Here is a 103743-nt window from a genome sequence, read left to right on the forward strand (position 1 = left end):
GAACTTCAAGTGATCTGACAGAGAGATCCTGCACATTCTGTAATAAAAAATGAAGAAGCTAATGTTAGCTGAAAAACAGTGACAAATCATGGAAGGGAAAATGTCACAATTCAGTCCCATGACACCGACAACCCCACCCAACTGTTTTCAAACTTCAGCGAATCATGAAAAAATTCAAAATTTTATAAATAATACATTACATTAACTTATATCAGTCAAATACTATATTTCAATGCAATAGAGTAAGGATTGAGTTGATACTTGAGAAAATGAAATAATTTCTGCTGCGAGCGTGTCAGCGTTTCCTCTTCAATATTCACATATGCCAAAAGCTCAGGCAACTTAACTGCAAACACCAAAACAATATCACCATTAGCAAAAGCTTAAAAGACAGATAAATTAAAAACAAAAGTTTGCTTCCAAACAACATTAAGACAAATAAACTCTTATAAATGACGATATGGGCAAGTATATGGAGATTATGAGATTCTTTGGTGCATAAATGCAAAGAAAAAATTGTGATTCCATTTTATAAACAACTTGCTTGCAAGAAGAGAAATTCCATTTTATAAAAAAGAGTGTTTAATACAACTGAAGATCTTCCCTACCGATTATACACACAGCAACCCACATGTATTAAACACTGTTTGGGTAAATTTTCTTTCCTCTCGTCTATTTGCATATGATGTATCTGATGATAGTGTAAAAATTCATAGATGTTGGACTGACAAAATAAATAATGGAAAGCATACCCAGGGAATGCACAGATTTAGAAGCACGAAGAGAAATTCAAAAGGCACGAACAATTTTATGTGGAAAAGTTAGGAACAAAGAAGAGCAAAAGGTGAATGAAAGTATTAAGGTCGATGGTTTCAATTGGTGGAAACGATATCTTCATAAATGTAAAAATACAATAATAGCTAGGTGGCAAAGGAAAAGGAGAAACAAAAATAGTTGAATTCCCTTATAAAATCAGGGACAAAATTGGAAAGAAATGAGTAGAGAATGCAGACCTTAGAAATATAAAAGACCAAAAAAGTTGTTGGCAAAAGAAGTGGAAAAAAAAAAAGCAATAGAATGGTAGTGTGAAATACAAGTAGGGCAAAATTGGAAAAGAAAATGTTAGGTGAAAACACTGTTCATCCAACATTCGCATTTATATATATATATGTTTGTTGTGTGTGTAAAATGATTTACACAACATTTTTCATAAAACATTATTTTATAATAATACTCTCATTTTATATATAATATAATTATGAAATATGTCAAGTGGGTATCATTACTCTTCTGTAAGCATTTCTTGAAAATATTTGTTAAAACAATCTCCCCATGCCGTCTGTCACATGTGAATGTCACATTTAGCCCAAAAAAAAAACAAAAGGCGTTTATGTCCCAGCATTATCATTTTGCAAAGTTTTAAACACCAAGTTTTGTCATTTGCCGTTTGGTTGTATGCACAAGGTATTAACAGTGGTGCAGAGAATGAAAATGGATCAGAGCATGAAGAAGATGAAGACAACAGAAAGCTGAAATTGGAATTACTGAATTATATTTAAATATTTCATGTGACTGTACAAGTTATGTGCTGCTATTTATAGATTACGAAAATAGAATGAAATAACAATAAATGAACAAATAATAATTGACAGCTCATAATGCATAACAGAATGGCCTCATGTGATTGTTGTATCTTTATCAGGTGGAACCGTGGGCATCGTATATCCAATTGCATTCTTCAATCTCAACAGTCCCCTGCAAGATGGAGAGTAGATGTTTAAGGCTCCCATCTTGGACAAGCATCTAGTGAGCGCTGGAGAATGCACGGGCTTGGTAAGAAGATCAGCTAACTAATCAGAGGAAGGGACGTGTGTAGTACCTACTTGGCCAGCTGAAATTTTGTCACGAACTAGATGACAATATAGTTCAATGTGCTTGGTTCGCTCATGGAACACGAGGTTGGCAGCTATATGCAATGCAGCTAACTTGTCACAATACAAGGTGGCTTGATCATCAATCGTAATGTAGAGGTTGTTGAGAAAATATCGAAGCCATGTAAGTTCACAAACTGCAGCAACCATGGCTCTGTATTTTGATTCAGCCGAGGATAGCGAGATAGTGTTCTGCTTCTTCGATTTCCAGGCAACGAGAGATTGACCAATGAACATGCAAAAGCCAATTGTTGATCGTCGTGTGTCGGGGCAATTGGCCCAATTAGCATCCGAGTAGGTTGTGATTTTTAATGGTGAATTGGCAGGAAAGAAGAGTCCTTGGCCTAGTGTATTTTTGAGACACCGAATGACCTTAATGAGAGCATCATAGTGAGGTATCCGTGGGGCTTCCATGAACTGACTTAGAAGATTCACGATGTAACTGATGCCAAGCCATGTATTTGTTAGATAAAGTAACTTACCAACCAATTTCCTATATTGAGTAGGATCATGAAATACGGCACCTTCCTCCTTTTGGAGTTTGATATTCGATTCCATTGGTATGGATGAGGGCTTGGCAGCGAGCATACCAGTCTTGGATAGGATATCCAAGGTGTATTTATGTTGACAAATTTGAATTCCAACCTTCAATCGAGCGATTTCCATATCGAGGAAATATTTGAGTGAACCCAGATTTTTTATCTTGAATTTGGTGGATAGGAAGTGCTTGACTTCATCGGCTGATTTATGGTCTGAACTCATCAAAATAATGTTGTTAACGTAGACCAACAGAGCGGTAAATGATGATGACGTGTGTTTGATGAACAGACTGTAGTCTGACTTGGACTGCACGAAGCCAAATTCAGCAAGGGAGGATGAAAGCTTTGTGTTCCATTAGTGAGATGCCTATCGGAGACCATAAATACTTTTGTGTAGTTTGCATTCTTTGTTTGCTTGTATGGAAGCAAGGCCAGAAGGAAGCCGCATATATAGTTCTTCTTCAAGTTCTCCATATAAGAACGCGTTATTTACGTCCAATTGCTGTAAGTCTCACCCCTTTATGGCAGCCACAACAAGGAGAGTGTGGATAGAGACCATCTTAGCAACCGGTGAGAATGTATCATGGAAATCGATTCATTCACGTTGAGTGAAGTCCTTAGCAACCAATCTCGCTTTAACACGTTCAATGGAGCCATCAGCTTTGAATTTGTACCAGTATACCCATTTGCAATCAATCAGCTTCTAGCCAGGAGGTAAATCGACAATGATCCATGTCTCATTGAGCTCTAAAGTAGTGAGTTCCTGCTCCATTGCCTTACACCAAATAGGATTTTTTAGGGCTTGAATGTGTGATGTTGGTTCGGTGTGGACAGAGATTGAAGTTGTAAATGCTTTGAATGATAGTGATAAAAAACTGTAAGACAACACAGAAGAGAGAGGAAAAAGAATGTTCGAACTTGTGTTGTAGCCTGTTGGTGGATCCAGTAGCTTCCAACACGGAATAGGACGGAGATGGAGACAGTGCATTACAATGGAATTCTTTGAGGTAGGCAAGGGCGGTTCGAGTTCTGGTGGATCGTTGTAAGGGTAATGATAGAGAGGTATTTGTGAGGGACGGTAATTCAGTTGGTGTAATGTTGGGATTGTCAACGGGAGGTGTAGAAGAGGTGTTTGATGGGAGGTGTCAATAAGTGGCGTGGGTGAGTTAAACGGAGGGGAGGTATGGAAGTCTTGGGGTTCAATGGGAGGTGTAGAATCGAGGTGCACAAGAGGTGTTTGATGGAAGGTGTCAATAAGATGCGCGAGTGAGTTAAGCAAAAGGGAGATATGCAAGTCTTGGGGTTCGATGTTGGCTTGTTTGAGAGGGAAAATATCTTAATGAAATATAACGTCACGGGAAAGAAATATTTGGTTTGTGGTGGTGTCGAGGAATTTGTATCCTTTAACTCCATAGGGATAGCCGATAAACAAACACTTTCTGGTGCCGGCATCAAATTTGGAATGGCCATGGGTTAATGTGGAGGCAAAACAGAGGCATCCGAATGTTTTAAGGTGGGAATATGATGGTTTTTTGTTATAAAGCATTTCAAATGGAGACTTGTCTTGAAGGTTTGGAGAAAGGATTCGGTTGATTAAGTAGACGGCAGTGTTGATGAATTCTGTCCAATATTTTATAGGTAGGCCTGATTGAAATTTCAATGTTCTGGCAATGTTTAATATGTGCTGATGTTTATGCTTAGCGAGGACATTTTGTTGGGAAGTGGCAACACAAGTAAGTTGATGCAATGTTCCTTTGGAATCATAGAATGAGGGCATATTAAACTCGGCACCATTATCAGATCTGATTGTTTTGATTTGTGTGTTGAATTTAGCAGCCATAAGGGAAAAGAAATTTTGAATGGATGTGCGAGCTTTAGATTTATTTCGGAGTAAATATATCCAGGTGCATATGGTGAATTGGTCCACAATTGTAAGGAAGTATTTAACATCATTGTGAGCTTGGATCGGATTAGGGCCCCAAATGTCAATAGAAATTAAGTTGAATGGTTTGGCAGCCATGGTATTTGATTGAGGAAATGAGAGTTTGTACTGCTTTGCAAGTGGGCAAATCTCACAAGGAATGTTGGATAAACCCGTGGGCTTTGAACTTGACTTTTGAATATCATTCAATACATGTTGTATCATGGAACTATGTCCAAGTCTGTAATGCCATAGTGTGAATTCATCAAATTTTGAAACATGTGTAGTGTTAACATAGCTAGAACAGAAAGTAGAAAAAAAAGATTATAAAGCCATGGGATTTGGTCAGGTATTTTGGAGGTGATAGAGTCCATTATAAACTGTCCCCATGCCAGACATATTTCAGGATGAAAGGTCTTGAATATAGCAAAAGTTAAAAGAAAAAATGAGACAACAATTTGAATGAGTAGACAAAGATTTGGCAGAGTAAATTGAACGAGAAAGTAGGTACACAAGCACATGTTTAAGAATGAGTTGGTCAAAAAGATGGATATCACCAATGTGTGTGGCGGGTGTTGTGGTGCCATTTGGAAGTTTGATTGTGTGTGAGATGAGGGTTACATTATGGGTGAAAAGAGTGGGGCTACAGATCATGTAATCTGTAGCTCCGGTGTCTGTTATCCACGAGTGAGTGGATTTTGTGATGGTGTGTGATGTGTTTGTAGAATTGTAACAAAGAGTACCAAAAACAGGGAAAATTGCAGAGGCTAATGATTTTGAACAAGCATGATTTGCAGCAGATGTAGCAGCTGGAAGTTAAGGAGATTGGAGTAAGGCAAGGAGGCGGGAGTACTGTTCTTGAGTAATAGGTGAGCCATTGTCAATTTATTCTTGTTCAAGTGAAGATTGATTAGCATATGATTTAAACTTGAAATTATTTCAATGACCTGGAGGAAATCCATTTAGCTTGTAGCACTTGTCTCTGGTATGTCCTGGTATGCGACAATGGGAACACACAGGGAGACTAGGATTTGCTTTGAAGCATCATTCCAATGAGTGTCCCTAGATGTTGCAGTGAGTGCAAAATAATCGATCTTTACGCGAGGAGGATTGATTGCATTGATCAGGTCCTCTTGCTGCCATTGCAATCGGTGCTGGAGGGGAATTAAGTTGTCTGCGCCTTTCCTCTTGTTGTATAAGAGATAAAACTCGATTTAATGCTGGGAGAGAGTCATAGAGTAAGATCTGTGCTTGAACGGCGTCAAATGATTCATGTGGCCCCATGAGGAACTGCATAACCTTGCTTCAGTGAGTGTAATCCATCAGGGTCTTCACTGCTCCACACTTATAGGAAGGCATGGGTTCATATATTTCCAATTCATCCCAGAAACTTTTGAGTTTATTATAATATTGACTAACCAATTGATAAGTGTTGAGATCATTTAGTGAGTTAAAAAATTCGTGGAGTGTTTTGAATTGAAAATCGCTCGTGGAGATCATTCCAAACAGTCGAGGTAGTGTTTGCATGAGCGATGCTCGCTCTATGTTCAAAGCCAACGGAGTGTTGAACCCAAGCAATCACCATATCATTGCAACATTCCCAAGCAGCATAAAGAGGATCTAAAGCATCTGATGGTTTGAGAATTTTGTCATCAATGAATCCCAATTTGTTTTTGATATTCAAGGCTCGGCGTATGGTCCTTGCCCAAGTTGCATAGTTTTCTGTGGTTAGAAGGTTTGGAACCAATGGGGAAGAAGCTCCTTCACCAGTCTAGATGTAATAAGGATTAGCTGGGTGATGTGGGTTGGTCTCAGGATTGGAGGACATATTTTTATCATTGATTGGAGAGATTTCTGGCACGGCTCATGATACCATATTAACAGTGGTGTAGAGAATGAAAATGGAAGAACAGAGCATGAAGAAGATGAAGACAACAGAAAGCTAAAATTGGAATAACTGAATTATATTAGAATATTTCGTGTGTCTGTACAAGCTATGTACTGCTATTTATAGATTACAAAAATAGAATGAAATAACAATAAGTGAACAAAGAATAATTGACAGCTCATAATGTATAACAGAATGGCCTCATGTGATCGTTGTATCTTTATCAGGTGGAACCGTGGGCATCGTATGTCCAATTGCATCCTTTAATCTCAACACAAGGCACGAGGTTGAGGTGCCAGGTGTCTGTAGATATGGATCAACATGCATTCTGCTACTCAAGGGATAGGAGATGATGCATGCCCAATCCAGACTGCAAAATCTAGGTGACGATGGATACATCATACAAAGCGGAATAACTGACTTTGAAAGGGATAAAATATATAAACAATGCCATTTTCTTATGGTTAAAAGTGCCTTTATTTTAAAGTAGCGTTGTAATGAAACAATTTGTACAATTATTCGATTGATACTCACTCGGTTAAGTTCGGATCAAGCTCAACTGGTTGAAAAAAAACTTGATCATAAAAGTAGAAACTCATTCAATTGGTAAATAATACATATTTGATTAAACTTGACTCAACTTAATTAATTCTTTTTAACGTCCACTCATTTATGCTCAACTCGATTAGAGCTTGTTCATATATCTATATACATATTAAATTTAATAATATAAGTGTAGGATTAACTTTTATAATTAAATATGTAACATGCAACCCATTTGTAAGGGGATTTTTCCTTCAAGGCCCAATAGTCCCAATTAAACCCGGCCTGAAGCAAAAAATCATTAACCCAGCCCATTAGGAGGCTCCACTGTACATGACTTGTTGGAGGAATGGTACTACAGAGGATGAGACTCATCGATCTGAGGACCCCTCGGTAGTTTATAGTTCTCGAGTGCCCACCCACACAGCAGACATGATATACAGGTTACCATTGATCTACTGACAGAGAAGGTATGAACAGACCAAAAGGGAGATAGACTGAGAGAAAGAAGTCGAATAACTACGTCGCATTAATGGCTCACCACCTGGACAACACACCACATTAAATGATGTCGTCGCAAAGCCACTCCACATTAATGATGCTATCACAGAGCTACAACGCACTTAAAATCTCTGACACAATGAATAGTACGAGGAACACGGACGTCATGGTAGCAGTCACTGTTTGCTCCTCAGGCCTGTAGAACAAATAGCAGATCCTAGGTACGAGAATATCTCTCTGATCCGTAAACTCTCTTACTTATTTACTACACTTTAAGAATATTTACTAACTTTGACATCAGAAGTTATCTAGTCCCGAGGCCGCCCTCTCAAAGCCATACTCTTTTCTATCTTGCTTTTTTAAGACCTGAGTTGTTGGAACTTGGCCCAAAGACGTGCGAAACACGACATTAATACCTGTTATTTATCCCAATCATTTGTGTCTACATGTTGAATATAGTCCACAATTATACGTAAGTTAGTTAAGTACGTAAGCAATTAAATTATAGTTATACCTATTCTATAGCATGCATAATAGTTAGTATGCATGACTAAGTAGTTTTAATTTTTTTATAATCTTATAGTTTAATATAAGTCTATATATTAGAAGTAGAATTTTCATTAAATTTAATACTTTTTTGTAATTTTACATTGGTATTTATTCAATTTCATTCAAAAATAAATAATTCTTTCTAAGAGCAAGATCAGAGCTCAAGAGTAATTCAATTCGACTCGAGCACGTTAAAGAGCACGACTAGAGACTAGAAATAAGTTGAATCGGGTCCTACTTATTTGTTTCTTCATTTGATCAGGTCTTTTTGGGTTTAATGGGGTTTGTTTGGCACTTGGCTGTAACATCAAGCATCAATGAACCTCTAATTCGGTGGACCAGATTTTAAATGTCAATAAATATTTGGGAGAGCAGATTTTACCACATTTAAACCCGAGATGCGCCTTTGCAAGCCAGGGCAGCTGGCCTTTAAGATCAAGGCATTAAGGCCTTTACCGTAAGCCCGAGTAATAAAAGTCCTGCCCATGAAAAAAAAGAGTAATGAAAGCGCTTATAAAAGTAGTATTAAAAGGTTTCATAAGAAATAAATGACCCTAAAATAGTACGAGAGGCCAGCCTCGAAAGTTAGTGACTTTTAACGAGTACAGTAAAATGTGAGTTCTTGCTCCAATTTTAAGATTTAGAGAATCGAGAAATGTAGATATATAAAGTAGATTCTATAAAATTATAGCTTTTTTTTATTAAATTTATCTTATACATTAAATGTTGAATAAATATTGTGAGATCCAATAAATATAAATATGTATATATCACTGTAGGCTTATAGTTAAGATAAAAACTCTAATGAATGCAATTTCCAAAAAGGAAGTGAATTTAATAACCAAATGAAAATTTATTTTATTTATAATTTGATTAGCAAAATAAGTTTAAAAATTAATTTTTTATAAATCAAATCTCCCCGTATAATGGTCTAGATATGCATTTATTCTCTCCAAAGAGTCGGCTCTAGTAGTGAAGGCCTTGGATTTAAAATATCACTCCCGTCAAGGTTTAAGGTTCAACACCTCATGGGTGTAAATAATTATCAAAAGTCTATAATCTGATTGACATAACTCACGCATCTAAAATAGAGGTCTAGAGTTCAAAACCCTCCGACCTCCTCTCTCACATTAAAAAAAAAAAAAAAAAAAAAAAATCCTACACACCGACTTACAAATAAATTAACTCAAGAGGAATTTGTATCAAGAGAACCGTATAAAGAATTTAATCGCCTGATCCATTAAAGTATTGCATGGCAGAAGCAAAACCTGCATGGTATTAGTATCCCAGCAACAAGCCATAACCACTTTGAAGTTTGATGAGAGCCTTAAATTAGCTAGCAAGGCTGCATGCTGCAAGCTCATCCTCAGCTGTCCTGATAATGACAAGATTACACTGGCAGGGCCTCTGATCAATGAATAAGCAACCAGAAAATAAATGATCATGCCTTGTTTTTCAACAGGGTCATTAACTAGAATGGTCCACCGCTAGCTAGGAACCTGGTTTAATCAGAACAATTAGAACCAACATGGTTTATGCTATATATATGACCCCATGCATCCTTTTCCTTGTGCATTCATTGATAATTAATTAGTATTTGTATCATTTTATAATGTTTTAAGAGTAGTGCCAGATCTTGATGTGGCAAAATCCCAACTATGCATTTTGTTTAAAAACAGTAGTTGAAAATTTAAGGGATGTTCATCATGTAGTTGGTGAAGTTGATGGATACTCAAAAAGTCTATGCAATATGAACTATGTACAAGAGAAATCTTGTTTTAAAAGGCTTTTTGTTTCACCATATCTAATCGCCCTAAATGAGTTTTGTATAACTTATTTAGGGGACGCTTAAATATATAAAATGTTTGGGAAGATTTTTATAAATAGTATAGAAATGGAGGAGAGACGAAAGTTTTATAGGTTTTTCTGTAAATATGGATGCTACCTTAAAATATATCTTCCCCACCATTCTATGCACTGCTTCATTTTACCAGCAAATCTTAATTGAAACATTTTTATAGTTTTTTTTTTTTTTTTGTAGTAAATATGGTTAACCGTTTTTTATCTTAAATTTTATTATTTTTAATTATATTTGTAAGAGTTATTTTATTATTAAGCCAGTTTGTAGAGAACAATATCTATATCATCACTTAAATTGTAAGATTTGATTTGTAAGATTTAAATTTTAAAATTTTTCTTATAAATCTAATTATACTATATAAATACTTTACTATGTGTGCTCTACATACCGACACTCACTTGAAAATAGAGTTTTTCTATCTGTAATATGATAATATATAAAGCTACGTGCTTAAAATATGTCACCTTAGTACATATAATTAAGATAACAAAATTTAAGATGAAAAGCAACATCAATGTTACAACTTTATAAACATTGAAAGCTTAGCTCGAGAAGAAGAAAAAAATAGGTATGAAAAACAAACACAACATATATTAACCGTATAAAGTCTTATTCATGTGAAACAAAGAAATGACAGCCTTCATTGGCAACGCGCGCATGCATGCAAGCTCATCCTCTGGTCTGGTGATCATGTAAATGGTACAGTTTTAAAGTCAAGGAATAAACTAGCACTGAGAAGTACATGACATAATCATCCTTAATTTTTCAACAATTTCACGAATGGTCCTTAATTAATTCCCTCGTAGTCCTATAAATATAGAATAACTAGAGAAAAGAATTTGACATGTCATTAGTCATTATAGGAAGACTATGTATGTGGTATGTCCCAATCATTTGTGTCTTGCAAAAGTGACCCCTTTTTTGGGTTGGTTAATTGTATCGACCTTTTCAAAGTTGATGAGGTTTCGACCTTAATAATCACTAAAATCAGCCCCTTAAACATATTTAAAAACTGTCCAAATTTGGCGCCAATATTCACCAAATTGTATTATAAGTCCTATCTTTGTATTATTCTAGGGCTGGTTTGGTTATACAAAACTAAACTATTTCGTCTCATCTTATCTAATCATTACAACTTTTTCAAACTCACATACAAAATATAATAAACAATTCAATTTTTTTAAATTTTAAAATAAAAATTATATTAAAAAATTATATTATAACAATATTTTATTCAATTTTCAACAAAATATCTCATCTCATCTCATCTACTTAACCAAACGAGGCCTATAGTTGGGGGGTCATGTAATTGGGGGAAGTTCATAGATCTTCAAAGTTTATGTAGAGGAACTATATATGCACATGAAAGATCTTGTTCTAAAAGGCTCTTGTTTCACCTTCTTTAATTGGATTCACCCCATTGATTTCACTAAAATAGGCTTCCAACTGCGTTCAGAACTCTAGCTTCTGACTTGAAGTTGAAGTCAATTTTGAGCTTGAACGTTGAGTTAGAGCTAATTTCAGCTTCTCTCCACATGCATGTTGTCAAGATGATCAATTTCATTATAGACTAGATGGATCAGATAAATAATGAGATAGCTACTAGAAAGGACTGCTCCATTGAGCTGCCCTTTGCCAAGGCCAAGACTCAAGCTTGCAGCACTCTCTATAGAAGCAATCTTCAACAAGTTAAGGACTTGCGCACCGCCGCAACTAAAACCTAGAAGCTTAATTTGTGAGAGCTAGCTCGTACAGGAAGGACATTTGGAAGTCGTATGCAAAGCTTTAATTGGCAATTCTTCCCCATCATTCCATGCATGAGCTGGCCCATGATCTTGCAAGTAAATCCTATAATTTGCAGTACAAATTCCGGTCCGCACGAGTTGACGAAACGAATCATATACCCTTTGATCATGAGAAGCATTTTGATTATTTTCTGGCCCTCACTCTTTGTCCTTTGGTTCTATAGTGGAAAGAGTTTCCCAACCCCTTTTTGTCTTTAGATCTATGCATGCATGCACTTCCTTATTTAAAAGTTGTAATCTAGACCTCAATAGTCAATACATCACCAACTTAATATAATATACTATTCAAATCTGTCCACATTTAGCGCCGAAGGAAACAGATGGTTTGAGTACTTGCAAAAAGAAAAATAAATATTTATGATAGATTATTTATAAAAATAATAATTATTTAAGATAAAAATAAATTATTTTTTACAAAAAAATTGCGAAAATAAGCTGTATTATCATCCCATCAATTGATACTTGTTTGGGGTTAGTTTGTGCTCTTTTTTGCTGTTTTGATAAGGATTAATAAAGCTGATTGCGTCGGTTGACCGACAAAAAGAAATTTGGATTTCCAAAAGGCTAGTAAGGATTATTGTAAATGTCAGTTCGCGTGCACGTTTTTTCATTACGGGGGGTGGTTTGTTTGATACTCTATGATTTGAGTGTTGTTTTTACTTTTTATTACTACAAGGCTGTGTGTGTTGGGTGGTGGTTGGTGGGCAAGAAGATGGTCCAGGCTATGATTTGTATAGGGCCAACGTGTTGCAGTGTTAAATCCGGTTCTCGTGACATTAATTTATTCTAATTCAACTCATTTGATTAATAAAGTTCAATTTCTCAACTTCAATCTGCTAGCTTCATGTTGGATTTATTTGGTCTGATTCATGACTTCTGAAAAAATTGTTGGTTCTAAATATCAAATGTAAAGTTTTAATAAATAATTTTATTACATACAGTCATTTTTACATTACGCACTCTACTAATACGACGAAACTCAGCATTTATTTTATATTAAAAAAAATGATACAGTCAATCACATCAGTAAAATATATAAAAAATATACAAAATGATTGCACATAAAATTTTTATTTAACAAATCAACTTTTTATACTATTCATATCAAGTTGTTGTAAAAAAAAATGACAATTCTATGTTTGTTGCTAGATAGAGATTTTTTAAAGTTCTTTAACAAACTCATATTCAGACAACTAAAAATTCTATAAAAAGAAATTTAAAGCGTCTATTTATCTCTAATTCTAGACCTTAAAATTCAGTCAATATTTTTAAGATATCTAAATTCTAGTCTCGTTGGCAAATTGGTATGATATATATAAAGAAGAATTATATGTATAAATCACTATTTACTTTCATACCTTATATTTCATAAAATATATGAATATTTTTTTATGAATTGTGAAATGTGAAATAATAAATAATATCTGATAAAAAAAAATTTATATATAAAATAGTGAAACAATTAGAGGGGGAAAAGAAAGTAGAAACTAAACTGTAGAAGTCCCATTCACATGAAACAAATCAATTGACAGCCTTAATTGGCAATGACAGCCTTAATTGGCAATGCATGCAAGCTCATTCATTCTCTGTCTGGTGATTACGGTAAAAAAGAAAAAAAAAATGGTACACTTGTCAAGTCAATGAATAAATAAGCAGTGAGAAGTACATACTAATCCTTTCATTTTTCCACAGGTTCATGGATATGGTCCATCCCCTTGTTTGTAGCCTGAATTAAAAAACAAGAATGAATAGAATGAATTTGACATGTAATTATAGCAACAGTAAGCATGTGATTTATCCCAATCATTTGTGTTTTGCGAAAAGGGACCCCTTGTTAAAGTTGATGAGATTTTTAGGCCTCTAAAATCACTCTTAAAAAAAACATATTCAAAAACTGTCCATATTTAGCGCCAAATGCACCCCATTACAGGACATCTTTTTGCATCATTCTAATTAATAGCTTGAGTGAGAACCACCTTTCTTTTTTTGGGTCCCACTTGGTTGATTTTAAGTTCAATCTTGTGGTGGGTTGCTTTTTCAAATTAACTCCCCCGGATTTTAGCTTGTGTCCTTTTCCTTGACAAGTTAGATTTCATCAAGGTTAAAAGAATGTTTAGCCAACACATACCCTTTTCCCTTTTTTTCCCTCCCCAGCCTTTTCAATTGTCATTTTGACCAATCAACTCGGCCAGAAAAAGATAAAAGGATAAAGTTGTATAACAGCGACATCTAGTCAGAATAATGGGGAAGAAAGAATAAAGTTGCCAAAAGAAAAGTTTAAAATTAAAATAAAAAATAAAAAACGTGTCCAAGAAGAAGAATAAGAAAGAACCAAAGCAAAGAAAATGGGATTGTTACTAATTGGCATAAGAAAGCACAGCCGACCTATGAATGAATAGTTTGTGGATGTGGATCCCTAAACTAAATCCCTAAGATTCAATGCAATGGATCTACATATCTTTTGTTTTATACTTAAATTTTAAGAAAAATCTTAGAGAAAAACTCTCAGGCGGTCGAGTGAGTTCACTATTTTTATATCAATCAGTAAATATCTATCACATAAGAGACTTAGCAAAGTATATTTTACACCTACATTTAGTAGATTATACTTTTCGATCTCTTCCACCCTCTATCTCTCTCTCTCCCCACCCCTACCCCCGTTGCCTGCAAGCCCCCCCTCTCTCTCTCTCTAAAATTCATACAATGCCGAGCGCCTTTGACCATCAAAACTAGTAGGACTTAATGAAACAGGGAATTGCAGACCATAATATAATTAGAAAATCCTCTCTCGACATTGCTATAGTCCCCATATTCATCGGTGTTAATTTGGTCTTCGTCCTAATAGATGAATTGGAGATTTTGTAATCCAAGCATAATCCATCTGTCCATCTGAGTAGTGGGAAGGCGTATGGGGTTTAGGCTCTTCTAATGGAGGTGGGTTAGAGAAAGAATTCCCACTAGAGCATAAGGTTGAGGAAGAGCCATCTAAATGCAAAGATAGCCCACTAATAGGAGATGATGCACATGTATGTTTATAATGCCATGAAAGGTCATCATAACACATACCATACATGCCCTGAGTTTTCTGACTTACCAAAGGCCCCTGAACAAGGCCGACACGATGAGTTTCGTTATGTTGTTGATGCAGATGATGATTATGATGGATATTGCATGATGTTGCATAAGGGATCTCATCCAACAACGTTTAGAGCTCTTCATCATTCTTCATGTTTTCTCCAATCTGAACTCTTTCAAACATCAAACAAGCAAACAAACAACAAGAAGCGACAACAACAAAAATAGAAACACACGCAATAGAGAACGAGACCACAAACCAATCAAATCCTTCATTTTGGGTTTTGCTCAGAAATCAAAATGAATGTGGTTTTTGTTTGTGATGTTGTAACAAACATTTCAATAAAAATCATCTCATTTGGGGCCTGGGTTTTCTTTGAGAGGAGTTGGTGAAGCATGTAAAGATTGAAGAGTTTTACATACGATTTACTGAGGGACTGTAGATACACAAACACACCCACCCCCCCCCCCCCCACCCGAAGTTAACCAGAAGGTTCAAACTCTAGAGTCCAAGTCTATCCAAAACAGTGAACCTAAAGATAAAGCTAATAACTCTCACAACAACTCATTAGTAGACTTTTGAATTCTATATATATCGTTGTAATCCAAGATGTATCTATCTTGCTTTGTATATTTGGAAAACAACTTATCTTGTAAAGTGCTATTTATACATAATGAAAACTCTTATCTGGTATCGCTTTGAACCAAATCATTCATATATTTAACTTGGTATCAAAGCATTATTGGCTTACACCATTTTCGATCCTTATGACCCTCTCCAAAGATTCTGCTACTACATTCTCATTCCCAAATATCACTCCCTTAGTTTCTATCAGATTAGATGGAACCAACTACCTAAATTGGACCACACAATTTATCCCTATGCTACATAGCCACGATCTATTGAGTATTGTGGATGGCTCTGAGTTGTGTCCCTTACAGTTTGTCGCTGATGATGAAGGCAAACAAACTTATGTCATTAACACTAATTACTTGTTGTGGCAGAAAAAGGACCAATTCATTTTGGCATGGATAAATGTCACCCTCACAAAGAAGATTATGTCCACTGTTTATGGACAAAATACATCTTTTCAAGTCTGGACCACCTTGACAAATAGATTTGCACCTCACTTCCGCTCTAGAATTTCCCACCTTAAACGATAACTCCAAACCTTAAACCAAGGCAACAAGTCATGCAATGACTATCTCATTACTGGCAAAAACTGGTCTGACCTGCTTGCATCTATGGGGAAACCTATTGATGAAGAAGATCTAATTTCTTATATTGTTGGGGGTTTCAATCCAGCATACCATCCTTTCATCACTTCACTAAGCTTTGCCACCCGTGAGTCCTCCATCACCTTCAATGATTTTCAAACTAAACTGCTCGACTATGAGCAATTGCTTGAAACACAACAGACATTTGTCCCACCAGATAACACCCAAATAGTCTGATTCTCTCAAAAATATAAACCATCTTACAACAACAAAAGGCCCAAGCACTATTCTACTAGCAAACTTCCCAATGGACGATGATAGTTTACTGCTCCACATTCTACTGCACAAACAACAAGTAAAGGTTTTACCAATAGTCCATTCTTTTCTACCACTCACTCTCCTTGTCAAATTTGTGGTAGAACAAATCACCAAGCACTCGACTGTTCTCATCGAATGGACTACTCATATCAAGGGAGACACCCCCCTTCTCAATTGGTTGCTAGCTGCACATACCCAAGTTACACAGGAGGATGAACAACCTTGGTTCCTTGATAGTGGTGCTAATAATAATGTCACCTCTACATTAGAGAATCTCACCACACAATTGCAACCATACCAAGGCCCTGCTCAAGTAACTATTGGCAATGGTGGAGGTTTGCTTATAAATCACATTGTCCTAAAACTTCCTTTAATTTATTATCAATTCAACACCTATGTCAAGATAATAATTGCTATTTTATGCTCATTGCCTCCTCTATTGTTGTGAATGATCTGCAGACCAACAAAATACTCATCCAAGGTCCGAGTGAAGCAAGCTTATATCTCGTTTATCTTCAGCACCTACAAACCAATAAGAAGAAGCACAATTCAGCTCTCAACTCCTCCTTTACTGCTTTCTTAGGAATTACAACACTTGTTCAAACTTGACATCCAAGATTAGGCCATCCCTCAGAGTCTATCATACTACAGCTCACTCATGATTCACTCATCATTGTATCTGGTTCACACAAGCTAAACCATGTTTGTAACTTTTGTCAAATGGCTAAAAGCCACAACTCCCTTTCCTCAATTCCTCCCATTAGTCCAGTCACCCACTTGAACTTATTCACTCTAATGTGTGGACCTCTCATGTAATGTCAATCAGTGGTTGTAAATATTATGTTATTTTTATTGATGATTTCTCTTGGTTTTCATGGTTGTTCCTCTTAAACAAAAATCAGAGGTTGCCTTATGTTTCATCAAATTTAATTGCTTGGTTGAGAACCTCTTCTCCTATAAAATCAAACAACTTCAAATAGATAATGGAGGAGAATACGTCTCTCATGCATTTAAATCCTTTTTAGATACACAGGGCATCTTACATGGACTCACATGCCCACATACCTCTGAGCAAAATGGAATATTCGAAAGAAAGCATCGCCACCTAACAGATACTAGTCTCACTCTCCTAGCTCAGTCTAATCTATCTTCTAAACATTAGGTTGATGCCTTCTTGATAGCTACATACCTTGTTAATCGCATGCTCACCTATCTTTTTCAAAAGTAGCCTGACTATTCCCTCCTCAAAACCTTTGGATGTGCCTGTTTTCCACTCTTGCGGCCTTACTCTACTAAAAAACTATCCTATAGAAGCAAGAAATGCATCTTTCTTGGCTATGTTGCAAGTCAAAAAAGATACAGATGTTTTGATGTTCAAACTGGTCGGATATACATCTCCCGCAATGTAGTTTTTTATGAGAACAACTTTCATGCTGCCATCCTGTAGACTAACTCTTCTCCTGATGCCAACAGTCCAGTTGCCATCATCCCTACTACACTGATTGTCACCTTGCCTGTTACCACTCAAATCTTGGAGGACACTTTATTGGACTCTGTTGCTCCCATCACAACAGGTATGATTTCCTCTTCAACACCCTCAGATAATCCTATTTTATCCTCTTCTACTAATATTGTTTCTGCAGCTACATCTCTCAACGAGACACACCATACACTAGACTCACCTTCCACAACCACCAACCCCTCTTCTCCCTTTCCCTTTCAATCTACACAGTCTATAGACTCACTCTCAAATTCCTCCACTTCCCTTCCTCTAGACAGATAATTACCTGAGCTCAAATCAACTCCCTTAAACCAAAGCAATTTCCTGACTACCATCTTTATTACTCCTCCAAACATCCTATCTCAACCTTATCCTCCATTATTCTTCCCTCTAAACCACGCACTTACCAACAGGCAACTAAGGATCCCAATTGGCAGGTAGCCATGCAACATGAGTTCTCTGCTCATATTGAAAATAAGACTTGGACCTTGTGTCCCCGACCTCCTAATAAGCACATCATTCGAAACAAATGGATCTTTAAATTAAAACAAAGGGCAAATGGCACCATTGAAAGATATAAAGCCAGGCTAGTTGCCAAAGGCTTTGATCAAGAACATGGAGTTGACTTTCATGAGACCTTCAATCCTATTATAAAACTTGCTACAATCAGACTTGTGCTTGCTTTGGCAGTTCATCACAACTGGGTGGTACAACAACTTGATATATCTAATGTCTTCTTACATGGCTATCTTGAAGAAGTATACAGGGAACAACCCAAAGGGTTTGAGGATAGTCGATTTCCCACTCATGTTTGTCTGATACACAAGTCCCTTTATGGTTTGAAGCAAACACCATGAGTTTAGTTCCAGCTTCTCTTTTAATGCCTCCATGAACTTGGCTTCATTGGTTCGAATGTTGACACTTCTCTTTTCTACCTACATCGATTTTCTATCACCATTATCATTCTCTTATATGTTGATGATATTTTGGTTGTTAGTAATTCCTCTGATGCAATTTCAGCTCATGATCGGTGCTAAACCAGTCGCAATACCATGTACCTCTGGTGGAAAACTATCCAAACATACTGGTGTTCCATTCCCTGGTCCATCATAATATAGACACATAGTTAGGGCCTTACAATATTGCACGTTGACTCGACTTGACATTGCTTACAGTGTCAATTAATTGTGTAAATTTCTTCACTACTCGACTTCAGCCCATCTCACAACAGCCAAGCGGGTACTTCGCTATATCAAGGGCACACTTGAATATGGACCACATTACAACAAAGATTCTCTAGCTCTTCATGGCTTCTATGACTTGGATTGGGCTGGGAGCCTTGATGATCACAAATCAACTACATGGTATTGCATTTTCTTGGGTTTCTGCCTCATTTCTTGGATGGCAAAGAAGCAGCCAGTGATTGCAAGGTCCAGTACTAAGGTGAAATATAGATCTATGGCTTATACTGTCACTGAACTCTACTGGGTTCGAATGCTCTTCAAAAAGCTTGGTTTTTCTCTTCACTCCTCTCCATGTATGTGGGTTGACAACCTTGGTGCACTCCCCTCCAACCCTATATTTCATGCAAGGAAATAACATAAGAAGGTCGATTATCACTTTATACGAGAGAAGATTTTCAATCGAGATATCCTTACACGGTACATCTCCACCACTTTACAACCTTCGAACATCTTCACAAAAGGCTTGACTTCATCTAGATTTTGCTTACTATGTGATAAGCCCATGGTTCGACCACTCACCATCAGCTTGCAGGGGACAGTTAACCAAAAGGTTCAAACTCTAAAGTCCAAGTCTATCCAAAACACTAAACCTGAAGATAAAGCTGATAACTTTCACAACAGCTCATTTGTAGACTTTTGAATTCTATATATATCATTGTAATCCAAGATAATATCTATCTTGTTGTTGTATATTTGAAAAACATCAATCTTGTAAGTGCTATTTATACATATGAAAAGTCTCATCTAGTATCGCTTTGAACCATATCATTCATATATTTAACTCTCGGTATGGTCTCTCACGTCATTAAAGCTAAAGAGCAAGAGATGCTATATGGCCCCCAATAGACGGTGGGAGTAGGCCGACAGGGGTGGGGGAGGAGAAGACAGTGTTCCGAATGGACTTTTTATTTTACACATAGAGAGAGAGAGGAATACAAAAAACATGATCAACTGCATGTGGATCTATTCTCTATTTTGCTTAAATGCAAACGTGACAACTCCTCATTCGCAGAAGTAAAAATAGGTATGACACCCAATCAGCTCTAAGCATCTCCCAAAATTTTATTCATGGGTCAATACAAGGATATACACTCCCTTATAATGTAATAGAATTTGATTTGTGAAAAGAAATTATAAATATAAATTTTACAAATTAAATCGTGCCACATTAATAATGTAAATAATATATATTTTTACGTTTAGTCATAAATAAAATGACTCAAAGTGTATATCTCAATTCAAAAAAATGAGATGAGAGATAAATTGAAATGATTTGTAAATAATAGTGATATTTGTAAATTAAAATTTATAAATAATAGTGAGATAAGTTGAGATGATCTCTTAATCTAAACCGACTCAAAATCTAACAATTATTTTTTTATAAAATCTAAGTTATCAATTATTTGACATACGAAAATAATATAAAGTCAATTTATCACTTTGAATTAGAAGTGTTGTCTAATAGTCTATACCATTAGCCAAGATCTAATCCACGAGTCAGAAATTATTAATTTAAAAATAATCATGTAATTTAAAAAAAAAAAAAAAAAAAAGGCATTGATTACTCTCTTTCACGGAGGCAAAAATTAAAAAAAAAAAAAAGGAAAATAAATGAAGAAAAAATAATTAATTAAAAACAGAGCAAAGATAAGGTCACACAGGGCTCAATGATTCGACTCATCACATCTCATATGTGGTTAAAAAGTTGACCAGAGATGAGGTCCCACCACCATATGCCGCTTCGAAAAGCGTTTGTTCAAAGGGTTTTGAGGACAGAGAGAGTGTGAAAGATATGCGAAAATCTCTGTTGCCTCTGCTTGACTCTGTGTGTGTTTGTGGGTCTCTGAACAAAGTCCAAAAACACCAACGTAACCGCTCGCTGCAGGCGCGACGTATGGAGATCCCTCTCTCCTCTTCAAATGGCATCTCTGCCAACACACGCTCCTTGTGCGCAGACCCTTTAGTGGGGTTCAATCAGAGCTTGTAAATTTTTCATTTTTTCGTGTTTTTGTTTTCCACGAGATCCATCGTTGCTGTCCATGGCTGAATCCTTTTTCCTGTTCTGTGTGCTGGTCCTCTGCGCATGCGCACCCTTATTATCGTCCGCAGAGCGCAGTGCCGAAACCATGGCGGAAGTCCAAGCCTTGACGTCTTTCAAACTCAATGTGCATGACCCACTTGGAGCACTCTCCAGCTGGGATTCTTCCACTCCTGCTGCTCCCTGCGACTGGCGCGGAGTCGGCTGCGAGAACAACAGAGTTACGGAGCTCCGCCTGCCTCGCCTCCAACTTGGTGGCCGACTCAGCGACCGCCTTGCTGACCTGCGCATGTTGCAGAAGCTGAGCCTACGGTCCAACTCCTTCAACGGGACCATACCTTCTTCTCTCTCCAAATGCACGCTCCTCCGCTCTGTGTTCTTGCAGTACAACTCGCTCTCCGGAAAGCTCCCGCCTGAGATCGGCAACCTCACCGGCCTCCGAATCCTCAATCTAGCGCAGAATCACCTCTCCGGTGATATCTCCGGCGATCTCCCTCCGGCACTCAAGTACCTTGATCTCTCCTCAAATGCCTTTTCCGGCGAGATTCCAAGGAGCGTCTCGAACCTAACTGAGCTCCAGCTCATTAACCTCTCGTACAACCAGTTTGGAGGAGAGATTCCGGCGAGCTTCGGAGAGCTCCAACAGCTTCAGTACCTCTGGCTCGATCACAATCTCTTGGAAGGAACTCTTCCCTCAGCAATAGCCAATTGCTCGTCGCTTGTGCACCTAAGCGCCGAAGGCAATTCGCTTGGAGGTGTCGTTCCCGCTGCACTGGGAGCTCTTCCAAAGCTTCAGGTGCTCACGCTCTCGCAGAACAATCTCTCCGGTTCGGTCCCTACGTCGATGATCTGCAACGTCTCGGTCTATGCCCCGTCCCTTCGATTTGTTCAGCTGGGATTCAATGCGTTCACGGATATGGTGAGGCCCGAGACGTCAACGTGTTTCAGTGTTCTACAGGTTCTGAATATTCAACACAATCGGATTCACGGTGTGTTTCCCTCGGTGTTAACACTTATATCCACCTTAAAAACAGTTGATCTTTCCGACAATTTGTTCTCTGGTGTGCTTCCCGCTGAGATTGGAAACCTGGTGAGGTTGGAGGAGTTAAACTTGGCGAACAACTCGTTTAGTGGTGTGATTCCAATGGAGATCAAGAAATGTAGGTCATTAAGCATTCTTGATTTCGAGGGAAACCACTTTGCGGGAGAGATTCCCGAATTTTTAGGCGATATCAACGGTTTGAAGGTGTTATCCCTCGGAGGAAATTCGTTTATGGGTTCAGTTCCGGCGAGTTTTCGCAATCTTTTGGTGCTCGAGACTTTGAACCTGAGAGCTAACAGATTGAATGGAACTCTGCTGGAGGAGCTAATGGGATTAAGCAATTTGACCACACTGGACCTCAGTGGTAATGGTTTTTCCGGTGAAATTCCTACGAGCATTGGTAATCTGAGTCGGTTAATGGTATTGAATCTGAGTGATAATGGGTTTTTCGGGAGGGTTCCGCCGAGCATGGGAAATCTTTTCAGGTTGACGAGTCTGGATTTGAGCAAACAGAATCTCTCTGGGGAGCTACCCTTTGAGCTTTCGGGTTTGCCAAATCTGCAAGTGATTGCTCTGCAGCAGAACTCCTTTTCAGGGGATGTTCCTGAAGGTTTTAGTAGTTTGATGGGTTTGCGCTATTTGAACCTAAGTTCCAATGCCTTTTCCAGTCACATTTCGGGAAATTACGGTTTTCTTCGGTCACTGGTGGTGCTGTCATTGTCGAATAATCATGTTTCCGGACCTATTCCACCGGAGCTCGGTAACTGCACTGATATGGAGGTTCTCGAGCTCCGGTCAAACTCTCTAATGGGCCACATTCCTGTGGATCTGTCTCGACTTTCGCATTTGGAAGTGCTTGATTTGGGTGGAAACAATCTGACAGGTGACATCCCAGAGGAGATTTCCAAGTGCTCGTCTTTGACAGCTTTATTACTGGACTCGAATCATCTTTCTGGTGGCATTCCGGTTTCATTATCCCAGCTATCAAATTTGAGAAAATTGGACCTTTCTAGTAACAACCTAAGTGGGGTAATTCCACCTAATCTTACAATGATTTCCACCTTGGTAAGCTTCAATGTGTCGAGTAATAACCTCCAAGGCGAGATCCCTGCAACGCTGGGTACTCGATTCAATGACCCATCAGCCTTTTCAGGTAATCAGAACTTATGCGGGAAGCCAATGGATCGAAATTGTCAGGGGATGACTGATGGGGATAGGAAGAGGAGGCTGATTTTGTTAATTGTTGTTGCTGCAAGTGGGGCTTGCCTACTGGCATTGTGTTGCTGTTTCTACATTTTCAGCCTCTTGAGGTGGCGGAAGCGGCTCAAAGAAGGGGCATCTGGGGAGAAGAAACGAAGTCCAGGGAGGGCTAGCTCGGGGGCAAGCGGAGGCCGCGGAAGTAGCACCGATAACGGTGGCGTGGGCCGAAGCTGGTGATGTTCAATAACAAGATCACACTAGCAGAGACAATTGAGGCAACCAGGCAGTTCGACGAAGAGAACGTACTAAGCAGGACAAGATATGGGTTGGTTTTCAAAGCAAGCTACAACGATGGAATGGTGCTATCCATCCGCAGACTCCCAGATGGTTCTCTCGACGAGAACATGTTCAGAAAAGAAGCAGAATCGCTAGGCAAAGTGAAGCACCGAAACTTGACTGTCCTGCGCGGATATTATGCCGGTGCACCCGATTTGAGGCTCCTTGCCTACGACTACATGCCCAATGGAAACCTCGCGAGTTTGCTCCAAGAAGCATCCCACCAAGACGGCCATGTCCTCAATTGGCCAATGCGCCACCTCATTGCGCTCGGGATCGCCCGCGGCTTGGCCTTCCTACACAGTTCCTCCATGGTGCATGGCGATGTCAAGCCTCAAAGCGTTCTTTTCGACGCCGATTTCGAAGCCCATTTGTCTGATTTCGGTCTGGACCGCCTCACAGTGGCAACCCCAGCCGAAGCCTCCACATCAACCACTTCGATCGGCACAATAGGCTATATATCGCCAGAAGCAGTCCTAACAGGGGAAGCCACAAAAGAATCAGATGTCTACAGCTTCGGTATTGTCCTGCTCGAGCTTTTGACCGGGAAGAGACCCGTGATGTTCACGCAGCAGGACGAAGACATTGTCAAGTGGGTGAAGAAACAATTGCAAAAGGGTCAAATTACAGAGTTGCTAGAGCCGGGCTTGCTGGAGCTCGACCCCGAATCATCAGAATGGGAAGAGTTCTTGCTTGGCGTCAAAGTCGGGTTGCTCTGCACAGCACCGGACCCCCTCGACCGACCAACCATGTCCGACATCGTCTTCATGCTGGAGGGTTGCCGGGTCGGGCCCGATATTCCTTCATCCGCCGATCCAACCTCACAACATTCTCCGGCATAAGCCGAGACCCTTTCTATTTTCGGAACCTTGACCATTTTTGTTTTTTGCCCAGTAGCTGAATTTTTAGATTCTCTCTGATTTCTTTTTTATTTTTATTTTTTTTCTCGATTTGAAAGAATAGATTGCTATCAACGTAAGTTACGCTCTTTTTCTTTTTATTTTAGCCATTGCTTGTCTGCATGCTAATTGAATCAATTGATGCCGGCCTGCGTAGCATCAGCAAGGTGGGTCCACCAAAGCTTAAATATTTTCTTCAATGGAGCCCACTGCTTTCCCGCCAAAAGGCCCAGTGCGGACTTTTTCTGTACGGGAAGTCACGTGGCTTTTTCTTGGGTGAAGGCGAAGGGATCTCGGTTATTGTAGCGAGTAAAAAATGTAGCCGTTAGTGGTGGGCGGGGTCCCGAGGTTATACACCCTGGCAAAAAGACTGTCGTTACCCCCAAGACGACAGGTCGGTTCAGTTGTTTTAATTAGGATGCAGGGGGGAGTAGGAAGAAGAAGACGACGTTAACAGGTCCCAGTTCCGTAAAGCTGTTCAAAGAGGTCACCAAACTTTTCTTTTCTTTTGTGGGGACCCCTAAATCCTAATTTCGTTTCTTTTAATAGAAATGAAAATTTATCATTGTTTCTGTTTTTGTCCAAGTTTACACTGTACTGACGCTAGTACAAAGATGTTCTAAAAAGCTTGTTTGAAAATAGATTTTATTTTAAAATTTTCGTCATATTCCATCTTATTTATTTTTTAAATATAATTTAAATACAAATATTTTAAAATTAATCATTACAAATTTTTTAAATTAATCATTACAATTTTTTTAAATTTTTAAACAAAAAATAAAAAATAATTAAAATTTTCAAATCTACAAACAAAAATTATATTATAAAATCTTCTAACAATATTTTAACTTTATAATATTTTAATTTTAATTTTTTTCTCATTTTTCAAAATTAAAAAAATATTTCATTCAAACTATTTTACTATTATTCTTAAAATATTTTATTTTGTTGGAACTGGGAAGAACTAGGCATGGTGAACTCTTAGAGCATTCTCATCCGTCCCTATAAAATTTCCTAAATTTTAACTAAAATATATCATTCCTAAAATTTTATCTTAAATTTTACTAATCTTTTTAAAATCTCTTACATCTCATTCTCTATACTTTCTCTATTCTATTAAAATAATCTTGTTATATTCTTTCTTTATTATTTTTTTTTTCTTTTACTTTCATTTGCAATCTTAATTAAACACGAAGCTTATTTTTTTATACCAGTACGAGAATAGTTTTGAAATTATTACAATTTTACAAATAATAAATATTCACATTTTCCAACAGTATTTTATTTGTGAAGGATAAATAAAAAACAAGATTTGCAATAATATTTTATTTGTAACGGATAAATATTCTGTCAGATCTAACGGCGCTCGAAATGATCTAAGGTTTAGGAACACTCGAAGGAAATGAATAGATAAATATGTTTTTTTTCACATGTTAAGAACAATTACACACTTGATACACTACAAATTCATTCTCAATAATTGAAATACAAAATTGAAAAGAGGTAAAATACATTCATAATATTTTATCAATTCAACGTATAAGTACTATTATTTAGGGGTGGGCAGCGGGGCCCCGCCCCCGTTGCCCCGCCCCGCCTCCGTTAAGCGGGGCGGATCACCCCGCCCGTCAGATGCAACATCCGGGGCAACATCCGGGGGCGGGGGCTGGGGTTTCAAAGATTGAAAATCCTAAATTAATTTAGGGGTTTAATCTTTAAAATTGCTATGCACTAGGGGTTTAAAAAATTAATTTAAGGGTTTAAAAACAGAATTTCATGTTCCCTACCAAATTGAACAAAAAAAAAAAAAAAGAATGCACTAGGGTATTTCGAAATTCAATATAATGAATTAAGATGAAATATATATATATTTATATATATATATATATATATATATATATGAAATTATGAATGTCAAGTGGTACTTTTTTTTATTCTACTTTTTTTTTTTTATGTTCATTATAATTTATATAGTTGCTATGCTTATGCCTTATAGTCTTTCAAGTTATAAATATATATATATATATATATATATATATATATTATGAATGTCAAATTCATTTGAACACAAAAGAGAATTTGCATAAACATGTTGTTTTAGTAAAAAGAAAGCATTTAGGGTGACAAGACAAAACCCTCAACAAATTTGGAACATTCATACTAACACAATAATTATGGTGCATGCCCATTATCGATATGGACATCCATCCTTTTGTAAAGCGACTATAATCATTATTATCCATTCATATCAATATCTCATCCCTTGTTTTGAGTTGATTTCTAGACGTTTCATTTTTATTGTATTGTATTTAATTTCTTTATTTAATTTAATATGCTCGGATGTGATCATTTTTCTTAATATGTTGGTTCAAATTTGTTTGTTTTGAGTTCGGAGAAATAATTAAAATAGTACAATAAAAAATAACTAAAACCACTACAAGTCTTTTTATAACTTGAATAATTAATGTGTCTTTTTAATGCCTAAAATTTATGACTTTAAATTTTTTACAATTGTTTGATGAATTATATGGTCTAATTTTTTATTCTACTTTTTTTTTTATGTTCATTATATATTTGCTATGTTTTCTATAATTTCAGATTTGTTGTTTGCTTGAGTTCATGGATATGCCAGCAGATTCTAGTGCGAGCTCTCCTTTCCAGGCCGAGGGCACCCCTACCCCTACCCCTACACCTACACCTACACCTACCCCTCCTACTCAAACCCCTACCCCTAGCCCTACGACACCTTGCCCCGCCCCCAAGCCCAGCAAGAAACCTGCTTCAATAGTTTGGAGTCATTTCACCAAACTAGAGGGTGGTGACTCAAGTAACCCTCAAGCCAAGTGTAACTATTGTGAGAAAATTTATGGATGTCACTATAGGAAATATGGCACCTCACAATTAAAGGTGCACTTAGAAGAGCAATGCAAAAAAAAGTCCAATATTAAGATCATTACAAGAAAAAAGCCAATCTAGGCTAGAAATTGGACTTGAAAAAATGGCGGATGGGACTAGTGGGGGTGCAACTTTGAGGGGGTATACTAAGTATGATCCCGATGAGTGTACAAGACACCTAGCTCGTATGGTCATAATGGACAAGCTACCTTTTCAAATTGTTGATGGGAAAGGGTTCCAAGCGTATTCTCGCTACTTGGAACTAAGGTTTAATATTCCTTCTCGCCACACGGTGGCAAAGGATGTAAAAAAACATTATTACATTGAAAAGGAGAAGTTGAGGGGTCAATTGGCGGATCAATTTGTTTGTCTCACCACTGACACTTGGACATCGATCCAAAATTTTAATTATATGTCTTTGACTGTGCATTTTATTGATTGTCATTGGACATTGCAAAAGAAAATTATAAAATTTTGTAAAATCACCGATCATAAGGGTGAGACAATTGGAAAGGCCTTGGAGGCCGTAATAAAGGAGTGGGGGTTGACCCGAGTGGTTACAGTCACAGTCGATAATGCCTCGTCTAACGATGTTGCATTGGGACATCTAAAGACCTATCTTAGAGAGGCAAATAAGACACTCATGGGTGGTGAGTGTCTGCATGTGAGATGTGCGGCACATATTCTGAATCTGATTGTCACTGATGGTTTGAGAGATCTTCATGACTCGATTGCTCGGGTTAGGACTGCTGTGAGATGGGTGAGATCTTCTCCTTCGAGGTTGAACAAATTCAAGGTTGCTGCGAGATCTGCGGGCCTAACATCTAAGAGGGGCCTTTGTACTGATATGCCTACACGATGAAACTCAACATTTCTGATGTTGGAGGCGGCCCAAGAATATAAGCTGGCATTTACATTATTGGGTGACGAAGACATCCAATATGTTAAATATTTTAATGATCACGGGGGATTGGGGAAACCCATAGAGAATGATTGAGAAATTGTAACTAATTTTGTAGAGTTTTTGAGACTTTTTTACGATGTCACCACGAGACTATATGGAACTTTGTACCCTACATCCAATGTTGTATGTCAGCAAATATGTAGGGTAAAAGAAGAATTAGATGACATGGTCGCGGGTGGTCACATTAGGATGCGAGAGATGTCATTGATTATGAGGACAAAGTACGACAAGTATTGGGGAGATTTAACGAAGGCTAATATTTTATTCTATGTAGCTGTCGTCTTTGACCCGAGGTATAAGTTGGATGGCATGATATTTGGATTGGGCCTTGCGTACGGGCAAGTATGGGCATAGCTTATTGCAGCAAGGGTTCGGGAAACCCTTACTAGATTATTTGATGAGTTTTCCACCCTGCGGGGTGGTAATATTGCGGCACCTACACCTACCCCTCAGCCTCAGGCTCACAGTTTCCTGAAGTCGAGGTTGGGAAAAGACATAGATTGGAGTGGGGTGAGAGGTATGAGCAGACCCTCTTCCTTCGGAGTTCTGTAGAGGCTCAGCCAGAGATAGACAGATACTTAGTAGCAGAGATTCTACCATTTTCACGAGATTTTGATATATTAAGTTGGTGGAAGGTGAATGCCGTGAAGTATCCCATCCTTGGAGAGATAGCCCGCACACTTTTGGCCATCCCTGTTAGCACAGTAGCCTCAGAGTCGGCCTTTAGCACGGGAGGACGTGTATTAGATTCATTTCGGAGTTCATTAGCTCCCGTCACTGTGAAGGCTTTGATTTGCACACAGAATTGGATCAAGGGAACTCCAATTCATGTTCCGGATGTTCTTGAGTATGAGAAGGCCGACGTCGAGGAGGATAGTGATGATCAGTTTGGATCTGGTATTTATTTTAATTTCATTTTCTAATTTCTTATTTTTATTTATTTATTTTCATTTAATTGGTATTCATTAATTTAATTTCAAATTTAATACTTATAGTGATACATGAGACGACGTCTACGGCTACTTCCGATGCAGTATGACTTTGTATTGGACCCACCATTGTCATGGTTTGCACAATTTCTTCCATAATTATTTTTTGCATTTAAAATTTTGTTTCATCTTTATAACTTTTTAATTCTAATTTGTTTTATTTTTAACTTATTAATATTTCAGGTTTTATAACTTATTGACTTTTATGATCTTGATTTTCAGTCTCACAGCAATCGACATAACTCACCACTCAGTGAACTCACCGCTACGGCTCCACCCCAAAATCAAATTGATCAAATTGAAAAATTATGATTTTGTTAATTTATAATTAATTGTAATGTTGCTACAATAGTTAATTGTACAATTTGTAATATTTATTTCTTTTAGAGGAGTTTGTAATAGTGTAATAGTTTATTAGTTCTCTTAATTTGTATAATTGTAAACAAAATATTTTAGCATAGTGCCTTACTGCTTTAATGATGATTACTACTTATTAGTTAATAACGTAATAGTTCAATCTATGATTCTATATATATATATATATATTTTTTTTTTCCTGTTTTTAAATCTATATACTTTTTAATCTAAATAATGGGTTCAAATGGCCCAAAAACGAATTCTAGGCCCAAAATGGCCCAAAAACCGATTCTGTGTCATTTAGGGCCCAGAAAAATGTACTGGGCCAAAGGCCCAGTATGGGGTGCGGGGGGTGCGGACGGGTGGGGGTCTACCCCGCACCTCGGCCCAACGAACGGGGGGCGGGGAGGGGTGGCCCCGCCCCGTAAGGGGCGGGTATCACTCCTACTATTATTGCCCATTCACACTAGCCCCAAAACACAAATTTAATGTGTGAACAATAAAACTATATTAGAATTAGAATTATAGAAAATGCCCATTCACCGAGCCCAAAAGTTTAGAACAAGTCGCAATAAGATTGCTCAGAATTTTCCAAAATAAATAAATTGCCAAAACAAATAACCACGACATAGAAATCAGAATGATCAAACTGGTTTTCTCCAATTTTCTCTTAAGCCTCTCTAAATCAATTTCTACTCGATGTCTACTGGTTAGGATGTCAATTGAGGCTTGTTTCTTATGAAATTTGATTTTTAATCGGTTAATGGTCTTTTAGCCATATGATAGTATTTCTAGATCATACCAATAGAAAAACCTGCAAACATACACAATTGACAAGTATTGAAATCTGTAAAATTACCTCATAGTTTTGGCAATTGAAAAATCAACGCCTCTCATTATCCTCATTATGAGCAATTCATCGACATGCTTTAATACCACAGTAACATACAGAATTTCATTTTGACTATAGTTTGTTGAGCATAAGATATTACTAGTGCTACTACTTGACCTGAGCATTAGGTAGTTTTATATTTTGTTTTGCTTCAATTTTGTAGACAAACAGTGAGCATTTGCATTGTCGAGACTCAACTTTCTCTTGTGAAGTCTCCAAATATACCCAAACCATTAACTCATACAAAGTGGCTCAGGAAAGGAACGGTAACACATAGGAAAAAGCAACATGCTCGAATGACTGCAACAATCAATTACCTTTATGATTGGCCATCCGGGTTACAATGACATGGAGTACGTTAAAAGCATCCAAAGAAAATATAACTCCTTAACTGAACAACAAACTCATCAAAGTAATCTAACTAAATAAGAGCATTATCATCCTGTTCCATAAAGAATATGTGTTCCATGGAGCTCATAATAGTTTTTTTATTTAAAGCATACGTAAGACAAGAGCCCAACCTAGAATGACTGCAAAACCTTAAACCCTGGTTTCCTTTTGTGAAAACTATCACAAAATACTTGGTGGCCATCCGGGTTAGGAATACCCTACCATATCGATCGGGCCCCATTGACATTTGTGAATTAACCTCCTCCCAAATACAAATTAGAACCATCACAACCTTACATTAGACATGCAGCTCCCCCAAGAAATAATTATTGATCAATACTAAACGCTGCAAAGGACCCAACAGAGGAAGAACCAAGCACAAGGGAATGAGAGAAGCAATAATTATTGAGAAAGAAAACAACAAAGCAAAAGAGTGTTGGAGTAGAGAGAATTAAAACAACAAAGCAAAGGACATGGAAATAAGCATGAAAAGAAAGATACAATTGATAAATGCAACATGCTCTAAATGATAAAGGTGGAAATCAACATGGAAAGAAAGATAAAGGTGATAAAGAACATGGAAAATTAGCATAAAACATGTTCTTTGAGGAATTCAATTATAAAACATGCTCAGTAGAATAGCTGCCAACAAGATTCATAGGGAATGAAACCATAAAGAAATATATTCAAAACATGTTCTTATGAATTCAATTATAAAACAAAACATTTCTTCCCTAAATAAATAAATAAAGGAGAACCGCATAGCTCACAGTTAACACCAGCCTTCCAAAACCACCAAAAACCAAAATATAACAAAGCTTGGATAACAACAAAACCATATGGCTAAGCAAAACTATATAACAAAGCTTGGATAACAGCAAAAGAGCACAAGTCAAAAAACTGTCATCAGAACAAGGTGTAATCCTCTAAAAAAAACACAGTTGCAAGCCTCATTATTTTGATAACCAGAACAACAATAGAAATTTCAGTGCAAAAATATATCTCACTGCATAGTAGCAATTTCAGTGCAAAAACATATTTTAGTGCACAGTAGAAATTTCAGTACAAAAACATATCTCAGTGCACAATTTCAGAAATAGTGCAACCCACAATTAACAAATGCTACTGTAGAAAAAATGCAAGTTACAAATATTCCAGTGAAAAAAAGGCTACAGATGACAGAGTTACAAATAACAAAAAAACAAAGAAACCATAGCTTACAAAGATCAGAGAAACCCACAAATAACAAATCTTGGATAACAACAAAACTATATGCTAAAACAAAATATAACAAAACTATATGCTAAGAAAAACCATATAACAGAGCTTGGATAACAACAAAAAAGCACAAGTCAAAAAATTGTTATCAGAACAGGATGTAATCCTTTTAAAAAAGCACGAGTTGTAAGCCTCATCGTTTTGGCAACTAGCACAACAATAGCAATTTAAGTGCAAAAACAGATCTCAGTGCAAAAAAAAAATATCTCTGCAAAATGGCAATTTTAGTACAAAAACAGATCTCAATCATGTCCATCATCTTGGGGCTTAAACTAAATGAGATGTAAGCCTACCACCATTCAATGAAAATAGAGGGAAATGGTAATGGATAGATGTTTGGATGTCATTTTCATATTTTATTTTATTTTTTAAGCTGGAGGTTAAAGACTGCATTACCAGTTGAATATTATCAATCAATCGATAGAAAAGTAAAATATAATAGCAATAACATTGCAAACCAATAATTGAAATTTCTCTCATCAATGCACAATTTTAGAAATAATGCAAAACAGAAATAGTGCAACCCACAAATAACAAATGCTACTATAGAAAAAATGCAGCTTACAAAGATCTCAGTGCAAAAAAAGCTACAGAAGGCAGAGTTAATTCATAAAGAACAAAGAAACTCACAAAGATAAAAGCTAATTCACAAATAACAAAGAAACCCTAGCTACGGATGGCAAAGTTAATTCACAAATAACAAAGAAGCCCTAGCTTACAAAGATCAGAGAAACCCACAAATAAACAAATATCAGAGAAACCCACAAATGTAGCTTCGGATGGCAGATAAAATGAGAGATCCAAAAAAAACTAGGGTTTTGAGTTAGCAAGAACAGATCTCAGTACAGTGCAATATATAAAAAATCCAAATACATACAACCAGCAATAACAATCTCGAAATACATACACTTATAAATAAATAAAAAAAAATCCCAAATACATACAACCAAGAACAGATCTTAGATGAAAGCATACAGATTACTTTGAGTGTGTGTTGGATTTGTGCGAGAGAAAAGGTCAGAGTCTAGCCATGGAGGATCTCGAAAATGAAATGCGATAGAGAAACTAAGTAGCCAGCCATGGAGGATCCTAATTCTTACTAAGTCCAACCATGGAGGAAGTCGAAACATAATGGAACGTACAAGAGAGAAAGGGGGAATCCAGCCATGGAGGAAACCGAGAGTCAAGGATATGAGGACTTACAAAAATTGTCGATAGAGAGGTTGCCGTCGATGGTGGCTGCGGGACAGGAACCAAAACCACGATTGAGGATGTACAATAGTTCCGCATATTTGGAGAACCACTGTAGCATCCAAAAATCTCATCTCTGATTTATCAATCCGGATGGAGGGAGGTTTTGGGTGTAAATCTTAAACTTTCTCCCAAAATATAGAGATAAAGGGTAAATGCAGAACCAGATGAGAATGCTCTAAAACCCAATAATATTTCCCTTTTACATTATATTATTCTCAATATATGGACTAATATTTTTATTAGTCAAACACTTATATGAGATTTTATTTAAAATATAAAACATGTGATTAAGAATGCTACATTTAAAATACATTTAATCCTGCTTGCATTGGACAAAGAAAAGAAAAATAAAAAATTACAAAAGTAAAATATTCAAAGTGACCGTTGGGCGTCCTTCTCCCAATAGTTTAACCCGTCGTATTAATTTCTGGGTCGGTCAGCAAGGCACACCACCCGACGACGATAGATGTGTTGTAGCCCAAGTAGGAAATAGAGCATTATTCTAAAGTCCAATTCCAATGAAAGCCCCTCGAAACTTCTTCCATGTCAGGGAAAAGAGAATTCCAAGCTACAAGTAGGGGTGAAAACTGATGGAGTTTTGAGATGTTCAGAAACGGTCGATTAGGAGGATAAATTGATTAGGGGGAGAAAATCGGCAGTCTCCGTGAGTTGGTACGATTCTTTGGTTTGCTCATGTTGATGTCATTCTGAAAGAGGGGAGAGTGGCGGGCTGTGCCATCAGTGGCATCGATTATGAATCCCGAAGTAAAGGAAAGAAGAAAGTGGGGGTTATTAATCCCAAGTCAAAATGGCGTCGCACCGCTCAGTTTCACCTAATTTTTTTTATAAAAGTCAGTAAAACGACGTCGTTTTATATACGTATAATATATATTTATATATATATATAATTGGCCATTTCGGTAGTTTAATATTGGTTCAAATCGGAATCGAACTAACTAACATCGATTTTGAGTTATTTCTACAGTCGGCCGACCGGTTTCATACTCTCTGGCAGCCGGTTTGCATCAGTATCGATTTCCTTGATTTGTTATACAGCCCTAACTACAAGTTGAAACACCCCGCTCTCCCCGTGGGTGTATTTGAATGCAACAATAATATTTTTTGTCTTGAATTTTCTTATTTCTAACCATAGACTTAGAATGAGTTGATGTAGCCAATCACTTCAAATATAAGACAAAAAGTTTTATGACAGTATTTTTATTTAAAGAATCCAACCCATTCAGTGAAAGAGATGTCAAATGACGGGGCGTGATCAAAATCTTCTGTAAACTCAACTAGGAAGTCCTCCTTGTGTTTCGGTAAAATCCAAACCAACTCCCAGTTGAATAGCTGAAAAAGGGCAACGCTCGAGTGAGCTTCTCTCTGCTTTTGAAGACAGAAATTCTATTTACATGAGTAGGGATTGCATGTGCAGTTACTTTAATGAATGTGGTAAAAGAAAAAAAATATTATTTTAAAAAATATTTTATTATAATTTTTAATTTTTTTTTAAATATAATTATATAAGTTTATATAAATAATCTCTATTTAGAGACGGTATATGTAGACTAACTCTTTGACAAATAGACTATTCTTAATTCAGGCCCAATACTGCCAAGGTCTCTTGGACTAATTGACAATTCAGGCCCAATACTTGTGCGTATATTCATAAAGAAAAATTATTTTAAGTACAAAGAATTTATAAAAATAAATTTATAAACGGACATAATTTAATATAGTATATCATATTATAAAATTATTTTTATTATAAAATAAATCTAACGTATAACATAAAAATATGTCAATTTATGATTTTACTTTTATAAAATTTCTTTAAACCTGTAAGAGTTCTCTTCATAAAGTGAGAAAATGGGTGTCGAAGGGCTCATAGAGTTCAAACTCTCGTTCTAGGAATTCCCAAATGAAAAAGGGTCCAAGTGCAGGATTCCCTGAAAATAACATAATCTTTTAACACAGACTACGCAAGTAATTATCTTGGATCACCTTCAAGAACGCCATAGCAGCTAGGAATATAAACAGTTGGGTTTAGAATATATATATATATATATATATATATATTATAATCGAATCGGTATATAATAGTTTTAAAAATTTAAAAACTAATATCAGACTGATTCATCCCTGAAACCAAAACTTTTGATTTTTTCGATCTCAATCCGATTTAGTCCCATTTTTCCTTACAAAAATTTTCAATCTCAATCAAATCCAATCCGGTTTTTCTGATTTTATGGATTATCTATGTTAGTAATGCTATAGTATTTATATATACTAAACTATTAGTCTATTTATATTATAGTATAAGTACGTTATTTTATAATAATTAGTACACTAGGATAGTATTAAATTTAACTAGAGTTTATAAATTCTAGACTTTTTGTACGAATACATATGATCAAATGTGTAAAACTATTTTACAAAAAGAATATATATATTATAATTTATTATGTTAAAAATGTATTTAATCTTGATATATATCGAAAGTAAATTTATATTAATAACTTAATATTAATGGTCATGTTTAAGATTAAAATTTATATGTTATAGTAAAAATTATAAGATTAATTTTATTTATAAGATTAATATGCATGAATAATAAGATTACAATTTTATTTTATATTAATTAACAATTTAGCATATAATATCTATAATATAATATAAAAAGCTATATATAATATAAAAAATATCTTATATATAGAAATTGGTCCAGTTATCAAAATGGGTACCCGACCGGTTTCCAACTGGTTTTTGTTCTTAGAAACCAGAACTAGACCGTTCGGACTGGTCTTCCGGTTTATTTTTACGGCCCTAGCAGCAACCAACAAATGCTTACAACAAAGGCATCTACATCAAGCACACAGGCGTGCATGCACACAGGAAAAGAAAAAACGTTCAAGAAAAAAGATAACAAGTCAATACAGAGCGGACCGACAAACGGAATCAATTACTACAACGTTGAAGAAATATGATTTAGCTGGCATTATGATCATCAGAAATGTATAAGAATGTTTGAGATGACTGTGCTACAACAATGGCTGTTCAAGAAACTATCATCTAAAACACAGCAAAAGATGGAGCAACAGATTATTATGCTTCATTCCAAAGGAAACTTGGCTCCAAATTAGCATGGAAACTCTTAACAATGTAATTGAAAGGCCATAATGAAAATGAATAACCTGAAGCAATCCCTACAACACCATGTCACCAACAATAGCAACCTTTCCTTTCTCTAATCTGCTCTCGATTGGCCAGCTCGAGAAGAAAGGATAATACCAACAATGAGGCCATACAAGGCCAAGGCTTCGGCAAAGATGAGAATGAGAATCATTCCAACAAAAAGCTTCGGCTGCTGTGCATTTGCTCTGTAGAAATACAATCAAAGTCCATCAAAAGCAAGCTTTGTAGTGAACAAAAACAAAAACAAAGGCAGTCTGGTGGCTTGCTTATAGCAAGTTCACATGACCACAACAAAAAATTGAACAAATTAAGGAACCAAAAACGCAACTGAACTAGATTGTTGCATCCTGAGTCAAAACCTTGAAAGATTCAAAATGTAGAGGGAGTACTCTTAATTCATGGTAAGATTGAGTGGTTACAATGTCCGATTCAATAATACAATATTATTCCCAAAGAAAAATAGCATTCACCATAACCATCCACATGATTCCAGACTAAAACGTAAAATATATATAAACAAACGATGACATATATGAGAGAGACAAAGAGAGTACCTGACACCGGCATCACCGACGATACCGATAGCCATACCGGCGGAAAGGCCAGCAAGACCACAAGCGAGACCAGAGGAGAGGTGGGCATAACCGTCGAAAAGGTAATACGATTTGGCCTTTGGGTTAATCCCCGTACTGATAATAACCGCAATGATCAAACCGTAGATACCTAACACTCCAGCCATAACGACGGGCACGATCGATTTCATCACAAGCTCCGGCCGCATGACTCCCATGGAGGCGACGCCCACGCCGCTCTTTGCTGTGCCATATGCCGCTCCCATACCTAAAAACAAAACAATCAAACCTCAAATTGTTTTGGAAAGGCCAAAGTTAAAGGGAGGATAAATAATAGGTGGCCGAGAAAATATAGAATTTTACGCCATGATTTTCTCGACAACCAAACGGAGGGTAAGGGCATGTGCAGTGTGCTTACATGAGAAAACCAGGGCAGCCGCGGCGCCGAGGAAGCCAAAGAACGGAGCGGTTTCGTCGCCGCCGAATGTGGACATTTTTCCAGGATTTGATCGGATTTGGGAGAGAGTTTTGGAAATTGATTGTAAATTCAAGGGGAGGGGGGTGGTACTTGAAGGAAGCTTCGCCTCTTCGGTGTGGGTCACTACAGGCCGTACAATCTTTTACGGTCAGTGGCATCTAGGATCTCCGGTATCGGTAACTGAGCGGGTTAGGCTAAAGCATGGGCTGACAGTTTCAGTATGGGCCGTACTCCGTCTCGGGCCCAGATCCTACACAGCTAGGACAGTCGACCCAGCTCAATTAACGGGCTAGGCTTAACCATGGGCTTATCAGTGTGCACACCTTCATCTAATAATATAAAGCGTAATGCTACGTATAGTCGTGAAATGCGTAAGCGTCACGTCATCGTTTTGAAAAAGAGTGAATCTACAATTAAAAAATTAATTTTTTTTCATATAAGTCTCGTATTTACTTACTTTTTTCAAATGGATTGCGCAGAACTTACACACTCCACAATTGCAATAAATAAATAAATAAACCCACACCAAAATAACAGCCATTTAAAATGTATTATACAATATTTGTTGGTCCATATAAATTGTCAATTTGGGATCCATTCCAACAAGAATTGGATTCGAGCTTAACTCGTCAATTTGTATAATATAATACTATAGTAGTGACCAAACAAAACTCAATATGGGGGGAATGCGTTTAAAACACAACGTATCCTAATGTGCATTGTAATATCCATCTTTTTTTGCATGGATACTGAGAAATTAAATGGATTTAAAGGGAAACGAATTGCTTGAATCTGAGAACAAAACAAAAGTTAGCTTTTTTCGACATTGAAGGGAAATATTTGCCGTTAGAAAAAGAAAATGATTTTGTTTTAAATGTTTAAAGATGTTTAAAAAATATTTGAAAGAAAAATCTAACATTTTCACTAGGGTCATGGTTAAACCTGGGCAGCATAGTAACACTACCCAAAAGAAAATATAAAAGAGGGTCATATGGAGCTTTTGCCTCAACAACTATGTTACATGTAGCGGAAGACTTGCTGCGGCGATACGATCACCTTAAAAGAACTAACCAACTAAAGAGATCTGCTTGTAGCGAGCTTCTACCATTAATTTGTTTGTTAAAAGTGTAGTCTTTTGAGACGACATTAGGAATCTATTAAGAGTAATTATCGCCGTAACAGCCACCAAGAAAGTAACTTCAATCATCAATGTCTCTTAAAGCATTGTACAGTTTCAGCGGGCCTCCTCAGAGAGAGGTTCCCCTGCTATTCCAGCAGAAGCCAATCCTCCAAGCTAAGAAATCCTCTTGTCAATTTCTATATAATAGTATTCAGTTTTTACACCTTCTGCACACTTTCTTCATCGTTTATTGTGCCCCTCCAAAGTCAGCACTGCTAGCTAGCTGGGTCTTCTGATAGTGCAGAGCAAGGGAAATGCATGTATCATTCGTTAAAATAATGGGTATTAATTTAGGCTGTTCTTACTTTCTCTTCAACAATTTTATCCGATTTTTAGACAAGTGAGTGGTGGGTTAAGCTTGAACCATAGCCATGATGCGCATAAGTAACAATTATAGCCTTTTTTTTCCATCTTCATGCTGCATGATCTTCAGTGTTCTCTACTTACAGAGCATAAATGCCATAAGAATGGACACTAATTATGACCATTTTGATGGACTAGATGAACGTGCTTATGCTTAAATTTTAGTACATTTTGATTAACCTTTACACTAGAAGAAGAAGAAGAAGGAAAAAAAAAAAATTAAGAGAGATTCAAATGATATTGATCTTGCTTTCATCATTTCTATTATCTGCTATATAAATTGTAGTGCAAAAATGCGGTCTTTCCAATTCCCAACGCCCTAAAAAGTTGACTTTTAGCATTTCCTGATCATTGATTATATATGCTTATTGGGGATTGTTATAATGAATACAAAGATGATTAGCTTTACATTACATTCAGGGTGTTGGACATGATATAATATATTACACCTGCAAAGTGCAGGTATTGGCCGCCACACGTTCATTTCAGATATGGAAAATGGGGCCAATCCATAGATAGGAATATGAGAAGGAAACCCTTTGGAAAGCATTTACTTTGATAGATATTATTACCAGTTTGTTATCTGGACATTCTGATGCAAAGTGCAATCGTTCCATGATCATGCTTTCCATTACTTTATAAGGTGATCGATGAACCCTCGCCCATTTTCTGCACTACTTGAATTAATAGCCTAAATTTCCGGATGGAATATGGAAGAAAAATGGAATATTTGTGCTTTCAAATATTGCTTATTGGGTGAGAAAAAATGAAAATTCCAGGCCATTTCCAAATACCCATTTATTTTTATTCAATTGATCTGCTGGACCTATAATTCACAGATGTTTCTTTCTGGAGATCATGTTAACCTAATATCCAAACACCACCCATATCAGCTCTAGCAATTGGTGATTGGGCCATGGTTGGAACCAGGCAAATGAATGGCATGAGATGCACAAGCATTAATACTAGCATGTGGTGGCCAGCAATATCCGCACTAAATATCAGCTCCCTGCACCTTCTTCTAATCATGAAAACCAAATTTCGATTGCATTCAGGATCTCAAATACAGGTAGGCCATGCACAGATAGCGAGTCTGCATAATACGCTTGATTGTACAGTACGATCAAGCAGGATGGATAATACCAAGTTTACTAAGAAAGTTGATTGAACTAGAAACATCGATCCAGAAAAAGGAGGAAGAAACAGACAACATTAAACAAGTACCATATTGCTGCTTTTTGACTAACTAGCTAGCACAAACCAAAACGACAATTTGTTTCCAATGAAAAACAAAAATAGTACTAGCTAAAACTAATTAGAACTAAAAGTGGCAGGTCTACGAAATACAAGCAAGATCATTGAGATCTTAAGCCCAGCACGTTTGTAATTGATTGAAACTGGACCCTCCACTGGCACCTTAGAAATATCTAATCAACATTAAGGGTGGAATCGGAGCCAACCCAATGGAAACACATGCAGCATCCATGCCGAGGTGCAGGACCCCTCAGCTCACCTGTGGCCATCATGGCATCTATCCCCTCCCGCCCCAAATTCTTTCTCAATCCATGACCCATCTTCGCCCACACCTTATGCCTAGAGAGTTCCTGTTCAACTGAAACACCCATCCATCTATTTCACTTATCACTCATTTCTCTGCTATTCTTTCCCAAAAGGTTTGAGACACACCAATTAAAATACAACACATGAAAAGCATATATACAATATACCTACCTGTTGGGAGAACTTTAGAATAGTATAGATCAATTATTCTACTTTAGAATAGAGTTATTCATATATATTTCTATCTCGCTTCAAATGATCTTCAAGTTTGGAAAAGAACTTGATCAGGAGATTTTTCGCTACCAAGCAACCATTTTGCTTGTTATTATATATATATATATATATATATATATATATATATATATAGTCGCATCTTCAATTTGATTTTTATTTCCCTTTTGTTTTTATGTTTTCTTCCCCGTACTTATCTCCATACACTATTGTTAAATGAAAAATAATAATTACAGTTGTGAGTGCGCTAGTAATATCGTGCATGTAATCACTTTAAAAAAAGAAAATAAATACAGGACCTACATGAAAAAAATTAATTTTTTAATAGTAAGTTCTACTTTTTTTCAAAATGACTGAACGACGCTTGCGTATTCTACGACTGCATGTAGTATTACTCTTATTATATTGGCCCGACATGGCTAGCTGTTTGATACATACCAGTATGGCTAGCTACTAACCTCCAATTTCAAATACTCTCGTAATCAACTATCATATATATGAAGTACTCATCCATTAATAGTACATATATATACATGCGACCATTTGAGCAATTTGGTACAGTTTTTCAATCATTTATGATCATATATATATATATAAATTAATTAGCCACAGGAACGCCACTCTAGTTATTCACATTATGATCAATCATCACCTTATAGACTAGAATGAGATCGAAGAGATTTCTAGTAACTTATCCTCGATCCCCAGCCCTCTGATACGCACAAATTAATGTCGGAAAGGTTAATTCAAAGGGAAAAAAAAAAAAAAAAAAAAATCAAGCAAATGGGTGTAGAAAATTTGGCTAGCTTATAATCATATATAGACTACTCTTGAGTGAAATTTTAGGGATCTAGAAAGTAATATATATTTAATTTCCATTAATTTTCAATATTGAAATGTTAGAATTAGTACGTACCTTCAAGCTGGGGCGCAATGATTGTTCATTGTCCCTTGAATTAAGAAGCTTGTGTTCCACACCTTAGTACAAAGATAGTGAAGTAGGTAGGTACTTCAAGAGACGGGTCAAAAAAATTAAAAAAAAAAAAAATCTAATTAATATTTGATTCAGCATAGCATGAAATTCCCAGTGATTTATGATCTCCACCAACCACCGGCCGTTAATAATAAATTAAAATTCCTTAACTAACATTATATATAAGTTCGAACTGAAGGGTAAGGTGTTATTCTTGCATAGAAAGACAGACAGAAAGTGACAATTAATATATATGAGAGAGAGTTTGGAGATGGGTCGATGTCAAAAGGGTTAAGATCCTGTAGGACCCCCGCATGGATCTCCTTTTGTTCGTTACGCAAACCCAATATTCACATTTTTCATTTCTTTCTTATATACTTTGTATATATTTTAATTAATATATATTAATGAAAGATTCATTTGTAGGGGTGTCAAATGATGCACCAAACATACTACTAATGTGATCGGAGTAATGCAGCTAGTCTTCCTCTTATATTAATTTATCATCTCCAATCCCATATTTTCATATAGTACATTTTAAGTGGCTTCATATATAAACCGCTTAAAATGTAATTATTAAGATATAGAATAAATAATAAAATATATCTCTTTTTATTAACTTAAGATTTTGAGATAAGTGATAATTTTCACATAATATCAGAGTAGAGGTCTTGAATTCGAATCATAACTCTACATTCTATCCCATCTAATTAAATATTTTACTTATTGGGTCACCTATTAAAAAAAAGTTTGGCTCATGCATGAAAAAAAATATTAAAATATAAAATAAATAATAAAATATACATCTTCCTATTAATACAGGAAAGACAAACAAAAATTGTCATTTAATTTGAGCAATTTCGAAACTCAACATGATGATCTCGTAGCTCGTGATGTTTCTCGATTAAATCAGATGAGAAGCGGTTCATGATCAACGTGTGGAACCATGCACATATTGGATTACTCCAGCAAAGAGATGAGAAGGCCGGGAGGGAGAATTACTGATGAAAAATAATTTATACACAATATTTTTTATAATATGTTATACAATTATATTTTAAATAAAAAATATTATTATAAAATATTTTATAAAAATATTTTTATTTTATAATATTATTATATAATATATTATATAATATATTGTGTTTATATCATTTCTATTGGTTGCTTAATTAGAACATGACCGGAGGGAGATCGGGAGGAGGGTAGTAGTGGGGCCACGTGGGGGCGTGTTTATGGTGGGGACCACGGGAGGGAAGAGTCTCATGAGTTCAATGATGTGGTCCGCCGCATGATTGGCTACCACGGCCGACCACAACCGTCCTACGTGGACTTCAACGTCCACATCATGTATTATTATTATTATTGTAGCCTGCCTTCCACCCAGCATTACAAAAAAAGCTTTCTCCTTTCCGTTCTTTTTTAATTTTTTATTTTTAAATTTCCGGAATCCCCCAACTCATTCTGGCCTTTTATATTAATTCCACATGTATCCCACGGTGGCCTTGAGGTTGGTTGGTATGCTTAATTAGTACGTACCTGATCATCCGTTCCTCACCAATTATAACAAAAACGACGAGTATTTGTGACGATAATAAATTAATTTTAATAAAAATAATTATTCTTTTATAAAAAATAATTCATCACAAATAAATAATTTCTTTCATAGTAATCCCACGGCCACCTAGGGAACAATACGGAATTTCAATATGATTGTCCAATATCATCACCACGTGTCTTATTAATAATGGGTTTTCTTTTTGTCCTCACAGGCTTTGCTTTATCTCAAGGCCTTTCTTTCTTTCTTTCTTTCTTTCTTCAATAAGATTAAATTGCTCTTTTTTATGAAATTATAATTGTAATTTATGCCTTCAAATTATCACCTTTTTCTTAATACAATTACTAAATTATCATCAATATTGTCGTTTTACCCTTAAACTACTTACACGTATTAATTTCCTGATCATATATAATTTGTCGAGTCTTTTGACATTTATTTGATAATATTGTATTATCACTATAAGAAAAATGAGCTTTTGTGACTATTTAATTGTGACGAAAAGATTATTTATGATCAAAATAGATTCATTTTAACTGTAAATAGTCATTTCGCTAAAATTAATTAACCACAAATAAACAGTTTTCTTATAGTGTGTATGGCTCTATTTTTCATACACCTTGACGGCGTGATCATATCATTGAGGATGAGTGATTAGTACTAAGACAAAGTGACAATTGTATTAATTAATAATCTAATCTTGTTATCAAATTAAAAAAAGATCAAGGGATAAGTAATTTTTTTCCTATTTTAATTGATTTGTTCACTCTTTTCTTGGGTGCATAATATTAGAATGAATTTTCTTTCCATAATATTTTATTATAATACTTCTCATGATGAAAGCGTTAACTAATTATTTATATTTTGTCTTATCAATATTGCAGATTCATGGGCACAATTTAGCTAGAGAAGGAATGAACAAAAAGTTGATACATGCCATGGCAATTGACTTTTAATATTTTTTGCGACCATATATATCATCACAATTAACTTTTCTTATCGATTTAATAATAAATGAAAAGGTTATTTTCATCAATTTTTTAAAAAATTGTGACGAAAAAAAAATCGCCGTAAATAGTTAATATTTTTGACGATTTTTGCTTATTATTGAAATTGATCAAAAGTGGCTCGTTAATTGCAGCGAACATGCAGCGAATGAAAATTTGCTGGAAATAATCAATTGCAGCGATTTTACAATATTTTGCGATGATTTTGAGTGTTAAAAAAGACCTTATTTCTTGTAGTGTCATCATTTTCAAACTAGTATTATATTATTAATTCCAAATCTTGAAGTATTTAATTAAGTTATAATTCACCTCGTTGGACATGTAAGTATATATAATACTCCTAATTATATAAGTTGGTCAAGGTAACTTAAGGAATAATGTACAAAAAATGCGGGGAATCTATAATATTTGATCGAGAGATTGTCTGATATTGTTTAACTAAATTGCGTTAAAGGTAATGATACTCATACACTACATTTAATAACACACTTTGCAATACATGCATCCTGTACATGTTATAAAATAAGAGACGTATTTTATAAAATTAATTTTATTTTAAAAAAATAATTATTCTTTTAAAATATTATTACGTAAAATATTATTAAAAAAATGAGGTATGTTTATATATATATATATATATATTTTTTTTATCGGAGACAAAATGGTTTGAGCGTGAAGTGGCACAATGGGGTAGGACAAGGCCGTGACAATCATGACCTATAAGCCTCTCAATTATACCGAGGAAACATCCCATCAAAAATGAAAAATGAGTTTACCCCCAAATGTAAAGGAATCCCTTTTGGGTTTTTTCCTTTTTTTTTTTTTTCTAAACAAAAAAAAATTTGGAAAATGATTTTTTTACAATACTTTATACAATTATGTTTTAAATAAAAAATATTTTTATGAAATATCTTATAAAAATATCATAATTTTATAAAAATATCCTATTTTATAATATTATTGTATAATATATTATATAATGTATCATGTATACTCAAAAAATTCTGACTTCGTGATTGTGCTTCTCAGTTAGAATAATAATTTGGTTCAAAGCCACAGCTTCATGATCTGTAGTCTACTGTACAGATGATCAGTTTCGTCAAATTACCGTAGAGATGGGCCTTGAGAAAGTAATTTGCCAGCAGATAGGTTTATAACGTCCATGATGCAGCTTAATATATTATCATTACACTATAAAAAAACTGTTTATTTATAATTAAATATTTGTAATAAAAATAACTACTTATTATGAAAATAATTCTTGATATTCCTGATTCCATGACATGGGTGGGTACGTTGTATAGCTTAAACTAACACAGGCCTTAAATTGTTTATAATGCTTAATTCGAATATATAATGTCCTTATATTATATATATTATATAGAATATATAGCTATAATAGCCACAGTGGTCGTGATATATATGTCTCTAGAAACTAAGCTTCACCAGATTGAGGGAAATAATAAATTCTCAAATTTACTATACTGTACGTGCATTCATGCATGCAGCATGCAGTACATTAATTCCACACATGTTAATTTCTCAAATTAACATCCTCTCTCTCTCTCTCCAAGATCTAGAAGATAAAAATGAGCATATTATTAATATGGCACGTGCACAAAATTGCTCATGATTTAGCGTAAAAAAAGTCAAGAAGTTAATGTCAAGATCGATGCATGCGCGCGTAGACACATGGCATGAGCCCAAATCGGCCATTTACGAGCGGCGAAACGTGATCCACGTATATATCTGTGATGCGTAAAGTTATAGAGCAGCTTACTGTAGCATATCAGTCGTAGCATATTTAAATTGACTTTTTTTTTTTTTTTTTTTTTTTTCTCTATATGCTAATTTTTTTTTCTCTTCACATACCGAGTAGCTCATTATATCACATCATCAAGTAGGTCCGTAGTACATCAATTGTTCTATACGTAAGGTGTGTTGTGGTTACAATTAACATTAGGCTGATATAAAGATTTATTCAGACAGTACCAGCATTGCTAGCTAGCTAGCTCTTTAATTTGAATGATCCAAGAACCTTTTTGAGCCACGTGTTATCGCATATAATTGGAATATTACTGGACCCACGCATAATCATCTATAATTACTCTTTCTGTAAGGATTTTTAGCCCCGATCGATCGTTGCATGCCCCGGATCGATCGATCTCCTGTGCATTTGGATTCCGTGTGTCAAATCTGGCCTCTATATATTTCCCTTTGACCTCTATAATTTCAACAAAATTTCAAAAGCCAACCTCGATATCATCCCGGCCGACAGAGCTAGCTAATTGCATTAATATAAATTAAACTTGGAGTTTAGTTTGAGTACTGTCATTTTCGCATTTCACTTTTTTAATATCTACTATTACGTACCTTATATAAATCTCACCAAAATAAATTTATAAATAATTAATATATCTTGATTTGGTATGTCATATTATAAAAATATATTTTAGTATTGTAATGCAAATTAGACGTACTACATCATTCAAAGTCAGCTTGTGAGTCTAACATTTTTCATTATATTGTGTTAAGTTTTTTTAGAGTAAATAAGTACTTTATGATAAGGTTAATTATTTTCCTAATTGAACTTGGAGTTAGGTTAATTATAATTTCCTAATTGGCTCGACATAAATCATATATATATATATATATATATATAAAATATACTTCTCAAGGAATATTATCGTTCTGGATGGACCACGTACGTGGCCCGGTTGATCAATAGTGCCAAAAAATTAAGCTAGGAAAAGATCATTTTTTTATTATCATTTCGATCCTTTGTATAAGGAAATGGCATGTTAAAAAATAAATAAATAAATAAGAGTAGCAATAATTACAAATCAATTACATGACTTCATTTCAACACTGCCTTGCAAAAAAATTATGCGAGAATGATTAGATTGCACGATGAGATCTATAAATATATATATAGATACATACACACACTTAGAAGAAAAAAATTGCAACTAGATATGATAATGACTTTATAATTTACAAAATTTGTCCTTGTCGTATATTTAATATCTATAATTTTATATATGAAAAGTATTACAAACACAAAGAGATTTTACAAAAATAAAGTCACAAACTAATCATATAGATTCATGTGATACGTTAGATATATTTTATAATGAAAATAGTTTTACAATATGACGTATCATAATATGAAGCCTCGCAGTCTCTTTGTGGCTAAAGCATCTGATCTTTATATATATATATAGATACAGCTCTAAAAGCATTAACTCGTACAGGGGATGACATATTTATTTATCCAAGGATAAATTAGAGATATGCCGACCTTGTATATCTTATCATAGTTACTTATTGTTGATTAACCTAAATTATTCATATAAAGTTTAAAAACAAACCACTACCGGACAGATTCCCCAAGCCGGACCCCCTAAATTAGTTCTAGTCGAGGGTGGCACTGCTCTACCTGCAAGTCTTGCTACAGCTAGCATATATATGCATGCATCAGGAGGAGTAGTACTAGTACTACTAGAAGGACATGAATTTATAAAGCTCAATGCAATGGGATTAATGCATGGATTAGCCTTTTAGTATAAATGATAACAGGGAGGAGTACTACTACTTGTACTGATCCTTAGCTAAAACATTAATTGGATCTGATAATTAAAGTTGTAATTCTTTTGTTGTTTATTATTTTCTTCAAATATATTAAGATATCTGTCTAACATGTACAAGATGATCATGTAGTTCAGTACTTAAATATTGAATCCTTTAAGAAAACTTGGAACCCAAGCAAATATTTCTCATGATCTGATCTTAAGCCCAAAAAGTGTTGAAAAACTCTAGTTTAAGGCATCATCAGCTATACATGATAAATCCAGGCCAGATGCCACTAGCTACTATTTAATGTCTGGTAATTCAGAATCATCGAAACTAGATTAACGTTGGAATCATCATGTTGGTTTTGCAAACGTGTAGGCTAAACATGATAATATTTTATAATATTCAAAAACATATTTGTGGGATTCATGTGAAGCTTACCACATGATCAGATCATTTAATTACGATGTAATTAAGAGCAAATGTTCGCTCTGTTTATTTATTAGGTTATTTTAATGACATGATATTAATTTCAAATTGAGAAATTTTATATATCATCATTTTTGCCATCATTCTTTTATTATTATATTCTAACGTGACATTAAATGATTATAAAATTATTTATTTTATTTTATTATTTATTATCTAATCATTAGATGACAAATAGCTAGGAGGATGAGAATGAGCGATAATTAAGCCCTCGTTTGAATAATGAGATGAGATAAGATGGTTTTAGATAAAATTTAAAAATTAGATAAAATATTATTATAATATTATTTTTTAATATTATTATTATTTTAAATTTTGAAAATATTGAATTGAAATTTAAAAAAATTAAATTGTTTATTATATTTTGTATAAAAATTTTAAAAAATTATAATAATAAAATAAAATGGGATGATTTTTGAGAAGAGAATTAGTGTGATTATTCATCCAAAACCTCAAGACGATTTAAGCTGCACCCCGACAGGTATTCACTGTGGATTAATTTTGAAAGGAACAGCAAGTGGGGGTCCTCGCAATCAAAAGGCCTGGCCTTTAGGACTTTTTTTTTTTTTTTTTGGGAGGGGGGTCTTTGCTTTGTTTATCTTCTACGAAAAGAAGGACGCCCATTCACCAACCACTGATTTACGCGTGTAATTCTCCCACTGTTCTCCTCAACGTACGTTTTCCCCCTATCTTTTTATACGATTCCTTCCTCCGAATACTTGTCGAGAAATCATTCGAAGTACGTAATTTTAACGTAGAATGACCAAAAAACCCCTAAAAGGGACGTGACACGGAAGTGTCGGTTCGATGTGCCTAGTGGCGGTGCCACATAAGCACGACTGTGAGGAGGTTTTGGTAAGTTCCACTGTAGGGAGCCATGTGAGCCGTGGGTCGCGAGGGAGAAGAGCTCGGCGTGGACGGGCGGTCATTTGGCGGCAACACGTGGTGCAAGTTTGTCATATTGCGCCAGCGTGGCAGGTGTGTCAGAAAGTTTGAAAGCGAAACCTGAATGAGATGGAACTAGTCAGTTTTTTCGTGAGATTTTAACGAAATATTGAGGAAGTTGGATTAAGAATTTAAGAGTAAAAAAAACTTCTCGAAGAAAAAAGATCACGTGGAGTTTTCAGATTGAATAATGATGTCCACATAATATTTTTATAATATATTTCACCATATATATGATAAAATAATGATATTCTAATAAAATGGTATTATTTTTATAAATAGTTTACAAAAATAATTTTCATTTTATAATATTTTGTGTAAAATATTATAAAAAATAATTTGTATTTATCATTTTTCTTTCAAATTTGGCGGAAGGTAGCTATATATCAGTCAAACCGAAAATAAGACAAGAAACAACGACAGCATCTAGTCTCTATCCGAAAGAGTATACGTAATTGTTTTATTTCACAAACTTATATTTTCGTTCCAAAATGCAAAGGGCATGTTTATTGTGTTTTTAAGGTTTATCCATGATTAATCTTAGGATAGAAGTATTTATTTTTGAATAGGGTAGTTTCACCACCTCACTTATAATAAAACGAAATGATATTTGTAGTCATGCAGTAAGTACAGAACTTATATAAAAAAAATTAATTTTTTAATAATAAATTTCACTCTTTTTTAAAATGATTGTACGATATTTACGCATTCCATTACTGTATGTAGTATTACTATAATACTTCGGATTATTTATTACCATTTTTCACTTTCCTCAAGATTGAGAGATTAATTTAACTAATTAACCTTGACTATCAATTGTTTGAGTAATGTTAAATATTACAAGTTTATTATAGACAAATCTCATAAAATTCCTAATAAAAAGTGAGATTCGTTTACATCATTTTTTTTTTTCAAATAATGGTACAAAATTTGGACCTCCTAGACTCGCACAAATAATTTTTCTGCTGATATTAAGACTAATTTAAAATAACATAAGAAAATGAGTAATGTTATTCATAATCTCAACTTCTATCATCCTTCTATCATCTTATGATGTGATATTAGGTGATTGAAAATGATTTATTACATTTAACTTATGAACATATTATCTAATGCCACATCATGAGATGATAGGAGGATGATGAGAGTTTGGATGATAAATAGATTTTTTCTAAGAAAAATGTGAGCTGTTACTGTACATCACGAGCACTGTCTCCAATGTAGCGATCCATTATTTGTCATGACAAATTTGTTGTTGGAATGACAGCAACTAAATACAATATTTAGGAAATATTTGAGGAAGGAGATGAGATAAAATTTTTGTAAATAATAATAAAATAATTTGTGAATAATAGTGAGATAATTTGAGTTAAGTATTTATTGGATTTTGGGAGAAGAGAGAGAAAAAGTTGAATAAAAAATATAATAAAATTAAAATATTTTTAGAATATAATTTTTTAAAATAATTATTATTTTGAAATTTGAAAAGATTAAATTATTTTTTGTTTAAAAATTTGAAAAAATTGTAATGATTAGTTGAAAGTATTTGTATTTGAATGATTTTTTTAAAAAGAAATAAGATGAAATATTGAGATAGATGAGATGAAAATTATTTTTAAACATCCCGACCCTTAGTTTCACTTATTAATTAGTTAAGATGGATCCGAAACTTGTAAAAAATAACCTGTGAGAAACTCACGAGTCGATAAAATTAAATGTAGACGAAACAAGAGATCAAGAAGCATGTTGAACGAGGGAAAAAAAAAAAGAAAAGAACAAGGGTCTCTGTAGGAAGCTAGGAAGTGACGTTAGCAACTGGGGACAACCATCAAGCCATGCGCAATCGAGCGGTCCTCCCTCCCTCCCTCCCTCCTTTTATATTCTCTCCTTCTCTCCCTCCCAATGGAATTTTCTTATCTCACTCTCTCTTCTTTCTTTCTTTATTTCTCTCTTGAGTTTTTGCTTTTCGCCTTCTTCATTCTTCTTCTTCTTCTTCTATTAATTTCCTTTGTCCCTTTCTTCTTCATTGCTTCTGTCTTAAACGAGTAAATACACCGACACCTTCAGGTAATCAACCTTATCTTGTAGTTTGCATGGAAAGACGTTGTCGTTCTAGATCAGGCATATTTCATTCCAAATCCAAGTTCAAAACATGTTTTTCTCAAACAAACAAACAAAAAAACAGTTCAATTTAAAATGTTTTCTTGATTTCTAACACGATGTTATGGGTATGTATATATATATATATATTATATATATATAATATATATATATATAGGACTTCTCTTCCATTCTCTATCTCGCTGCGTTTCGAATGGGATGCAAGTTCTGTATCCAGGAAAGAAAATTATGAGGCGCACGTATCATTTCCATTTTCTTCTCTTTTTTTTTGTCTCGGGTTCCCATTATAGCTAGGGAGCTTCTAGCAGCCTTTCTAGTACATATCTTCGAGTCTCAAGAAGAGGTCTAGATCAGTGAGTGCCTGCCTAGCTAGCTGCCACTGACCTAGATTTCCGTTTATGTTTCAATCTGTTTTGTTTCCTTCTTAGAGTGTACTGAAAGTATAACCAAAGGAAGACACCAGATCAGTAAGATTAAAACTCGTCTCCATTTTCCTAAACTTCTCTCTCAGATTATGTGTTGTTTTTTGTTCTTTCCATACCCCTTTCCTTTGCACATATATGGTAGCTTCGGAACCCTGAAAGCTCAGTTCCAAAATCCAGTTTGACTCTCTGAGCATGCCTTACAGATGGAAGTTAACCCCATTCTGTGTAAGTTTAGAGAGAACATCATTGATGCCAATAAGAGTAGAAACTAGAAAGAAAAGAGCCACACCAATAAATGACAGCTCCTGAATTTTGGTCAGCATTTTCTCACAGCCTATTGAAGAAAGAGGGTCAGAAAGTGCCACGAAAATTCTCGACAAACAGACAAAGGGATCAGAACCCCCGTTTTGGTTTTTTGGCACAGAAAATGAGAAATCTGCAATGGCCGCATAAAGAGTGCCATTTTTCTCCTTTTTATTATCCTTTTGCAGGCTTGATCCAACAGAACGGTGCCCCCTTGATCTTTTTGCCTCCCAAACCCTTTTTCTCTTTCGAGAAACGCGTGCTAAATTGTGATAACGTCATCCACACTCTGTCTGTGTCCTTTCAGAGATCACAAACCTTTCTAAACCAAAGCTCAAAACTCCAAAACTCATAATAAAATGAGTCTGGCTTTTTCTTAATTTTTCGTGACATTCTATCTATCTTAGTTCATATATATTTATATATATATATATATTATTGTTTTCTCAAAAGTATGTTTTGTTTGTTTTTATATCATTACTGTCGTTCAGTTTTGTCCTATATATATAATGTATATTTAATTAATTAATTAATTAATTAATGAAGCGTTTTATCTACAGCTTGCTGTCTAGTAGTATTATAATGGAAACCCCGTCCTTGATGCATCATTCCTACCATTCACCAACACAAGACAACATCATTAGCACAAACCTCCACTTGTCCGTCTCTTATACAGACCCGGCCTGCACAAATATGTAGAGGCTACAATCTCCATGTTCACTCGTTTTTTTCTTTTTGAAAAATCAAACTCATGATTTGGTTTTCCTTTCCTTTTTCACCCCCCTCTTCTTTTATATATCTCCCAGAAAAATCATTGTTTCTGAAATACGGGTTTTGTATGGTGGGTGTTGCTCACCACCAAATGAGTTGATGATTATCTCCGATAACACCTGTCACCACCTTTTTTCGGTTTCGGGGGGTTAATTATTTCTTTTATAATTCTTTTTTATCTTCACAATTAGCGATAGACCTTGCCTTTTCGAACTTTTCTTTGGCTGGTTCTTTGGTTTCTCTTCGATCTTTTGAACTTCACATCCGTTATGATGAAGTAATTAAAGCGTGGTGGTGGTGAATTTGATGCAGCATCAACGGCTATGATGGAAACAATGGAGTCGACTGTCCCACCTGGTTTCCGATTCCATCCAACGGATGAGGAGCTTGTTGGGTATTACCTGAGGAAGAAGGTTGCGTCACAAAAGATCGATCTGGACGTAATCAGAGATATCGATCTGTACAGGATCGAACCGTGGGATCTCCAAGGTACGTACCGCATATATACATATATGGCGTATTAATTCCTTATTTACTTCATCCATTTCATATTAGGGTTTTCAGCATGTATTTTAAGAACGTATTGATAATTCTATATTTTGACAGCACTTTCCACCTAAGAATTTGGATAGTGATCCGTAAATCGTAACCCATCACAGGGTTGTACTTAAAAGATCCCATCTTCAAGCTTAATGCTTGTTAGCATCAAAGCTTTAGCTCGTGTGTGTGTGTGTGTGTATTTGAGCTGTCGACTGATCTGAATGGTAATGGACAGAGAGATGTCGGATCGGTTATGAAGAGCAAAATGAGTGGTATTTCTTCAGCCACAAGGACAAGAAGTATCCGACAGGTACGAGGACTAACAGAGCGACCATGGCTGGGTTTTGGAAGGCGACGGGCAGAGACAAGGCAGTGTATGATAAGGCCAAACTCATTGGCATGAGAAAGACCCTTGTTTTCTACAAGGGTCGGGCACCAAATGGGCAGAAAACCGACTGGATCATGCACGAATACAGGCTTGAATCTGAAGAAAATGGACCTCCACAGGCAAGCATCATCCTATTATATATTGCTCGATCTTTTTTCTGGTTTTGCATAAACAGTTCATGTTGGAATCCATTACTACTATGTCAGCATTTCCAGCTTTTTCAGTTTCCTTGTTCTCTCTCGCGCCAGTACAAACATTTCACGCTTTGAAGCTCAATGGTTGCGTTAGTAGTTCTTTCCCTTGGTCCAAAGTGCCTAAAAAGCCTTCAATAATATAAGACCTTGACCTTGGTTGAGAAATCCAGAGTTTATTGTGTCAGTTGATTTTCCAAGACCTAATCATTCAACTTCTTCCGTTACTTTTACTTTTCCTTTCAAAGACCACCACTAAAATCTTCACTCTCTCCGCGTATGTTTTCTACGACGACGACTTGCACAAACTCTAAGTCAAAAGATAACACTTCCAAAAACACGATGTTTATTGCTTTATTCCAATTCCTTTTCTGGTATAGGATTTCTGCTCATTTTTCAGAAGAAGATTTCAAATTCTCCTCTTCTTGCATCTTTTTACTGTATCTACTACTACTCTTTCCCAAACACAATCAAAAGTAACTTTTCGAAAAATACAGCATGCATACAGCTTATCGACCTCTTTTCTCCAAATAAAAATTGAAAACAAAAGGAAACAGTATTCCCTCTTTATCGTCTTAACTTTGGTTAAGCTTTTACAGGAAGAAGGATGGGTGGTATGCAGAGCATTCAAGAAGCGAACCACTGCCCAAAACAAGAGCATGGAAGGGTGGGACACAAGCTACTTCTATGAAGAACCGACTGGGGTCAGCTCAGTGGTGGATCCAATTGAATTCATCTCAAGGCAGCCCCCAAACTTTTTAGCGCAGAATTTAATGTGTAAGCAAGAGATAGAAAGTGATAACTTGAGTTTCATGCAATCTGATCAGTTTATTCAGCTTCCTCAGTTAGAGAGCCCATCTCTGCCACTAATGAAGAGGCCAAGCTCAATATCTCTCATATCAGAAAATAATGAAGAAGAAGAACAAATAAACAAAAGATGCAACGACACCAAGAAAGTGACCGACTGGAGGGCGCTTGACAAGTTTGTAGCTTCTCAATTGAGTCAAGAAGACAGATTTGAGGGAGACGGAGAGTCAAGCTTTGGAGCACATCATAACTCGGATATGGCATTGCTGTTATTGCAGAGTAGTCGGGATGAAGAAGGGAAGTTGAATGGATTCTTGAACTCGAGTTCGGACGACTGTGACATTGGGATTTGCATATTTGAGAAATGAAGTTAGGAGATCAGAAGATTTCTATTTGTGGTTATTATAAATGAATGAGGGTTTATGTATCTTGGAGATCGGGAAATATTCCTGTAAAATATGGTTGTGAACGAGTGAAGACATGCATCTCTCTCTCTCTCTCTCTCTCTCTCTCTCTCTCTCTCTCTCACACACAAACAAACAAACAAACCATGCATTGAGATTGGGACAAAAAAGGTAGGTGAACCAGCAACAAAGTGAACAGTAGAGAAAAAAAGGAGCAAGAAAGAGACTTAATTAGGTAGACTTCCTTGCAACATGCTTATGTTTAAAAGATTCTTCACTTTAGCCAAAAGAAAAAAGGACAATTCAAACGCTGAATGTGATCTTCATCCATTATATTATACGCTAGCTAGCTACTACCCTTCATCATTAATCAACATAGAAGAATAAGCCCTACTTGAAGATCAATGTTCTGAGACGACACAAATTGGAGATAAAACCTACTGTAATTATTCACGTCTTCATTTATATATATTAAACGAAAGTATTAAACCTTACAAAGCATTGATAAAGCTGAAGTTCTTTTTTATATATGTCGTCAACGTCGATCATGATATGATCATTCATACAAGACAGGTATATGTAGAGAGCATCATGCCGGCCAATAGCGTTTTTCTGTGGTTGGAGATTACACAGGCAAGAGCAAGAGAGAGTTAGGGTACAGTCCAATGAGCCGAGAAAGGTAGCAGAAAGGGTTTAGTAATCCTAAATTTGTTGATTGGATAAGTAATTGTACGGATTCAAAAAAGTTAAATATATATATACAATGAAATGCAAATTGAAAAAACAAAGGTTTCGTGTTATATGCATACACACACACATATAATTCTTATACTTTTACATATCAGGTGGTGATTTCCGAGGGAGCTAGCAGCTCCTCGATCCCACATATAAATATATATATATATATATAACTCGAGATGAAGTGAAATCAACTGCCGCCCTCAACTTGAGAATGAAGAAAATTTATGATCTAAGGCTCAAAATATATATGGGTTCAACTTTCCAGGAAAATGTGAATCTCCATGAGGATGACTATTACTGGCCTTATCACTATCAAGAAGAAAAGAAAATGAATTCAGTATCAGCAGGAAATTATTTTATTTGATCCTCTTAATTATGATCAAGCTGTCTTGCATACATGATTTTTTAAAGGATCAATTCAATACAAGAATGGTATATATACGAACAAAACACTGATGAAGTTCTTCGATGGAGCTACGAGAGTTGCAATCTAATCAAGGAAAAGCAGAATTAATGAAGCGTAAATGAATGGTAGCCCTACATGTTCGAGTGGACATTGAAGTAGTACTTCACCATCACTGAGAACAATATCAAAGTGCCCCTTGCCGAGTAATTTGTGCATAAAATTTGGTGAACAAGGATAGACAATTGAGGAACAAATTAACAATCGATTATAAGTTCAGTGATTGTTTAATCTGTTTTTTGAGACATAAATGTCCAATCTGTCAATCACGGTACATGCGAGGACATGTTAGCTAGTTAATCGTGGTAAAATCAGTAAAGTATGAAGGACAGTACCCATGAAAAAAAAGGTAAGTAAGAGGACAATGAGAGAGAGCTTAATTGATTGAAAAACATAGATCGTGCAGGTCAGCATGGGCGGGGCATCTGTCTCTCTAGGGTGTGGCTTTTGGTGGGCCCATGGCCTGTCTAGCACGCTTTGTGCATCGTGGCTCTTGTTGAGCATGCTTTGCTTTCATGTCTTTGTGGACATTTTGACTCTGTTTTATACGTACTTATATAGCTCCTGATGTTGATCTCCTAGTGCCACACACCACTAATCTGAGGAATAAACATCTCCCCCATTTATTTAATTAGTCAGGAAGAGTGACGATGATTTAATAGATAAAAATTAAAAATTAAATAAAATATTATTAGAATATTATTTTTATTTTATAATTTAAAAAAATTAAATTATTTATTATATTTTATATAAAAATTTAAAAAGTTATATATAATAATTAAATAAGATAAATGAGATGAGATGAATCGAGATTTCTTATATCCAAACCCTTAGTTATATATATAACTTATACGACACTTTCAATTTCCTACGAGTACTGCAGCATACTGTGTGCCTACTGATATATGTTGTTTTTGACAAAGTGATTCATGTCACTGATCGTACAAACAGAAAGTTTGTAAATTTCTCTCTCTTTTTTCTTTTCTAAATTCAAACTCCAAGCTCTAACATGGAGAATTAATGTAAGAGAGATCCATGTTACCATTGACCCAATATGAGGTACTAGTTCAAAATTATAACTTATTATCAGTCGGACTGGCCTACTGCATCTCTGCCTTTAGTTTTTCTAGTTTGTTGCTAACTGGACCTACTTCTTCATCAACTTATTGTGTAGCAGTAGGACCAGATTAACATAAAATATTGTTTTTCCATTTTCATCTGCGCCCCATTGGTGATTTAACTACAAGAAGAAGTACTCCACTTTCCACTGCTGATCAGCCTCAACGAATAGGACCCATCTGTGTGAATCAAAGAAGAAGAAGAAGAAGAAGAGACAAGCTGACTTTCTGCCTGCAGGGAAATTCATCAGCAATATTTATCACAAAAATTCACCAAGGCTGCTGCATGCAGAAATCGCTCCCCACAACATTCAGTATAAGTGCCGGTCTTAGCTAGCTAGTAGCTTTGCATTCCAATCATGGCTTTGTCATGTATTCATGTATATATTCTCGACATTATCTTTAAAGCCATTATATATACTCATCATTATATAATATCTGCTAATTCGTTTGCCAATAGATGATCAGAATTAGCTAAATTTCTTCATAACTAGCTTTGTTTTTAGGCCCCATATATATACACATGACTTCTTTCATGAGTACTTTTGCAATCCAACTAAAGGGTCGATCGGGTAATTACTTATCACTGTCATTCACCACGTAGCACAGTGTTTCTCTCCTTTTCGATTAATTATTATTCTGTTTCTAGAGAGAAATTAAACAATGTTCCTGCCGACCCCTCGATCCACTGAAACGTCCTATTCAATTGGCATAAGCAGTTCGACCAATCACGTTCCCTCCAATGAGTGCAGTGAAAACCAAGTTGAAACCAAAGATGCCCAAGGGAATATACATACATATATATATATATATATATGTATGTATGTATAATCATGATAGTAATGCATTAACGACACACATGCATGATATATCTATCCAAATTTCAAAATAAAGATTAATGGTAGAGACATGCATGGTGTGTGAGTCAATTTTTTTAAGCTTAAGTGCCAACAAAAAGCTCACACGTAAAGTGCTTTCTTTTAAAGCCTTTTGAAAATGGAGGTACTTGACAGAGTCGGAAAGAAAGATGGAGACGAAGATGGGATAGCTAGCAGCAGCAGCTAGCAATTAGTATAATATTGGTTGACTCAAACGAGTTCCTTTTTGGAGAACAATGATGCCTATCATGGCACGCAACAATGTACCCGATCATCCCCCCATCTTTCATCAACTTTTCATGCAAACATAAGGCCGTTTGAAAAAAAAAAAAAAAAAAGGCTCTGATCTATCTAAAGTAAGTGTGAAAAAATGTAGTTTAAAACGAAGAAAATGAAGAACCCTAGCCACAGTCTTTTGACTATTTTCCACTCTTTTCTTATGGGAATAAGTAAATTTAATTATTTTTCTTGTATTCTTAATACTCGTCCTCAAGTGTGAGTTAGGCCGGCCGGAGATAAGCCCAACATATAGAATATATAATTAAATGAGATAGTACGTAGAGTTAAGATTTAAACTCAAGATTTTGGCTCTTATATTAAGTGAAATTATCATTTATCTCAAAAACTCAAACCAAGGAGAGCAGTGCAATAATTTAAAGAGAAATAGACAAGAGAGTAAATAATAGGAATAAGAACTCCACATTGCCAGAAAATCTTACATGCATGCCGTTAAGTACTACTGATGTAAGCTCATATTACATGTCTACCTCTCTTTAAAATTGAAGAACTATTCAATTTGATCATAGATAATCTCTATTGACTCAAGTATATATACACAGATTAATCTGTCCTCAATTAGCACATGAGGGGATAAAATAAAGTTGCCTGACAGATTTAAACATGGCTTGTTTTGGATATATAATAGGCCCACTCAACTTGAACTAGCTGATCAAAGGCTTTGATCTCCCAAAGTTGAATCCAACATCGAAACCTGAGTGTTGGCTCATCCATCATTATTCAGGCTATTTTGCATTAACCCAAAGTCCAATTTCACCTGCCGCCGAGTGGGAATCTACCCACTTATTTAGCAAATTCAATTGAAAAGCAGACATATTGAATTTGACGTACGTGGTAAGAGCCAATATCATTAGAAGTCACTAGCTAGCTGACCAAGGCCAACTTTAATATGGAATCTTTCCAAATTGTTGCTAGCTAAGCTAGCAAGACCCAAAATCCCTCCAAATCCACATCAAACCTACTTTAGGCAAGAAAACCATAGTTGAAAAAGACGCAATTAGGGTGAGCTGTAAACTCAGACATTGTAGAGTCCACAAAAGGGCCTGTCTCAATGAGATTCCCCATCATCAAGCAAAATAGGCATGGAGTCATTTTTCTCTCCCTAAAGTTCGGCCCTCTAAACACATACAATGTAACTCTCATTAATCTCATTCCCACATATCCATTCTGATCTAAGAGTATTCCCATCCGATTGCCTAAAGTATCATTATTTTTTAAATTATAGTGTTTATATTTAGAGTTTTTCTCAAATACATGCTCCATCCAGTTTTCTATTTTAAGGAAAAGGTCTAGGATTTGAACAGTGGCTCCCTATATTTGGAGAGCTACTGTTCATCCCCTAAATCACTTTATATTTATATTTATATATATATATATATATATTATATGAAGTAGTTAAAGATGTAGAAATAACATAGTAGAAATAATAATAAATAAAGAATATAAAAAGATTATTTTAATAGAATAGAGAAATAATAGAGAATGAGATGTATGAGATTTTTCAAAGATGAGTAAAATTTAGAAAAAAAATTATAGAAAGTATGATTTCTAACTAAAATTTAGAGAAAATTATAGAAAATTGAATGAGAATGCTCTAAACCATATAGACTATAGTTAAACTGGAAGGCAATGCCAGAGTCAGATCAATTTTAATCATGTTCCCTTTGAAAAGACCTTAATTAAGCTATTGTATTCGATCGTAAATACTAGTTACAAGCCTTAGTGTACAAGATTCGCGCAAGTTTTTTTTTTATAAAAAGGTTATGCACAACCAAAAAAATTAATTTTTTTATAAATTTTTTTTACAGTAGAATTCACCCTTTTATAAAAGATTTGCACCAGTATTGTATATTTAATATTTATTTGTACAAATCGTTACACATTCGTAAGTGGGGCAAGATCCCAATCTAAAGTACTAAGTAAATATCACTCGAGCAATGATGGAATGACTACTCCACTACAATTTATTTATAACTTATCAATAAAATAATATTTTTAAAATTTAAAATTATCAAATAAAAATTAAAATACATATTTTAAAAAACATTATTTTATTCTAAGATTGTAGAAAAATTGTGAAGGTGTTATTATTTTATCATTTCTCATATCACTTATTGCAAATAAAACATAATTTAAATGTATTATATATATATATATATATATATATATATATATATATATCTCCTTGAGCCAATCAGTATGTGAACATGAATGAACTATAAATTTTATTTGGCACCTTTCATTCCGTTTATACCCCTGTGTGAATAGAATTTTACAGAATAGATGGAAAAGTCGATCTGGCCTAGACGTCGAATCTCTCAACAAACAAATACCACTTCTTTTAACAATAGGTTGCCAAAGCAATAGAAAAATCGGCACTTTGATTTCGCTACCGATGCATGATGGAGAAAGAGACATAGAGAGAGAAGATGAGGAACCGTGAGAGAGAGAGGCCTGGTTCTAATGAGAGAGAGAGAGCGAGAGAGAGAGGAAACATTATGAAACATAAACATGTGAGAGATTGGGTTTGAGGGGGAGGATAGAAAGAGAGAGCAGAAAGCGAGGGACCGGTTTGTGAAATTTCAAGATGAGAGAGAGAGAATCAAACCAAGGGAAGAAGGTTCGGGAAGGAACGGAAATGGGAAAGAAAAAGGAAAAAAAAAGATGAGCTGGGCTGAGTTGGGCTTATAGTACTAGAACAGTAGGCTTGCGTTATGAATCTTTTTATAATTAATACACAAAATCTCGACAAGGACCCCAAAAAAGAAAAAAGAATTGACACAAATAAAGCGTTTATGATATATTATTATTAACTCTGTTAATGTCTCCCCAAGCTATGATGCATTACTGTTTTCATACAATGCTTTTGCACACCTGACATTTTAGTTTATGTATTTATTGTCACGTTTCAAAATAAAAAATAAAAAATGCATTTGTTGTCACATGGCAACAAAACAAAACCGGCATGTACGTTTGTATGACCAATTAATTTACTAAGAATAATGATAAGCTTACTACTCTTTTATAATTTATTTATTACTTTTTTTTAAGAAAGTGACTATTAGTGATCGATTTAGAAGAGTAATTGGTAATTGGTTTATAGCTGGCCTCTAATTTTTTTTTCAAGATTTCTCATTTATTATGCTCTTCATCTATTTTACCTTCATCTTTTAAGGTATGGAGAGATTATATTATTCGTCCTTTTTTTGAAAAATCTAAAATAATAATAATGATAATTAAACTTATGGCCCTAAGGGAGACAAAAATCGTATAGATTCGATTATTATCATAACAATATATAAGTGGTTTTCTCGTTAACTTATGTGCAGATGATAACTATGGTGTCTTCAAAAGTGCTATTTATCAATAGCGTAACAATCAAAACTACTAGTTGTCATATATATATTTATGTTTCACTCCATCATTATTCTATTCTCTTTTATTTCATTGACCAACAAATGAACTGTGGCCTACTTGATTCCTTTCCTATGATGTTTTCTATGGTGTTCTTGTTGCATGTGGCATTCCAGCATATATGATTTGGTTGTTCATTAGAAGTAGTTAATGGTATCTATGTGTTGGCCAGGCTGATTGTCAATAAACTAACTCTAGATATGGTCAATCTATTTTGGTTTAGAAATATTTATCACCTAAACAAATCCATATATATAACTATCCAAACCTGAGAGTTCTCCATCTCCTATAAGATTTGGTAGACTAATTTGTTATTTCCTGCCATACATTACGTCTCATTTTGAATACAAATATCATTATAACTTTTTCAAATCTAAAAATAATAATAATATTAAAATAATATTATAACAATGTTTTATTTAACTTTCAACTTTCATTTTAAACCATTTTATTCAACTTTCAACTATCCAAATGGGGCCTAGAATGTTTGGAGAATGAGATGAGATGAAAAATTTGTGAATAATAGTAAGATAGTTTGTGAATAGTAGTGAGATAGTTTGAGTTAAGTATTTAGGTTTTGGGAAATGATAAAAAAAAAGTTGAATAAAAAATCATATAAAGTTAAAATATTGTTATAATATAATATTTTAATATTATTTTTATTTTAGAATTTGAGAAATTGTATTATTTTTAATTTTTTATCTGAAAATTGAAGAAAATGGTAATGCTTAGTTTGAAAATATTTGTATTTAAATGTTGTTTGGAAAGGAGATGAGATAAGATGAAACATGTTTCCAAACATCACCTAAGGCTCGTTGTGGACACACCGAGAGGTGATCGGGTAGAGTTAGACCTCGTTTGGAAACCTATCACATCCTCACCTTATCTCATCTCTTTCCCAAACATCATTCAAGTATAAATATTTTTCAAATTTAAATATTCAATTTTTTTTATCTAATTATTACCTCATTATTACAATTTTCCTAAACTTTCAAACAAAATACAAAAGAAAATCAAATTTTTAAAATTTCAAAACAAAAATTATATTCTAAAAATGTTTTAACTTTATTATAATATTTTTATTCATTTTTCTCATTTTTCAAAACTTAATATATAAAACATCTTAACTCAAATTATTTCACTATTATTAATATATTTTTCATATGATCTCATTTTGTAACGAGACCTTATTCTTTTGGTTACCCACCTTTCCGATCGGTGCTGCAGATGTCGCGAAAAATGGCCGGACTTTTAGCCTAGGCTGCTGGCTATCAAATATTCAAGCATGATTCCACCAGATCATAGAACAATTTCATCATTTGAAATGAAAACAGAAAAATTCCAGCACCAAGCGTGCAACCTGCAAATTCATCACCTCTATCCGACTTTCACTCGAGGATAAAAAGCCCAAGCCCCATCCAAAAAGCCTCATGCCATTATGATGTCCAGCTATTACAACTGGTGTTTAGGCTCTACTTGTACCAATATTCATTGACAGAAACATCAAGCAAAATTACAGGATGCAAAAGCAGAAGTCCAAACAGTTTGATGTAACCACATGCTAGGTTAAGTTGAAAGTGTGTGAATATCAACTTGCCAATAGAGAAAAAGGGATGAATATTACTGGCGGTATGAGGATAGCAATGTTTGAATTGACGAAACCCAGATTCGATAGCCAGCCCTTCAGTACTCATAAGAAATGCATGTCACATTAAACCCAAGTGAGCAGATCATGCTTTCAAAAATCCAACAAAAGATTCAAATTGTGCCAATACTAACTAGTTTCAACTGAATAATGTATTTTAAACAGCCAAACAAGTACCAGATGCCCTTGAAACTATTGTGCAAATAGTTTGTCCTGTTTGGTTTTTCAAAAGAAAAATGATACTATGATGCTTAAGTTTACCTTCCATCAATTTGACTGCTCATGTATTTTGTTTTTATTTTTTAATTTTTTTATACTTAATAGTTAAGGAAGTGACTATGAATGTATTGGCTTTTTATTTTTTAAAAATGTTTAAAGATGTTTAAAAAATATTTAAGATAAAAAATAAAAATGTGCAATTTACACTAGGGTCACATCAAGTGGGCAAACCTGGGTGATAAAGTAACACTACCCTTTTCAAAATGCAGTTCAACAGTCATAAGCTGAACAGAGAAAATTTCAAATTTGAAAAAGGACAGAAGAGCTGAGGGGGGGGGGGACGCCAAGCAAGGGGAGGTCCTAAGTCCTAACACCCATGAATTAAATGCAGAAGCAACTTTGTCAAGTCAGGGTTCCTTATCTTTAACTACAATGTCAAGCCCTTCATATCAGTAGCCATTCGTAGATTGTAGTCACTGCATAAGCATGAACCATAATCATGGCATCTACCGCATAAAACTGTAAGGCCTCTCTCTTATAGAGGGTTGTATTGCCTTCCCTGCAGGAGGCTTCTGAAATAGTTGCAGATCTGTTCATATCTAGTAATAAAAAGAAATTCCAAGTAAAAAGTAACAAAAAAAAAATTGAATAGCCGTAGTCACCTTTGGTATGTGAATAGCTCAGAGATTTTGTTCTTAAACAAAACCAACAAGCACAAGGTAAGCGGCCTCCTGAAGTGCAAGAAATGCATGGCTCTCGAACCTCAAATCCGTCAGCACAAAACCAATGATACCTAGAATTGTATTGATAACCGTGAGATATGAGAAACAAGTTACAAAATAAAATCTGAAAATTTGATTCTGAATTCGACTACATTCCAGTTTCGCTTCAACTCTGACAAAATAGAGACGGAGTTGGAGTTGGATTTTTATTTTTAGTTTTTCTGTCGAAGTCGGAGTTGGAGGTGTCACTAGACCGACTCTGACTCCTAATCCAACTCCGATATTGTACATATCTTATAAAAATATGTATTTATCCGTATGTTTATCATATATACTAATATAATTTTATAACTAGAACTTATATAGTTAAATTCAATAATATATTAGTATGAGCTAATTAAATAAAATAATATACTTATACTCTAATATAAATAGACTAATAATAATTTTTTTTTTTTTTTATAAGGAGGACAGAACCTCCAATGTTTATTGAAACCCTCACCTATGGCGGAAAAAAACCATAGTTACAAGGACATTATCAATTGCAAGTGGAAACCAAACCAACCCAACCTATGACTTAAGACACTCTTAAATAAAAAAGACCCATCTCATCCGTTTTAAACAAACCTTTTAAAAACCTTGGACTATCATTGTAATTATTCCATGTGCAGCTACATCCCTCAGCTCCCATGCGCGGCATATTATATTCCATGTGCAGCTACATCCCTCAGCTCCCATGCGCACCAAATAATATGCCGGCAAATTACCTTGCCTATATAATAGTTTAGCATATGTAAACATCATATTATTACTACTATACATAATCAAGTATAGAAATAAGTTAGACACTAGTATTGAAATAAGTCGTTAATAATACATAATATTAATTTACTAAAGTAGAGATACTAGAAAGTCTAGTATAGAAATAAGTTATAAGTTATACATTAGTATAATAACATTATAGTACAAGTCTTGTATAGAAATAAATTAGATACTAGTATAGAAATAAGTAATAAGTCTAGTATAATAAGTTAATAATGTAAAATATTAATTTACTAAAGTACAATAACATGTAATTTGATATTAGAAATAAATCTAGTGCAGAAATAAGTTATAAATAAGTTAGATGCTAGTATAATATAATAACATGTAATACAATATTATAATAATATATAAGGATGAGGAGAATGTTATTCATGTTCTTTGGAATTGTCCTGCTACTATGGATGTTTAGGGAGAAAGAGATAGTCCTCTCAACAAATGGAGTTCTAATTATAAGGATTTTAGGTTGTTATGGTTGGACATGGTTAATAGGTTGGATGTTATGCAGCTAGATCAAGTGGTTGCTATTCGTTACAAGATCTAGGCTAGAAGGAATTGTTTTGTCTTTAACAACTTTTTTAATAGTCCACTTGTTTTAGTTAAATCAGCATTGAATGATGTTAAAGTTTTTCATGAATCTCATTTGAGATTAACTTATGACGCAGAGAGACTACCTCAAAAGATTACTGAAGTGGAATGGAGGCCACCAGCAGATCCCTTCTATAAGTTAAATTTTGATACTACCTTTGACTTTGAGAAAAGGCTGATGGGTATTGGCATAGTGATAAAGAACAGCAGAGGCAAGGAGCTAGTTGTGGTTTCTGCTCCAAAAAGTCATATTTAAGAATGTAGAATGTTATGCACTTTTAAAAAGCATCAAGTTGTGCCAAGAGTTATGTTTATACTAGGTGGTGCTCGAGGGTGATGCTAAGGCAGTAATGGATAGTGTTAATGGTTATAATAACAACCATTCCTGGCAAGGGCTTTTGATTGATGACATACAATTCTTAATAAAGGGACATGCAGATTGGAAACTGATTTTTACTAAAAGAATTGGAAATAAGGCTGCTCATATTGCAGCAAAGTTAGGCATGTATTTAGATAGTGAATCAGTGTGGATAGAGGAGGGCCCCCCGGAAGTTATGTCAGCCACTTTGCTTGAGAAGCCATGTACTGCTTGATTTGAAGTAGTGGAATCATATTTTCTTTTCAAAAAAAATAAAAATAAAAATAATATATAATTAAACACTATAGTATATGTCTAGTATAGAAATAAGTCTAATATAATACGTTAATAACACATATTAGGGAAGTGCTAGGGAGCCCGTTTTGGACTCTCGTTTGATTTGCCCGATTACTTTTTTTTATTTTATTTTCTAGTTTTTTTTTTTTTTACTTAGTGATTAAGAAAATATTGTTTAATAATACTGTAAATTTTTTGGTTTTTTTAAAAATATTTAAAAGTGTTAAAAAAATTATGTGAAAAAAAAAATCTTTTTTCATGTCATTTTTTAACACTTTTATATATTTTTAAAAAAAGCAAAAAAATCAAAATATTATTAAATAATATTTTCTTAATCACTAAGTAAAAAAAACTAGAGAAAAAAATAAAAAAAAATCAATCGGGCAAATCAAACGGGAGCCCAAAACGGGCTCTCTAGCATTTTTTCATATAATACTATAGTATAATAACATGTAATTAGACACTAGAAATAATATGTAATATTATAGTATGATGACATGTAATTAGACACTAATATAAGTCTAGTATATAAATAAGTTATATATTAGTATAGAAGTAAATCAGTAGTGAATGATTTAGTTTTAGTTTTTAATTTTTAAAAAAATTGAAATTTGAAAGTCTAAAAAAAATATTTTTTATAAAATAGACTAAATATGAGACTAAAAAAAGTCCAAAAAGCCAAAATCCGACTCCACTCTGACAAGTTGGAATCGAATCAAAATCTACACAAATCGAAAATTCGAACTCCGATAAATTCAAAATCAAAATTAAATTTAGGAAAATTCGACTTCAAGTATATAGGTGCTCACTCCTACTGGAATCCATATGATTCTTAGAAAAACAAATAGCAGAAGTTGTCCATTTGTTTAAAAACCAAAACTCACAAGCAAGAAATTGTGATAAACATATAAGAGCATTCTTAATGACTTATGTATTATACAAGAAATGTAAATTATTTGAAGAATTACTCAAAAAAAGAGTTCCATCCCATTATGTAAAAGGAAATCTAAACTACAATTTGCTACAATAACCCGCTACATGTAACAGATACTGTTCATCATGTAAACATTTTTTTATTATTTATATTTCATTTACTTTCTCATTTTCTTTCACTTTGATTTTCACCATATAAGCAAATTCTTTTATTGTTCATCATTTAAAATACATCTATTTCATTTTCTTCTATTTGATTTTTTCATATTTTGATTTTTTTTTATTTGGCTTATATTTCTATTTTGTATGTATAGGACTGAATTATATTACATTGTATATAAAAACATATTGCAAATATATAGATTTTATAAATTTATTGGTAGAAAGGAAATACTAAAAAAGAATAAAAAAAGATTATTTAAATTATATGAAAAATAAATAAATAAGTTGATGTATAATATATTGTAAAAGTTAGGATGTAAAATAGAAAAAGTGAAATTTAGTAATGTATTTTAAATGATAAGATAAAAGTAACAATTGTGAATGCTCTAGTTCAACCATTCTTTTTTTTAAGTAATAAGGGGAGGCGAGGACGACTAGCATAACAACCTTTTTTGGTAGTGACCATAAGAGTTCTTCCTTGCTGCAGAATTTCCGGTTAGAGTCATAGCTACTGCTTTAAAGGCGAACCCATCACCATAACACCCTCAAAGTATCCCGCTAGTCTAAAGCCCATCACATGGCCCAAAAGTCAGACTTTATTACCACAAGTAGTTTCAACTTATATCCTAACTTAAACTCCAGACTTCAAAATTATGAAATACCAACTTGTACCAATTGGACTACCACCCACCTTAATGGCCTAGTTCAGCCATTCTAATTTCAATGTAGTGTCTATTATAAATACTGCCAAGTTGATTTTACCTTTTAGTCCTTACTAAATACTTTAGTTACTTTCTTTAGTTAATTTTGTTTTAGTCTTTTACTACCAGTTAGTTAGACTCAGTTGTATATAAATAGAAGGGTAAGTTGATGTATTCCTTCAAGCAAAATAATAACAGAATTGTTTTATTTGTCTTCTTCAATCTTCTTTATCTTCTTGATTGAAGTTGTATCATGGTATTAGAAGAATAATAACCTAGGGTTTTGTTTCAAAATCCTCTACAAGATTTGAATTTCCGCTGCAAGAATGAATGCTCCTTCTTCTTCCTCCTCTGTTTCGTTGAATGCAGAGGATTCATGTCCGTATCATCTCCAAAATGGAGATTCTCCTGGATTGATTTTCGTCTCCAATCTTCTCACATGAGATAATTATAACAGTTGGTCTCGATCAATGGAAATGGCTTTGAAGGCCAAGAACAAAATCGGTTTCATCGATGGTGCAATTACTCAACCAGTTGAAACAAATTCTTCATATGCTAAATGGGATAGATGTAATAGCATGGTGTTATCATGGATTCTTGATTTTGTGGTCAGGGATATTGGGGAAACTATTGTATATGCGAAAACTACCAAAGATATGTGGGATGAGTTGAAGCATCAATTCTCTCAAGGCAATGGATCAAGGATTTTCCAGTTGCAAAAACAGGTTTCTTCTTTGTCTCAAGATCAAACCTCGGTGAGTGTCTACTATTGAAAGTTCAAGTGCTTATGGGATGAACTCATGAACTATAATCAGATGCCTTGTTGTACATGTGCGGCATCTAAAAACTGTACTTGTGGAGCTACTCGTTTGTTTATAGAATATCAACAACGTCAACATATAATCATGTTTCTTATTGGGTTAAATGAAGAATTTGCTCATGTTAGGGGCCAGATTTTACTATTGGAACCCTTACCATCAATTACTAAAGTGTTCTATTTAATCATTCAAGAAGAGAAACAAAGAGAAGCTGGCTCTATGGGAAGAGTAGGGTTTGAACCTAATGTAGCTTTCATGAACAAAAGAGTTGAAGGTTTGAAGGTTAATACTAGAAAGCGGCAATCCAGAAAAGAAAAACTGTTGTGCACTCACTATGGAATGACCAATCACACAGTGGACAAGTGTTACAAATTATATGGATATCTTCCAAGTTACAAACAAAAAGGGAAGGTTACATCAGCAAATCAAGTGATGGTCCAACCCTCGAGTACACCTTTTGATCAAAATTGCATGTCTTTCTCTCAAGAAGAGTATCAGCAACTATTGACATTAATTCGACCACAACCAATTGAGTTACCCAAAAACACTCATCAGGCAGCTAATGTACTATCAACATCCAATCTGCCTTTATTCTCAAGTAAAACAGTTTGTCATTCAACCTTTCCATCCATGAAAAATGAGAATTTAACATCATTATCTAGCACTTGGACCATAGATATAGGTGCTACAAACCATATTATTCATTCTATAAATCTTTTCACCACAATCACTCAAGTTCTCAATACATTTGTCAAATTACTAAATGGAGAAAATGTTACAGTAACATATCTTGGTACTGTCAATTTCTCATAAGGTTTAGTTTTGAAAGATGTTTTATGTGTTCTTAGTTTTGCATATAATCTTCTTTCAATAACTAAACTTACATCTTATCAGAATGTTGCTTTATTTTTTTGCCTGAGATTTGGTATATACAGATCCTTACCCCATGGAAGATGATTGGGAAGGGTAGAAGGGCAGCTGGTCTTTATCTTCTGCAACAACCATCAGTTAGTACAGTTGCTACTTCCATACTTTCACCTAGTGTAAATTCTGCTTATCACTTGTGGCACAATAGACTAGGTCATCCCTCATCTTCGAGGTTATTGTTCCTTTCCAAGTCAATTCCAAATTTCACTTTCAATAAATCTGTACATAAACATCATTGTACAATCTTCCCATTGGCAAAGCAAAAACGATTATCATTTCCAATTCACTCTTATAAACCTAGTTCAATTTTCCACTTAATTCATTGTGATATATTGGGTCCATTTTCAATACCAAATCATGATGGTTTCAAGTTTTTCCTGGCAATTATTGATGATCATTCTAGATTAACTTGGGTTTACTTAATGAAATCTAAATCTGAAGTTAAACATATTCTTATAGCATTTTACAACCTGTTTTATACATAGTTTCAACAGAAAATAAAATGCATAAGAACAGATAATGGTTTAGAATTTCAAAAGAGAGAATTTTTTCATTTCAAAGGAATTATACACCAAACTTCTTGTGTTGAGACTCCTCAACAAAATTCAACAGTTGAGAGGAAACATCAACATCTTTTGAATGTGGCAAGAGCTTTAAGATTTCAATCAAATGTTCCATTAAATTTTTGGGGAGAATGTGTTTTAACAGCAACTCACATTATTAATCATATACCATCCCATATTCTTGGAAATAAATCACCACAACAGATTCTTTATGGCGATACTCCTTACAATCATTTTAAAGTGTTTGGTTGCCTATGTTATGCTTCTACCTTAAGCAATAACAGATCAAAATTTTCTCCTAGAGCTAGAAAGTGTGCATTTGTTGGTTATCCTTTTGGAACAAAATGACACAAGTTGTATGATCTGAACTTTCATAATTTTTTTGTTTCCCGAGATGTAGTCTTTCATGAGCATCTTTTTCCCTTTCAGACTATAGATTCTTCCCAACATACTTGCATACCATCTAAGTTGGTATTACCTAATTCCATTTCAGACCATATATCACAATCATCGAACATTTCAGATGACTTGTCAAATAATTCCAATGATATCTCAGATTCTATTACATCTACACCAGCATCCTCACCTTTTTCAAACCAAATTCCAGATATTTCTCCATTACAAGATATAAATCATTTTCCTCCTCTTAAAAGGTCTACTAGACAACACAAAGTTCCTGACTATTTGCAAAATTATCATTGCAATTTAGCCTCTTCAGTAGCTTCTACCTCTACCACATCATCTCTTGGCTCATCTAATATGACTTCAGGTAACAAATACAACATTTCTGAATTTTTATTATATGAACATTTGTCTCCTTTTCATAAAGCTTTTAGCATATCTATTTCATCTAAAAAAGATCCTGATTTCTACCACCAAGCTGTTAAGCATTCTCATTGGAGAGATGCTATGTCCATTGAACTAGTTGCCTTAGAATCAAATGATACCTGGACTCACTGAACCTTCACAAGATAAAAATCCTATCGATTGTAAGTGGGTATATAAAACTAAGTTTAATGCTGATGGCTCAATTGAAAGATATAAGGCAAGACTAGTTGCCAAAGGTTATACTCAAAGGGAAGGGCTTGACTACTTAGAAACTTTTTCCCCAGTTGCAAAAATGGTGACAGTGGGGTGTTTCTTATACCTGGCAGCAATTCATAATTGGCATCTAGTGCATTTGGATGTGAATAATGCATTCCTTTATGGTGATTTGGATGAAACAGTTTACATGAGACCTCCACCTAGGTATCTTAGAAAGGGGGACACTCGAGTTTGCAAACTGCAAAAATCCTTATATGAATTAAAACTATTCACTGTTTACAAAGAAAACAAATGATTATTTTGTGGCTCTTTTGGTGTATGCGGATGATATACTACTGGCCAGTATTGACCTCTCTGTTGTTCAGAATATCAAGCAGTCTTTGAGTACATTTTTCAAGCTAAAGGATTTAGGTCCTATTAAGTATTTCTTAGGAATGGAAATAGCTCGATCCAAGAAGGGCATTTCTATATGCTAAAGAAAATATGCACTAGAATTCATAGCTAATGTTGGTTTATTGGCTTCTAAGCCAATGAATTTTCCTATAGATTCTCATTGCAGACTTTTTAAGTCTGATGGAAAATTACTTGAAGACACAGTTGCCTATAGAAGGCTTATAAGCAAGTTATTGTACCTTTACTCATACCAAGCCAGACATTACCTACTCAATTCATTATTTGAGTCAGTTTTTAGAATCACCTCATGTTCCTCATATGCAAGCAGCTCTCAGAATAGTTAGATATGTCAAGATGACACCAAGTCAAGGCATTTTCCTTTCAGCTTCATCTAGAGTTCATTTGAAAGCATTTGCTGATTCAGATTAGGCAAGTTATCTTGATACAAGAAGATCTGTCTCTGGCTATTGTGTTTTCCATGGTGATTCATTAGTTTCTTGGAAATCCAAGAAGCAAACCATTGTCTCTAGGTCTTCTGCAGAGGCTGAATACAGATTTATGACATATGCAGTTTGTGAATTAACTTGCTTAAAGTCATTGCTCACTGATTTTCATCAGCCTCATTCTAAACCTTCCTTATTATTTTGTGACAACCGAGCTGCACTTCGTATTGCAGCTAATCCCGTTTATTATGAAAGAACAAAAGATATTAAATTAGATTGTCATCTCATTAGAGAGAAAATTCAAGATGGTCTGCTTAGAACACTACATGTCTCATCTTCTCATCAACTTGAAGATTTGTTAACCAAGCCTCTCAATTCTAATGTTTTTCATTCTTTGTTATGCAAGATGAATGTTCATAATATATATCATTCATCTTGAGAGGGACTATTATAAATACTGTCAAGTTGATTTTACCTTTTAGTCCTTACTAAATACTTTAGTTATTTTGTTTAATTAATTCTATTCTAGTCTTTTACTATCAATTAGTTAGACTCAATTGTGTATAAATAGGGAAAAAATTACTTCATCTCTCAAGTTGTACCACTCTACGTGATTGTTTAGAAAAAAAATTTACTTAATAATTAAATAAGTAATTTTAAATATATTGATGTATTTTTTATTTTTTAAAAATATTTAAATATATAAAAAAATATGAAAAAAAAAATTACAAAAGCAACTAGCAGCGAACTACTCTGCCGACTTTATATAAATAGAAGGGTAGGTCGAAGTATTCCTTCAATCAAAGAATAATAACAGAATTGTTTCATTTTATCAAAAAATGTGGGGAAACCTCAATTTGCTCAATAAATTTAATACAAACTTTAATTATCTCTTTCCTTCGACGAGTGAGTGATCCGAAACGTCCAGATCCAAAAGATACACTGGATATTGAAAAATAATATGTAATACATAAAATCTCATATAAATTTTGATAAAAACAAATCTCACCTTAAAATCATTTTATAAAAATTATTCTTTATTAATAAAAGTCATTTTTTACAAATAACTGATATAAAGTTTATCTCTTAAAACTTTCCTGTACCGTTGGACCTTTGTGCCTTTTTCGAGCCCCCATTATTCCCTCGACAAACATGTCAACACTCCCCCATCGAATCATTCGCGATCGCCTATTTAGAAGCTTAAACTACGTTTAGAACGTCTAAACTGAGTTAAAATAAAATAATAAAATATTATTATTATTTTAAAAAATAAATTATTTATTATATTTTATATTAAAATTTAAATTATAAATTTAAATTCCCAACGAACCTAAGGGTTAATTTTAAAATTAAATAATTTTTCCATTTGCGTCAAACTTTAAAAAAAAAAAAAAAAATCGTTACAGGGTCAATTTTATTTTAATGCCTAAATTTTGTAAAATAATATTTTGAAAATATATAAATTTTACACAGTACTTTTTAAAATTAAATAAATCTAAAATTTATTTAGCGCACCCTTTGGATAAATATGAACATATATTAAAAAAAACATTCTCTAAACTAAATATACAAAACTTGTCGACTTAAACTGAATCGAATCGATCATTAGACAAATAAAATTCTTCTCAAATTCTCGAAATAGAGCTCCTCAGACAAATAAAACTTTTCTAAAATTCTCGGTACTTAATGATCGTTTGAATGATAAATTTAATAAAATATTATTTTTTTAATATTATTAATATGTTAAATCTTTTTAAAAAAATTAAATTATTTATTATATTTTATATAAAAATTTAAAAAAATTATAAAAATAAGATCCTTTTGTGTTAAATACATGAAGATCGATAAGTTCAATAAAACTAAAAAAACCAAAATAAATAAGAGAAATCAGTTTAAAATACTAAAACATTTTGCCAAAAGTCGGTTACATTTTCCAGTCCTCTCAGAACAAGCAGAAGATTTCAGCGCACCATTACGCCAATATCCTTCAGAGATGAGAGCAAACACACTTCCTTCTTCACAGTACCCACCAACCATTCAGACACTCCATATTCACAGAGATCTAAACCTAACCAAACCTCTAGAATCTTCCTTTTCTTAACGCAAACAAGCAAAACGCTAATTTACTTATTTTTCTAATCTCTTCCTTTTTTCCTAACTTCTCAGGCAGTGGCCTTCTTGGCTCTCTTGGCAGCAGGGGACCTGATTGACTTGGGTTGTTTGGGCTTGGCAGGAGTCGCCTTCTTCGCCTTCTTTGCCACAGGCACCACCTTCTTCGTCGTGGGCTTCCTCTTCGTGCCCCTCTTAGTTGGGGGCTCTGGTTTTTTCGCCGCCGGAGCGGACTTGGTTGCCTTGACCTTTGCGACCTTGTCTTTCTTTCCCGTATCGGAGAGCTTGTACGACGCCTTGATCTTGATCAGCTTCCCTCTCGTGGCCGAGTTCTTCAGTTGCAGACCCAATATTTTCTTATAGTTCGCGGGGAGTACGGCCTTGTGTTTCTCCTCCATGTACTTGGCTATGGCGTATGGGCTGGACCCACTTTTCTCGTTCAGAGCCACCAGAGCCTCCTTGATCATCTGCGAAAATTATCAAAAACCAATTTAACTCAATAATTCTCACACAGAAATTCGAAATTCCTATAAAAACCCCAGTATCCAGAAATCACCGACTCAAAATTCTCAGGTCTGAGAGACGAAAAATGAAGATGAAATTCCTTCGGAGACAAAAAAAAACACCCAAAAACACGACAAACTCAAAATTCAAACGATAAATCTATAGATAAAAAGTGAAGTTACCTGAAAGTATGGAGGATGAGCAGCAGTTTTAGGTTGTTTTGGCTTCTTCTCCTTGGGGACCTTGGCTTTCCTCTCCTTAACGGGCTTCGAAGCCTTCTTCCTGAGATCCTTGGCCGCTGGGACTTCCGCCGTCGGCTTCTCGACGGCCGGGACTTGAACTTCTCCGTTGGCAGACATAACGAATCACCGATATAAAATTTCCTCACACTAATACCAATACCACACAAATGCGCCGAGAATATCGAGTGACGCCACTGGAAGTGACCCTCTTGGTATTTATAATCAGAAAGCGATCTCCGTGAGAAATAGGCGCGGCTTCTGATTGGTCCGCTTTTAGTCTCGCGGATCGTGGCTTTGTGAAAGGAGAGTTCTGGAACGTACGCGTGGAGTAAATAGGAGCGTTGATTTGTAGTATCTTTTAAGTGGGTCAAATGCGACACAGATGGGGCTAAATTGGGATAGGACTTCCAGAAAGGACTCTTGTTCTTCCTCTGGAATGTTAGGAGGGGTGTGTTTTTCTAGTGAAATTGGGACTGAGTTTCTATGCATTGGAATTGGATTCCAACGTGAGATTTATTTTCAGATTAAAGCCATGAAAGGAGGGATTATAATGTGGGCCGAACGAAGTGAAATGGCCAGCATTTAGGGTGTGATATCAAGGCATCAAAGAGTAACAGTTTTATAGTTCTCCCATTTGTTTCTTATTTTTCGTATGCGGTGGAAAATATTACTTATAACTTTAAGCCTTATTTGGTTATATAGATGAGAATTAAAAATTGAATAAATTATAATATTATTTTTAATATTATTTTATTTTTAAAATTTAAAAAAGTTAAATTATTTTTTATATTTTATTTAGAAGTTTGAAAAAATTGTAATAATTAGATGCAATAGTTTGTGAAAATAAATCAGGCCTTAGCGCTTATAGCTTATAGCTTAAGTAATAAATTATACTACGAAAAATATATTTATTATTTGGTAACTATATATTCAAAGTACTTCCAAACATATTATATTTGTTTGAAAATAAGTTAAAAAAAAAAAGCATTTTATGAGGTAGAAATGAAGATTATTTATTTTTTTAAAAAAAAGATTTTGACTATATCTTTAAAAATTTGAAAGTTTTAATTATCTTAAAATTTTATAAATATTTTTACTCATTGATAGTCTTTTTTAAAATTTGAATTATGTTCCACGAAAAACATATATGAGGAAAAGCATTTTCTCACCTATATTTTTTTAGCTTATTTAATATTAAAAATTATTTTATTACGTAACATCCAAATAACCTAAATTTTTCAAAATCTTTTAAGGATATTTAAGCACATTTTAAGATTCCTAACACAACTCCAACTCGGCTTTTCGTAAGGTTAACTTTGACTTCAGAGTGGTTTGGATTCAAAGATGAGTTGAGATAGTTTGTGAATAGTAGAATAAAAGTTAAATTATTTATTATATTTTATGTGAGAATACGAAAAAGTTATTTTAAAATTTAAAAAAATTGACTTGTTTATTATATTTTGTGTAAAATTTTAAAAAATTTATAATAATAAGATAAAATAAATTGAGAGGAGTTAAGATGGGTTTTAAATTCAAACGAAACCGATCTTTTAGAGCATCCCATTGGCTTCAAATGCTTTTTCGGTTCATTTTTCTTTGAAAATGATTTGTATTGGCTTAGTCACTGAGAATTTTTTGCTATAGTTGTTCAACATAATTGAAAGTACGTAGTTTTAGGAAGAAGTATTGGGGAGCGCTACTCCAACCTCGGTCGGTACCGAATTGGGGGTACAAACTAGGGTATTGTATTTTATTTTTTTAAAAAAAAGTATTTTTGTGTATTTTTTTTAAAATAATAAAAATTAAAAAAATATAATACTAAAAAATAAACAAACATAAATGCTAAAAAATATAAATAAAGTATGTTATGCTTTTCTCTCGCTCTCTCCGTGTAATAACCGTAACATTTCCCATTTTCATTTCTCTTTCCAACACACACAGCAATGAGCAAACTCCCTCCTCTTAGAGCACTCCCAGTAGCTTTTATATTATATAAAAAATTAAATAATTTAAAGAATTATTTTTAAAAAAAACTTCATCCGATTATGTAAAATAAATTGTAAAATACATTTAATTACAGTATCATGTTACATATAGCGGATACTGTTCATCCTATAAAAAATTTTTTATTGTTGATATTTCATTTACTTCCTCATTTTTATTTATTTTGATTTTTATCATATAAGCAAATTCTTTTTATTGTTCATCATTTAAAACACATATGTTTAATTTTCTTCTAAAAAATATCTTGGAATTATTTTTAAACCAATTTTTTCATATTTGATTTTATTTTAAATTTTTATTTGGCTTATATATTTTTGTTTTACGTGTATAAGATTGAATTATTTTACATTGTATATAAAAATAAATTATAAATATAAAAAAATATATGGATATTGTAAATTTATTGGTAGAAATGAAATATTTAAAAAGAATAAAAAATTAATATTTAAATGATATAGAGAAAAAATAGATAAACTGATGGATGACATATTGTAAAAATCAGAATGTAAAATAGAAAAAGTGAGTTTTGATTATGTATTTTAAAAAATAAGTTAAAGAATTTATTGGGAGTGCTCTGATGATCCAAAGGTGAAGCTTATTTTGTATATATTATAATATTTTCTGTTTGTTTGAAATTACTTTAGGTTGATAGACAGGTTTATGTATAGATCGTTAGAAATTATGAAAATAAAACGAAAATAAAAAACTCTTTAAAAAAATATGCATTGAAAAATTTAAAATAATAATATTTTATTATTATAGCGAGTGAGAAGTCTAATCCAGTGTAAAGTTAAAAGTTTTGAGTGATTAGTCAAAAATAAAAAAGTAAAATATTAGCTAAATTTTGCGTAAAACTTTTATCTAAACCAATGCTAGCGTTCTTAAGCGTTTATCTTTTATTCAAAGTTGGATTTATGCAATGTATCAAAGTTATGTGTCCTCGTATTTTTGTAAATGTATAGAGATTATCCCTAAGTACTTCATCGAATTAAAAAATTGTCTAATTTTAAAAATAGTTAGATGCATTATGTATATCTTATAAAACATATAATATTGTTTGTATAGGATTGTTAAGTAATGTAAACCCACCGTTCAACTCATTCAAGAGGCCAGAAAAGAATTCAATTGTTGCAAAGAAAAATACTACTTATCATTCTTACGTTTTACACCACATACTATATATTATTTTTTAATTTTTTTTTTCTTAACAAATGTGTGGTGTGTAGATGAAGAATAGAAAAAATCAATGAATTTAAGAAGAATAAAAAAATAAAAATAAATATAATATATAGTATATAGTATATGAAAATGATAAATAGCAAAACTCTTAAAATAGATAATTAGATGAATCACATAGTCTAATCCGAACCCAACTTATAGATCGACCCAATAGGACACAACCTGAATTGACTCATGTTTAATTTCTTAATGAATATTAATAAATAAATAAAATTCATTGCAAAAAGGGTCTTTGGACTTTCACACTACATTCATTGCAAAATGGGTCTTTGGATTTTCCAAAGGAGCAAAACTAACACCGGTCTAATCCATACCACACGGCAACACCACATGCAGTCACCGAGAAATCTTAAAATAGCTGATGAGGCAACCTCAACTCTGCCTCCACCAGTTCCCTCCACCAATTCCATGAAAACAATGATATGAAATTGTAGGGAATTTGTTCGACCCAAGACAATAAAAAAGTTAAGGACTAATATTAAAAAATATAATCTAAATATCATATTTTTGTCGGAGACCATGGTGTCTACAGAAGATACCTTATCTACTGTGAATAATCTTAGTTTCCACCATTTTATAAACTTTCCTGCCTCGAAAAAAATGAGACCTTTTGCTATTATGGCATCTGGGTGAAGATGTTGAACCTGTACATATTAATATGAATTTGATATCTATTTTGATTTACTTTGACGCTCCTAACACCCTTGGCTTGTCACATATGTTTATGCAACATATGCCCCAGCACAATGGCATCAAATATCATAAAGCAAGATTTTGGAATTTATTGGACTCTGCATTCAAATCCTTCCCAGGTCCATGGTGTTGCATATGAAATTCCAATGACCTTTTAAATTAATTAGAAAATTTCGATGGGTGACCCATCACGTCTTCTTCAATTGGTGAATTGAAGAATCTTATGAAAACACACGGCTTAATTGACATCGGATGCACTGGTCCCACATTTACACGGACCAACAACAAACAAGGCAATGCGTTAATTAGAGAGAGATTAGGTCGTGGAATAGCAAATCCTCAATGGAGATTATTATTTCCAGATGCTACATTACAGCATCTAACCTTTTCAGCATCAGATCATCACCCACTTCTACTCAATACAACAAAGTACCAACAATGTGATTCCTCTTTCAAATTTGAAGAATTCTGGATTTACGAGCCACTAAGTTAGATAATAATTCAAGAAGCCTGGAGGAAGCCTTTTGTCAAGAATCCAGTGTTCATACTCTGCAAAAAAATCAAGGCCACTAAAGATTCCCTCAAACATTGGAACAAAGTTCATTTCAAAAAAATTGAAGTTAATATCCAACGAATAGAAAATTAAATCTTTGATATTCAATGTAATCCACCAAATCCACAGAATCTGACAAGAGAAAAACAACAACAAAATCTCCAAGAACAATTGAAGTATGAAGAAACATTGTGGTGCCAGAAATCCCGAATTTCCTTGTTAACTTCATCAAATCTAAACATTAAATTCTACCATCTATCAACTACCATCAAAAGACGAAGTGACGAGATTGACTCTATCAAAATGGGCCTAGGTAATTGGACAATGGTCCAATCTATTATTGAATTAGCTTTCATTAATTATTTTCAGTCTATATATACTTTCTGAGATATAGTAATTCTTGAATCATTAGAAAATCTCTTTGAAAAATAAATCACGGATCAGGACAATGATTTTCTAAATGCAATACCCAACAAGGAAGAAATCTTTGCTGCTTTGAAACACATCCCAAACCACAAAGCACCAGAGCCAAACAGGATGTCTACTTTCTTCTATAGACACCATTGAATTGTCATCAAAAGGGAAGTAATTGCTATAGTACAACATTTTCTCTCAAAATGGTAAACTCTTTAAATAGATGAACCATACAAATATAACACTCATTCTAAAAACCACAAATCCAAGCTCACCACAGCATTTTTGACCAACTAGCCTGACCAACGTCATCTACTAAATCATCACCAAAATCTTGGCAAATCGTCTTAAGACCATGTTGCCCCACATTATTTCTTCCCTCCAAACGGCTTTTGTTTGAAGCCGCAACATCTAAGAAAATACTCTGATTGTCCATGAGTTGTTCCATCATCTAAAAAAAAATCGAAGGAGAAAAGGTCTAATGACAATTAAGCTAAACATAGAAAAGATCGTCGACTATATAGAATGAGATTTCTTATTTGCATTGATGAAGGTGTTGGAATATAACAAAGGGTGGATAAATCTGATAAAAAAATGTGTCACAAAAGCTTACTTCTCAATATTTATAAATGGCTCACCTAGATGATTTTTCAAAGCACAAAGAGGATTTAGACAAGGCGACCTCATATCACATTTCCTTCTTATATTATGCACGAAGGTTTTATCCAAATTAATAGCCAGATCGGAAGCACAAGGCAATTTTGAAGGTACTCGATTAAGTTGAAATATTCCTCCAATATCTCATCTTTTATTTGCATATGATTTAATCATTTTTGGAAAATCCAGTGAAAAGAAATGTTCAAACAACCATTGACAGCCTGTGACAATATTAGGATTGGTCAGGCCAAAGAATCAACCACAACAAGTCATCAATCTACATATCAAGAAATACCATTCATGCCACAAGAGCTGCAATTTCTTTGAAAATGACAAGCAATCAACGTCCGAAATGAAGTACTTAAGGCTTCTAACCTCATTTGGCAAATAAAATAAAAAAAGACAGTTACAAAGAACTACTGGAGAAAATTAATAAAAAACTTGAGGGTTGGAAATCAAAATTGCTCTCACAAGCAGGAAGAACCATGCTAATCATAATGAACCATGCTAATCAGAATAGTGGCAAACAGAATTCCTTCATACCAAATGTCAATGCACTTACTGCCAAAATCAATTTGCAAATCTCTGAATATAAGTTTCAAAAATTTCTATTGGGGCGTCACTAAAGAACAAAAGCATAATTTAACATTAAATCTTGGAAATCTATTTGCCAACCAAAAAATGTATGAGGCTTGGTTTGAGATTAATGAAAAATATGAATTTAGCTTTATTAGCTAAAACGAGATGGGAGATGAGTCGAGCAAATCCAAGTTTGTGGCATTCTCTTCTGAAGGCAAAATACCTCAATACTTCAACCTTCTCGAAGGCAACTTCAAAACCAATTGATTCATGGTTATGGAAAGGAACCTTGAAGACAAGAAAGCTACTATCAAAATATGTAATGGGTTATCTGTCAATGTGTGGTCAGAACCTTGGATTCTGACAATAGAAAATTTCACACCAAAGTCACTACATCAAAGGAATGAGACCCAACCTTCTCTAAAGGTCTTTGATCTAATTATTCCTAACACCCAGTCTTGGAACATCCATAAAATGCTAACCCTTTTTGAGCAAGAAAGCATCATTGAAATTCAAAAAATTATTCTACCTCAGAATAATCAAAGAACAGACTCCTTAATTTGGACACCAAGCCACAATGGTAATTTCTCTGTCAAAATGGCTTACCAAATAGAAGCAAGAAATTCCAATATACCATTGCCAAATTTTCCAAGCTCAATACTGAAAAGATTTGGCAACTAAAAATTAATGACCGCCATAAGTTATTAATTTGGAAAATCATCTGGAACATTATCCCCACTTGGGGAAGACTAAAAAACATCATCCCAAATCTCCATTCAAACAGTTGTCCACTGTACGATGAACATGACGAAACCGTATTTCTTCTCAAATAATACTAAACTAACAAGAACCAATTGAGTATCTCCTTGGACGCTGCAGTGAGAGATTCTTTTTCAACGTCTTTAGCAGTAGGCCGCGACTTAGAAGGTAAAATACTGGAAATATGGACAAAAAATTCAATCCACAAATCTAGTCATTGTAGAAGCGTCTTCAGCCCTACTCGCAACAAAGATGGTAGAACACCTACAAAAAAAATCATTTCATTTTGGAAGGTGACGCTTAGTTGGTTATCTCAGCCATTAAAGGGGAAACTGAAAGCATAGTTTAGGTAATGATATTCTCAGAATACCTCACTATTCATTATTTTATTATTATTTTTCACTACTATTCAATATTCTATCATTACTTTTTCATTACCATTCGCAGAATATCTGTGAATACCCACTACCCAAACACAACTCATCACCAATATAACATATAACTCCAATCATTGATGATATCCATCAAATATTACGCACTCAAAAATAATGGAGCGTTAAAAATTCATCGATCCCAAAATTGATGTGCGTACTCAGTGGCATAGTGGATATCAACCAACTCACTTTTAGATAATCTACTTAAATGTATTATGTATATTGACAATGGCAAGGACTCCCTTTTATATTGTTGTAATATTTCTATATCAATACTAAGCATGCCTGATTAGGAAAAAAAAGATTTCAAACGCAAGTAGTGGAAAAGAGGCATTTCAGAGAAATGATATTTGCAGTCTTAGGATGTGCAAGTCTCGCATACTCTATTTAAAAAAATTGTTTAAATCTAGAAGCCACATGAAAAATTTATTTTTTTAATAATAGACCTTATTTTTTTTTAAAGAGAATAAATAAGACTTCTATACTATAAGACTGTATTCAACATTATGCTTCTCGTAATTTTTATTTGTGTAGTCTTGGAAAGATAAATCACAAAAAAGGTAAGGAATAAATGGCTTCTGCTTCCCTACACCAGTAATAATTCAGTTCCCACCTTCAATCCTCTCACGTGTCTCGCTATTTGTAAGTGCTTGAATTGGTTGCCGTTCATTTGAAAAAAAAAAAAAAAAATTGTTCATTATTTTTTGTTTCCTTTTAATTTTATTTGAATTGTTTTAAAAGACGAGTTAGTTTTTTTAAAAAAATCTGGTTTTAAAGAGTCATTTTTTCTGTTTTTAAAGGTAGGACTCATATGACAAAAATGCAACGGGTCAACTTCTAATTGGTTAACAAGTGACATCTTTCAACTGCATGACAATTCTCACATTAGACCATTAACAGAAGATAGATGGAGGAACAAAATTAAGGCGCAAGGACGTACGAGAGGGAAGATATTTGTATAATCTACAAATCTCCCTCATTCTCTTTAAAGAAAATAGATAAATTTAAAATTCACATAAAAAAATTTATTTTTTAATGATAAATCTCATTTCTTTTCAAATACAGTACACAAGACTCTCGCATCCTAATACGGGACGGGACTCACATGAAAAAAATATAATTTTTTAATTGTAGACTCCACTCTTTTCCAAACATTACTCTTGTGAGAAAATTAAGAGATTTCAGAAATTAATAATCATATTTACAATTAACCCAACAGTCAATATTTGAGTTGAGTTGATATACGAAAAAATTGTCACTACCATTAGTGTATGCTCGCTAACTCAAACCGTCTGAATTGAGCCTCATTGCGGAGCAACAGTGTACAAAACCATCTAAGACGTGCATCAACTAAAAACATGCCCGTACCGGCTTCCCGCGAGATTCTACAAGGACTTACGACCAAGAAAAACACATGCAACACTAGTCCCAGATTTTAAATGATTTTTCAGAAAGCTTAATCAATTCCTTCAGATTCAAGCAATTTTTAAAGTTTATACAAACATCAGCTTTCATAATTTTTTACATATGATCTCTACCACGTAAACCCAATACTGGTACGATTCTTAGCTGGTTGGCCACCCATCATATTTTATTTCATAACCCCAAAAAATAAAAAAAGTAACAAGTAAAATTGACAAGAGCAATGATATTTGCAATCGTGGTATGCACAAACACCACACAATTCCTTTAAAAAAAGTGAGTAAATACGGGACGGGACCCACATGAAAAAAATATAATTTTTTAATTGTAGACTCCACTCTTTTCCAAAATGATTGGGCAGTGTTTGTGCATTCTACGACTGTATATAGCATTACTCAATTGACAAATAAGCACAATCATCTTGAAACTTAGCATCTACCAGAACAGTCGAAACTTAATCTGGAGGACTTTATCACTCAAACAGAACATTTTCCAGCCAACTTACTATACATTTGCAAGAAACCGTCATAGATGCATCCAAGATACCTGGAATCAGGAAAATGCACCCAAGAAGCCACTCTTAATTCTACAGTCCCAGGTGAGGAAGTACCACCAGTCTTGCTCAGCCGTGGACCCATTGCTGCCAAGTATCCACTTAACCAACCAACCATACATAATAATTATGAAATGCCTACTTTAAGAAGTTACCATATGCACAACTTCAAATTTCTCAATGTGTGAACAACTTGAAATCTTTCCAAGATATTATTAATGTAATTATGCAAGGAATATAAAAATAATGTGAAAACACCAAATAAATAATATGATAACCCTACCTTAGACCTTCCTTTTCAACCTGTATATACTAAAGTCTACACGATCAACCTTTGCGTCACAAGGCACAAACCCTTCTATAAAGTATTCAGGGCTCATATATACACGGAATGAAAGGAAGAGAAGTTGAGGAAAATATTCTTTCTAGATAGAAGCATCAATGTATGAAGACTGGAATGTGTACTTTTTGAGGTAGTGGAAATTAAAATATGCGAACTCTTTTGTTAAATCCACCAAAAGCTAAGTACTCAAAATATTAGAGAGATTAAAATGAATCACACCTCAACCCTGGTAACTTCTTAACAACTTCAGATTAAAATGACCACCACCCAGTGTTAGAAAATGAAGCAAAGAGAAACCAAAGCATAGTCTTGGAAGGAGATATTCATATATTAGATCTTTCGAAGATTTAAAAACCAACTACCCAGTGTTAGCCAAAAAAAGAAAACAAACAACAAACCAAAGCTTTGTCAAGTGGAGATTCAAACATTCCTGACCTCATTCTGCGTCAAGTGACGAATGATGCACCTCAGATAATTTTCTAAGACTTGTGATACAATCATAACATCCCATGACTCTGTTTCCATTAGCACAGACCCTAAGACTATGGCCTAAAGATGATGAACTTCTCGCTTCTCCAACAGTAATCAACCATAAGACTGTTGATAACAATGGATATACTGGCAACCTCTAAAACCACAGACACAGGCTACTGCACTTCAGAAAATCCATACTATCAAAACCAAATTAGTTCACTATTCAATTTGAAATATATTGTCAGCGAATTAGTTTTGATTACAAACCAAAAATGCACATTCACTATTTTGTCGTCACTTCCCAAATCACAATGGAACACAAAAATAGCACAAGATCCACCAGCTAAGAAGCTTAAAAAGCAATTCGTCCATCTAAGCTCAAGAAGCATAATTCTTTTCCTGTCAAACTTCCATTTACAACAAACCATCAATATTTGTTTGTACATTATTACTTGCCAGCTTTAATAACTGTGAACCTTAATAACTGTCACCTCAAAAGACAGATTTTTCTTGCTCAGGAAAAAGAAAACACCAACCAGTCTTAACCACACCAAAGGATGCCACCTAAGGATAAATACCGTCTAGATCTCCCACAGACAAGATGCGAGATTGAACTTGATCAAGTACCATATGGCACAGTTGAGCTGGTCTGTCACTCACTCACTCACTTTTTCCTACAGAGGCGTAGAAGTAAAATACGTTCAATGTCTTGATTCCATAAAGGGGCAGCACCACTTTATTAAATGCAAGGGTCTAATACAGTTTTGAAGAAAATTTTCGTATACAATGGCAAGAGTGCTGTGAAAGCAACCGATGTCTCTCCAGCAAAATACAGCGAGAGACACTAAGCTATACAAATGTTATATCAAGATCCTGCCCAATCCATAATACCTCCAAAAATATAGCCAGTCTCAGAATTTTATCGAACTTTATGACTACTGTCATGTGCAACTTTGAAACCTCTTAACTCGCCAGAAAAGCATTCAAGGTATTCTCCAAAGAGCCACCATCTGAATTTTAAAATTGTAACCTCCAGAACTCCCTCCAAATCTCCATAAGATAAAAGGGTAAAACCTAATTCAGAAACACTTTACTACGAGTAAGTAATCCAATCTGTTTTCTTTAAGCATCAACACATATTATCATCAACATAGAAGGAAATAAATTCTTGCCCTTTAGCACTACAGCTCATATCAGAAATCCCCAAGATTTTCACACCTAAGGCTAAAGAGGCAAGTCCATTGAATCTCCACCTAAACTAGAAACATCAATATTCAGGATATTCTACCAAAAAGTTCATAGAGAAAACCAAAGAGTAAAGATAGGTGATGGACCGGGAAGAAAAGTAGTATGTAGACATGCAGGAAATATATAATGCCACTTCCAACTTTTCCAACGCAGTCAGGACTGTGATTAGATGGCATCGTTTGCATTCTTACAGCAAGTCACTTGTTCATCACTTATGAAGTGTATGCCTCATTTCCAAGCCCACCTAAACACAATTATGAACCCTTGAAATATTAATGGAGGAGAATTCACAACCACAAATTAGAATTTGGAGAAGTAGAGCATGTATTACCACCTGTCCGAGAATCTAATAGTAATAGCCACCGCCATATGGGCGGTCACTCCCATGGAAAGATGAATATGAACCTCCACCATACTGCAACAGGAAATTGTAGTAAAATAACATGAATACGTCAATATAACAAGTGAAGTAAGATAAGCTGATAGGGATTCCTCACATCAGGGCCATAATAATCATGAGGGTAAATACTGCTGCCAGCTCCATAATTATCTGAAACATAAAGCCATTTTAATGATCAATCTGATATAGTAAGCATGCCAAGAAAAAAAAAATCAATACTGAACATAAAATTCATACCATGAAAGCCGCTTCCATGAAAAGCTGATGGATCAGTGTAATCCAAACGCGAGCGAAACCTTCTAGGCTCCATGTAATGAGGATCATGGTCCTAATACCAAAAGGCATTATTAAAGTCAGAAATATTATGACTCACTAAAGATTATAAAAAAACAAGCAATTTATACTTAAAAAAAATGAAGCCAAAAAGAAAAAGAAAAAACTCACTGTCATATAAAATGGCCGCTTCATTCCATGTCCATTCTCATCATAGAGATAAGGGCCATCAAAGTGCCCTCCAATGGCATGTCTGTCAATGGGTCCTTCCGGAGAATATGGTTGCCTCCTAGAAGGAAAATGCATCCCACGGCCCCTATCAGGGGCACCATGCCAGGGTCGATCAAGATTAGGTCTTGATGGGGCAGCAACTGCAGCTCCCGCTCCAGATGTGTAATTACCACCTCTATATGAATCCCTTCTTCCTCCTGAATTTGTAGGAATAATATATTTTTTGTGATAAGGGAGTTTGTAGAATAACGTATTAAACTGACAGAACACCTATTTATAATCTGTCTCTCTTCCACTACAAACAAACACCAGAGAGAGAGAGAGAGAGAGAGAGAGAGAGAGAGTAAAAACCAAACAGAGAACTTGACAAATAACCTTGTCCGGTAAAGTGTCTCCCATGGAAATCGGTGTGTGGAGTACCAAAATCATACTCATTCGGAAAACCCATTCTACCAGTTTGCCCACGTCCACCTTGATAGAAACCCCTGTTCCATTGGAAATTTGAACGGAAGAAGGGCTGTCCTCGCCGCCCAAACCCCCTTCCTGTATGCAACAGGAAGTTGAATGAAAAACAAACTTCTACACAATGGTAAGAAGATCAAACTATCGAATCTCAATAAAAACAAACAAATCACCAAAGTTTGAAGTCGCTAAACCATTGCCGTGGCCAATTCTAAATCCACCACAGAGTCCACCCTTCACTGCCTGTGTTTTAGGCAAAGGATTTGAGAGCCTTGCTTTCACTTTCACCTTCAATTTTCACAAACAACACATAATGCAGTTTATTAATACCACATAGAAAGAGGATATTAAAACTAAATATGGTCAGAACTTAATCACTTATTCTATCTATGCGCCATGACTGGTAAAAATCAGAGAATGGGAGATAAGTGTGGAGAAATGTTATTTTTCCCACTGAGGCTGTACTCCTTTATATAATGTGAATAAAAGGAATTGATTACAAAACCAACTCCCTCAAGATAATTCTTAAGATAAACTCACATCAACCTAATAGATAAGATAAATTTATCTGAGATAATAATAATCTTATCGAGCATGCCCCGTGCACCAACATAAGCATAGATGTGTATATCAAAGTGATAAAATCTTGCAGTGAACATAAATGGATCAAAAAATAAGGCAAAGAATCATTTGTATGGGTGAGTCATGCATAGAAAAAGAGCACCCCCCCCCCCCCCCCCAAAAAAAAAAAAAAAAAACCACCCTCTATACCTTGTCTATATTAAAACCACGTAGTCAATCTCCATATGGTTCCCAATGGAAGTACTAGCAAAGGAAGCTCCAAGGGAAAGGCTTTTTCTCCCTATGAAGCCTAGAATTCTTTCATGGAACATACGGGGTCTTAATGATCCCAATAAGCGTACGAGGGTGAAGAATCTTTTTATGTCAATGGAAGTTGGATATTATTTGTTTGTAGGAAACTAAGATGGAATTCATGGATCGTAGGTTCATCACTAGCATTTGGGGCTGTCCATCTGCGGGCATCCTAATTATGTGGGACTCGAGGGTGGTTGAGTCTATTGAGGAGTGTGCTGGAAAGTACATGATAGCGTGTGTTCATTCAAAAATGTAGAGGATGGTTTTTGTCAGGCTTTCGCTGGTGTGTATGGGCCAAACGTGGACGCACAAAGGAAGGTATCATGGGAGGAGTTAGCGGGTTTGGGCAGCTGGTGAAACCTACCGTGGTGTATTGGTAGCGATTTTAATATCACTAGGTTTCGTAGTGAAAGATCGGGAGAAGTCCGGCACAGCCAGACAATGAATGAGCTTTCTGAATTTATTTTTGATATGGATCTGGTGGACTTACCACTTGTTGGTGGAATTCACACTTGGTCTAATAATTGGGCGTGGTATTGTCTCAACAGATTTTTGGTGTCTCCTTCATAGGAGGTACATTACTCTACCTTGCTACAGAAGATATTTGATATAGTTTGCTTGGACCATTTCTCCATTGTACTGGATTGTGGAGGCATTCACGAGGGCAAAAGATACTTTTAAGTTCGAAAATATGTAGCTGAAAATTGAGGGTTTTGTGGAGAAAGTGAAGTCGCGGTGGTCCTCGTATTCTTTCGAGGGTTCACCTAGCTTTATCCTGCCTGGGAAATTGAAAGCACTGAAGAGGGATTTGAAGAGGTGGAATGCTGAAAACTTCGGACACATTAATAGTCAAAAAAAGGTCTCTTCTGGAGGAATTAAAGGACTTGGAGGAAAGCGAGGTGAGAGCTCCTCTTTTTGAGGAGGACTCTTGCAGGAAATTAGCTATCACTTCAGAGATGGAGAAGGTGTTACTCATGGAGGAAATCTCGTGGAAACAAAAGTCAAGAGCCCTTTGGCTAAAGGAAGGGGACTGCTGTACAAAAATTTCCCATTGGATGGCTAATTCACACCATAGGAATAATGCTATCAAGGTGCTCCAGGTTGAGAGACAGGTTTACTCTGATTATGATGATATTAAGAACCATATTGTTAATTTCTATGAAGACCTACTTGCTGAAAAATCCCCATGGAGACCCAAACTGGATGGTATACCTTTTGAAAATATTGATCAAGTAAGCTCTTTGTGGTTGGAGAGACCTTTTAAAGTAGAAGAGGTTCTTAGGGTGATTCGTGGGATGGCCAAGTATAAAGCCTCGGAGTCGGATGGGTTTTCAATTGGCCTTTTATCATGATTGTTGGTATGTGGTGGGGGAAGATATTATGCAGGTCTTTCAGGATTTATAAACCTTTTGTAGTTTCGAAAAAAGCATTAAAGCGTCTTTTATTGCTCTTATCCCTAAAAAGTTGGGATAGTGGAGGTGAAAGATTTTTAGCCTATCAGTCTCATTAATGGGGTGTATATGATTATCTCAAAGGTGTTTGCCAACCGCATGAGTAAGGTTATGAGTAGTATTATATCAAGATCCCAAAACGCATTTGTGAAAGGGAGACAAATCATGGATTCGGTGTTGATTGCCAACAAAACTCTAGATTCTAGAATCAAGGAGGGTACACCCGGACTCCTATGCAAGTTGAACATGGGAAAGGCCTATGACCATGTTAATTGGGATTTTCGGTGTTATTTACTTGGGAGGTGCGGTTTCGGGGATAGATGAATTTCATGGATTAGGCATTGTATAACTACGGTTTGTTACTCGGTTTTGGTGAATGGAGCACCAGAAGGATTCTTTAACAGTTCTAGGGGATTAACACAAGGGGACCCCCTTTCCCCTTTGTTGTTTGTCATTGTTATGGAAGCATTGAGAAGTATGTTGAGTGTAGCTGTTAATGGAGGCTTTATTGCTGGATTTTCTGTGGGGGGTATCACTATATCTCACCTACTATTTGCTGATGACATGCTACTTTTTTTGTGAACTGGACAGTGATCATATGCAATACTTGAGGGCTGCATTACTTTGTTTTGAAGCAGTTTCAGGCCTGAAGGTACATCTTTTGAAGTCTGAAATGGTTCCTATGGGTGATGTGAACAATATTTAGGGCTTGGCAACTATCTTGGGTTGTACCATTGCTTTGTTGCCCTGAACTACCTCGGTCTTCCATTGGGGGCTGCTTTCAAGTCAAAATCTATTTGGGATGGCGTGTTAGAAAAAATCGAAAGAAGATTGGCCGGGCGGAAAAAGATATATTTGTCCAAGGGTCATAGATTAACTCTCATTAAGAGCACTTTATCCAACCTCCCTATTTATTTTCTATCCTTATTTCCGCTACCCGCAAGTGTGGTCTCTCGTATTGAGATAACTTTTCATAACTTTCTCTGGGGAGGTATGGGGGAGGAAACTAAGTTCCATCTTGTGGGTTGGAATAAAGTTTGCTCACCAATTCCATGTGGTGGGTTGGGGGTGCATAATGTAAGGGTCTTCAACAAAGCACTCTTAGACCTGAGTCCAAGGACCATGTCTATTTCATTCATATTTATAATATCTATCTTTTACTAAAAAAAAAAAAAACAAGCACTCGTGGGGAAATGGTTGTAGAGATATCATAGGGAAGGGGAGGGCTTCTGGAAAGAAGTCATAGATTCAAAGTACAGGAGTTTTTTTTGTTTTTTTTTTTTTTTTTTTTTGGGGGGGGGGGGGGGGGTTGGTGCTCTAATGAAGTTAGAGGGACACATGGCATGAAATTGTGGAAAAACATAAGAACTGGATGGGGAAGATTCTCTCAGTTTTTCAGATTCTCAATTGGAAGAGGCAATAGTGATTACTTTTGGCACGGTGTGTGGTGTGGAGAAAAGGCTCTAAAGCATGTGTATTCTATGCTCTACCAAATTTCTTGAGACAGAGGCTGTAGTGGCTGATTTATTGGTACTATCTAATGGTGTTTTCCATTGGAATGTGAGATTTTCGAGAGCTGCTCAAGATTGGGAGTTGGGTATGTTTGCTGATTTCTTTGATTCGTTATACGCAATGTTGATTGGCAATGAGATAGGGGATAGGCTGTTATGGAATCTGAGTGGAAACAAAAAATTATCAATGCGCTCCTTCTATAAGGCTCTCTTGGGATTTTCTAATGATTATAGCTATCCTTGGATGGCTATCTGGAAGCGCAAGGTACCTCCCAAGATTGCTTTCTTTGTTTGGACTGCATCTCTTGGGCGGATTCTCACCACAGATAATCTGAGAAAAACGTGGTCTCATTATTTCAGATTGGTGCTTTATGTGCAAGAGTGATGGGGAATCAGTAGATCATTTTTTGTTACATTGTGAGGCGGCCCGGTGTTTATGGAATGAGATCCTTAATAGGACAGGGGCGGTATGGGTTATACCTGGAAGAGTTAGGGATATTATGTGTTGCTGGACAGGTATTGGGGGTTGCCCACATTGCTGCTGTGTGGAGAATGATCCCTCATTGTATTATGTGGTGCTTGTGGCTGGAAAGAAACAAGAGGTGCTTTGAAGACATGGAGCACTCTTTGGAGGAGCTGAAGCAATTGTTTTTTACAATACTTTACTCTCCTAGGCTTCGGCCATTATTTGTAATACGAACAACCTTCATGATTTGCTTGTATCTCTCACTAGTGCTTAGATGTAATTAGGCACGTTCAGTGTATACTACCGGTGTACTTGGGTGATGTCTCTTATATGTCTCTTATATCAAAAAAACTTGACTTTTACTTATAAAAAAAATGGTTCCAATGTACCCGTCCCCTGATCAATTTCTGGTGTATCATGGTTTATTTTTGAAGTATACACATAATTCAACGAAAGAGTTAAATAGAAAATAAATGTATCAGAGATTGATAAAACAAAGCACATTAAACTGAAAGAAATACCTTCCCATCACCCAGTTGTGTACTGTTTATGCCAGCAACGCAAGCTACAGCAGCTTCATGGGCTGAGAAATCAATGAATCCAAAATCTTTTCTCTTCGCTGTTGACATATTCCGAGCCAGGACAATTTGTACAATATCTCCATAACCTTTAAGCTTCTCCCTAACATGGTCTTCATCCCAGTACGGTGGAAGCCCATCAAGAAACACCGACTTCACTTGGGCCATGATTGCCGGGTCAGGCTCACGTAAGGGATCAGCAAAAGCTACTTTGGCAGTTCTCTCAGGGTGGCCAAAAATAACATCAGGCTTTTGAAGCCTCTTGTAAGCAAGCATGGCATCTACATGACAAGAAAACTCAAGGAATGCAAAACCCCGGCTCAACCCTTCGTGTTGAACATCCGAGACAAGAGTGATGTTTTCAACACCTTCCACACCATATTCTTTCAACTTCTGTTTGATCTGTCATCCCATTTAGCATTAAGAATTAGAACAACAACTAAGTAAATATACAACAACTGATTCTTAGATACTTACAGCTTCCTTTGTCCATGTGTTGCAGATATTACCCAGAAACAACGTGTCACTGTCCTCACTGGGTGCAGTTCCACATCGCTTTCCACGTATCTGTGCACAACGAGGAATTAGAATGAAAAGAGTAATTATGCAAACAAAAACTATGAATAGTTACATACAACAGGGTTCTTCATTTCTGACAAAGCCCGCTTAGCATGCTCCTTATTAGCAAACTTCACAAATGCATACCCTTTGTTCTTATTGGTAGATGGATCCTTATGCAACCTAACTTCAACTACCTCTCCCATCCTTTCAAACACCTTTCTTAAATCTTCCTCCTCCGCATCCCGATCCAATCCACCGACAAATATCTCATGCTCTTTATTATGCCGACGTTCCTTCGCAGCAGCTGTTAGTTCCCTGCGTTCTTCTTGCAATGCCTCAGTATCTTCAGCAGCCTCGTCTGGATCGTCCTCAGCAAGCTCTTCCTCCCCATGTTCACCAAGGTCCAGTCTATCACCATAATCCTCCATTCCCTCATCACTGCCATAGTCCTTTGCAGGTTGGGTATCTTCTCCTCGAAACTCTTCTATGGAATTCCCTTCCACGTTAACAGAAACCACATTGGTTTCCTCCTTATTGCCAAAACCCCGTGTCTCCTCTTTCTCTTTCATAACTACTTCACACTCCGTTGCGCCATCAGTCCCCTCATTCTCAAGTGATTTTCCAACCCTTGCAACAACAGACTCCTCCTGCTTTGAAGAACCTCCAACATTCACAACATGAGCCACCTGCACTTCCTTTGCTCTTTCTTCCTTCTTTGCAGATCCACCAATCTTTTCGCCCGCATGTTCTTCCACTTCCGCTGTGATTTTTTCATTCCTTGCAGATTCTCGAGCCATCTCAACAGCAGGTTCATCCAATTCCATAGCACTTCCTTCCTTTATCATAGATTCACCAGCATTTTCAGCAGCAGGCTTTCCCGATTCCATCACAGTTTCTTCGTTCTTCTTAGGCTCTCCAACATTTTCAAGAGTGAGTTCATCCTTACCCATACACTCTACATTCTCCTCCCGAGAGTGTTCAAGTTTTGCCTTCCCAGAGTCCCCAGATTTGGGTGTCTGCACCATTACAGCTTTCTTGGAAACGGGCGTTTTAGTTCTCCCAGTCATCCTCTTCACCGAAGACTTTTTTGCCACAACTTTCGTTCCTGGTGTCACCTGTGGCTGAGCAGCATCAGCTGTTGCTTTGGGCTCCTCGGCGACTACTTAAAAAATAATAATAATAATAATAAGGTGAGTATGCAACCCATCAATTAAATATTACGATTTCAATAGAAATGTCAAAACTTCAACAAATACGTCTACGCAGACATATATACGTTTGTATTAAGCTTCCCTACGCATAAGATTCACCATATACACAAATTCCAACAGTTTACTTTTGTTCATTTCTTGTAAACATCCTCACCAATCAATTTTGCGTTTTCTGCCAAAAAAAAACCAAATTGGAAATTTTGATTCGGCGATTTTATTTCAGATGCGACAAAGACCGGTAACACAGACGAGTTTCACTTTTTTCTTTCTCCTAGAAATCCAAACAAGAACTCAACGAATCAGCTAATTGAAACAAAGTTTAATGTTACCCGATGGCCCTTCTGCTTTCGAATCCGAAGCGCTCGGTGAGGGTGTGGTCTCATTCTTCTTCACCTGCTTCGCTTTGGTGGCCGCCCCACGCTTCGTCTCGGCGGGCTTCGGAGTAGCCGATTCCAAGGCCGGCTCGGGAGGATTCGGAGGCGTTTTGGTGGCGGATTTTCTCGACGGCGGCGTCTTCTTGGCGGTCGCCGATTTAGGTGTATCCGAATTACGAGTCCTCATGCTGACAAAAGACGATCGGACTGCAAGCGAATCGTAAGTCAAGCAAGGTAAAATTATCTCCTTTCGTAATAAATGGCCAATTGTGGAGGCTTTACGGGCCAAAATAAAAATAAAAATTTGTGGAGGCTTCGATCCAGAAACTGATAAAGAGCCACGCACAGTGGTAAGTGAAAACGGTGCGTTTCCCTCTTTGCAAGGATGGCTCTATTTTGAATATTTTCTCATGTCCAAACATGTTTTAAAATTATGTAAGTAGAGGTATAATTGATCCGGTTTGATTTGGTTTTAGATAAATTTAGGAACTGAATTGGTATATATCAGTTTTGAAAATTTAAAAATCGATACGAATCGATTTACCACAGAAATTAAAACTTTCGTTGATAAATTTACACGTGTGGTACTATATAATAGGTCATCAAATCTAGGGATACATATTCAATATACATATATATATATATACATATATATACATTTAACAATAAAAATTCAATACAAGCATCCACATATTTGATAAAAATCAAATAATCTATAGAAATATCCATATAACACAGAAAAATTAGACTTGAGAAAGTATAACAACAGTCACAAAAAATAGTTTTTTATTATTTGTAAGGCTTTTACCAAATATATAATTTATAAAAAATATTTCCGGTACTCAAATTAAACTCAAAATCATATGTATGAACTTAGTAAACAAACCCAAGCTCACACTTGCCAAATGTGTCAAAACAATGGCTGCGTAAACCTTTGTACGTTCTTTCTACGTGCGCCCCGGCTAATGCAGGATTTTTTTTCCACTAAGAAACAGTATTGTTCCTTTAACACTCTCTGCTACGAAGGGTGTATAATACATCTGCTGTTTCTGGCATGTGTATGTGTCTATACCATGTGCAAAAATGGAACAAGAGTGTAAGGGTGGATCACACTTTCCAAGATCAAGAGTGGGGCTTGCCAAATGGTATTGTTCATCATCTTTTCTGTTCTTTTTCCTAATCAAGCATATTATATATATGTAAAAGTACAAAAATTTAAGGTGAATCATTTTCACTATCAATATACAAGAAACAACTAGGAGTTTTATTTAAGAGTAGGCTTCCAAAAACATGATTGGTAGCTGCTCATTGCACCACTGAGTGCGCACATTGATTTTGAGATCGATGTATTTTAGTAAATTTTCAATCTTGATGATGTTGGGAGATGTGATGAATGTCCTCAATAATAGTTGAAATGTTCCAGAAAGGAGTGGAATATGGGCTTTCAATGGATGTAATTACTGATTGGGCATCCTCTTCTATTATCGCTAGACTTTGAGTGGAAACCATGTTGGATGCAAGCAGCGCTGCTTTTGCTTCTACAATTAAAGGGATAGTGGTCTGTACCTTTTCCGTTATTATTCCTAGAATGTCTCCACTGTGGCTTCTTTGTATTGCTGAAGCTACTGAGAATTGATCACATACTGCTGCATCAAAGGAAAAGCTTTGATATTTTAGAGGAGGAGGTTTCCATTCTTCTTCTTTGTTGTGTTGACTTAATTTTTCTTTCCAAACTTCTTTATAATCTTCATAGATGTGTTTGAGCTGGACATTTGCCTCTTCGAGTGATAAAGAGGTGTGATTGTGGACGATGTCATTTCTCTTTCTTCAAATAAAATCTAGCATTATAACTGCAAATAGTTGGAAGTGGTGCCTTTCCTATTTTCAAAGACTCAATTCTTTTTTCCGGATAAATGATCATTCGAATCCAGTTTGATATAGAATCAATTGGCAAACTTGCAAGATATAGGGGCCAACTACTCTATTGCCACATAATTATGTTGATAGGACATTCTACAAAGAGAAGCATTAGAGTTTCTTTCTCCTGGTTGCAGAGTGGACATTCTTTAGATTCTTGATGGGGAATGACTTCACCAATCCGTGATTTAGTAGAAAGAATATTCTAAAGTAATTTCCAAATCAGTTACTTATGGCAATCATGAATTTTAAGACTCCGCATTGGCTTGAAGAGTGACATTGAGGAATCATGTTGGGCTGATACTTGGGCTGGCATTGTTGCTTGATAAGCTGTTTTGACTGAATATTTTCTATTGTGGCTTAGTACCCAAACAACTTTATCCTGCTCATATACTCTTGCTGAGAGTGAGATTTTTTGTATTTCTAATATACTTTCCTAATCAAAGAGATTTTGCATTTTTGGAACATCCCAGATCTGAGGATTATTTTTTGTGAGATCCGAAACTGTAAGAGTTGGATGATCTAGGGCCATACCTTGGATTTGTTGTGGTTTGAAATCAATCAATGAAGGAACCTATGGATTTGACCAGATATTTACTGATTATGCACTGTAAATTTGGAAGCAGCGACCTTTGTTGAGCAATTCTTTTGTTTTGAGTATTCACTTCCACATGCAAGAATCATATGTCTTCTGTGTTGCCTCCGAGAATGTTGTGTTCTTTAGGTATTTAGCAATTAGAATTGAGTGCCACAGACCATTTGTAGGTCAACTTAATTCACATCCTTTTTTCGCTAGCATTGTTGGATTCATCTTCTCCATCAATCTGATACCCAGGCCGTCTTCTTTTTTTGGTAGATAGATAGATTTCCAGGATTTTAGTGTCAAATTATGAATTTTGTCTTTTAGGAATCCCCACAAAAAATTTTTGAAGGTTGAATCAAGAGTTTTGCAGACTAATTTTGGTAGCTGTAATGAGCTCATATGATATGTTGATATCATACTTGCTACTGGTTTGATTAACATGGTTCTGTCTGCCTGGGCTAGTAGCTTTAACTTCCAACTTTCCAATTTTTTTCCCACTTTGCTCAGCATTTCACTATAGTTTTCTTTTTTACTTTTGCTGAACGAGGTAGGTAAGCCCTGATATTTCATTCTAGCTGATGCTACTTTGTAAGGCAGCCATTGGGAAATTGATGTTTTTATTGCTTGGCTTGTATTCCTAGTAATAAACATTGAAGATTTGCTCTCATTTATCTTCTGTCCTGACCAACTTTGATATTTTGCTAGACACGCTGAAATGTTTTGAGTGTTTTTTTTTTTCCGTAGCCTTTGCAAATATAGTTGTATCGTCTGCAAATAATAAGTGTGATTGGACTGTTTCTACTAATTTGTACCCCTTCCAGTTTTTGTTGAGCTTCAGCCTTTAATAAAATTCTAGATAGAGCTTCTATGACCAGTATAAAAAGAAATGGTAATATTGGATCACCTTGCTTGATTCCTTTCTAAGATTTGAAGAAGCCTTTTGGTGAACCATTGATAAGAATGGAGAATGACACTATTGTTATGCACCCCTTTATCAAATTTATCCATTTTTTTTTTTATTGAATCCCATATTTTTCATCACTACAAAGAAAAAATCTCATTCCACCTAATCGAAAGCTTTTTCCATGTCTAGCTTAATTGCTATCAAACATTTTTTCTTTGTTTTCCTTTTGAGTTGGTGAAAAAGCTCATGAGCTATGATAGTATTTTCCTTAATGTTTCTGTCTGAGACAAATGTTGTATGGAGTGAAGAGATGATTTTTGGGAGTAAGCTTTTGAGATGGTTGGCCATGATATTGTTTATAATCTTGTAGCCGACATTTGTAAGACTAATAGGGCGATATTGGCTTGGACTATTTAGACTTGACGTCTTTGGGATAAGAACAATGTTGGTATGATTAATCTGCTTTAAAAGCTGCCCACTGCTAAAGAAATTCTGCACTGCCAATATGACTTATTTCTTAACAATACTCCAGTAGTGCTTGTAGAAGAGGATTGTCATTCCATCAGGCCCTGGAGCTTTGTTGTTGGGAATCTGTTTTAGAGCTTCTAATATTTGCTTTTCTTCTGGTATGCAATTAGAGATTCATTCTCTATGTCCGAAATTTGCTTATCAAATAGATTATTCAAATGATCCAAAACAAGTGGATTTGAAGAGGAATATATAGTTCCAAAATGATTAATAAAAGCAGATTTTATAACAAGAGAGTCCATTGACTAATTACCTAGCCCCAATTTGTTTGATTCAATAACATTCATTCTTCTTCGAATAGTTGTTGTCAAGTGATAAAATTTGGTGTTGAGATTCGTTGAAGTAAGCCAAATGAGTCTGGATTTTTGTCTCCATAATATTTCTTCATATTCTGTTTGTTTGTAAAGTCTATGTTGTAAAAATATTTCTTTTTCTTAATTGGAGGGAGTCATAAGATTGCCTTGTACCTTAAGAAGTTCACTTTCAATCTGAAGTATATTATGGTTGATTTGCCCGAAAGGACTTTTGTTCCAAACTTTGAGTGCTTATTTGGTTGACTTAATTTTATTGCATAGAATGTAGGACAGATTGCCCAGATGAGGTTTACTCTATGCTTCACTTATTATTTGGTGGCTTAAGGGCTCACGGGTCGATAATTCTTCAAACTTGAAAAAAAGGGCTTGATGAATATTAGTCGTGGTATGCAATAAGATTTGATGATGATTTGATGTTGATGATGCTAGGTGTTGTAATGTAGCGTTTGAAAAAACTAGTCTCCATTCTTGGTTTGTTATAGCACGATCTAATATTTCTCTTATGAGTGCATTACCCTGATTGTTATTAGTCCATGTGAATTTTGGGCCCATATAACTAATATGAAGGCTTTGAGACCCTTATTTAGATTATAAGAGATAGGTCTCCCTCCATATTTTTCAGACTGATCAATGAGGTCGTTGAAGTCTCTCATACAAACCCAAGGTCCCGGAAAAGCTTGATATAATGAATCTAAGAGGCTTCAAAAGCTAGCTTTGTTGTTCCATTGGGCTGGTGCATATACATAAGTAAATAACCATGGTTGGTGTAAATGATTAGAGTAGACTATAACTGAGATTGCATTGATATTTATATGTACATGTTCTATTTCTACACCCGATCTCCACAAAAGTAAAAGGCCATTTTTTTTTACAAACAACTGGAAAGTGAACAAAATGATAGAAACTCATACAATTAACAATAGATATGGTGCGATCATCCGTCACCAAGGTTTCCAACAAAAAAATCACATTTGGGTTATATTTTCTAATATTAGCCTTTAAGTTTCTGATTGCTTTGAGACGGGCTAACCCTTGCAATTCCATGCCATTGTCTTCACTTGGCTTGCGGAGGCATTTTTAAGCTTGTCTCACTAACTGATTTGGATTTGCCTTGGTAGTGTGAGGGTGGCCTGCTGTAGGAATTGTATTTTGCTTTCCCTTTTAATTTTTTTCTCCTTGCCCAAAGAGCCTGAATGCATTTCTAGAAAAGTTAAAGCCATTGAAGATTCATCTGCTTGTAGCTCTGGAGCAGTACACTCATTTGGATCTTTTTTCCACTTTAATGAGGCGTTGGGATTTTCTTTTTGGAGTTTCAGCAAGCTCAACATTTTGTTGCCTTTTAGAGGAGAGGATTGCTTGAGTTGATTGATGGTCTTATGTAATGTGTGTAGCAGTGATCTCTTTAGGACTGATTTCACTATCAGTATACTGTGAAGCTTGTATGGGATTAGTAGGTATTTTTGTTGCCATCTCAATCTGCTTAGGACTGATTTCACGTTGGGGACTTAAATCTTCAATTAGTTGAATATTCATCTGAGGTTGAGGCAGTTCCGTAACACATGTTGTAACACCTCGTATTTTAGTGTATTTTTACTGAAGGATTATTTTTATTTATTCGAAAATTTATTCTCTTATTTTATAATTATTAAATTTTATTTGGGTTATTCTTATGATTTTTAATTTTGTGAAAATTATTTTGAAGTGCTTTCTTATTATTAATTATTGTTATGCGTTTAAAATCTCTTTATTCTAAATTAGTTACTGTTGGATTTAATTTTTTAGTTTTCCTTTACCATTGCGTTTGAATTATTTTATTTAACTTAAGGTTTTGAAATCATTTCCGTTGGATCATTTTTGTGACCCAAGTTATGAGGATTGGACCTCATTTCTTTTCCCTCTATTTTTCTTTCCTCATTTTCTTTTCTCTTTCTTTTCTTTTCTTCCTTATTTCTCCTTCGGCCCTCTCACCCGTGCGAACTGCTCCCCCTCCCTCTCCCTCGTGCATTTTTTCGTCCGCCCAGCCCACCGCCGTCGCGCCGCCGTGACCGTCACCGCCCACCCCATTTGGTTCCCCAGCCGCCGGCGACCTTACCCCACCAACCTCACCTCCATTCGCGCCGCCGTTAGCCACCACGAGCCCATTGAAGTCGCGGCACTTTTTCCGTCGCTGCGCCGCCGTCGCACCACCATTGGCAACCATCTTCTCACCACATCATCATCGACCTCTTGGCAACCCATTGGACCCAACCCTAGCTTCGATCCGCCACCGGTGAAGCTCCACCATCTACATTTCCGATTTGGGTATTTTGGTCTTCTACCGCCCATTGCGCCGCCACCCACGGCCAACCTTCACTACCACTAGCTTCACCGACCTCCTTAGGCCCTACCCTATTATTTTTGGGTCTTCGTTTATCCCCGTTTGAAAGTGGGTATTTGTGACCCACGGCTACAGTGTATTTTGCACTGTTACGTTGCTCAGACGTCATTTCTTGCAGCTTCGTGATCCATCGGAAATTGCTATATAGCGCTGTAAGTATTTCTTCAAAGAATTCTTGTGAATTTAATGTATTTTTGCACTAACACATTTCACTGTATTTGAACTGTTGATTGGTTTTGCCGGACTAAGTCCGAGGAGTACGGGGGTCGGATGGATTGGTGATTGGAGTTGTTTGGTTGGATTTGATTGGATTGGTAATTGTTGGTTTGGATATTGTGTTGGTTCATGTACATTGCATTTGGCACGCATGATCATGTTTGTAAGGAAAATTGGGTTTTCGTGTATTGCGTTCATGTTCATGTGTTTATGAAAATTGGGTTTTCATGTGAGTATAGAATTTGGGTGCGTGTGTATCACGACCCCAAGCCGATATGGGGCACTATCTTGGTGGAGCTCCTCTGGTTACTCGGGAGCGGAATATACTGAGTAACGTCCCCTGGATTGTCGTCGGGCGACAATGGGATCGGACGAGAGATTCGTGCCGACTCCGTGGTCCTTCTGCTGGCGGGGACTAGAGGATGTCTGGCCAAGTACGCGCTGGGTGCGGAACTGGGCATCGCTCTTTCGTAGTGTGGGTACTTGGCCATGTACGCGCCGGGCGCTGAACTGAGCACCGCTACGAAGCCAGGACGTGCGGATGGTCCATAGGGGAGGCCATGGTGCATAGGGTAATAACGGATTAATTGGCTATTTTCTGGGAAAATAGTGTGCGTTGGATTTTGTGTAAATCATTTTCTGGGAAAATGTTTTACGGATTATTTTTGGGCCAAATAAGATTTTGGCATGTGTTGGAAAATTATCATTTTCGGGGAAAATGATGTTTTGAGGGAAAAAATGCATATTTCATCATATGCATGCATGTTGGTTGCATTAAATGCATTTTATTCTTGAGGATTATTTGGGTTATACTTACCTGCGATACCATTTTGTGGTAACGCAGATTTTGATGCAGATGAGGAGGAGGAAGGCGAGCCTGAGGAGACGGCTCCGCCTGAGGAGTGATCTAGGATCACTCGTTTGTTTATTTGAAAACTATTATATTATATTTTTATGGATGACTGTATAACTGTTATTTAAATTTTTACTGATGTTTGATTGTAAATAAATTCTGGTACTTAGTTGACTATCCGCTGCGTTATTTTATTTGTACACTATTACATGTACACACACTGGCACTTCGTTGGGATGTGTGACCGTGTTGTCACCATCCTGGTGTCTCGATCCCTGTGTATTTATATAAGGGGGATTGAGGGCGCCACACATGTAGATGCTGGACTTGAGGCTAAAAGCATGGAAGAGTCAACTGGATCACGAGATGCTGAGGGGCTATA

The 103743-nt window shown here is 35.2% G+C and overlaps 6 protein-coding genes across 8 annotated transcripts; 2 read left to right on the top strand and 4 right to left on the bottom strand.

Annotated features, from left to right (window-relative positions):
• Positions 1-215: 215 nt before the first annotated feature.
• LOC121260109 (uncharacterized mitochondrial protein AtMg00810-like) lies at positions 216-2489 on the bottom strand. Its single transcript, XM_041161957.1, has 2 exons — positions 1880-2489; positions 216-346 (listed from the first exon to the last, which is right to left on the bottom strand). Exons 1-2 carry the CDS (start codon positions 2487-2489, stop codon positions 216-218), a joined length of 741 nt encoding a protein of 246 aa, XP_041017891.1.
• Positions 2490-20645: 18156 nt separating this feature from the next.
• LOC121260594 (probable LRR receptor-like serine/threonine-protein kinase At4g36180) lies at positions 20646-24510 on the top strand. The gene is given in 2 exon segments (XM_041162538.1): positions 20646-23390; positions 23393-24510. Coding segments are annotated over 2 exon segments (3417 nt in total). The 5' UTR covers positions 20646-20933; the 3' UTR covers positions 24353-24510.
• Positions 24511-36401: 11891 nt separating this feature from the next.
• LOC121261623 (V-type proton ATPase subunit c1-like) lies at positions 36402-37831 on the bottom strand. The gene is made up of 3 exons (XM_041164071.1): positions 37614-37831; positions 37178-37463; positions 36402-36808 (listed from the first exon to the last, which is right to left on the bottom strand). Exons 1-3 carry the CDS (start codon positions 37687-37689, stop codon positions 36676-36678), a joined length of 495 nt encoding a protein of 164 aa, XP_041020005.1. The 5' UTR covers positions 37690-37831; the 3' UTR covers positions 36402-36675.
• Positions 37832-51458: 13627 nt separating this feature from the next.
• LOC121258997 (NAC domain-containing protein 37) lies at positions 51459-55550 on the top strand. 2 transcript variants are annotated; one of them, XM_041160466.1, is made up of 4 exons: positions 51459-51619; positions 53485-53661; positions 53948-54219; positions 54891-55550. In XM_041160466.1, exons 2-4 carry the CDS (start codon positions 53496-53498, stop codon positions 55464-55466), a joined length of 1014 nt encoding a protein of 337 aa, XP_041016400.1. In that variant the 5' UTR covers positions 51459-51619; positions 53485-53495; the 3' UTR covers positions 55467-55550. The 2 variants fall into 2 exon arrangements, with proteins under 2 accessions (XP_041016400.1, XP_041016399.1); XM_041160465.1 differs by lacking the exon at positions 51459-51619 and having other exon boundaries at positions 52843-53661.
• A 19387-nt stretch (positions 55551-74937) lies between these two features.
• Positions 74938-76098, bottom strand: LOC121259771 (histone H1). The gene is made up of 2 exons (XM_041161506.1): positions 75844-76098; positions 74938-75624 (listed from the first exon to the last, which is right to left on the bottom strand). Exons 1-2 carry the CDS (start codon positions 76018-76020, stop codon positions 75211-75213), a joined length of 591 nt encoding a protein of 196 aa, XP_041017440.1. The 5' UTR covers positions 76021-76098; the 3' UTR covers positions 74938-75210.
• An 11033-nt stretch (positions 76099-87131) lies between these two features.
• Positions 87132-95967, bottom strand: LOC121259008 (nucleolin-like). Of its 2 annotated transcripts, none has more exons than XM_041160477.1 (11): positions 95625-95967; positions 94159-95243; positions 94001-94090; positions 93467-93925; positions 88815-88929; positions 88555-88722; positions 88120-88376; positions 87913-88003; positions 87773-87825; positions 87610-87690; positions 87132-87519 (listed from the first exon to the last, which is right to left on the bottom strand). In XM_041160477.1, the coding sequence occupies exons 1-10, from the start codon at positions 95854-95856 to the stop codon at positions 87622-87624; spliced, it is 2619 nt and encodes an 872-aa protein (XP_041016411.1). In that variant the 5' UTR covers positions 95857-95967; the 3' UTR covers positions 87132-87519; positions 87610-87621. The 2 variants fall into 2 exon arrangements, with proteins under 2 accessions (XP_041016411.1, XP_041016412.1); XM_041160478.1 differs by having other exon boundaries at positions 88836-88929; positions 95625-95959.
• Between the last annotated feature and the right edge of the window lie 7776 nt (positions 95968-103743).

The sequence above is a fragment of the Juglans microcarpa x Juglans regia genome, chromosome 4D (genome assembly GCF_004785595.1).
Source record: "Juglans microcarpa x Juglans regia isolate MS1-56 chromosome 4D, Jm3101_v1.0, whole genome shotgun sequence".
NCBI lineage: Eukaryota > Viridiplantae > Streptophyta > Magnoliopsida > Fagales > Juglandaceae > Juglans > Juglans microcarpa x Juglans regia.

Excerpts from the sequence above, each read along its gene's own strand:
- LOC121260109 (XM_041161957.1), bottom strand. The coding sequence starts at position 2,489 with ATGGAATCGAATATCAAACTCCAAAAGGAGGAAGGTGCCGTATTTCAT. Across the intron at positions 347-1,879 it reads AATTTCAGCTGGCCAAGTAG|TTAAGTTGCCTGAGCTTTTG; the intron begins GTACTACACACG and ends TGGTGTTTGCAG.
- LOC121261623 (XM_041164071.1), bottom strand. The coding sequence starts at position 37,689 with ATGTCCACATTCGGCGGCGACGAAACCGCTCCGTTCTTTGGCTTCCTC. Across the intron at positions 37,464-37,613 it reads GGCTGCCCTGGTTTTCTCAT|GTATGGGAGCGGCATATGGC; the intron begins GTAAGCACACTG and ends TTTTGTTTTTAG. Across the intron at positions 36,809-37,177 it reads GTCGGTGATGCCGGTGTCAG|AGCAAATGCACAGCAGCCGA; the intron begins GTACTCTCTTTG and ends GTATTTCTACAG.
- LOC121258997 (XM_041160466.1), top strand. The coding sequence starts at position 53,496 with ATGATGGAAACAATGGAGTCGACTGTCCCACCTGGTTTCCGATTCCAT. Across the intron at positions 53,662-53,947 it reads CGAACCGTGGGATCTCCAAG|AGAGATGTCGGATCGGTTAT; the intron begins GTACGTACCGCA and ends GGTAATGGACAG. Across the intron at positions 54,220-54,890 it reads AAGAAAATGGACCTCCACAG|GAAGAAGGATGGGTGGTATG; the intron begins GCAAGCATCATC and ends AAGCTTTTACAG.
- LOC121259771 (XM_041161506.1), bottom strand. The coding sequence starts at position 76,020 with ATGTCTGCCAACGGAGAAGTTCAAGTCCCGGCCGTCGAGAAGCCGACG. Across the intron at positions 75,625-75,843 it reads CTCATCCTCCATACTTTCAG|ATGATCAAGGAGGCTCTGGT; the intron begins GTAACTTCACTT and ends TAATTTTCGCAG.
- LOC121259008 (XM_041160477.1), bottom strand. The coding sequence starts at position 95,856 with ATGAGGACTCGTAATTCGGATACACCTAAATCGGCGACCGCCAAGAAG. Across the intron at positions 94,091-94,158 it reads CAGAAATGAAGAACCCTGTT|ATACGTGGAAAGCGATGTGG; the intron begins GTATGTAACTAT and ends CGTTGTGCACAG. Across the intron at positions 88,377-88,554 it reads GAGACACTTTACCGGACAAG|GAGGAAGAAGGGATTCATAT; the intron begins GTTATTTGTCAA and ends CTACAAATTCAG.